The sequence below is a fragment of the Onychostoma macrolepis genome, chromosome 15 (genome assembly GCF_012432095.1).
Source record: "Onychostoma macrolepis isolate SWU-2019 chromosome 15, ASM1243209v1, whole genome shotgun sequence".
Taxonomy (NCBI): Eukaryota; Metazoa; Chordata; class Actinopteri; order Cypriniformes; family Cyprinidae; genus Onychostoma; species Onychostoma macrolepis.
This window is the reverse complement of record NC_081169.1, coordinates 26,881,071-27,025,249: the sequence shown is the minus strand read 5'-3', so window position 1 is coordinate 27,025,249 and position 144,179 is coordinate 26,881,071. Positions and strand designations below refer to the sequence as shown.

At 36.9% G+C, this 144,179-nt stretch overlaps 7 protein-coding genes and 2 pseudogenes across 14 annotated transcripts in view; 8 read left to right on the top strand and 1 right to left on the bottom strand.

Annotated features, from left to right (window-relative positions):
- Positions 1-10,600, top strand: part of LOC131520357 (tripartite motif-containing protein 16-like) — an 11,228-nt gene extending 628 nt beyond the window's left edge. For both annotated transcript variants that reach the window (XM_058744536.1, XM_058744537.1), the window contains exons 2-7: positions 196-811; positions 992-1,087; positions 1,454-1,687; positions 6,333-6,486; positions 6,570-6,629; positions 6,766-10,600. In XM_058744536.1, coding sequence (XP_058600519.1) covers positions 254-811; positions 992-1,087; positions 1,454-1,687; positions 6,333-6,486; positions 6,570-6,629; positions 6,766-7,355 — 1,692 coding nt within the window. In that variant the 5' untranslated portion in view covers positions 196-253 and the 3' untranslated portion in view covers positions 7,356-10,600. The remainder of the gene's footprint in view (positions 1-195; positions 812-991; positions 1,088-1,453; positions 1,688-6,332; positions 6,487-6,569; positions 6,630-6,765) is intronic.
- Positions 10,601-19,269: 8,669 nt separating this feature from the next.
- On the top strand, positions 19,270-30,932 carry LOC131554232 (E3 ubiquitin/ISG15 ligase TRIM25-like; annotated as a pseudogene).
- Positions 30,933-36,665: 5,733 nt separating this feature from the next.
- Positions 36,666-46,869, top strand: LOC131520359 (E3 ubiquitin/ISG15 ligase TRIM25-like). Its single transcript, XM_058744541.1, has 6 exons — positions 36,666-37,245; positions 37,331-37,426; positions 37,793-38,026; positions 38,142-38,295; positions 46,038-46,097; positions 46,217-46,869. The coding sequence occupies exons 1-6, from the start codon at positions 36,688-36,690 to the stop codon at positions 46,744-46,746; spliced, it is 1,632 nt and encodes a 543-aa protein (XP_058600524.1). The 5' UTR covers positions 36,666-36,687; the 3' UTR covers positions 46,747-46,869.
- Positions 46,870-48,703: 1,834 nt separating this feature from the next.
- Positions 48,704-52,119, top strand: LOC131554231 (stonustoxin subunit beta-like; annotated as a pseudogene).
- A 1,300-nt stretch (positions 52,120-53,419) lies between these two features.
- Positions 53,420-58,673, top strand: LOC131520358 (E3 ubiquitin/ISG15 ligase TRIM25-like). Of its 3 annotated transcripts, none has more exons than XM_058744539.1 (7): positions 53,420-53,509; positions 54,979-55,569; positions 55,761-55,856; positions 56,015-56,248; positions 56,399-56,552; positions 56,669-56,707; positions 56,923-58,673. In XM_058744539.1, the coding sequence occupies exons 2-7, from the start codon at positions 55,009-55,011 to the stop codon at positions 57,465-57,467; spliced, it is 1,629 nt and encodes a 542-aa protein (XP_058600522.1). In that variant the 5' UTR covers positions 53,420-53,509; positions 54,979-55,008; the 3' UTR covers positions 57,468-58,673. The 3 variants fall into 3 exon arrangements, with proteins under 3 accessions (XP_058600522.1, XP_058600521.1, XP_058600523.1); XM_058744538.1 differs by having other exon boundaries at positions 56,648-56,707; XM_058744540.1 differs by lacking the exon at positions 56,669-56,707.
- A 671-nt stretch (positions 58,674-59,344) lies between these two features.
- si:ch211-276c2.4 (zinc finger protein 501) lies at positions 59,345-62,818 on the top strand. Of its 3 annotated transcripts, none has more exons than XM_058744552.1 (3): positions 59,345-59,490; positions 60,022-60,209; positions 60,917-62,818. In XM_058744552.1, the coding sequence occupies exons 2-3, from the start codon at positions 60,116-60,118 to the stop codon at positions 61,945-61,947; spliced, it is 1,125 nt and encodes a 374-aa protein (XP_058600535.1). In that variant the 5' UTR covers positions 59,345-59,490; positions 60,022-60,115; the 3' UTR covers positions 61,948-62,818. The 3 variants fall into 3 exon arrangements, with proteins under 3 accessions (XP_058600535.1, XP_058600534.1, XP_058600536.1); XM_058744551.1 differs by lacking the exon at positions 59,345-59,490 and adding an exon at positions 59,515-59,811; XM_058744553.1 differs by lacking the exon at positions 59,345-59,490 and adding an exon at positions 59,567-59,640.
- A 723-nt stretch (positions 62,819-63,541) lies between these two features.
- Positions 63,542-73,816, top strand: spsb4b (splA/ryanodine receptor domain and SOCS box containing 4b). Of its 2 annotated transcripts, XM_058744559.1 has the most exons (5): positions 63,542-63,778; positions 68,295-68,363; positions 68,574-68,592; positions 70,781-71,636; positions 73,005-73,816. In XM_058744559.1, the coding sequence occupies exons 4-5, from the start codon at positions 70,919-70,921 to the stop codon at positions 73,130-73,132; spliced, it is 846 nt and encodes a 281-aa protein (XP_058600542.1). In that variant the 5' UTR covers positions 63,542-63,778; positions 68,295-68,363; positions 68,574-68,592; positions 70,781-70,918; the 3' UTR covers positions 73,133-73,816. The 2 variants fall into 2 exon arrangements, with proteins under 2 accessions (XP_058600542.1, XP_058600541.1); XM_058744558.1 differs by lacking the exon at positions 68,574-68,592.
- Positions 73,817-76,088: 2,272 nt separating this feature from the next.
- On the bottom strand, positions 76,089-132,567 carry clstn2b (calsyntenin 2b). Of its 2 annotated transcripts, XM_058744527.1 has the most exons (18): positions 132,521-132,567; positions 132,230-132,347; positions 124,278-124,400; positions 112,787-112,982; positions 107,481-107,689; positions 107,255-107,404; positions 101,316-101,501; positions 99,939-100,196; positions 98,456-98,577; positions 92,072-92,234; positions 89,153-89,319; positions 87,578-87,726; positions 83,282-83,484; positions 81,593-81,763; positions 81,370-81,512; positions 81,183-81,297; positions 79,771-79,952; positions 76,089-76,955 (listed from the first exon to the last, which is right to left on the bottom strand). In XM_058744527.1, the coding sequence occupies exons 2-18, from the start codon at positions 132,291-132,293 to the stop codon at positions 76,764-76,766; spliced, it is 2,793 nt and encodes a 930-aa protein (XP_058600510.1). In that variant the 5' UTR covers positions 132,294-132,347; positions 132,521-132,567; the 3' UTR covers positions 76,089-76,763. The 2 variants fall into 2 exon arrangements, with proteins under 2 accessions (XP_058600510.1, XP_058600509.1); XM_058744526.1 differs by lacking the exon at positions 132,521-132,567 and having other exon boundaries at positions 132,230-132,474.
- Positions 132,568-134,929: 2,362 nt separating this feature from the next.
- LOC131520351 (NACHT, LRR and PYD domains-containing protein 3-like) lies at positions 134,930-143,642 on the top strand. Its single transcript, XM_058744528.1, has 9 exons — positions 134,930-135,092; positions 135,243-135,332; positions 135,559-135,672; positions 135,785-135,898; positions 136,002-137,801; positions 138,149-138,322; positions 139,752-139,925; positions 140,445-140,623; positions 140,977-143,642. Coding segments are annotated over exons 1-9 (2,718 nt in total). The 5' UTR covers positions 134,930-135,021; the 3' UTR covers positions 140,979-143,642.
- The last annotated feature ends 537 nt before the right edge of the window (positions 143,643-144,179 follow it).

Genomic DNA, 144,179 nt, shown 5'->3' with positions numbered 1-144,179 from the left:
TATGGCTGGAATGTGAATAAATCAGACTGACACTAAATGTATTCAAATGAAATAAAACTATAAAGTAAATATGCAAAAGAGAATGTGTCTTTTTAGGTAGACTAGCCTACATATAGATTGTCCATCCATTTTCCTATTGATGTTTACTGGAATTCTGATAAAAGATGTTTGACAAATGTTTTCTTGGCAAAACAGCCCTTTTTACAGGATAGAGGCTGAGAATCTGTTCATCTTTGAGAAGACTGCAAAAGAAATGGCTGTATCTGCAGCGTGTCAGTATGAGGATCAGTTCATGTGTTCAGTCTGTTTGGATCGGCTGAAGGAGCCGGTGACGATTCCCTGTGGACACAGTTACTGTATGAGCTGTATTACTGACTGCTGGGAGCAGAAGGAGCAGGAGCCGCCGTACCACTGTCCCCAATGCAGAGAGAGCTTCAGTCACAGACCTCTACTGAAGAAGAACACTCTGATAGCTGAGATGATGGAGACGCTGCAGAAGACGTCTCTACAAACGGCTGCTGTGGAGTGTGATGTTTGCACTACAGAGAAGAACAGAGCTGTAAAGTCCTGTCTGCAGTGCTTGGCCTCCTTCTGTCAAACTCACCTGCAGCTTCACTATCAATCTCCTGCGTTTATGAAGCACAGACTAGTGGAAGCCTCCAGAAACATTCAGGAGAACATCTGCCTCAGTCATGGGAAACCTCTAGAGATTTACTGTCAGGATGATGGTCAATGCATTTGTTGCATGTGTACTGATAATCATAAAGGACACAGTGTGGTGTATGTGGATTCAGAATGGGCTAGTAAAAAGGTAATATCAACAATAAAAACATGCATAAAATATATTATAAAATATATTATTATTTATTATTATATTGCATAAGTTTCATTTCAACATGTTAGATCTCTTACCAGAGTCTATCAGACTGAAAAGGTTTTATGCCTATTTTTACATATTATTGTATTAATTTTTGCATGTTAACATCCTCAGGAAGAGATAAAGGAGATAAATGTGGTGTGTCAAAAGCTGATCCAGGAACGAGAGAGAGGTCAACGGCAAATCAGTGAAGCTGTGAAGCTTCTTAAAGTATGTTCCGTTAAGGGTATTTTAGTTTATTTAAAGATTAATGTTTATATGAAACACAAAAGTAGATATTTTACATTTAAGGAAGGCAGAGATTGACCAATAAATTTCAAGCAAAAAGTGCATTAAAATATTATGTATAAAGGTTGGCACACAATTCATGGTGGTTTTATTGACACTTTTTGGAGCTTGGCAGCCACTAGTTTACTGTCTACCTAAACTGCACTGAATAGAAGCAGCTTCATTTGACTGAGGTGACCATTTATAGGATTTACAAAACCAGAATTGCTCACATAAACTACATTATTTTGGATGTTGTGCTAAATTGAGTCATGACAATGCATGATCACAGTTTTCTGTCTCAAACAGAGTTCAGCACAAAAGGCCATGGAGAACATTGAGAAGGTCTTCACTGAGCTCATCTGCTCTCTGGAGAAGAAACGCTCTGAGATTAAAGAACAGATCAGAGCTCAGGAGAAGACTGAGATAGATCGAGCCGAGGAACTTTACAAACATCTGGATCAAGAGCTGACAGAACTCAGAAAAAGACAAACAGAGATTGAGACACTTCTGATTACTGATGATCAGATCCATTGTATGAAGGTAATACAGGTCCATTCATTACAATATACCACCATATTTATAAACTAACTCACTGTTTCACATTTTAAATGAGTTTCTTTTACAACCCCAAAGCAGAAAACATTGGGATGTTTTGTAAAATGCAGTAAAATCAAGAATCTGTGATTTGTTTATTCTGTTTTACTTTTATTAAGTTTCATAAAAGATGCTCAGAAAAGCGGGGATTAAAGTCCAAAACGTGACTTGAAATAACCTAACAAATCAATCAGGGCTATAGCGGTTTCATAAATAACAATTTAAGTTCACGCAATCTCACTAATTCGATCCAGGTTCAGTGAGTCAGGATAATTTGATGTGCACGCTTATTCTTAAACAGCCCTTAATGTTGATTAAATTGATCCCCCATGGCAAACAGCAAATATTTGTGCTGTTTAATGCATTTGAGACGTTGTGTTTTCCTCAGTGCATAACTGACATTTCACAGGTATATTTTTCACCTGTAAATGTTAGAAAGTCATGCAAATATATCCATTTTGCTGTTAGGAGTGGGTGAGTGAACGAGTGCTGATGCGCGCATGCACGCTACACAGACGGAGCAAAAAAAGAATAATAGCGCAATAATTCTGAATAAAATATGCATTCTGCTAAAATATTTGTTGTTGGACATTAAATGTGACATGTAGAATTTTAATCCTACATATAAGTGTATTTTTATGATAGCAGTAACTGTAAATCAAATGTAAGCTGGCTAATTGATAGCTCCCTCTGCAGAACTGTTCACTCGACATGGCGTCAGAAGCTGACGCTTTTGGGACTCCCTTCCTTCCTAAACCTATTGCACAACGCCAGTGAAGTTGCAACTCTCACTGGCCAATGCCAGCCAAGACGGCGATTAGGGGCGGGGCTGCTGCCGCCGCTATATAATATGCCGTCTTGGCAGCATAAGCTCAGAATCTTCCTTTTTCACGCATCCTACACAAGACAGCTGTGGAGAAGATGCAAGAAGACGGATTTCCCTCTCGGCATTCCAGCATGTCCAACGTTTGCATGCTGTGTTTGGGACCCATCAAGGCCCTGGACACCCACGAGTTCTGCATCCTGTGCCTGGGTCTCGCCAATGCGGAGGCAGCACTCACCGGGTTGGGCTGCCCGCACTGCAAGGAATTCTCAGTGCGGGTGCTTAGGGCCCAGAGGAACATTGCCCACGGTGATTTCCCTTGGCAACGTCCCACTACTGCCAGCGAGCAATCTCGACGAGGCGATGTCCTAACGGCGTCCGAGAGGTACTGGGCCCACACTCTGAAGTGGAGTGACACGGCTCATTCCAGGATGAGCTCGTCCGTATTCTCACCTGGGCCAAGCAACAAATGGGGAACAAGGCTTACGCCGCCTCGGGAGAAGCGATCTCGGCGCTTCACACAATGGCAGTGCCTCTTTGGAGACGCCATGGAGATGTCCGAGATGTTCTCACAAAGTCCCCTTGACGGTTACAGGCGACTACGAGAACGTTTTTGTTGTGAATGTTCAGAAAATAATAAAGTCTGTGACATCCTCACAAAAAGAGCTTTTTTCTCCTCCTCCAGCGATAGCGGCTGCACACACTCGGCGCTCGGCCGGGGTGCTGTTGATAGAGTTGGGCTCACAGCTCCCCCGTGTATCAGGCGATGCTTACTCCCCTGCGTTAACGAAATGTGTGGATCACATTTGGATGGATCTACCTTCCCCTCTGAGTGCGAGCGGAATACGTATCTTGAATTATCTGGATGGCTGGTATTGGCCCATTCGGAGGATGTGCTCAACAGCCACAAACGCACTCTGTTGCTTCACTTGGAGAGTTTAGGTCTCTGTGTGAACAAACAAAAGAGCATGTTACACCCCAGTCAGTCGATCAAGTATCTGGGGGTGCAGTTGGACTCGGTCTCGATGAGAGCGTGCCTGTACCAACGCGGCACCCAGCTGGGTCTGGTCACATAACGCGATTGCTTGGGCCTATTCTAGCCAGGGAATGGAATGTCCTATTGATGTCAGAGCCCATTCAACAAGGGTGGTTGCCTCCTCGTGGGCGTGGACTAAGGGCGTTTCTATCAAAGACATTTGTATGGCGGCTGGATGGTCTTCACACAATACCTTTGCCAGATTCTACAATTTGGACGTGTGGTCTTTAGCCTCTCAGGTCCTGTCGGTGAATACGGCCCATGGCCTCGCCTTCAACCGCTAGCTGCTTGACTGTGCTTGTGGTTTCGACTAGGTCGTATAGGTGGAATTCGGGGGCGGGGCTATCACTGTATCCAGACTGTGGTGCCCCCCTCAGTACCAGCAAGGCGAGCCCTGTGATATGCGGTACTATCGTGCCTGTACTGTCACACTGTGTTGCTGTACTGTGGCTGGCATACTGTTATTATTATTGTGCCCAGCGTCGCCATTCACATGCTGCGTTGTACTGTCATATTACATACTTGTGCATACATCTTGAGGTGACTGATGATGTCCTAGCCTTTCTTAGGGTGACGGCACAGCATCTCCTTTAACAAGAAGGCCTGCTAACGGACATGGATTCTGAGTGACCTGATTGGATCCTTAAGCGGGAATCTATGCCCCTAATCGCCATCTTGGCTGGCATTGGCCAGTGAGAGTTGCAACTTCACTGGCGTTGTGCAATAAGATTTCAGGTAGGTTTAGGAAGGAATGGAGTCCCAAAAGTTTCAGCTTCTGATGCCATGTCTCGTTCCCGTCTCTCAGGGAACCAAGGTTACGACAGTAACTGGAGACGTTTTCACATGACGTCACACCCTTATAGGAAAACCCACCTGGAGGGCAAAATGAAGCTTTGCTCCACTGACCACCAGTTATTTTTACGCAGATTGCATTTAGTATTAATGTAGTAAAACGCAGATATTAAAAGGTGAAATTCAGTAAACACCTTATTGATGATGTATGTTTTGTACAGGCAAGCAGATAAACCCAGAATATAAACACAATATGCAAAGTTTCACATGAAATGGTTTCCCATAGAAAACCATTATAAGGAAAACACTGAACCATTAAGCGGATTGTGTTCATATTCCTGCTTCATCTGCTTGCCTATGTAAACTAGGCATCATTAATATGGTGATTACTGAATTTGATCTATTAATAGGTTGAATAGGCCTCTTATCAGTTAAAATGTAGTCTGATTTCTATTATTTATTTTCATTTTTAATTCAGTGATTTTAACTTTTAATTTAGTGTTTTTAATGCTTCAATGCTTTAAAGAGCAATTTTAGATTGTAATGTTTTAATGTTCTACTAATATCCATAAAAGGTACAGCTGTCATAAAACTCCATAGAAAGGCTGCATGGATAGAAATTGATGATCAACTGAATGCGCAAATAGCAACTATGTTAAAATATTTTCATATATCTTTAAAAAAAAAAGGTCATTACATTTTGGGCACAATACATTAAATACAGTTGGTTGTAGCCTAAGGACTCACCTGCTCGGATTGAGTTGGGCAGGTCATTCCACCAGAAAGGAACATTTAATTTAAAAGTCTGTGAAAGTGATTTTGTGCCTCTTTGGGATGGCACAATAAAGCGACGTTCACTTGCAGAACGTAAGCGTCTAGACGGCACATAAGTCTGAAGTAATGAATTTAGGTAAAGGGGTGCAGAGCCAGTGGTGGTTTTGTAGACAAACATTAATGCCTTGAATTTTATGCGAGCAGCTATTGGTAGCCAGTACAAATTGATAAACAGAGGTGTGACGTGCATTCTTTTTGGCGCATTCTGGATTAATTGTAAAGGCTTGATAGAACTGGCTGGAAGACCTGCCAAGAGAGCACTGCAATAGTTCAGCCTGGACAGAAGAAGAGCTTCGGACCAGTGTTTCATTTTGTTCGGCTTTGGCCTCAGCCAAGAATTTTCATTTCGGTGCATCCCTAATGAAAATGTTTATTAATTCCACCCCTTTCAATCCGACTAAAATTTTAAAATGTTTGAGCATTTTTATTCTGATTGAGGTGTTTACATGGAGCATTTTCATTCTGATTGAACTTTCAAACTGGTTATAATCGGAATACAATGCTCCATGTAAACGGGGCTATTGACATGGTGGCATATATTGGGATTGTACAAAGACATATACTATCATCAGGATGATGTCTTTCATGGGATGTCCATGGTTATTAGATCAAGACAATGGTTCTCGTTATGCAGCGTGGTTTAGACAAGAGCTTTTTGTGCTTGACTGGCCTGCCTACAGTTCAGATCCGTCTCCTGCTGAAAATGTATGACACATCATGAAAAAGAGAATCAGACAACGATACCCACAGACTGCTGAGCAGCCGAAGTCTTGAATCACGCAAGACTGGGCAAAAATTTTGCTCCCAAACTAATAAACATTGTAATTAAAAGGAAAGTTGATGTCATACAGTGTTAAACATGCCTCTGTCCCAACTTTTTTGGAGTGTGTTGCAGCAATCAAAATCATAATACAAAGAATACAATTTTTTTTTTTTTGATTAGGGAAAACAATGAAAATCTTTTGTTTATAATAGAATTAACAGGTTGAAGAAAATGAACAAATCACAGATTCTTGATTTAATTGCATTATACAACACATCCCAACTTTTTCTGATTTGGGGCTGTACTGTACATAACAAGCAGTGCTGTATTTGTTTCCTTTCAGAGCTGTCAGTCTGTGTGTGTTTTACCGACATTTGAAGATGTTCCCAGCATCACTCAACACACTCATCTGTCTTTTAAAAACATTTCAATCTCAGCGTTCAGTGAGGTTCTGGAGGACGTCTGTCAACAGCAAACAGCCAGAATTTCTCGAGAAGGTCTGAATCTTTTAATAAGTTTTACTGTCAGGCATATTCTGTTGCAGTAAATTAACTGCACTTCTTTTGTGTTGTCTCTTCAGTGTCAAATGTCCATGTTGCAAAGCCTCCAGAACCAAAGACCCAAAATGATTTTTTGCAGCGTAAGTTTTACTTCATTTTCTTCAAGGCAGACACTCATTAATTGTTTAGTATCAGTGTATATGATCTGTTATAATGTGACCATTTTGGAACCACTATACTTTGTTCAATACTTGTTTTTTGTTCACTCTTCCTCAGATTTCTGCCAACTTAACTTGGATCCAAACACAGCACACAAAAATCTCAAACTATCAGAAAAGAACAGAAAAGCATATTCATATAAACTTCAGAAATATCCTGATCACCCAGAGCGATTCGATGACTTTCGTTACATCTTGTGTAAAGAGGGTTTGTACGGTTGCTGTTACTGGGAGGTTGAGTGCAGTGGGAATGAATGCGTTATAGCAGTTTGTTACAAAGGAATAAGTCGTAAAGGAAACAGTGATGACTGTAGACTGGGCTTCAACAAAAAATCATGGAGATTGTCCCGCTATCAGCAGAATTTCTGTTTCGTTCATGATAGTAAGCAAGCCTCAGTCCCTGCTGTCCCCTCCTCTAGAATAGGAGTGTATCTGGATCACAGAGCAGGAACTTTGTCATTCTACAGCATCTCTGACACAATGACTCTACTACACAGAGTCCAGACCACATTCACTGAACCCCTCTACCCTGCATTTGGGGTTGGACATGGTTCATTTATCAGGATAATAGAGCATGAGAAGTTCACATTGACCAGTAATAGACTGATCCAAAATATATGTGTAGGATATCAGAATGAATCAGGCTAATTTAAGATTCGATCAGAACATGGAAACATGAGGAGCCGAAATTCCACAGAGGCCCAAGGCAACAGGACGTCATAAATTAGATCCCTAGCGCCAGCCCGTCTGAAGAAAGCCTAACCAGCAAGCCTCTTTCACAAAACAGCTTGGAACATTAAGACAAAAGAATACTTATTAATAAGTCCAACCAGGAAGGAGATCATCAAATTTGGGGGCAAGTAATCAAGATTAATGGCCAAAGAGACACACCGCGTGACCGTCACATGTAAATCTGTGATAGAAATCACGAGCTACAGACTTTCTTGGGCGGGTCGCCCCACCCAAGACACAGACCAGACTGAAATTCCTTTGTTGCCTTATGTTCTACACAGGACTACACATATGCACCTAAAATCATCTTAAAAGGACTTATGAGCAGCTAATCATTTCTATGCATAACTCCATATCATGTATGTAACCCACACAATTGACTATCGTGTTATAATCACATATTGTGTATGTCTTTTTAATAACTATTGAATAGCTTAAGGATTCATATTCGTGTTTGGTATGTATGAGTTTGAAAAATCATGCTTTAAACGTTTCTTCCAATCAATTCTTTGTCAAATGTATCATAGTCTTGTTATAGAAATCATGTCCAAATTTATGTTCTACAAGAGGGTTCGGACCATGTGACTGACAAGATAACATGATTTATGGATTTATGGAAACAGTGATACAGTGGGGCAAAAAAGTATTTAGTCAGCCACCAATTGTGCAAGTTCTCCCACTTAAAAAGATGAGAGAGGCCTGTAATTTTCATCATAGGTATACCTCAACTATGAGAGACAAAATGAGAAAAAAAAATCCAGAAAATCACATTGTAGGATTTTTAAAGAATTAATTGGTAAATTCCTCGGTAAAATAAGTATTTGGTCACCTACAAACAAGCAAGATTTCTGGCTCTCACAGACCTGTAACTTCTTCTTTAAGAGGCTCCTCTGTCCTCCACTCGTTACCTGTATTAATGGCATCTGTTTGAACTTGTTATCAGTATAAAAGACACATGTCCACAACCTCAAATAGTCCAACTCCAAACTCCACCATGGCCAAGACCAAAGAGCTGTCAAAGGACACCAGAAACAAAATTGTAGACCTGCACCAGGCTGGGAAGACTGAATCTGCAATAGGTAAGCAGCTTGGTGTGAAGAAATCAACTGTGGGAGCAATTATTAGAAAATGGAAGACATACAAGACCACTGATAATCTCCCTCAATCTGGGGCTCCACGCAAGATCTCACCCCGTGGGGTCAAAATGATCACAAGAACTGTGAGCAAAAATCCCAGAACCACACGGGGGGACCTAGTGAATGACCTGCAGAGAGCTGGGACCAAAGTAACAAAGGCCTCAAATCCTGCAGTGCCAGACGTGTCCCCCTGCTTAAGCCAGTACATGTCCGGGCCCGTCTGAAGTTTGCTAGAGAGCATTTGGATGATCCAGAAGAGGATTGGGAGAATGTCATATGGTCAGATGAAACCAAAATAGAACTTTTTGGTAAAAACTCAACTTGTCGTGTTTGGAGGAGAAAGAATGCTGAGTTGCATCCAAAGAACACCATACCTACTGTGAAGCATGGGGGTGGAAACATCATGCTTTGGGGCTGTTTTTCTGAAAAGGGACCAGGACGACTGATCCGTGTAAACGAAAGAATGAGTGGGGCCATGTATCGTGAGATTTTGAGTGAAAACCTCCTTCCATCAGCAAGGGCATTGAAGATGAAACGTGGCTGGGTCTTTCAGCATGACAATGATCCCAAACACACCGCCCGAGCAACGAAGGAGTGGCTTCGTAAGAAGCATTTCAAGGTCCTGGAGTGGCCTAGCCAGTCTCCAGATCTCAACCCCATCGAAAATCTTTGGGGGGAGTTGAAAGTCCGTGTTGCCCAGCGACAGCCCCAAAACATTACTGCTCTAGAGGAGATCTGCATGGAGGAATGGGCCAAAATACCAGCAACAAGACTTACAGAAAACGTTTGACCTCTGTCATTGCCAACAAAGGGTATATAACAAAGTATTGAGATGAAATTTTGTTATTGACCAAATACTTATTTTCCACCATAATTTGGAAATAAATTCTTTAAAAATCCTACAATGTGATTTTCTGGATTTTTTTTTCTCATTTTGTCTCTCATAGTTGAGGTATACCTATGATGTAAATTACAGGCCTCTCTCATCTTTTTAAGTGGGAGAACTTGCACAATTGGTGGCTGACTAAATACTTTTTTGCCCCACTGTAACTGTAAACTTGGCTTGGACAAAATATCATGGAGATTGTATGCATGTAAAAAAAAAACAGGTCCGTATGCCTCCTGTCTCTAGAATAGGAGTGTATCTGGATCACAGAGCAGGAACTCTGTGCTTCTACAGGATTTCTGACACAATGACTCTACTACACAGAGTCCAGACCTCATTCACTGAACCACTCTACCCTGCATTTTTTGCTGTGTTGGGTTCATCTGTCAGGATCATAGAGCAGAGGGAGGTTAGAAAACACCAAATGTAAAAACAGAATTTATGACAAGTTATACCATAAATCATCTCAACACATTTATTGAATGGTTTTGCTCTCATTAATCTTGACTTGATCTGAAAATCAACATTGTATGATTTATTCCATCCCATCAGTTTTGAGGTTAAATTGTCTTCCATTATGATAATGACCTGTAGATTTATTTAATTTTGGATACTAAATTTTAACATGGGATTTGTAGTGGGAAGACAATGACAGAACTTTTTTTTTTTTTTTTTCTGGAAAGACGTTTCATCAGCTGAACAATTGGTATGTTTTAAGTCACTGTTTTAATTTCTGTCAAAAATGACATATTTTACCATGACATTCTTGACATTCAATGTTTAATGACATTCTTTGACGGACTGGGTGAAAGTTGCAAGCGATCTGTAAATCTATTAATTTGTATTTTTTTTACAGACGGGTAATATTCGTATGGAAGCCCCTTAAAATAAATAAATAAACAAATAAAAAGGTAATTTCTTTAATGCAATTACGAGTTGTAATTGCATTAAACAGATTGCTGTTCATAGACTTCAGTTCAGCATTCAACACTATCATCCCAAATCAGCTCATTCATAAATTGGCCCAGCTGGGGCTCAGCACGTCGCTGTGCAACTGGCTGTTGGACTTTCTGACCGGGAGACCTCAGGCAGTATGGGTCGGCAGTAACACATCCAGCACCATCACACTGAACACAGGGGCCCCCCCAAGGATGTGTGCTGAGCCCCCTCCTCTTCACTCTGCTGACCCACGACTGCACACCGTCGCACAACTCCAACCTCTTCATTAAGTTTGCGGATGACACGACTGTGGTGGGTCTCATTAGCAACAGAGATGAGACAGACTACAGGAGCGAGGTGAGCCGCCTGGCCGAGTGGTGCAGTGACAACAATCTCTCTCGGAATGTGGAGAAGACGAAGGAGATTGTTGTTGACTTCAGGAGAGTGCACTCTCTGCATGCTCCTCTGACCATCAATGGTGCGACCGTGGAGAGAGTGAGCAGCACCAAGTTCCTGGGTGTACATATCACAGAGGACCTCTCCTGGACCAACAACACTGCAGAACTGGCCAAGAAAGCACATCAGCGTCTCTATTTCCTCCGTAAACTCAGAAGAGCCAGAGCCCCGGCCCCCATCATGTGCACCTTCTACAGAGGCACCATCGAGAGCATCCTGACTAGCTGCATCACTGTGTGGTATGGCGCCTGCAACGCGTCCTGCAGCAAGTCCCTTCAACGGATAGTGAGAGCAACTGAGAAGATCGTTGGTGTCTCTCTCCCCTCCCTCCAGGACATCTACAGCACCCGTCTCACCCGCAAAGCTCTCTGCATTGCAGGTGATCCCACACACCCGACACACAACTTCTTCAGACTGTTACCATCAGGGAGGAGACTGCGGAGTCTCCAGGCCAGGACCAACAGACTGAAAGACAGCTTCATCCATCAGGCTGTCAGGAAGCTGAACTCCCTCCCGTCTTTGCCCCCCCTCCCCTCTCTTACCCCACGCACTACTGAACTCTGACACCCCCCCACCACCACCACCACCCACATACACACACACACACACACACACATACACACACTGTGATCAGCACCAGTCACTTTGTACAGCATTGGACTGACCTCATTCAACTACCTCTTCTGTCAGTCTGAATAAAAGAATGCTCTTCGTCACTTTAAAAAATAGTCTCAATAAGCTCTTTGCACTATACCATTTATAGTCTGCACTGTTTGTTTGTCTATCTCACTGGTTTGCACTCTATTTACCATGTGCCTTATGCCACTTTATCCATTTTATATTATTTTATTTTTATTTTTATTCTACATGTCCTTATTTGTATATTTGTAATAATTGCATTTTGTGTTTGTGTATGTGTATGTATATATATATATATATATATGTATATATATATGTGTATATGTATATATATATATATATATATGTGTGTATGTGTGTATATATATATATGTATATATATATATATATATATATATATATATATATATATATTTGATTTGTACTTATCTGTATTTATGCGTTCTACTGTTAGTACTTAGTGTTATCTGTATGCACCAGGGAGTAAGAGAGTAACGAAATTTCAGTTCTCTGTATGTATGTACGGTACATGTGGCAGAATTGACAATAAAACAGACTTTGACTTTGACTTTTTGAGTTTATATCTCGCAAATTCTTTGAATTTGTTGAGATAAGTGAATTGGTGGGTTTTTGTTAAATGTGAGCCAAAATCATCACAATTAAAAGAACCAAAGACTTAAACTACTTCAGTCTGTGTGCAGTGAATTGATTTAATACACGAGTTTCACAATTTGAGTGGAATTACTGAAATAAATGAACTTTTCCACGACATTCTAATTTATTGAGATGCACCTGCAATTTGATGTGAATCGAATAAGATGCCAATAAGATACATCATTGTGCTTAGTTGTTAGATGAGTGCATTCACACCAGGAGCAGGAGCAATGCGTGAGCGTCAAGCAGGAGCATCGCCAGAAAAGAAAATGAAGAATCAAAAATATTTATAAAGTCAGGACAATGTAGCTCTACGTATTCCGATCTGTCTGCTCACATTCAGTCTCTACATCAGTTGTTTCGTTAATGTTGAATCTTTTGACATGTAGTGTTTCGCGTCTATCTTATAGTGGGTGATTCCACAATCACTTGATTTCTATTTTTGCTCACAGCCTGGTGTGGTATTGGGTTGAATGAAGTGCATTTATTCATCTTTTCTTGTTGCACAAGCACTGTGTCACATACATTTACTTTTGAGTACTGTGCACTCCGACGCTTATCTGCATATCTCTTTGCTCTTGTTTTTTGTTCTGCACCCCTATCGCATATTTCTGATCTTTGCATGCAACTGCAAGTTTGGGCAACTTTCCTTGAGTCTTCCTATTAAAAAGCAGTTCAACTGGGCTTTTTCCTGTTGCTTCTATGCTTCTATGCAGTGACATATTTCCTCAGCTCTTTTTTCCAATTAAGTCCCTCTGCCTGTGCAATTTGGATTCTTTTCATTAACGACAAGTTTTGGCATTCCACCTCCCTGTTAGCCTGAGCCCATTTGGTAGTGGTTCTCAGATGTATATTGCCATTGCTCTCGCAGAACACACTGAACTGTTCAGATTTTCTGACCTACATGTGACAGGTTGGCCATGTCTACTAAATATAAACTCCAAGCTATCTATGATTTTGTCTGATGCTGTCGATGTCAGTATATCATATTCTTAGTAGCGACTATAATAATCTACCATAACAAGTATAGAATGACCAGTTGGGAGTGGGCCTAACAAGTCTATGGCCACGTCCTGCCAGGGTCCATCTTTAGGGTCTTAGTCTGGCCTGGCCTGGCCTGGACACCACCTGGCACCCATGACATGACTTGCTTTATTCATACCCAGCCACCACACTTTGGACCAGAGATGCTGTTCACAGATGCTAACTGCAAAAAATAATGCTTTCAATTCTGGGTCACTCTCAGAGGCTTCCTCTACCTCTCTAGTAGTCAGAACATTAGGCGTCACTCACTGCGATAAACCTGACATATTCCTCTGAATTGTGAACATGTCTCTCAGTTTTTGATGTTCCCCAAACTGTTGACTGATTGGACTGTCAGGTAGGTATACAATTCTGAAATTGTAGGGCTGTAATCGAAGGACCCATGGGCACAGGGTTCAGAGCAGGGACTGTATATGGCTTCTAGTGGTTTTGTGGTCAGTGACCAGCTCAAATTTTTGGCCACGAGTGACAGGGCCTCTTTTTCTGTCTGGGAATATCAGTGTTCAGTGTTCAGTCTCCTCTTGGATCTGAACTAAGACTGCGGGATGAATCTGCTGCTGTAACTTACCAAACCTAAGAAGCTTCTGACCTCTGATAACACCTTTGGCTTTCTCATCTCCCTTACAGCCCGCATCCTCTGTTCTGTCTGACCGATTCCTTTCTTAGACAAAAGAATTCCCATGAATGCTATGCTGCCTTCACGCGCTATTGTACTTGACTTCATCCTAAATAAAAAAAACAAACAGAAAAAAAACAAACCCTTTGTCTCTCTCTTTATCTATTTATTCCTTCCCTTTCTAGCTTGTACTTATTTGAACAATGCCCGAAACTTGGTATAACGAACACTTCCTGTGTCTGTTTGCCTCTTTAAGAAGAATCGCTTTATGTATCCCCAATTGCAAGTCGCTTTGGATAAAAGCGAGATCTCGGCAAAAAGTCCCACGATTTATTTCCAGAATATGATGCCTGGTGGGATACACCAAGCCTCGAATACCGCTCTGGAGTGTGGATTTAGTGTGCATTGCATTTAGTGGGCACTGCACTTTGCTGTTTTTAAGACCTGGGACAGTCTTGCGCACTTACTTCCTGTCGCACGCATGCACTCTCAAGTGGCCAAGACAGCAAGTGTGGGTATTTGGACAAGGCACATATGTCGTGTACTTCTCACTTCTTCACTGAAAATTCACACAGGTTTTTTTTTTTACATGTAACAGCGCCCTCTAACAACGGATACAACCACAGTAATCCTAAAAGCCAAAGTATACTTAGGTTTACAACCTTAGGTGAACAGTGCACGCAACGATATATGTATTTAATTATAAAACACTTTATAATCTATAATAACATTCATTAACAACGTATTTAATATTTTCTCTAAACTTTCTTGTATATTTAGACAAGCACCTGCAATTCTGGCCAAATTAAAGATACGTTGTGTGTGAATTTGCACATATTACGTTGCAAAAATGTTTGAAGTTAGTTTTTAATATTACATTCTTGAGGACTCTATGCTTAAATTTTTTTATTTTTTTTTTAAACCTTTGTAATGCCATTTTTCAGACTTTATTAAATGTATGTCATCTTTTGTGTCAAAAATTTTATATATATAAACTTTTATCAAAAAATTTTAACTACACAATAAATTCAATTAAAATAATAAGATATAACAATAACAATCAGGAAGAATACGTTTCCAGTCAAAAAATCAGCATCAACAATTCATCTTTGCATGGCACAGAGCAGCACAAATGTGGCATTAAAGAATATTTACAGAATTTAAGAAATTTTTGTCAAGACTCAGAGGTGGCATTAATGCATCTCATAATAACAATGTTATGAGATTAATGTTTTAAATATATAAATTTCAGTGAATTAAATGAATCAATTTATACTTTAAAAATGAAACGGAAACTGCCAGTAGGTGGCATCAAGTCACTGTCTTTGTCACTGAATCATTCATTCAATCGATTCGTTCAAACGGCTGATTCATTTAGTTAACGAAGCAAGTGACTCTCTTTATGAATGGGTCATTGAATCATTGACTCACTAGATTTGTTCAAAAGCAAAGATTCATTCATAAACGAAACAGCGTCAGCTGTGTCAAAGACTTGCGCAGAGGCTCAGCTGTGACTTTGTTTTTTAACTATATTTTTGTTGACGAAATAGAGAAAAATCTAGTGTTCCTAAAATGTAAGTCACTTAATATTAACTTTTGTATAAAATCAAAAATGTATGAACTGTTGTATATTTCACATTTGCAAACTCTCTACAATCATTAAAAAGCTGTTACCCTCCGTTCATCGCTATCTCACAAACTTCCATTTTAATGAATGAAGCTCTCTACACTGCACACTGAATATACCATTTACATCGTCTCTACACTTTGTTCGTTACAATGAATGACAACAACTGCAGTCTGCCTTCACGGTCTGTGCTGTGAGGAGCAGCACGCGCAGCGATAGAGGAGCATTTCTATTGGCTGCAGTCTGCAGGTATTAAATGGCAAAAGACTGCATTGTGCAGCGAACCATAAACACAGCGCTACGTTTATATGCAGAACTGGGATCGCTTTCGTCGTCTTTTGAATGAATAAAATGTAGAAATCACTTTAATTTTCAAATAAACCTAACCAGTTGGAAATGAAACGCTGTCCACCCTCGAAATTCAGTCCCCGTACTCCGTCCCCTGCAAACCCCATTTCCAGCCCTGGTCAGTATATGGATGCGTACGTTTATTTACGCTTTGATTTGAATGGAAACAGTGTATCCATGCCTTACTGATGACAGAGAATAGTACGCACTTTGCGTTCATCGGATGCTCTCCAAAATGGCGCTACGCTGACACAGAGAGAAAGAGAGGAGACGAATTGTTGAATAAATGTAGTTATTTTTATTTTCTTTGCGTACAAAAAGTATTCTCGTCGCTTCATAAAATTCAGATTGAACCACTGATGGCAGATGGACTATTTTTTTTTAATAGTTTTCTGTGCCTTGACAGTGTTATTTACTTGGCAGTCAATGGGACAGTCATCTCACAGAACACCTCCCGGTTTTCATCCAAAATATCTTAAATTGTGTTCCGAAGACGAACAAAGTTTTTACGGGTTTGGAACAACATGAGTGTAAGTGATTAATGACAAAATTTTCATTTTGGGGTGGAGTAACCCTTTAACCTCCACTCCAGTTGTTCCAGCCCCGCCCCTTTCTTTTTTTTCTTTTTCAGACACAGAGCACACACCCATTTTGTGTAGGCACTGAAAACCAGGAGGTATTTAAGGGAAATTATACTTATTTCCCCACTACACACTCAACCCAGAACCTTCAAGATAGATCAGTGTCGCTGTTCTTTGGGGCAAAGCTGTAAAGCAAATAATATTTGTGTGGTATTTCCATCAAAGCAGGTAAGGACTTAATGAGATCTTAAGATAATAGCTTTGTTGTTTTCTGCTTTTAAAAAGAACACATGCAATTATTCATTTGTGCTAATGTGTGTACAGAGATTTTGTACTCCTGTAACTAAAATTTTGTTTTGTACTTGCTAAACCATCATTTGATTTATAGATATATTTTTTCAAAAAACATAAGTATTGTTGAAATGGATACATTTTACTTGGTTACAAAGTATACTATAAAAACCATACTTTTTACTCTCTACAGTTTCATTTAAAGTACAAGCATGTTTCAGTGATGATCATGACTAAAATGACTATTCTGGACTAAATACGTTTTATTGACAGCATTTGTCTGCTATTAGCATAGAACAGAATTTATTTCCACAGTTTAAAAAAATGTGATTAAATAGGTTGTTACAATTATTCGTGGAAAATTTTCGCTCAAATAAATGTTTAGTTAAGTACCTGGACTTTGTAAAATCTTAATAGAGTGTCCACACTTTCACTTTCTCAATATTTACACTCCTGTTCACTGTGTATGGCCGCAATAGAAATAAATCAACCAAAATTGCTAAATTGAACTAAACTGAAAGTACAACTATATAGTAAATATGCAAAAGAGAACGTGTCTTTTTAGATATTTTTTTTAGGTGTCTTTTTGAGTGTTTACTATTGTCCTTTTACATTATTGACACTAGGGGTGTCCCCGACTAAGGATTTTCATAGTCGAATCGGAATGTTTGATTCTTGCCGATAGTCGAATCATATGTTTGGGGGCAGGTTCAAAATACATTACCAAGAGACAGTCATAAATACTGACGTTAACACACAGGGAAAATGTGTAACGGACGCCTCGCAGATACAAATGGGGTAAATAATGTTTTATGAACCCTATTCACAACATTTTTTACAATAGTGCTAATGTTCTGCATTTCTAGCTGAGTGAAGTTAGAATAAAGCATATGATAGCAGGTTTTTAATCAATGGGATTTAAACTCCTTTATCTCATATAGAATACGCTTCGTTATTTATAAAACATAACTTTAATATTACGACTTATAGGCTATCTGCACAACCCCCCCGAATGCATGAACGTGTCTGCGCGGCTCTGAATGAACTCCTTTTGTGGACGAGTTCTTCACGCAACAACGTGCAGAAACACTGTTACTAAACTTTAAAAATTCACACCGTTTTATTATAATAGTGTTCTCATTATAATGTTATGTTGGTTGGATTTATTCACGCACGTTAAAATATTTATTTAGAGCTTCTTTCTTTTCAGATTATTATTTACAGCTAATACTGTACATAATAGGCTAGTTTATATTAAAGGTGCCATATAATGCATTGATACAATATTTTAAATTGTTCTCTGATATCTACATAGAATGTATGTGGCTTAGGCAAGGGCAAAAATTCTCCAGAAATGGTTTTACATGTTCATTTACAACCCTAGGATTTGTCCCTAGAATGAAATGGTCTGTTATTACCTTATTTGGAAGGGTCATGAATAATAATGTTGAACTTTGCTCTGATTGGCTGTTTCACAGTGCAGCTAATTTCAGAATATTTCAATACTTTTCTATATGCAGGGCATTGAAACTGCTTTCCAATGCACAATCGCTTTTTAGTTTCACTTTCACTTTCGAGTTTTGCGATCACACGTACTCTGTTTATACTACAGAGCAGCAGTACTTACCACACATTTTACAAGATCAGATCTTGTCAGTGGTGCTCAGGATCTGTAAATAATTTGCCATCATCCTCAGGCATCTCTCCTTACTCTGTTTATGTGGTAAGTGAAATCTTATGTACTGTAATGTAACAGGCTACTGCTAGCAAGAAGCTAACCATGTCCCTTTAGTGGCTCGCGTTATTTTATTTAAACGCGTTATTTGCTTTCCGCGCCTTTCTGAATACAGACACCAACCCATCCCTGCACTTCACATCCCCTGCACAGCCTGGAACATAACATTCATTTCCATGATCTGCCATTTTCTCTGTTGTCCTCGCTTGTTTCTTCACAATACCTGCAGAACTTCTGATGATTCGGCTGGTGGCTGGCCTAGAACATGGGCGGGTATATGCAAATGTTGGGGTGTACATATTAGTGATCCCGACAGTAACGTCATAGTTAGTGTTATGTTCTGATTCGCCTATTTTTCAGTGGTCTTTTGCATTCACGAGATTTACATAAGAAGGAGGAAACAATGGTGTTTGAGGTTCACGGTATGTCATTTCCATTTACATAACTGTTATTATTCAACTATGCCAAAGTAAATACAGTTTTCCATTCTATGGCACCTTTAACTTATTTAGAGAAAACCGGTGGTTCTATGTGAAATCAGACATTTAGTCTGACATTAAATCGACTGTGAGATTGGGAGTCGAATCAGGCTCCTCCTATCGAAGCATTGAATCGTCAACTATTCGGGGCCACCCCTAATTGACACACTATTTCCCTATTTGATACTGTAAAGCTGCTTTGACACAATCTGTATTGTTAAAAGCGCTATATAAATAAAGGTGACTGACTGACTGGACAGGTAGACTACCTATAGATTGTCCATCCATTTTCCTATTGTAAAGTGAAATGCTGTAAGACATTTGACAAATAACATGTTTCTTTGGCTGGCAAAACAGCGAGGCTGAGAATCTGTTCATCTTTGAGAAGACTGCAAAGAAATGGCTAAATCTGCAGAGAGTCAGTATGAGGATCAGTTCATGTGTTCAGTCTGTTTGGATCGGCTGAAGGAGCCGGTGACGATTGCCTGTGGACACAGTTACTGTATGAGCTGTATTACTGACTGCTGGGAGCAGAAGGAGCAGGAGCCGCCGTACCACTGTCCCCAATGCAGAGAGAGCTTCAGTCACAGACCTCTACTGAAGAAGAACACTCTGATAGCTGAGATGATGGAGACGCTGCAGAAGACGTCTCTACAAACGGCTGCTGTGGAGTGTGATGTTTGCACTACAGAGAAGAACAGAGCTGTAAAGTCCTGTCTGCAGTGCTTGGCCTCCTTCTGTCAAACTCACCTGCAGCTTCACTATCAATCTCCTGCGTTTATGAAGCACAAACTAGTGGAAGCCTCCAGACACATTCAGGAGAACATCTGCCTCAATCATAAAAAACCTCTAGATATTTTTGTCAGGATGACAGTAAATACGTTTGTTACTTGTGTATGATTGACAGTCATAAAAACCACAGTGTGGTGTCTGTGGATTCAGAATGGACTAGTAAAAAGGTATATATTTATCTGTCTAAAAAATATACAAATATTGTAATATTGTAAGGAAAGGTGTTACGTCTATTGTTGCCTGTTTTTTCATTTTTTTTAATGTTAACATCCTCAGAAAGAGTTAAAGGAGATAACAGTGACATGTCAGAAGCTGATCGAGGAGAGAGAGAGGGTCAGAAAGATCTCAGTGAAGCTGTGAAGCTCCTTAAAGTACGTTTCTTTAAGTGTTCTTTTGGTTTCTTAAAAGGATAGTTCACCCAAAAATGAAAATTTGATGTTTATCTGCTTGCCCCCAGGGCATCCAAGATGTAGGTGACTTTGTTTCTTCAGTAGACCACAAACGAAGATGTTTAACTCAAACCGTTGCAGTCTGTCAGTCCTATAATGCCAGTCAATGGGCACAGAATCTTTGAGAGAAAAAAAAATATGCACAGACAAATCCAAATTAAACCCTGCGGCTCGTGACGATACATTGATGTCCTAAGACATGAAACGATCGGTTTGTGTGAGAAACTGAACAGCATTTATATCATTTTTACCTCTGATACAGGCAATGTCCAGCTGTCCTGAGCTCATCCACAACATCCGGCGCGTGACGCGTCAACGGCTCTGGAACATAGATATATATATACATAGATATATACGTAGATCCTTATGTATCGCAGCCCATAGAAACAGTCGCTAATGAGGCATCTATGTATATATATCTATGTGCCAGGGCGGATGTTGTGACAGTCGAACATCGAGGTTTATCAGAGGTAAAAAATTATATAGCCTAAATACTGTTCAGTTTCTCGCACAAACCGATCGTTTCGTGTCTTAGGACATCAATGTATCGTCACAAGCTGCAGGGTTTAATTTGGATTTTTCTTTTCTCTCAAAGATTGTGTGCCCATTGACTGGCATTATGTGACTGACAGACTACAATGGTTTGAGTTAAAAATCTTCGTTTGAGTTCTACTAAAGAAACAAAGTCACCTACATCTTGGATGCCCTGGGGGTAAGCAGATAAACATTACATTTTCATTTTTGGGTGAAAAATCCCTTTAAAGACTGAAGTTTATTCACACACATATTTTAAATTCAATAAAGGTAAATGGTAACCACCTGCTTTCAAAGTGCCTTTTTGGAGCTGGACATACATTAGTTTACTATTTGACTACACTGGAACCGAAACATCTTGCATTTTGACTGGGGATTTGAGGATTTATGAAAAAATGAATTTCAAATATAAATTGCATTATTTTGGCTGTTGTGCTAAATTGAGTCACAACAATGATCTGCATGATCACAGATTTCTGTCTCCAACAGAGTTCAGCACAAGAGGCCGTGGAGAACACTGAGAAGATCTTCGCTGAGCTCATCTGCTCTCTGGAGAAGAAACGCTCTGAGATTAAAGAACAGATCAGAGTTCAGGAGAAGACTGAGATAGATCGAGCAGAGAAACTTCACAGACATCTGGATCAAGAGCTGACTGAACTCAGAAGAAGACAAACAGAGATCGAGAAACTTCTGATTACTGATGATCAGATCCATTGTCTGAAGGTAATGATGCAGAAATGTTGAGAATCTATAAATGAAACACTTTAATCCTAATTTTATGGTTTGGAAAAGATCTTTTGTGCTTCACAAATTTAGTCTGCATTATTTATCTAATTTCAGAGCTGTCAGTCTGTGAGTGTTTTACCCACATTTGAAGACGTTCCCAGCTTCACTCAACACACTCATCTGTCTTTTAAAGACATTTCAATCTCAGCATTCAGAGAGGTTTTGGAGGACGTCTGTCAACAGCAAACAGCCAGAATATCTCGAGAAGGTCTCAATTTTTTAAAATCAGTATTCAAAATAAATGTTTGTAAAGTTGTGTTGCTTCATTTATAACATTTTTTATTTAATTTATAAATGAAGTATTTGATTATGTTTCTTACCTTGTCTTTAGTGTCCAATGTCCATGTTGCAGAGTCTCCAGAACCTAAAACTCCAAATGAGTTTTTGCAATGTAAGTTTTATGTCATATTTTTTCCTTTTTCCTCAAACAGTTACTGAATGAAAGCTAATGAAATCTGTTAACTATTTCTATTTCTATGTGTTAAGAATTATAAAATATAAGTATATATTTATTGTTATCATAATTATTATGTGAGATTTTGAGTAGAGGGGTGGCAGTACTTTGAATTTGAATATTTATTTGTCCCTCCATTTTCATCAGATTTGTGTGAACTTCAGCTGGATCCAAACACTGCACACAAACACATCAGCCTCTCAGAAGAGAACAGAAAAGCATCATATTCAAATGAAGTCCAGCAATATCCTGATCACCCAGAAAGATTTAATGGATATTGGAATATTCTGTGTAGAGAGGGTTTGTGTGGTCACTGTTACTGGGAGGTTGAGTGCAGTGGAAACAACTGGTCTGTGGCAGTTTCCAACAGAAAAAATTATGATTGCAGACTGGGGTTTAATAATAAGTCCTGGAGACTGACATGCTGTCAGCCAAATTTCTATTTCAGACATGATAAACAGCAAGTCCATATTCGTCATGTCCGCTCCTCTAGAATAGGAGTGTATCTGGATCACAGAGCAGGAACTCTGTCCTTCTACAGCGTCTCTGACACAATGACTCTACTACACAGAGCCCAGACCTCATTCACTGAACCCCTCTACCCTGCATTTGGGTTTGTGGAAGGTTCAACTGTCAGGATCATACAGCAAGATGTCCTAAACTGTTTAAAGATAAAAGTACTCAAAGCATTTATGGATGTCTACATCATGTCGCGATCCATAGGAGGAGGATGAATCAACTCCAGAGTAAGGTTAAAAGTAGCCTAATGTTAGTGTGACCTATTAACTACGTACTGCCGTCTTTTTAGGCAAGTACCAGATATGGGTAAAATATTTTTAATTTGTATTTAACCTGCTTATAATTAAAAAAAAAAACATTGTGTCGCTGACATACAGTGCCGTTGCACTACAGGCAACCCAAATTCAAATCCCGGCTCGAGCACCTTTCCTTTCAAAGAACATTTGCATTATCAAAGAACATCCTGACTTTAGTCTAGCCTGTGTTTAAGCACGCTTTAAAAAAAAAAACTCCTGTTCGAATCAGAGAACCTGTCTATACACTTTGATGAATGAATCACTTACTTACAACGTACATACATCTGCACTTTGTTGTCTATGATGAGAGAAATCGCTAGAGTGCAGAATTTAGTCAGCGAGCGCGCACACTGAATAAAACTCTGGTGTTTCAGCGATGACTCAGATGAACACTTCTGATTGGCCATTGCATTCATAATCTTACCAGAATCATGTGTGATTTTCTATTCGCAACAGCCGTAATGGATTTTGTTTAATTGTGCAGGGGCATTTTTTCCCAAGTCTGTTAATTTCTGACCCATGGCCAGGGGAAAGATAAGCCTTGCCCAGCCTGACACCCAGGGGCGCTGTGAGGGAGGGGGACGTTTAGGACGATTCCAAGGGCCCTGATGAGAGAGGGGGCCAGACGTAATCTAGGTTCGAAAACATTTTTTTATGCTGGTTGAAAGTCTCCTCACATGCTGATAGCAGTCACTAAGTTAATTGGTTTAAATTTCATGTTCAATTTCAATATCATCTGTGGAAGTCATAGGACCATAAACTATTCATCCATTCATCGTCCGAGGGCTATGATAGTCTGTCTTACTTGCCTGTTAATGTATGTATTTGCTTACCTTTGCATATTCCCTGTTCGCGCAGACATGATACGTTATCAGGGCGTTCCATTACGCTACTGCAGACCAAGCGAGAACGGAATGCGTTATTATTGTAATTATGTGCTTTGTACTGTAACTGTAATTTTTTTCATACTATGGAATTTCTTCATTCAAACGATTCAAAAACGTTTATTGTCATATGCACAGTGAGGAAAAGCAAGTTTCCCTGTACAATTAAATTCTTTCTTTGCAGTCCACACTGAATGCCAAGACAAGTGCAAATTATGTAAAAATAAAAACAGACATACACCTAAATAGAATAAGAATAAATAGAAAAATACACATAAATAAGAAAAGAAAACAGTAGTGCAGTAGTCTGTAACAATTGAGTGCAACTACATAATAACAATAGCAGCTTTAACATTAATAATGTGCAAATCAAGATGAAGATACTTGATATGAAATAGCAGCAGTAACATTAGCAATGTGCAAAATTTTAGCTGTAGCAGTTTAGTCCACATATTCTATGAGATATGTGAGACTAGTCTGTGTTCACTGGCTACCCGTTTAACAGTCTAATGGCTGAGGGAAGAAGGAGTTCCTTAATCTGAAGTCTACATTTCACACTCCTGTACCTCCGTCCTGAGGGTAGGAGTGTGAACAGTCCATGTTGTGGGTGGGTGGGGTCCTTAAGGATGGAGGCAGCTCTCCTGTGAACTCTGCGATGGTAAATGGTCTGCAGGGAGGGCAGTGGAGTCCTGATGATCTTCTCAGCAGTCTTCACCACTCTCTGCAGACGTTTGCGGTCCTCACTGTAATGCTGCCATACCACACGGTGATGCAGCTGGTCAGAACGCTCTCAACAACACAGCTGTAGAAGTTGCTGAGGATCTTAGGTGACATGCCAAACTTCCTCAGCCTCCTTAGGAAGTACAGCCGCTGTTGTGCTTTCTTAACCAGCTGGGTGGTGTTGAGTGTCCAGGTGAGGTCCTCGCTGATGTGGACCCCCAAGTATTTAAAGCTGCTCATCCTCTCCACTTCAAGATCTCGGATAAACAGTGGCTGGTGAGTTCTCCTCTCCTTCCTCATGTCCACTATCATCTCCTTTGTCTTGTCCGTGTTGAGGGCGAGGTTGTTGTCCTCACACCATGTCATAAGTCTGGCCACCTCCTTCCTGTAGGCTGCTTCATCTCCACCAGTGATCCGTCCTATCACTGCAGTGTCGTCAGCGAACTTCACAATGATGTTGTCCTTGTGGAAGGCGACGCAGTCATGTGTGAACAGTGTGTAGAGGATGGGACTGAGAACACACCCTGTGGGGTGCCAATGTTTGTTATGATGGTGTCTGAGGTCCTATTTCCAATCCTGACAGACTGCGGTCTACCAGTCAGGAAATCTAGGAGCCAGTCGCAGAGTGTGGGGTGTAGTCCAAGTGCAAGCAGTTTGTGGGTGAGTTTATGGGGGATGACCGTGTTGAAAGCAGAACTGTAGTCAATAAAGAGCATCCTGATGTAAGTGTCTTTATCTTCCAGGTGAGAGAGGGAAATATGGAGAGCAGCAGCAATGGCGTCTGAGGTGGACCTGTTGGTCCGGTATGCATACTGCAGGGGGTCCAAAGTGTCTGGCACGCTGCTCTGAATTTGGGCCAGCACCACTCTCTCAAAACACTTTACGATGATTGAAGTGAGTGCTACTGGCCTGTAGTCATTCAGACAGTTGAGGTTTTGAAGCAGGTTGGGACGGTGCTTTGACTGAGGGAGATGTTAAAGATGCACGTGAGTACGTCGACCAGCTCTGTAGCACAAGCTCTGAGGGCCCGCCCAGGTATGTTGTCTGGCCCTGCTGCCTTACGGGGGTTGATCTTCCTCAGTGCTTTGTGTACCACAGCTGATGAGACGGTAGGAGGGGGGAGGGGGGGTTGGGTGGTCTGAGTGTGTGTGTGCCTCCTCTCTGTGTTGACGTTGGAGGTCTCGAAGCGGGCATAGAATATGTTGAGGTCATCCGGCAGGCTGTCTGAGGGACTGATATTAGTGTTTGTGGTGGTCTTGTAGTCAGTAATGTGCTGCAGGCCTTGCCACATCCGTCCGGCGTCGGCAGTAGAGTAGAAACTGTCCAGCTTCTCTTTGTACTGCCTCTTAGCCACTGTAACGGCTCTTCTCAACCCATACTTTGCAGCTTTGTACTCAGTCTTGTTGCCTGATGTAAATGCAAGAGATCGAGCACGTAGCATGTGGCGTACCTGGGTGTTTATCCAGGGCTTCTGATTGGGGAACTTCTTGACTTGTATGGTAGGTATGATGTTATCAACACAAGTGCTAATGTACCCAGTCACATACTCAGCATAATCCTGTACGCTGACAGAAGAGTCCTCCAAAGTGGCTGCAGCTTTAAACACATCCCAGTCTGTCAGAGCAAAACAGTCCTGTAAGATGCCCTCAGTCTGAGGGGTCCAGAGTTTAACCTGTTTGGTGATGGGGTTTGTTTGTTTTAGTCTTTGTCTGTAGGCCGGGTACAAGAACAAAGAGATGTGGTCTGACTGTCCAAAGTGGGGGCGGGGTGCAGCCCTATACGCACCGCGTATGTTGCTGTAAACATTGTCCAATGTGTTGTTTTCGCGGGTGGGAATGTCCACATGTTGGTGATATTTGGGAAGTACAGCCCGTAAATTGCACTGATTAAAGTCGCCAGCGGCGATAAAAACAGCATCAGGGTGAGCCGTTTCTAGCGCGCTGAAAACGTTGTAGAGCTTGCCGAGCGCGGCTGTGGAGTTAGCTCGCGGAGGGATGTAAACAGCAGCTATAAACACAGCAGTGAATTCCCTCGGTAGATAATAGGGACGGCATTTCAGCAGTAAAAACTCCACATCTGGCGAGCAGTGCTTATAAACAGTCTGTATATCTCCACACCACGAGTTGTTGATAAACACACACACACCTCCCCCTTTAGCCTTACCGGAGGCTGTGGTCCGGTCTCCTCGATGTAATGAATGAGTCTGTAGTTGAACAGAGGATTCCGGGGCTTTCTCTGAGAGCCAGGTCTCGGTGAAAATCAGAGCGCAGCATTATTCATAATATCTTCCTTTGTTTTCGATAAATAGCGGAGTCATGCTGTGTGATTTTTGTTGTGTTGGGTTCATCTGTCAGGATCATAGAGCAGAGAGAAGTTAAAAAAGACCAATTATAAAACAGAATTTATACCATTACCTGAATTATATATATATATATATATATATATATAGAAAGAGAGAGAGAGTACAGGGTACATTTAATTTACATTTACATTTAGTCATTTAGTAGATGCTTTTATCCAAAGCTACTTACAAATGAGAAACCACTTTTCACTGAATCTCACCTCAACACATTTATTAAATCTAGTTTGAGTGACGAAAGGAGTTCAAGCATAGTTCTGGCAGACCACGGCATGCCTGCTGCATCAGCTGACTCTCAGCTGATAGTAACTTCTCCCACAACAATTAATAAGATATATAAGTTCATCCGTACTCACACTTGCCATAGTCTGTCGCACAGACATGCGCTTACCCTCCTCCATCCCCAACTCCTCCTTATGCAGATACATGATCACTTACCTGCTTGCCCAGAGAGATATATCATCTGTCCAGCTCATTGCTAAATTGTCCAAATTTATTCACAGTACTATATTACTCTACTTGGAATATACAACTGTTGCATGTAAAATATCTGGCAATTGCTTAGGCTTCAGGGGGGTTCAAACCTCAGCGAGGTATGCCTGTGGATAGCTCAGAACTGAACCCTTCAGAGTGAAGCCTGCTGCCAAATATAAAGTACAATATTCTGACTCGAACAGAGTGGTCCTGACTGAAGTAGTTATGCTCTCATTAATCTTGGTTTAATAATCTTATAACATTTCTGAGATTTATTCCAACAGGTTAAATTATCAATTTTTTTTTTTTGTCATAAGATAACAGTGATCTGTATATCAATTTTATATTTGATATTAAAGGTTTTTATGTATTTTTTTGAAGGAAATTTGTAGACAAAGCAATTCATTTAGATTTGAATGGTGGTTGGTTTTATTTTGAAGTGACATGTTATTGTGATACCTGCCCATCATTATTGGTGTAGAAGACCTACAGTGGCATGATGTTACTGGTGTTTTTATTATTTAATTTTAGAATGATTATAATTCGTGAAATCATTATTTAATTCTTTAAACTGGATGCACATTTTAAACATCTTTATTATTTATCATAACAAGCAGGACAATTAAGTTCAGTCATTTTAATCTCAATTCATAGTATTATGACATCTCTTCAGCTAAAAATACCGGCATATGTATATTTTAGATATAGGCTATAACTGTATAGTTTTATTCAGATGTGTTTCTTTCACTGGGATTTTGCCATTTAGTTTGTTATTATTCAGTGATTTAACTAAATTGTCAAAATACATAGATGTACATATAATATTTAATTTAGTATTCTACATTAAATAATCAAAAATGATATCGGATATTTTACATATTTAGCAAAAAAAATGTCAGCAGTGGGGTAAGATAAGCCCCTCTCATAATTTTCAATTTGTAGTACTGAAAAGTGTAATTGTGCAAGTTTTATATTAAATAATGTTCACTAGTCGATCATATGGGGAAAATAAACGTTTTATTTAATTCTCTTTCTGTCATTATTTCATTCTCTCTCTCTCCCTCTCCCTCTCATTCACATGCTTATTTTATTATTTACGTACTAACCAGGAAGTATTTGAAAACAAGAGAAACCGAACTTATTGCACAGTAGCCTACACGTGTGATTCAACGTCTGTTATAGATCCGCACCGCTGTTCTTTGGGGCAAAGCTGCAAAGCAGAAAATATTTGAGCTGTATTTCTGTTGAGGTAAGGGTCTTGATAAAATCCAAAGGTAACGGCTGTGTTATGTTGTCTGCTTTTAAAAACAAATGGCATACAATTATGTTTATTGACCCGTGAACATCACAAATGTCTAAACATTTCTGTATGTACATTTCACAACACATCAGCGTGTTGAAACTGTGTATGCATGTTCATGACCCTAAATGAGAAAAAGTCACAAAATTAAAAAAATAAAAATAAAAAAATCACATTTTTACCATCTGTGGCTGACAAAATATTTTTCTGTATTTAATTAAGTGTGGAAAAGCCTTTTTAGCTTCATAGGACAGTAAAAAAAAAAAAAAAAAAAAAAAAAGCAAAATATAACCAATAAATGTTATTATTTTGGTTGTTGCCTTAGGCTTAGAACATTACAATAGGCAGGTCAAATTGACCCAGGAACAGCACGAACATAACAAAAACTTTGTGTACATTTCAACACATCAGCGTGTTGAAACTTTGCATGCATGTTCATGACCCTAAATGAAAAAAAGTCACAAAACTTCAAGAAAAAAACAAAACAAAACATAAGTTAACTGATATTTCCGACAACTCAAAAATCAAATCGGGTCAAATTGAGATATATCGAGCAGAGAAACTTAACAAACAGCTGGATCAAGAGCTGACTGAACTCAGAAAAAGACAAACAGAGATTGAGAAACTTCTGATTACTGATGATCAGGTAAATTTTCTGAAGGTAATGATGTAATGTTAATAATCTATAAAATGAAATGCTTCTAAACTATTTGTCTCATTTCAGAGCTGTCAGTCTGTGTGTGTTTTACCCACATTTGAAGACGTTCCCAGCTTCACTCAACACACTCATCTGTCTTTTAAAGACATTTCAATATCAGAATTCAGAGAGGTTTTGGAGGACGTCTGTCAACAGCAAACAGCCAGAATATCTCGAGAAGGTCTGAATATTTTGATATATTTGTATTGTCAGTGATAACACTGCCCTGCATCATATTTTCTGAAATCCAATACTTCTTTTTCACTAATTTTGTGTTTTTCTTGAGCAGGTCACAGTTTCTCAAACAATATAATGCATTTCGTAGAATTTGTTTTCTTTCAACAACCATTTGTAAGGTGAAGAAGTCTAATCCCTTAATCACCAGAAGAAGAAAAACACCACAAAGACATGATTCCCGTCTTCCTCTGAGCAGTTTACAGCTATTAACTCAATTCTCAGCCCATATTCACATGTATAAATTATTCTGAAGACATTATTATTTATGCCTAATCCTGATCTTAAAGTTAGAACTATGGGCAGTGACAAAGGAAAATACAAAACGAGCCAGATGTTTCCTGTTACATCTACATCTGTGAGGATTTGGCTACATTCAAGCAGTGAAAATGACAGATTTAAAAAAAATCTTATTTATTTATAAACTTGTTTTCATGTAAAGTTCTTTGACGTTAAAACAGAGTATTTGAACATATTTTCCACTCCTTTGCAGATTGTAAGTTAAATTATACATTAAACTTTTGACTGCTTTTAAGTGCATTTACGGTCTTTCTTGTTTTGTGAAAAACTGGACATGATGGATAGTTTTTATTGATATTTCTTAACCCGGCATCATTAAATTAGGAAATAATTGGCCTTTTTTTTTTTTGCAAATCAACTGATTTTTTAAGATGCATGGCTGTGTAATGAGAGGATTAAACCAACAAGTTAATAATAGGTTTGTTTCTTGCTGTCTCTTTAGTGTCATATGTTGATGTTGCAAAGCCTCTGGAACCAAAGACTCCAGATGATTTTTGGCAGTGTAAGTAGAGCAAACTCTCATTCATTGATATCAGTAAATATCAGTGGATATGATCTATTACAATGTGACCATTTTGGAAACAATGTGTATTTTGTTCAATATTATTATTATTTTTTATTTTTTTTTGTCCATTCCTCCTCTGCAGATTTCTGTAAACTTCACCTGGACCTAAACACTGCACACAGAACCCTCAAACTGTCAGAAGACAACAGGAAAATATAATTTTCATTTAAAGTCCAGCAATATCCTGATCACCCAGAGCGATTTGATCAGTTTAATTACATCATGTGTAGAGAGGGTTTGTACGGCCGCTGTTACTGGGAGGTTGAGTGCAGTGGGGAAGACTGGGCTGTAGCAGTTTGTTACAAAAGAATTGATCGTAAAGGAGACGGTGATGAATGTAAACTTGGCTTGAACAGAATATCCTGGAGACTGAGCCGCTATCAGCATGCTAACTATTTCACTCATGACAACAAGCAAGCCTCAGTCCCTGCTGTCCCCTCCTCTAGAATAGGAGTGTATCTGGATCACAGAGCAGGAACTCTGTCCTTCTACAGCGTCTCTGACACAATGACTCTACTACACAGAGTCCAGACCACATTCACTGAACCCCTCTACCCTGCATTTGTTGTTGGAAATGCTTCTTCATCAGTCAGGATCATAGAACAGAACAGAGGAGAGCTAAGACCGTTGATTAAGATCTAGACCCAGTTTCTGAATTCTTAAAGTTTTTATGTAAATAATGCATTTAAATCAAAATGTAGTTTGTAGTTTGACTGAACAAAGGGCATGAAAGTTCTTATTAAACAATGAAGAGGCTTAAACAACACTCACTTCAAACTCTTAAATTAGACAGTTAAAAAAAAAGCTTACTAAATTTTCTGAAATCAGATGTTACTGTGTGTGTGTGTGTGTGTGTGTGTGTTTGTTATTTTGGCATCTGAAAGTGGTCTTCTTCAGCAAGGTTGTTATTTACAGCTCATAATAATCCACGTCTGAATCCACGATGCAGTTTATTATCAGCTGCAGAACCTGGTCAACTATGCCTGCGTCCCAATGTGCATACTATCCATCCTAATCCACGTGATATTAGTAATTTTCAATACTTTTTAGGGCAGATAGGGTGGATATGTGCACATTGGGACGCAGGGTATGTTAGTAGACAACAGGAAAATTGCTGTCAGAAGACAGGAAAATATCATTTTCATTTAAAGTCCAGCGATATTCTGATCACCCAGAGCGATTTGATCAGTTTCATTACATCATGTATAGAGATGGTTTGTGCGGTCGCTGTTACTGGGAGGTTGAGTACAGTGGGGAAGACTGGGCTGTAGCAGTTTGTTACAAAAGTAGCAAATATATCAAATACGCCCAGTGGGAATTGTTTTTTGTTTTTGTTTTTTTTTAATATAGAAAAGTTAAAAATAAGGGAGAAATACGAGAAAATATTTAAACGGGATGATAGCGGATAGAATTGTAAAATACGGGAGAATCAAGGGGAAAAACCGAAGACAGGTCTGTTATTAGACGCATTATTCAAATGTTGAAAAATATAGTATGTGTCACGAATCTGGTCTGTACTTCCATTCACTCACCACCAGAGGTCACTCACTCACCATCATCCGTCACACAGATCACACAGCTGTCACATATTACAATTGCACTGATTGCACACACAGCTCTCACTAATCACACACTCTATTTCTACCCTGGACTTTCCTTCCGTCACTGCCGAGTATTGTATGCATTATCGCTGCCCTACAGAGCCCCGTTAGTTTTCCTAGTCTTTCCTAGTTTTCCAAGCCTAGCCTTGCCTTTGTCGGATTGTGTTTTCCCCTGCCTGGACTATCGCTGACATTTTGGATTACCTCTCCTGTCTCGCCCCTTTGGATACTGTTCGCCGATCGTCGACCCACGCTTGTCTCTGTTTACTCTTTGTCTCGCCCATGTTATACCTGTTTGCCACTGTTTGACCCTGCCTGTTATGACCACGTCTCTGCTTAATAAAAGTCTGCAGATGGATCCGCACGTCTCATGTCTCATCAGCTCCGTAACAGAATACTCGGCCGCACAAGGATCCAGCGGCTTTTCATGCGGATATTGGCCAGGTATGGACACTGCGAGACTTTTATTAACCCTCGAGCAGGGCTTGCGATCGCTGGAGGATTATATACAGGAGTACTTAGAGCTCGCATATTTTTCTGATCTGCCGGACTGTGTGCTCATTGATTTCTTTTGTGAGGGCATTAACCAGCCGCTCAAATCAGTATTAACCCTTGAAGGTCCCCGTTCATCTCTAGTGGATTTTATGGATTATGCTCTATTGACTGTGGGTTCATCGTTCACTGTGGGTGTCGCAGAGGAACGCAACACCGCACTCAATTGTGTGATCGCAACCGCGCAGGACAGCGGAGCCCGTTCACAAAATGGCGGCCATAACAACACCCCGTCATGTTCTCGCTGATCTTCAGGAGTCAAGCCAAGTCACAGCTGATCTTCATGAGCCAAGTCAAGTCACAGTTAATGTCAAAGAGCCAAGTCAAGTCACAGCTTCTCTTCGTGAGTCAAGCCAAGTCACCATTGATCGCCACGTCAAAGCTGATCTTCACAAGCTAAGTCAAGTCACCATTGATCGTCACAAATCAAGCCAAGTCAAAGCTGATCTTCACGAGTCAAGACCAGTCAAAGCTGATCTTCACAAGCTAAGTCAAGTCACCGTTGATATTCACAAATCAAGCCAAGTCAAAGCTGATCTTCACGAGTCAAGACAAGTCAAAGCTGATCTTCACAAGCTAAGTCAAGTCACCGTTGATCGTCACGAATCAAGCCAAGACACAGCTGATCTTCATGAGCTAAGTCAAGTCACCGTTGATCGTCACGAATCAAGCCAAGACACAGCTGATCTTCACAAGCTAAGTCAAGTCACTGTTGATGGTCACAAATCAAGCCAAGTCAAAGCTGATCTTCACGAGTCAAGACAAGTCAAAGCTGATCTTCACAAGCTAAGTCAAGTCACCGTTGATCGTCACGAATCAAGTCAAGTCAAAACTGATTTTCATGAGCTAAGTCAGTGGTTCCCAAACTTTTTCCTGCCGGGCCCCCCTTTTGCAGAATAAAAAAAATGAAGGCCCCCCCACCCCCACACATACACATAAACACACCTCCAGGAGGATTTGTTTGAAACCTTGTAATTCATTAATGGTAATTAACACACATTCAGTGTGTGACAACTTACTGAAAAAAAAAATTAATAAAAAAATAAATAAGGAACTAGTCACTTTTAGAGTAGAAGCATTACAAGTAAAGCATGCATCTTCAACATGTATTTATAATTATTATTATTTTTAACTATGTAACAGTATTCATTGTTTTCAACAGATTTTCTCAAACTGCAGTTCAAAAATGAACATTTTTGAACTGCAGGATTTAGACTTATTCTTACTAGTCCCACAGTCTTTTCAGTGACTGGGGTGGGCTTGCTTTGTGCTGCAGATCCTCTCAAATCGGGGATGCAGCTGTGAGACTGCCACTCTTAGCTCATTTTCAATGTCCAGCTTTGATCTGTATTTTGTCTTGATTGAGGCAACCGCAGAAAACCCTATCTCACATAAGTAGGATGTGGCAAAAGGAAGGAGTATTGCCAGGGCTCTCCTGCCCAGCAATGGGTAGTCCTTTTCCACTCCAATCCAAAATGCAGCCAAAGCCTTGGACTTAAACTGAAGCCTCGTTGTTGAATCAGAGGTGACATCAATGGCCAAAACCAAAACTGCTTTGTAATAATTATTTATTATTTTATTAAATAATATTAAGTCATTTTTGTAAGACTTTTTAATTTAACTCAATTTTAATGATACTGAATTTAAAAATCACAAGCCAATAAAATAACCATGTTTATTGAAAGTAACACAATACAATTGGACAGAAAATATAGCCTATTAATATTAAATATCAATCAATATATTATTTTTATTCAGTTCTATGAAACAGAATCGGATATAACTTTTTTTATAGTCCTACAAAGCTATTATTATCAGAGCATGTGAGCAGAGCATAGCATCACGAGAGGGTGGCGTTATTTTCCACCGTTGTACAGTACAGCTGTACTACAGCATGCTATCACAATAGCGCTATTGCAAAAAGGAACAAGTATACATAGAAATTTTCTGTCGGCGCGTTATTTGAGCGGTCTTTGCTTTGCGCACATTAATAGAGCGGAATATTCAGCGGAGTGTCACGACGGCAGTGATTAGAGAGAGAGAGAGAGAGAGAGAGTGCGCGCTGAATACTGCCGGGCGGCGCGGCAGATATTTTCGGCTCATTGGACCGTTTTTCTCTTTACGGTGCGTCCCTATAAATATCGTCTGACTGTATGTACACTAGCCATGCCGCGCCCCCCTTATCATAACTCCGCGCCCCCCCCTAGGGGTCGCGCCCCCCAATAGGTCGTCATCAACCGAGTCACGTCTCAACTGATCTCCCAGAATCTTGCCCCGTCTCAGCTGATCATCCAGAGTCACTTCACGTCTACGCTGACCTCCCAGAGTCACTTCACGTCTAAGCTGTCCGTCCAGAGTCACGTCACGTCTCCGCTGACCGTCCAGAGTCATGTCACGTCTGGGCTGACACACCCAGATCATCAAGGTCAGTCTTCCACTATCCCAGTTTGATGTCTAGTTTGAGGGATGTACCGCTGGTGTCTGCACGCACGACTGGTATCCCCAAACCAACTCACTCTAACCCTCCTGTTCTTATGCATATTCCCCTGTCTGAGGCACTTCCCCGGATGGGAATCGCTTTGTGTTGCGTTTGGGCTGCGTACACCACCGCAGAACTGCCCGAGGTGGTGGCACCCGCTGTAGCTTCTCCAGAGGTGGCAGTCCACGCTGCAGAACCTCAAGAAGCGGCGGGGCTCGCGTCGGCCCCTTGTATGGTGGTAGCGCCCAGTAATGTACTCTCAACCTGTTGTGTTGCGGTCGAAGAGACCGTTACTAAACTCTCCCTGTGTCCTGAGGTTACTGCTGTAGAACCTCCAGAGGTGGCGGCAGCTGCTGCAGAACCTCCAGAGGTGTCAGCGGTAGCCGTCAATGAACTCTCATTCTGTCCTGTCACGGCTATGGAGGCCGCCAATGAACTCTCGTTCTGTCCTGTCACGGGTATGGAGGCCGTCAATGAATTTTCTGTGTTCCCTGCCTCGTTCCTTGGGTCCGTGCATGTTCTCTCTCCTTGTTATGTCTCCGTTCTCCCTAGGTCCCAGGCTCTGCTGTGGGTTCCTGATCCGTCGTGGTGGGCTCCTGCTCTATCTGCTCCACCGTGGTGGTCTGCGGGTCTGTCTGCTCCGCTCTGGTGGTCTTCTGCTCCACCTGTTCCGTCTGCTCCGCTGTGGTGGTCCACTATCTGGCTCTGGTGGTCTTCTGCTCCACCCTGGTGGGCTCCGGCTCTAGCTGCGCCGCCGTGGTGGTCTGCTGTCTGGCCCTGGTGGGCTCCAGTCCCGTCTGCTCCGCCCTGGTGGGCTCCAGTCCCGTCTGCTCCGCACTGGTGGGCTTCAGTCCCGTCTGCTTCGCCCTGGTGGGCTCCAGTCCGTCCACTCTGCCCTGGCTTCCTGCTCTGCCGGCTCTGCCTTGGTCCCCGGTCACTCCGCTTCCACAGGGACCTGGCCCTCCATCCCTCCCCCTGTTCCTCCTCCGCTCCACCTCCCTCCTGGATTATAGACTGTGTGGAGCGTCTGGAAGCCGCTCTTTGGGGGGCTCTGTCACGAATCTGGTCTGTACTTCCATTCACTCACCACCAGAGGTCACTCACTCACCATCATCCATCACACAGATCACACAGCTGTCACATATTACAGTTGCACTGATTGCACACACAGCTCTCACTAATCACACACTCTATTTCTACCCTGGACTTTCCTTCCGTCACTGCCGAGTATTGTATGCATTATCGCTGCCCTACAGAGCCCTGTTAGTTTTCCTAGTCTTGTCTTGCCTCGCCTCGCCTGTAATAGTATGATTCTGAGCAAAGTACAGAGGGAAGAGCAACAAAACTGCAAAGTCACGGCCTCACAAACAATATGTTTATAATCTCCTTCACACACTTTATCTTTACTTTTGTGAAATGCACCGAAAACCAGGAAGTGTGTGGATTCAAGAGAAACGAAACCTATTTCCCTGCTACACAAGCCTCTGCTTAAGGATCCACGCAGATCTAGTTTGACTAAAGCTGTAGAGGAGCAAATATTTGAATTACCCTTCTGTCAAAACAGGTAAAAACATCATAGAAGCATAAATAATAGTTTTATATGTCCTTTTGCTTGCACAGAAAAAAGAACACAGTTGTATGTGTTTAATAATTCTATGTTGCTATCTTGATGTCATGTTTATTGGTTACGGTGGAGTATTTAGCACTCTTTATAATAATGTACAAAACTGTGTTTTGTAGATTTGTAGACGTGCTCTTTCTTTAATGATTTACTTCTGGCAGAGCCGTTTCTATTAGAGGTATATAAACTGTCTGCAAAGAAATGTCTGTATCTGCAGCGAGTCAGTATGAGGATCAGTTCATGTGTTCAGTCTGTTTGGATCGGCTGAAGGAGCCGGTGACGATTGCCTGTGGACACAGTTACTGTATGAGCTGTATTACTGACTGCTGGGAGCAGAAGGAGCAGGAGCCACCGTACCACTGTCCCCAATGCAGAGAGAGCTTCAGTGACAGACCTCTACTGAAGAAGAACACTCTGATAGCTGAGATGATGGAGACGCTGCAGAAGACGTCTCTACAAACGGCTGCTGTGGAGTGTGATGTTTGCACTACAGAGAAGAACAGAGCTGTAAAGTCCTGTCTGCAGTGCTTGGCCTCCTTCTGTCAAACTCACCTGCAGCTTCACTATCAATCTCCTGCGTTTATGAAGCACAAACTAGTCGAAGCCTCCAGAAACATTCAGGAGAACATCTGCCTCAGTCATGGGAAACCTCTAGATATTTACTGTCAGGATGATGATCAATGCATTTGTTGCATGTGTACTGATAATCATAAAAGACACAATGTTGTGTCTGTGGATTCAGAATGCACTAGTAAAAAGGTAGGCCTATATATTTATCTTCCAGTGATAAATAAATATCGTAATAATAATAATAACAATAACATTTTGATGTTAACATTCTCAGAAAGAATTAAAAGAAATAAGCATGACGTGTCAAAAGCTGATTCAGGAGCATGAGAAAGGTCAGCAAGATCTCAGTGAAGCTGTGAATCTCCTGAAAGTATGTGTATTTAAGCATTATTTAGTTTTATTGAAGACTAAATTTAGTTTGAAACACAGATTGTCAAATTCAGTAAATGTAGATGGTGAACAGTGGCTTTCAAGCATAAATTATTTAAAGAGTGCTATAAAAGTAGTGACTTACAGTCATGGTGTCCTTTTTGCTGTTTATCTCTTTTTGGAGCTGGACAGCCACTAGTTTATTGTGTCATTGTTTGGAACAGATGCAGTTTAATTTTACTTGGATTTGTGGATTTGGGAAAAAAAGAATTGCTCACAAAATTTTTTGGCATTTGGTATTTTGGCAGTTGTACCAAACTGAGTCACGACAATGATCTGCATGATCACAGTTTTGTGTCTCCAACAGAGTTCAGCACAAGAGGCCGTGGAGAACACTGAGAAGGTATTCACTGAGCTCATCTGCTCTCTGGAGAAGAAATGCTCTGAGATTAAAGAACAGATCAGAGCTCAGGAGAAGACTGAGATAGCTCGAGCTGAGAAACTTCACAAACGTCTGGATCAAGAGCTGACAGAACTCAGAAAAAGACTAACAGAGATTGAGACACTTCTGATTACTGATGATCAGGTCAATTTTCTGAAGGTAATGACGCAGAAATGTTGAGAATCTAAAAATGAAGCACTAATGCTTGTTTTTTGTTTTGGAAAAGATTTGTTGTCCTTCACAAATTAAGTCTGAATTATTTGTCTCATTTCAGAGCTGTCAGTCTGTGTGTGTTTTACCGACATTTGAAGACATTCCCAGCTTCACTCAACACACTCATCTGTCTTTTAAAGACATTTCAATCTCAGCATTCAGAGAGGTTTTGGAGGACGTCTGTCAACAGCAAGCAGTCAGAATATCTCAAGAAGGTTTGAATTTTTTAATATTGTCAGTCATAACACTACCCTGCATCATTTGTTTCTGAATGAAATCCAGAAGTTTCTTACTGATTTTGGGGTGCTGATTCCAAGAATTGTGGATGTTTTTCTTGAGCAAGTCACAGTTTCTCAAAAAAATATGATGTATTTCGTAGAATTTGTTTTCTTTTAACAACCATTTGTAAGGTGAAGAAGTCTAATTACGTAAGCCCAGTGATCTGGGCCCGCCTGGGGCACGTTCCTGGGTGAGGCGTGCTGTCTGGTTGACCGAATCCAACTCCATGCCGAGAAAAGAGATCCTCTGCGTTGGCACGAGTTTGCTCTTTTCCCAGTTGACCCGAAGACCCAACTGGCTGAGGTGCCTGAGCACCAGGTCCCTGTGTGCGCACAACTGCTCTCGAGACTGTACAAGTATGAGCCAGTCGTCGAGGTAGTTGAGGATGCGCACACCCCGTTCTCTCAGGGGAACAAGGGCTGCCTCTGTGACTTTGGGGAAGACGCGAGGCGAAAGGGACAGCCCGAAGGGCAGGACCTTATACTGGTATGCCCGACCCTCGAACGCGAATCGCAGGAATGGCCTGTGTCGCGGGAGAATCGAGACATGAAAGTACGCGTCCTTCAGGTCGATTGCTGCGAACCAATCTAGGGGATGGACGCACCCAAAAATGCGTTTCTGCGTCAACATCTTGAACGGCATCTTGTGAAGTGCATGGTTCAAAACTCGCAGATCCAAGATCGGTCGTAACCCACCGCTTTTCTTGGGCACAATGAAGTAAGGGCTGTAAAAACCCGACCTCATATCGGCTGGAGGGACCAGCTCTATCGCGTCCTTCGCCAGCAGGACTGCAATTTCCGCACGCAAGACAGGGGCATCGACGGCCTTGACTGAAGTGAACCGGATGCCCCCGAACTTGGGGGGACGCCGGGCGAACTGAATCACGTAGCCGAGTCTGATGGTCCGCAGGAGCCACCAAGACGGACTGGGGAGCACTAGCCAGGCTCCGAGAGACCGTACCAGCGGGACCAACTGGGCCACCGACATACCCACGGTGGGGCAGCGAGGTGGGACACAGGGACCCGGTCCGGAGCCTGTGACGGCCTGTGACGGCTTGGCCTGTGATAGCGGGGGGCGGGGTCTGGGTGTGCAGTGTAACACTCACCTGATTCCTCCTCGTGAGGGAGGAAACACAGGAACCCGGCTTGAGGCTTGTGACAGCCTGGCGTGTGACGACTTGAAGCGGGGACTCGAGTGCTACCGCCCTTACCTGGTTCCACGAATGGGCAGGAGGGGTGCTCTTGGGCAACCCACTGCTGCCTGTTGGCGAGAGAGGAGAAGGGAAGTGATCCTGTGATGCATTGTTCACCACTCTCCTCCTCTTGAGACCCAGAGATTGAGGAAACCACTCTTTTATTGATGTTTTGGGATGTTTTGGCGGAACAAAAACAAAGCGAAACAAAAGATTCTCCACCCGGCCCTCCTCCGGGGGAGGGAGTGGTGCGGTCACCATCTCCCGACAAGCAGTCTCCACCATCTCTGGGTCGCCCGTCTCAGGGCCTCTTGCACTTGCGCTTGCCGCAAGGTTTGGCGGGGGCCTGGACGGGCTGGGCGTCCTGCCTGCGACCGGCTCCACGACGCTGCCTGGTGGAAGGCTGCTGCGGCTGCGCGGGAGCGGGGGCAGCCGAAGGGGGGTGCCCACGGCGACGAGCAGGCTGAGGGGCTGCAGCCGGAGTGGAAGCAGCAAGTTTCCTCCGGCGCATGATGTGTTTGATCGCTTCAGTCTGCTTCTAGGCTGCCGAGAACTGCTGGGCAAAGCTCTCGACAGAGTCGCCGAAAAGGCTGGTCTGCGACACGGGAGCATTCAGGAACTGTACCTTCTCCTGCTCCTTCATGTCAGCAAAACACAGCCAGAGATGGCGCTCCTGGACCACTAACGTGGACATCACATGACCCAGAGACTGTGCGGTCACCTTCGTCACTCGAAGCGCAAGGTCCGTCGCAGCACGCAGCTCATGTAGAACCGCCAGGTCATGACCACCCTCGTGCAGGTCTTTCAGGGCTTTCGCCTGGTGGACCTGCAGTAACGCCATGGCGTGAAGGGCAGAAGCCGCCTCCCCACAGGCTCTATAAGCACTGCCAGTTAGACCTGACGAATACTTACAGGCCCGAGAGACACGGGTCACCCGCAGAGTGGTAGCGGCTGTTGGACATAGTTGCATGGCCACAGACCGCTCCACAGAGGGGATGCCCGCGTACCCCAAAGCGGCTCCACCATCGAGGGTGGTGAGGGGGGAGGAGCCACAGGATTTGTTTCGGGCAGTGAAAGGTGCCTTCCACGATCTTCTGAGCTCCTCATGCACTTCCGAGAAACCACTCGTCCAGCCTCGAAGGATCGGGACGCGGTGGAGGATTCCACACGAGCCCGACATTCTCGGCGGCCCGGGAAAGCATAGCTGTCATCTCTGGGTCTGGCTCGGACAACGCTACCACACCCGAAGAGGGCAACGCAGCCGGGTCGTCATCCCCGGAGAGAGAGGACTCGCCCTCTGATGCAGAGATCGACATCTGGTCGTCAGAGGGGGCACCGAAGGAAACGCGTGGTGCACTCTGTCCAGCAGAGGGCCCAGCGCACTCCTTCGGCAGCTCCACCGGCTGCGGAGTGCTTGAGGGGTGAGTAACTCCTCTTGGGGAAGCCCTCACTGTCACCCTCAGATCACCTCTGACTCCACCGGATACAGCGCCGCCCCGGGAACGAACGCTGGATCGCGGCAGAGGCAGAGGGACTCCGCCATGTTTGACATAGCGGAGTCTATTATGCAACTCCAAGATGGTCATGTCCCCACAAGAAGAACATGAACCATCCACGAAAGCTTCCTCAGCGTGCTGAATTCCCAGACACGTGAGGCAGCGATCGTGACCGTCCTGAGGCGCCAGGAAACGACCACACCCAGAAACGCACGGGTGATAAGAAATCTTCAAAAAGACGCGATCACCCGTGTTGCTCTTTTAGAGAAATTTGCTCTTAATTAAGTGCTGAAGCACCCAGGGGAGCTGGCCACCACACACTCCTAGTGTGACTGTCTTCACGGGAATTGACCTCTTCTCCCGTGAGACCGCGACCACTGCTGCTGCGCTGTAATGCCCGCACTCGCTCTCTCTTCTCACTCGCAGGATAGGAGAGCAGCAGTGATTCACCGCCGCTCGGCTCCGAAGCGAAAGGATGAATTAATGCGGTGTACCCCCTGCCTCTTATACTCACGCTGTGATCAGCGGCAGCTGGATGCAATGATCGCATGCCAATGTCCATTGGCTCGTTTAGTTACACTCGAAGTGGATTGGTCTCTCTGGCGAGATCCCAATTCGTCGGTCATCCGACGTGACTCGGAGTGACCGACTGAAAGGGAACTACTGTTGCCATGGACACGTTATTTGTTAATGCAGATAGCTGTGTAAGTTTTCATAGAAACATAACATTTTCAGGGACTAATGTGAATAAATCTATATTTAAATGCAAAGGGACAAGATAGTCATTTTATTCGTATCTAAAATGAGGTGATGTGAACATTATGAAGCGCTAAACACTCCTATGCAGTGTATGTTTCATTCATACTCGAAGCCGGAGGGCGCTGTCGAGCTGAAAGTCCAATCCGCCACATAGAAGTATCTTATGATGGAATACAGCAGCGATTGCTGCAGCTAATGCCGAGTTCACACTGCACGATTTTAGCCCGATTTTTCACTCGCCGACAGGTTTTGATAAATCGCCGACAAATGCCCGACATCGGAGGCAAATCGGAGCTCGTTCACGCGAGTGACAATCGCGCAGTGTGAATTACCAAAGACACGATCTGAGAGAATCGCCGACACCTCGCCGACGCCCGTGAGATATTTGGCATGCTAAATATCTGGAGCTGTCGGCGATTCACAATCACGCTGTGTGCAATGATTTCTGACTGAAAACTACATCACGATGGCCTTCAGCCAATGAGAGACAAAGATACAGGGCAGAGGGAAGTTCAGTGAGGAGTTATAGACCATATCAGTATTTTAATGTACAATTATATCATACAGAAACAAGCACAAACGCTTGACCAGCCGCAACATCAGCATAACAGTTACTGCAAAATTATTATTTACCACTCTTTGCAGAACACAATCCCTGTTCCCTGCATCTCCCTCCTGCATAATCTGTTTTTGTTTTTGTAGCTGGAAATCAGCGCACAGACAATTTGCAGGCTATATTTTTTTAATACTTCCAGTCTCGCTCGAGAACAACGGGCTGACGCACGCAGGTTCTCGCGTTATTTCCTTATCACTTCTCGCGTGTGTTTTGTTGTGAAATGTAGTTTGCGGATCAGACAGAGTTGTTGGCGATTCTTCCTATTGTGAAATCATGCAATGTGAAACCCCTGTCGCCGATCCATCGTGCAATGTGAACACAGCAGCGACTGAATGCTTCCCCAGATAGTCACGCAGTGTGAAAACAACAGCGATCCGACGAGTTTGAAAATCGTGCAGTGTGAACTCGGCATTAGCTAAAAGCAGAAATGTAAACACAATAAACACACGATTGCGAAAATATATTTTGTATTTGTGTTTTTCCAAGTCATCTCCCAGGTAATATGTAGGAAAATACAGGAATAAAATATTATAGAATATGTTCTCGCATGACGCACTCACTTTTGAGCTATTAGTTGTATGTAATTTGATTAATGTGAATAAATGCCTAAATCTGTTATAAAGCGGCCGATTGTGTCTTGTAGAACTTTAGGATTGAATCTGTTCGCTGTGTAACACTTAAGGTGACATTTTCCATACCTTACGTTATACTTAGAAAAATGACAGTTAAGGGGCTTTATGCAACACTTAATGGGCTTTAAGGGACACTTAAGAGAAATTCTAAGGGTTTATGATGTTTCACCTAAAGAAACCCTTAAGTGTCATTTAAGGTATATTTTATGCAACGCCCTTAATTGTAAGGGAAACTTAAGGGCGATCTTAAGGGAAAATTACACTTAAGGTGCTTAATGCAACCGGGCCCTGCCACTTAACATCATATTGAGCAAAACCCAACACATAGGTAGGTCTACAATATTAGCCTAATATCAGTTCACACACAGGCTTATCGCTGTGTTAGTTGTAGTGGGTGACAAGCTACGGCATTAAGCTTGTTAGCCTTATAATCGCTCATAGAAAAAACATGGGATATCATAATTTTTTTGTCATGACTAATTTATTAATGATTCAGCATCATCTGTATTAAAGAGAAAGAATCTTTTCACCCGATGTTTAAAGAGAATAAAATAGCCTTGACAACCTAAGTTACTTAAACATAACTAACTGTTACTGAGGTACTTGCTCTCTCCCACCGGACTCGAGTGTGTGTATCGGTAAAAGTGGAAAGCAGGCAGTGGACCAAACCACTGTGAGGCAAGGGAGGGGGGAATCAAAACATTTCTGAACTTAAAACGTTTTTTTTTTTGCGTTTATTTTGTTTCACTACTCACACAATTATTTTGAGTATATGTCCATTATATTATTTTTAATACACCGAGTCGCTTGTAATGATTTTTAGGGGGGACAACCCTCAGATGTGAAGTGAGTTCTTTGAAGGGTGTAGGGCATTACTGTCTCATATAAGCGTTTGGAACTCCCTTGGCGAAGGGAATGAATGTCCAGATGTTACCTTGACAACGCTGCGCGTGCGTGCAGCATTCAGCACTCCAACAGCTGTTGCAAATAAATATTTCTTCTCATTATTATTATTTTATTTAAATATTGTCTCACTGTGTCTTTTTTACTATTAAACTTTTTCAAACTAAACGTGCTTAAACTTGCTTACCGTCTTATATTTCTATCACTGACAAAAAAATATCTTGTATCACGACTAAAGACTAATTTAATCAGCCTTACGTTTGTATGTGAAGTCGAAATTAACCCCAACTTTGCTTTAAAATGCATCGGAAGAGCTCCTAACTGAAGACACATGATCACAAACGGAAATCACTTCTGTGAAGTGACCATGCCATGTTCCCTTCACTAACGGACTTCTGGAAGGGCCCTTCGTGAAGGGATTAGTTTGGAACGTCCCTACAAATGGCGTCCCCTTCCCGAAGTGCCCTTCAAGGGCGCAAAATAGCCGTTTGGAATTCGCCCTATGATTTGGGACATACTAATTCTATTTTCAAATACTATTTAAGACGGATAGTATGTGAATTGGGACAGCAAATGTTTATATTCAGCATATGGTGCTGCTGACACAGAACAGCATGCGTTGTTTACGTGATACTCTCTAAAATGGCGTTTGATGCGGAGGAGACGAATTGTTGAATAAAGTCTTTTTTTTTTTCTTTGCACACAAAAAGTATTCTCATAGCTTCATAAAATTATAATAAAAGGTTGAACATTTTCACATGATTTATTTTAACAATCTCCTTGCTACTTTTCTGAGCCTTGATCGTGTAAGGATCCTTGCTGTCTATAGGAGGGTCAGAGAGCACTCGGATTTCTTAAAAAATATCTTAATTTGTGTCCAAAGTTGAACGAAGGTCTTACAGGTTTGGAACGACATGAGGGTGAGTAATTAATTACAGGATTTTAATTTTTGATTGATTGAACTATCCCTTTAGCTCATTGGTCTCAAACTCGATTCTTGGTGGGCCACAGCTCTGCAGAGTTTAGCTCCAACCCCAATCAAACACACCTGATCCAGCTAATCAAGGTCTTCAGGATCACTAGAAACTTCCAAGCAGGTGTGATTTGGAGCTGGTTGGAGCTAAACTGTGCAGAGCTGTGGCCCTCCAGGAATTGAGTTTGAGACCACTGCTTTAGCTCAGTTCTCAGCCCATCTTCACATATTATTCTGAGTACATTATTTTATGCCTAATACTGATTTTAAAGTTAGAACTATGGGAAGTGACAAAAGAAAATGCAAAATGGGCCAGATGTTTTCTGTTACACATCTATGAGGATTTTGCTACATTCAAACAGTGAAAATGACAGATTTTGAAAAACCTTATTTATTTATAAGCTTGTTTTCATGTAAAGTTCTTTGATATTAAATGAAGTATTTGAACATATTTTCCACTCCTTTGCATATTGTAAGTTAAATTATACATGGAACTTTTGACTGCTTTTGTTAAGTGCATTTTAAGAATCTTTTTTCTTGTTTTGCGAAAAAATTGGACATGATGGATTTATTTAGCCTATATATTTTATATAGGCCTATTTATATATTATTAATATTTTGGAACTCCGCATCATTAAATTAGGTATTAATGGGCCTTTTTTGCAAATCAGCTGATTTTTATTTTTTTTTAAAGATGCATAGCTCTGTAATGAGAGTAGAGGTCTTCGCGGTTATATTTTTTTTAGTCCCGCTCCCGTGAGGTTATATCCCACCCACCCACTCCTGCTATATATTCACTCTAGAATACATTTCTTCCCGACCCGACCGTTCCCACTAAATTTAGATTCCGTTTGCATAATCTCACATTTAAATTTCTGCCACTGAAAGAAAGAGAGATAGGCTAAAAAATAAAAGTGTAGTCTGCACAAAATTGTATTTGTTATTTTGTTCGTCTTGTCAAGAGTCTTGAATTTATTAACAGCAAAATGTTAAACGAACTTAGTGTCTTAAGACACAATTTGTTTAACATTTTGCTGCCAACACAGTAGGTAAAAAAGTGTCACAGAAAGAAGTTAATCATAAGTTTGTTTCTTCTTGTCTCTTTAGTGTCATGTGTTCATGTTGTAAAGCCTCTAGAGCCAAAGACTCCAGATGATTTTTTGCAGTGTAAGTAGAGCAAACACTAATCAATTGATATCAGTGGAAATGATCTGTTACAATGTGACCATTTTGGAAACAAAGTGAATTTTGTTCGATATTTGTTTTTGTCCATTCATCCTCCTCAGATTTCTGTCAACTTCAGCTGGATCCAAACACTGCACACAAAAAGCTCAAACTGTCAGAAGATAACAGGAAAATATCATGTTCAAATGTAGTCCAGCAATATCCTGATCACCCAGAGCGATTTGATAAGTTTGCCTACATCATGTGTAGAGAGGGTTTGTGCGGTTGCTGTTACTGGGAGGTTGAGTGCAGAGGGAAAGAATGGGCTGTAGCAGTTTGTTACAAAGGATTTGGTCGTAAAGAAAACAGTGGTGCCTGTAATCTTGGTTTCAACAAAATATCCTGGAAATTGTCCTGCAACAGTTTCACTCATGACAAGAAACAAGTCTCAATCTCTGCTTTCCCCTCCTCTAGAATAGGTGTGTATCTGGATCACAGAGCAGGAACTCTGTCCTTCTACAGCGTCTCTGACACAATGACTCTACTACACAGAGTCCAGACCACATTCACTGAACCCCTCTACCCTACATTTTATACTTATATAAATTCATCTGTCAGGATCATAGAGCAGAGCAGAGGAGAGCTTAGATAGACTGTTGATTACGATTTAGATTTTGAATTCTTAAAATAAGTATGTAAAAATAATGTATTTAATCAAAATGTAGTTTGTAGTTTGGCTGAACAAAGGGCATGACATTTTTTTATTAAGCATAAACAATTAAGAGGCCTAAAGAACACATTTAAAACACTTAAACTAGACATAAGGAAAAATGCACAGTTTATCATTAAATTTTCTGAAATCAGATGTTACAGTGGTGTGTGTGTACCTGTTTTTCTATTCAGGTGGGGACTTAAACCTGAATACACACAGACTCATGTCACGGTGGGGACCTAAATTGAGGTCCCCACGGGTAAACAAGCTAATAAATCACACAGAATGTTAGTTTTTTGAAAATCTAAAAATGCAGAAAGTCTCCTGTAAAGGGTAGGTTTAGGTGTAGGGTTGGTGTAGGACGATAGAATATACGGTCTGTACAGTAGAAAAACCATTACGCCTATGGAGAGTCCCCACAAGGATAGCAAACCAGACGTGTGTGTGTTTGTGTGTGTGTGTATGTTATCTTGGCATCTGAAAGTTCTCTTCAGCAAGGTTAGTTACTGCATCTCATAATAATCCATGTCTGAATCCACTATGCAGTTTATTATCAAAATGGCCAGCTGCAGAATTTCGCATTGTTGAGAAAATAATCATATTTTGCACATCACACATGTATTAAATGCAGTAGCTATTTAGTTTTTCTATTGCTATAACTACTGAAAGGATCTTCTTATGAATTCAAAACCTAAATTCCAAAGCCAAATTCTAAACCTAACAAGTTTTTAAAGTGTTTAATAACTACATTTTCTGATGGTGTTGACAAACAGTTGGCACTGTGAAACTTTATAGAAGCCTTTTTTAAAAAACAAACTTCATCCTGTTAGTATGTACTGTAGTAGGTTTGTTTCTTTAATTGAAACATGTTTATATGTTGTATTTCAAATAAAACCAAATGAAATATTGCATTTGTGTTAAAAAAACATTCATTTGATTTCAAAGTTGAAATATGGCTGTGGGAATCCTCAAGAATCCTTGATCTACATGAGATTGTCTGTGATTGTTGCTTTTCTCCACAGCAGCTGAATGAATATCTGCTTTAATCAGAATCGAGACGCATTGCTTTTTAAATAAGAAATTATTCCTGGTAGGTTTGATGCCTGTGTCATTGTCCAGCCAACATGAAATTATAATTGATTAAATCATTTTACACACAGATGGTTGGAAGTGTGTTAAAGGAGTTAATTAATCTGTTATTAGACACATTATTCAAGTAGTCTGATTATTAGTGTCAAAATATACAGTATGATTTTGAGCAAAGTACAGAGCAACAAAACTGCAAAGTCACGGCCTCACAAACAATATGTTTATAATCTCCTTGACACTCTTTATCTTTACTTTCTCTCTCGCAACATGCACACATCTTGACACTGAAAACTAGGAGGTGTGTGGATTCAAGAGAAACGAAACCTATTTCCCTGCTACACGAGCCTCTGCTTAAGGATCCACATTTTTCTAGTTTGGCTAAAGCTGTAGAGGAGCAAATATTTTACTTCTGTTTTCTGTCAAAGCAGGTAAGAACTTAATAGAATCCTTAAATAATGGTTTTACCCATGTCTTTTTGCTTGTGGTAAAAAAAGAGCATTCAATTATTTTATGCTTGATAATTATACGTTAGTCTGGATGGTGTACGTTTATTCTTTTGGTTACAAGTGACGCATTTCGTATTATTGTTTAATACACAAAACGGTAAGCACATTGTAGATTTGTAAACGTGCTCTTTCATTAATGGTTTACATGTGGATTGGCAGAGCAGTTTCTATTAAAGGTATAAACTATCTGCATAGAAATGACCCAACAATAATAAAAAACATGAAATATGTAATAACAACCATTCTTATTATTATTATTAATAATAATAATACTTATTTGTATTATATTACATATATTTACAATGCATCTGAAAGGTATTCACAGCACTTCACTTTTTCCACATTTTGTTATGTTAGCCTTATTGCAAAATGGGTTAAATTCATTATTTTCCTCAAAAATCTACAAACAGTGCCCCATAATGAAAACATGGAAGAAGTTTGTTCGAAATCTTTGCAAATAAAAAAAATTAAAAATCACATGTAAATAAGTATTCACAGCCTTTGCTCAATACTTTGTTGAATCACCTTTGGCACCAATTACAGTCTCAAATTTTGGGGATTTGATGCAACAATCTTTGCTCATCACCATTTGGCAATTATCTGCCATTCTTCTCCTCATGTCTTCACCTCAAAAGCTCTGTCAGGTTGGATGGAGGCAGATGCACATTTTCAGGTTTCTCCAGAAATATTTGATTGGGTTCAAGCCAAGGCTGTTGCTGGGCCACTCAAGGACATTCACAGAGTTGTCTATAACTCTTGCTGTGTGCTTAGGGTCATTGTCCTGTTGGAAGTAGAACCTTCTGCCAAGTCTGAGTTTCTGAATGCTCTGAACTAGGTTTTCATTAAGCCGATCTCTATATTTTTGTGCATTGAGCTCTTCTTCTACTCTGATGAGTTCCTCAGTCCCTGCCGCTGAAAAACAGCCCCACAGCATGAGGCTGATTCCAGCACACATTACTTTTGGGATGGTACTCTGCAGGTGATGAGCAGAGCTGCTTTCCTTCAAACATGATGCTTAGAATTGAGGTTCATCAGACCAGAGAATCTTGTTTCTCAGAGTCTGAGAGTTCTTTAGGTGCTTTGTTGCAAATTCCAAGTGTTTTCATGTGTCTTCACTGAGGAGAGGATTGAGTTTGGCCACACCGCCATAAAGCCCAGATCGGTGGAGTGTTGCAGTGATGTTTTTCCTTCTGTAGGTTTCTCCCATCTGCATATATGATCATGGAGCTCAACTAGAGTGACCATCAGGTTCTTGGTCACTCTAGACAAGGCCCTTCTCAGTGGATGATCAGTGGAAACAGGATGCACCTGAGCTCAATTTTGAGTGTCTTGGCAAAGGCTATGAACACATATGTACATGTGATTTAATTCGTTTTTTATTTTTAATAAATTTGCAAAGATTTAAAAAAAACTCTTTCATGTTGTCATTATGGGGTATTGTTTGTAGAATTTTGAGGAAAATAATGAATTTCATCCATTTTGGGATAAGGCTTTAACATAACAAAATGTGGAAAAAGTGAAGCACTGTGAATACTTTCCAGATGCACTGTACTACTACTATTATTTAAACTACTATTTTAGATTCACCCTTTATGAGACTGAAAAGATGTTGTGTCTATTTTTAACTACTCTTTGTTTATTTGTTTTATTCAAACATCATCAGAAAGAGTTAGAGGAGATAAAGGTGGCGTGTCAAAAATTGATTGAGGAGCGAGAGAGAAGTCAGCAGGAACTCAGTAAAGCTGCAAAGCTTCTAAAAGTATGTTTCTTTGCGTTTTCTTTATGTTTTACGTTTTTAAGTTCTTTTGTTTATTTTTTTTTTCATTCAATATATATACAGTAAATGGTGACCAGTGGGTTTTAAGCTCCAAATAATGATTTAAAAAGTGCAATAAAATGAGTGACTTACAATTCATGGTGTTTTGGAACTTGAGAGCTACTAGTTTAGTGTCTGTCCACATTATTTGGACCACAAGCAGTTTTTTTTAGAATTATTTTGGCTATTGTGCCAAACTGAGCTACATCAACAATGATCTGCATGATTACAGTTTTGTGTCTTGTGTAAGTTGAATTTCGGTTTCTTCAAGGCAAACACTCATTAATTGCTAAATAAATATCAGTGTATATGATCAGTGTAACCATTTTGGAACCCAAGCGAATTGTTTTTTTGTCCATTTTTCCTCTTTAGATTTCTGCCACCTTCACCTGGATCCAAACACTGCACACAACAAAATCATCCTGTCAGAAGGCTACAGGAAAATAATGTTCAAATGTAGTCCAGCAATATCCTGATCACCCAGAGCGATTTGACATCTTTGAATATGTTCTGTGTAGAGAGGGTTTGTGTGGTCGCTGTTACTGGGAGGTTGAGTGCAGTGGGGACGACTGGGCTGCAGCAGTTTGTTACAAAGGAATTGGACGTAAAGGAAGGAGTGATGACTGTAAATTTGGGTTCAACAAAATATTCTGGAGATTGGGCTATTTCATGAGAAATTTCCATTTTATACATGAAAAAGCACATGTCCGTATCCCTCCTTCTCCTAGAATAGGAGTGTATCTGGATCACAGAGCAGGAACTCTGTGCTTCTACAGGATCTCTGACACAATGACTCTACTACACAGAGTCCAGACCTCATTCACTGAACCCCTCTACCCTGCATTTATAACTGGAATGGGTTCATCTGTTAGGATCATAGAGCAGAAGAAAGTTCAGACAGACCAGAAGTGGAAATGTAATGGATTGAGTTTCAGATTCAAATTGTGTTATTGTTTTAGTGTAACCTGACACCTTATTTTTAAGTATTCTCAGGTTAGGTTTGCTTCTAAATTATAAGCACTTTTAAAAATACTTACAGACTAAGACTCCTCCGTGGTCTGTTCTCGCAATCAGAAATCAATACTCCAGGAGTCAAAAAATAAAAGTCAATTTATTGGTTAACATTCTAGCACTCTAAATAATTAATGAATACAAAACAAAAGTCAAAGTAGCAAGTCAAAAATCTTGTCATTTAAAGGCAATAGGAACAAGGTTTCTGGCGTCGGAAACACTGGAGAGATCAGCATCTGATGTAACTATTGTAGTTCCAGGTATTTAAAGTTAATTTATCAATCTCCTCCATTGAGGTCATCTTTCCATTCCTGAGTGAGCTCCTCTCCTCTTGTTACTTTCTTGCAGCTCGTAACAGCAGATGCAGTTCATCATCAAGTCACAAGGTGTCGGAATTGGGAAAATAATTGGCCGCAGAACTAGGCAAAGATCACTTCTCATAGAATATTTATCGTGTCTCGCATGTATTATCAGCTTTTTTGTTTTCGTGTGTTGCTACCTTAGGACCTTCTTACAATGATTACAATGATCTAAATGTCCTAAACAATTTCTTTATAACTTGGAGGACTGGGTTGAAGAATGAGGCATGATTACTATTTCATAAATAGCTACAGTAAATGACTGAACCTTTGAAAAGACGCACATTCAAAAGCATATCCTTCTGATAGCAATGTTTCTTTAAAATTAAATATATTTCTGTTTTTCTTTACTTTAAAAAGATATTAATGATGCAACTGTGTAAATATGACCAAATACAGGGAAAACCAAATAAAAATGTGCATTTGTGTTAATAACGTTCTAGTGGTCATCTGATTTAGAAGTGGAAATGTGTTTGTTTCTTGAAATAATTGGTCTCAAGAATCCTTGGTTATGTGAGATTGTCTGTTATTGTTTTTCTCCACAGCAGCTTGTTATCAAGACGCATCTGTTTTTAACAGGTAATTATTTTTGAGAGGTTTGATGCCAATTGCATTGTCTGATTAATGGTGTTGAAAGATAGCCTACAGCATGAAGTACAGAGGGGAAAACAAAAATAATAAAAATAACAATAATAATCTTTCACATTGTTATCCTTTAATTTTTAATATTTGGCATGTTTGTGTGCTGTTGCTAGTCCCTGTGTGTGTAATAAGCAGAGTGTACGCTCGTTGTGGACCCGCCTATAGGCGCATAGCCATTACTAACGCGCTCTTTAAAGGTTTAGTTAGTTCACCCAAAAATTTTGTCATTAATTACTCACCCTCATGTCGTTTCAAACTCTTAAGACCTTCGTTCGTCTTCGAAGCACAAATTTAGATATTTTTGATGGAATCTGAGAGCTGTCTGACCCTCCATAGACAGCAATAGTCAAGAAAGGTAGAAAGGAGATCGGTAAAATAATCCATGTGACATCAGGGGTTCAACTGTAATTTTACGAGGCTACGAGAATACTTTTCAACCTGATCTCACAGAATTCCGTGTAATGTTCACGGACTTAATTAACCCCGAATCTGTGGTGGCATCACGGAATCGCCGACAATTCCGTGATGGGCTAAATTGTCTTGTGTAGCTTGAAGCTAATTGTAATTTCTCCGTTACCCATATACGATTATATTTAATTATGTATTTTATCAAATCACATAAGTTTTTAAGAAACTCTTTAATTTTCCAAAAATATTTTTTTTAATTAGGCTATAGTAATATAATGTACCACATGTTGATCAGAGGAATGTAGGTGGGATGTAATGCAGTTTAGTTGTGGTCTAAAGCCACAACTTACACAACAGTGTTCAGATCATCTTTTTTCCTGACAAAATCAATATAATGCAATATTATTACTGAAATCTTATTAATAATTAGTTACACTACTAGTTACTGCAAAAGATAATATTATTACAGTAACTAAGGTACTAGTAAGTAGTTACTGCCCGAGACTGGTCCCTGGTCAGTGGCATTGTCTATTTCAGTTACCTCAAAATAGCAACGCGCCAACAATGCGCCTGAACCCCTGAACACACCTCAGCTCAGACCAGCACGCCCATGAGCGCACAAATGGGCGTAGGGGTGAAACTAGCAAAACACTTGTGTGGCGCGTGGCCCCGCGTTGCACCAGGTGTATGATAGGGCCCTTGGTCTTTATCCTTCGCAACATGCACACATCTGCACACTGAAAACCAGGAAGTGTGTGGATTCAAGCGAAACGAAACCTATTTCACTGCTACCCGAGCCTGGATCCACGCAGATCTAGTTTGGCTAAAGCTGTAAAGCAGAAAATATTTAGCCTACTTTTCTGTCAAAACAGGTAAAAACATCATAGAAATGTAATCAATAGTTTTACTTATATCTTTTTGCTTGTATGCAGTTATTATTGTATGCATTTAATAATTCTATGTTGCTATGCTATCTTGATGTCATATGTTTATTGGCAGGTTGGGGAGTAAAGGAATAGCCTATGTAACGTAAACAGGATACAAAAATCTAGTTACATCAGTTACATCAAAAAACAAAGTATTCAGATTAGTTACATTTTGTAAAAAGTGGGAATACTATCAGGATTACAGCTGTTTCATTTAAAATTAAATAAATTAGTATTTTGACATAATAACGCTATATTTCGCGATGCTTCATCAGTTCCTGGTTCTGTTGACACTCATGTTGACTCACGCAAATAACACCCGTCTACAATTATTCTCCTCAAACGCGGAATGAGACGCTGCTACAGTTAATTAATTACGATGCTTTCTGCTGAGAAAAATGTTTTCATGTCTGGAAATTTCATAGTTATTTTGTTTTCAAAGAGGATAAAATAAATAACATAGTTGTACAGCGATGCATGAAGACTCTGCTTAAACAAAGTAGGCTACTCAACCAACTTGAACATTTGCTGGTAGCTATGACCAGATCATGTTAGCTAAAATTTAGAAATTTAAAATTCCATGGTGTGCATAAGTGCAGTTGTGTGTAAAATGTATAAATTAACACGTCCACACATCCCGGATCAGTCAATGAAATAAGAAATATCACAACATTTCACATACATTTCAACACGTAGGCTTATTTTAAAATAGACTAATATGTATATGGTGTAATTTTTTTGTGTGTAAACTATATTTTTTCCTTGTTCATGTTAAATAAATAAAAAATAATAATAATAAAAATAAAACTGTAGGCTAAAACTAAACTGTATAGCCACATAGCCTTTTATATAAATATATATACGGGCTGTAATATCTAGATGGTGAAACAAGACATGATTTGTAACAGTTTTAAATAGTTTTTACTATAGTTTTTATTTGTTTTAATTGTAAAATCTCAATTAAATAAAAGTACTTTAATACGTTGATATTGCTTTTTTGACTTTATTTGCATATATATGTGACTTGAAGTAATCCAAAAGTAATCAGACTACATTACTTTTATATTGTAGTACTTGGATTACGTTACTGAATACTTTATGGGTGAAGCGTTAAGGACTATTATAATAATAATACACAACACTGTAAGTACACTCTCAGAAATAAAGGTACAAAAGCTGTCACTGGGGCGGTACCTTTTCAAAAGGTACATGTTTGTACCTAAAGGGTCCATTTTGGTACCTTAAAGGTATATATTTGAACCTAATAGGTACAAAAGTGTACCTTTTGAAAAGGTACCGCCCCAGTGACAGCTTTTGTACCTTTATTTCTGAGAGTGTAGTTAGGCCTTGTAGACAAACTCTTTCATTAATGATTTACATTCTCTTTCTTTAATGATTTACTTCTGGCGGAGCAGTTTCTATTAGATAGACTTATCTGCATAGAAATGGCTGAATCTGCAGCGAGTCAGTATGAGGATCAGTTCATGTGTTCAGTCTGTTTGGATCGGCTGAAGGAGCCGGTGACGATTCCCTGTGGACACAGTTACTGTATGAGCTGTATTACTGACTGCTGGGAGCAGAAGGAGCAGGAGCCGCCGTACCACTGTCCCCAATGCAGAGAGAGCTTCAGTCACAGACCTCTACTGAAGAAGAACACTCTGATAGCTGAGATGATGGAGACGCTGCAGAAGACGTCTCTACAAACGGCTGCTGTGGAGTGTGATGTTTGCACTACAGAGAAGAACAGAGCTGTAAAGTCCTGTCTGCAGTGCTTGGCCTCCTTCTGTCAAACTCACCTGCAGCTTCACTATCAATCTCCTGCGTTTATGAAGCACAAACTAGTGGAAGCCTCCAGAAACATTCAGGAGAACATCTGCCTCAGTCATGGGAAACCTCTAGATATTTACTGTCAGGATGATGATCAATGCATTTGTTGTTTGTGTGTGACTGACAATCACAAAAGCCACAATGTGGTATCTATGGATTCAGAATGGACTAGTAAAAAGGTAATGAATGAATCTGTTATGTTTTTAATTGCTGGCTTTAATTATTGATATGGGCTACCTATTGTACTTCTTCCTTATATGAGGATTATGATGTATATTTTATTTGATATTTAACGATCACAAAATGATATTGGCAAGGTGTACCTATATTTCTACCTTTTAACATTGATTTTGTACATTAACATCCTCAGGAACAGTTAAAAGAGATAAAGGTGATGTGTCAAAAGCTGATTGAGGAACGAGAAAGAGGTCAGCTGGACATCAGTAAAGCTGTGAAATCTTTTAAAGTGAGTGTCACAAGATGCAAAAAAAAATATTTTGCTATTTTATTTGACTGATAGTATGCATGTTTTGATTTGGACACGATTTATGATAATGGAGTAATAAAATTAACTGAAATAGGTTACATTAATACAGTATTTAGGCTGTTGTTCCTGTCCAACAGAGTTCAGCACAAGAGGCCGTGGAGAACACTGAGAAGGTCTTCACTGAGCTCATCTGCTCTCTGGAGAAGAAACGCTCTGAGATTAAAGAACAGATCAGAGCTCAGGAGAAGACTGAGATAGATCGAGCAGAGAAACTTCACAAACATCTGGATCAAGAGCTGACTGAACTCAGAAGAAGACAAACAGAGATTGAGAAACTTCTGATTACTGATGATCAGGTCAATTTTCTGAAGGTAATGAAAGTTATTTTTATGATCATATGTGTGTGAGAACCTTCCATATGACAACATGTCATCATAGATAGATTCTTGTTCTCTTTCATCGAATGGAAAAGGTGTCTCATGTTTCACAAATTATGTGATGAATTATTTGTCTCATTTCAGAGCTGTCAGTCTGTGTGTGTTTTACCGACATTTGAAGACATTCCCAGCATCACTCAACACACTCATCTGTCTTTTAAAGACATTTCAATCTCAGCATTCAGAGAGGTTTTGGAGGACGTCTGTCAACAGCAAACAGCCAGAATATCTCAAGAAGGTATTAAAAAAAAAAAAAATCAAAAACCTTTTTAATTAAATAGGTCATTCATAATATTTTAGATTTCATTTATGAATTTCTTACCTTATCTTTAGTGTCAAATATCCTTATTGTAGAGCCTCCAAAACCTGAAACCCCAAATCAGTTTTTGCAATGTAAGTTGAGTTTTATTTTATACATTGTTTCCTCACATAATTGCTAAATGATAGTTAATAATATGTATTAACTATTTCTATTTTCTGTTGAAAAATATAATGAGTCAGTTTATTGCTGTTGTTAACTATTAGAATATGACATTTTGAGCAGAAGGCTGGGGTGGGAGGTGCAAGTACTTCATTTGAATATTTATTTGTCCCTTCATCTTTATCAGATTTCTGTCAGCTTCACCTGGATCCAAACACTGTGCACATAAAACTCAAACTGTCTGAAGGGAACCGAAAAGCATCACATTCAAATGAAGTCCAGCAATATCCTGATCACCCAGAACGATTTGATGTGTATTGCAATGTCCTGTGTAGAGAGGGTTTGTGCAGTCGCTGTTACTGGGAGGTTGAGTGCAGTGGGAACAACTGGTCTGTAGCAGTTTCCTACAGAGGAATTAGTCGTAAAGGACAAAGTAATGACTGCAGACTTGGGTTTAATAACAAGTCCTGGAGACTGACCCACTGTGATCAGGATTTTTATGTCAGACATGATGATAAAAGAGTCAATATTTCCCCTTTCCGTTCCTCTAGAATAGGAGTGTATCTGGATCACAGAGCAGGAACTCTGTCTTTCTATAGCGTTTCTGACACAATGACTCTTCTTTACACGTTCCAGACCACATTCACTGAACCCCTCTACCCTGCATTTGGGGTTGGAGAAGGTTCTGTCAGGATCATAGAGCGGAAGAGAATTCTCAAATCCCACAAATAAAAGATGAGCAAAATTTCCTAAACTCGCTCTGTGTTCTTGCAGTTCATCATTAAAGGGTTATTCCACCCCAAAAATTAAAATTGTCACTTTTTTTTTTTTTTGTTTGTTTTCTTTGCGAACAAAAAGTATTCTCGTAGCTTCGTAAAATTACGGTTGAACCCCTGATGTCACATGGATTATTTTACCAATCTCCTTGCTATGTTTCTGGATGTTGATCGTGTCATTTCCATTGTTGTCTATGGGAGGGTCTGAGAGCTCTCAGAATGCATCAAAACTATCTTAATTGGTCACACTTTATATTAGGTGGCCTTAACTTCTATGTACTTGCATCAAAAAATAAGTGCAATGTACTTATTGTGATCATATTGTATTGCAAAACACTTTTACTGCTATTGAGGAGGGATACGGGTAAGGTTAGGGACAGGTTTAAGCATGGGTAGGTTTAAGGTGGGTTAAGGTGTAAGGGATGGGTCAACAGTGTAATTATAAATGTGATTACAGAAATTAATTACAACTACATATAGGTATCGTTAAAAATATAAGTACAATGTAAAAACATGTATGTACACAATAAGTGCATTGTACCAAATGATTAATTTAAATGTAAGTACACAGTAGTTAAGGCCAACTAATATAAAGTGGGACTGTGTTCTGAAGATGAACGGAGCTCTTACGGGTTTGGAACAGCATGAGGATGAGTAATTAATGACAGCATTTTCATTTTGGGGTGAACTAACCCTTTAAGACAAAAGGTGTCAACTTTAGCTTGTCAATTCACAGAACAGTTTTAATTTTTGTTTGAACTGAGCCAACTGCTGTGACTTTGCTATTTTATTTCTGAATTAAACATGATTTTCAGTTTTTTTTTTTTTTTTTTTGGTGAGGGTTCATATTTGTCTTTATGTGTTTGTATTATAACCTGCACGAACACATTATTAGGACATGTAAAATGCATACTTCACAGAGTTATTGGAAGCAATTGATGTTATGGCATATACAGTAGAATGAATATGGTATGTTATTTTACAGTGTTTTCACTGTATTCTTGAATTAGGCACAAATATGGTGCTTACCTGGATGTCATTTTGTGGCAATTTTCTTTTCCCTATGTATTACTTTATATGTAGTAAATGTGCATTAATGGACATGCAAATGTGAATTTTCTGTTTACAATGTAATGCATTGTTTTAAAAATAAAAGTACTGTATCCACATAATTGTGCATTTTAGAATAGAATATAATATACTTTATTGTCCCATTTCTGGGAAATTCATCTTGGACAACCATGACAGTACATAACATTAAACTCACATATCACATTACAACACACAATAAATTACACATACCAAATATCTTAAAAAGCTACAATATGCCAAACAATATTAATTTTCTGTGTACTAATGACTATGTGTATTGACTTGTCTCAGTAATCTTTTACCTGCTGTTGATATCTGTATCTAAGTGATTAACAACAGCATTCAACTAGACAAAACTGACATTCTTGTATAGTAGTAAGCAGGTGTGTCAACAAAAAAGTAGAACAATAATTCAATTTGTACATAGCTAACATTTCCAAGGTTTTCTAAAATGTCCATGATGAAAAACATTGAATTCTTTTGGCCAGTAGCCTACATCTCATACAACACACACACACACACACACACACATTGGGTTTCCATGTTTTATGGGGACCCTGCATAGGCGTAATGGTTTTTATACTGAACAAACTGTATTTTCTATTGCCCTACACCTAAACCTACCCCTTACAGGAAACATTCTGCATATACAGCATGTGTGTAACCAGAAATGTCCCATAGGTGGCAGTAATGCACTGAAGCGTTTTTAAGTTTGCCACACAAATACAAAAGAACAAAAAGAGGATGAGCCGAAGAGAATGCAAAGTGTTGCCAAGTCCGCGGTTTTTCAGGAATACGTTTAAATTGTTCCGCTGAATTAAACCGTTTTTTTTTAAGTCCACGGGTTAAAGCGATCTCCCTGGAAGACTATTTCGACTGAAACCGCGGTAAACAAAAACAAAACGAAACCACTATAGGCTAGTGTTGATTAGCACTTGGTCTGTTTTTGTTTCGCACGCCTGGCAACCCACCAGCTGAAGCTAAAAGCGATGTTTTTAACCTTCGTGAAAGAAGCGCTGATGTGGAATATTTCAGAGGTTTCAGACATTATAACCAGCTCGAGAGTTAAATCCGAATGTAATGAAACGGAGTAACGTTATGTGACCCGGTTTATTAGTAATTATAGTGTAATAGTAATATGTTTTTCACATGCTCTTAGTAAGCGTGCACTTCTGTGTCATCGCGAAGATTTCATTTAAAGGCTTAATGTTAGTAGAAATATCGTATCTTTAAAAATATATGAATTGATGTTTGTGTTGCATAAATGTACATTGTCCGTACTGTAAACTACTAAAGCATTGCATAATCATTCATTGTGATCAACCTCTATTCAGTCGTATTGAGTAACGTTATAAGTGAATCTCTAAAATTAAAGTAATTCAGTATAATTTTTTTTTTTACATTTTTTAATTTGGTAGATCTGGTGCCCATCCCACAACAGTCCACAAGTGAAGGTTAGCAGTATCCCCATCATCCGATAAGAAGAGAAACTCTAGCTCTGTAACATGTACCATGGTAAAGACTGAGTTTATTAAAGAGGAGATTGATGACATGAGTGATCCAGAAACATCTAGAATGAATCATGAAGATACTGAGGAACACACAGGTTGGTGTCGGTTCTTGATTCTGTGTTATTGACAGCTGAGAAACATTCAGGAAACATTCATGTGTCAGTGAAATAATAAGCAACATATGTGACCCTGGACCACAAAACCAGTCTTAAGAGTCAATTTTTAGAAATTGAGATTTATACATCATCTGAAAGCTGAATAAATAAGCTTTCCATTGATGTATGGTTTGTTAGGATCGGACAATATTTGGCCGAGATACAACTATTTGAATATCTGGAATCTGAGGGTGCAAAAAAATCTAAATATTGAGAAAATAGCTTTTAAAGTTGCCCAAATGAAGTTCTTAGCAATGCATATTACTAATCAAAAATGAAGTTTTGATATATTTACGGTAAGAAATTTACAAAATATCTTCATGGAACATGATCTTTACTTAATATCCTAATGATTTTTGGCATAAAATAAAAATGGATAATTTTGACCCATACAATGTATTTTTGGCTATTGCTACAAATATACCCCAGCGACTTAAGACTGGTTTTGTGGTCCAGGGTCACATATCAATGATAAATGATACAGAAAATGCATCATAGCTATAGCAGTTGTCATCAACATTTTGATTGTATTATCAAGGAAATGACAGAACTACCCTTTGGCACTACAAAAATCTGATACTGTTACTTTCTGCTCTTAAATCAGGTTCACTTGAACTGATTTTAACTATTTAATATGTTTACTTTAGATCGGATGGAGGTGAAAGAGCAAAGACAAGAACTAAATGAAGAAAACGAGCGTCGTAACTTTAAAACTCAAAGAAGGAAAAAGCGGCACACCTGCTCACAGTGCGGGAAGAGTTTCAGACTTAAATCAGGTCTCAGTAATCATCTCTGGCAACACTCTGGAGAAAAGCAATTTAACTGTGATCAGTGTGGGAAAAAATACAGCTCGTTAGCAAATCTAAAAGTTCACCAAAAAATTCATTCAGATGAGAAGCCTTACGTGTGCTCGGTCTGTGGAAAGAGTTTCTCACGGCTGGACTGTTGTAAACAGCATCAGAAAATACACGATGAAGTGAGAGATCACGTGTGTTGTGAGTGTGGGAAGAGCTTTACTACAGTTGGACAGCTGAAACAGCATCAGAGGATTCACACTGGAGAAAGACCTTACAAGTGCTCTTACTGTGACAAGAGCTTCTCTCAGCCTGGAAACCTGAAATCACACGAGCGAGTTCATACTGGAGAGAAGCCGTACCGGTGTACTCAGTGTGGAAAGAGTTTCAAACATTCAACTATTCTCAATTATCACATGCGTGTTCACTCTGGAGAAAAGCCATTTAACTGTGATCAGTGTGGTAAAGAGTTTAATTCATCCTCAAATCTGAAAAAGCACCTGAGAATCCATACAAACGAAAGGCCTTATGTGTGTTCTTATTGTGGGAAGAGTTTTCCACTGTTGGTCAGTTGTAATCGGCATCAGAAAATACACACCGGTGAGAAAGATCACGTGTGTAGTGAGTGTGGAAAGAGCTTTACTACATCTGGCCAACTGAAATACCACCAAAGAATTCACACTGGAGAAAAACCTTACAAGTGCTCTTACTGTGACAGGAGGTTCCCTCAGTTTTCACAACAGAAATCACATGAACGAATTCATACCGGAGAGAAGCCGTACAGCTGTACTCAGTGTGGAGAGAGATTTAGACATTCAAACTCTTTAGTCAATCATATGAAAAAGCATTTTGCATCAAGTCCATCTATTCCTCCAGATAGTTAGTTTTCAGGTGCTTTAAAGGCATGACAAATATTCATACATTTAGATCGGCAAAGCAATTGCAGTATTTCTGCATAAGATTAAAACTGAGAATGGTGCAAAACAACATACAGAAAAACAAACACTGTAATTAACAAAGAAGTAGGTGGCACTGAAGAATAAAAATGTGTAAGTAAAAGTCAATAAAATTGCTTCGGCAACATGCACTCTCAGAAATAAAGGTACAAAAGCTGTCACTGGGGCGGTACCTTTTCGAAAGGTGCATGTGGCAAGGGTCCATTTTGGTACCTTAAAGGTACATATTAGTACTTAAAGTGTACATATTTGAACCTAATAGGTACAAAAGTGTACCTTTTGAAAAGGTACCGCCACAGTGACAGCTTTTGTACCTTTATTTCTGAGAGTGCATGAGGCTTTTACATAAGCATTATTCTGTGGCACTGTGAGCAAATGTTTTCTTCAGATCCTGCGTTTTAATTAAACAATGTGAGATTTAGATGAAGTAAATGTGTTAGTTACAATAAACTTGAGTTGTTTAAAATCCGAACAGCTGAAACTGTATTACGAGCACTTGCTGTGTTCCTGTGAATCGCTTGTGTTCCTCAATTTTAAGTCGCTTTGGATAAAAGCATCTGCTAAATGAATAAATGTAAATGTAAAATACCACAAGAGTTGTGGAGGGTTTTTTTTTCTGTTATGGGGGGACAGCAAATGCTTTGATTCACTTGAATCTTGATTCACTGAATCTTTGAATCTCTGAATCTTTTGACTTTTGAGTTATTCTTTGACTGAAAGCCCCCTCATTAAGGCATGGACAAGAAAAAACAACAACAACAACAAAAAACCCCACAAATTAAAAGAAACTGGACACTAATATAATAAAAAAACAACTATCAGTCATTTGTCAGTATGACAGGTTTCTCCAATTTGAGTTTTTTAACTTTAATTCTTAGTTGTTTTTTTTTTACTTTGTTTGGGCAGTTCTATAAATCTACAGATTTCTGTGCAACAGAAACTGTCTATAGGCTCTGTATAACGACAAAATATAATTATTGCACTGACAACATCTCTGATTATGTGTGATATTAAGTAATGCAATATAGGCTAAAAGTAATATTGTAGCGATATTATGTTAAATGTTTGTGAATCACGTGACTATACTAAAAAAAAACCGTCAACATTTCGGTTCAGTTTTCTCATGTAGGTTAGTTTTTAATCATGTTAATGAATTTTAATACTTTGTGTACAAAAAGGAGACGATTTATTTGCTTCTAATTGAGTTTGCCGATCCATGCCTAATAACACAAAACAAGCGTTAGATATTAATAAAAGCACACGTTTTACATAACCTTCACATTTAATGGTATTTATTTATAGATTACATGTAATAAATTAGAGCTGATGGTTTTTGTTGCATTTACACCGCTTTGACCAGCAGGTGCCGCCAGTCTGTGGTGTTTCGATGGCTTTGAATCATTTTGCGTGTGAATGAATCATTTGATTCAAATGATTCAGAGTTTCGAAAAGCTTCGCTAGCGGACCGTTCATACTCTCGTCACCGCCCTCGCGTCAGCGTGGCCAATCAGCGCGCACTGGCCTTGCGTGACGTCACGCTCCAGCTAGCTCGCGGAACAAAAGCCGTCCGCGCGCCCCGCTCCTCCCCGCCGGATGCGACCGAGAAAACGCACACCCGTTCATTTTTAGCGTTAAAGTTTGTTTTATAGGAATTCCCCGTGTTGTACACACACGTATACAGTGTAAAAGTACAAATCTCGACACTCGCGGCGAGTGTTTTTTTTGTCTGCGCCTGAAGCTCCGTGGGATTCTCGCGAGAGTAAGTAGAGCAGCGCGTGGCTGGTTTGTTTGTGTTTGTGCTTTACATTGTTTCAAAGCAGCTGAAACCGCAAGACAGTATTGGGATTGTGCATTCTGCTTCTGGACCATGTTATACGTGATTTTATGATGAAAATATTCATGCATTTTAATTCCGTCACATGCCAGTAACATATTTGGCCTTATGTACCTTTAAAAGTCATTGTTTCGCTTGCACAGACATGTTTATGCGCAGTTTAACGGTTATTCTGGAGGAAAGAAAATGAACAAAACTTGTCTGTCATGCAATGTACATGAAATAGTGTGTTTTTAAAATAGGTTTGTGTGTCATCTTCAGTGTTTACGTGCAAAGGTCACAGTGGAAAGAGGTTCAGAGATAATCTAATCACGCTTTTTCCCTCCCGTAAGTTACCCTTTATCTGCCTCAGAGTCTGAATATTGTGAAATGTATGAACAAATCAGAGGTGAACAGTGAGGGGGAGACTGTATTAAAAGCTTTTCATTTCACCTTTTATGTATGTCAGCAGTGATTCAGACACTGAATGATGTTGTTTCCTAGTTTGGGGCCTTTGTCACTTCTGCAAAGTTCTCTCCATTCCCTTTGTCTCAACTGTTTTTGTCTTTAAAATCGTGTCCACTTCCTATTACCTATGGAATTTGCATATGTTCGTTATTTATTATGGATGCCTTGCTCAACCCTTATGCAAACAAGCTCTGAGACGTGTGTGTGTGTGTGTGTGTGTGTGTGTGTGTGTGTGTGTGTATGTGTTTGTTTGAGTTTAAACAAAGGGTACGAGCTGTGTGTCCTTTAATGATCAAAAGGTAAGTTTATCAAATAGAGACTTGGCATATGTCAATCAAAAGTAGCGTCACACTTTTAAAGCAATAATGAAATGTATATTCTGTAATCTTAGACTCATCCTCATGTCGCTATAAACCTGTATGCCTTTCTCTCTTCTATGCAACACAAGAAGTTTTGAAAGCTTTCACCCAGTGTTTTCATACTGACCACTTGATCTGACTTTGAATTTAGTCTGTTTGATGGTGTTTTGTTCTTTGGTTGTTACGGTTGTATAAACTTTAGAAAGAGTCATTAGTTTTCTGCATTGTGACGTTTGCACATTTCATGACTAGCACATTCAATTATTGATGTTATATTTATTTAATTTTATTTAAACACATTACTTTTATTATTTATAATAGTAAAATAATATTTTCAGGAACCCAGATTAATAGTAATAATATTTTATTATTTATACTTTTTTTTTTTATTATTATTATTGTTATAAATTTATTTTAAAAAAGGGTGAAGGTACGCACATCCGAGAATGTCTTAACCAGGTGCAAGATCAAAAAATATCGTCAAAAAAGTGGAAAAAATATCTGCACACTGTTATTCCCTTTATTTAATAAAAAAAAAACAACGTTTTGGTCCAAAGACCTTCGTCAGGCAAACACGAAGGTCTTTAAAAAAAAAATCTAAATAATTAAAAAAAAAAAAAAAATCTAAATAATAATAGGCTTTATTTTTATTATGAAAAATACAGTTAATATTTTGGGGTTGAAATATGATCCAGAAAGTTTTTTTTTTTTTGACATTGTGAAATCCATGCACTAGTAATTCAAGTGTTTTGTCACCTGGGCTTGTGTTAATGATAATGAAAACGGTTAATGTGTAAACACTGATCTTTTACTGTTTTCAGATGCAATAATGCGTGTGTTCAAATACAGCAACTTTCACTCTTAATGGTGAAAAATCAGTAGACACCTGCTGCTGTTAAAGTTTTGACCATCCACTCAACCGGATCGCCTCATGAAGAGACCACTTTTCATTTTCTTGGCTTCATTCTAGTGCTGGGCGGTATACCGGTTCATACCGAATACCGGTGTTTATTTTTCTTATATGAATTTTTAAAATACCGCAATACCGGTGTTATTTAAATAACGTTCGGAACGCAACACACTGTTTGAGAGGGGTCTCTTTTCACTATTGCTTTGTGGCAAGAACAGCTGTATGTGTTACTAAGCGTGTTCTGAAGCTGTAGAAGGTGATGACACCGAAGAACTCATCCACAATATCCACCGCACGCCGCCACCAGCTCCCGCGTCTCACACTCACGAGCGAGACTTTAGCACTATATTTAGCAACTTTCAGACCCTTTTAGCGGCTTTTTTTCCATAGAATATACAAACTGACAAACCTAGCGAATGTTTTGGATAAACCCCGCGTGCTGCCCCGCGAGCGTGAGATCTGACTCCCAGTGCAGCGTCGCGTCTCTCTGCGTCTGTTCTGTGCAGCGAGCGGCAGAGAAGCACCGCATTCATTTGGCCGTATCGCGACTGTTTGGAATTATAAATATGAGCATAGTTCGTCTGTTAATATTATGCACTTTTTTGTTTTTGTTTACTCAGACAAAAAAGTAATATAGCCAAAACCACCGCATAGCCGCTCTTTAGTGTAACGTTAGATGCATGTTGATTTTAAATGAGAATGACTCCTGGTTAACATGTATTAATGGGTCGTGTTTAGTCACTATTTAGTGTGGAATTTTTCTACAATATTCGCTCATCATGACAGTAAAATAGGGCATTCTAAGTCAATCTACTGCAGTTTTTCCTCTCTCAATCAGTAGAAAATGTGGTTAACACCCGATCATGCATGAAAAAAATAAATGCCGTCATATACCGTGAAACCGGTATAATTTTGAAAAATACCGTGATATACATTTTTGGTCATACCGCCCAGCACTACTTCATTCCTCTGCGCTGTTGATTTCTCCTTCCAGCTGAGGTCAAGCTCAAACACTTTTCTTGAGCATGCTCAGAACGAGAGAGGGAAGCAGGAAGTCTCAGTAGCTACTGTTTCCTCTTCCTCTTTCTTTCATCTCATTCTATTTTCAACTTTTTTTATGGGTCATGCAAAGAGGTGTTCTCTGCACTGGGGTCAAACGGAGGACGAGGTCGTCACGGAAACACGCACACAAAAAAACATCTGGCTTAATGCTTTAGGGGTCTTCCCTGACCTGATGTTGGACTCTGTCTGACCTTTGAACTTTATTGTGACTGGCTGTGAAAGTCACACTGGAGTCACTGACCAAATGTGGTGCTCTTGTACATGAAGTTTTAACATCTAAAGAAGTTATTAGTACTGACAATTTTGCTAAATCAGTGCTATACAGAAAAGGCAGCACAATTTGGGGTAAAATGCACTTGTGAAGTTTGTTTGTTTGTTTGTTTCTTTATTGAGTGATAGTTTGATTTAAAAAATTGCAATTGCAGATTTAAAGTGCAATTGTAAAACAAATTCTAGGTTTTCTGCGCAATCTGGTCAAAGTTTTGTGATCATATCAATGGCTAATAATAATAATAGTGTTAATATTATTAAATATTAGTATTGTTGCTGTGAAGTATTCTAATAATTATTAGTATTAAATAAAACAAAAATAAATATTATTATTGTAATGTTGCGGTCAAATAAAAAAACAAGTATTTAAGAAAAAAATGCTTACAATGTTTTTTTTTTTTTTTGTATTACAGCTTTACAGCATTTACAATATAATGTATGGATGTCTTAATTTCCTCTTATTCAAATGTTAAACCATAAGTTTTTTTTAATGCACTTCATTTTGAAAGATGCAGCTCATTTATTTAATTAAACACAAAGCCATATTATGATTTCGGTTTTATTTTCGTTCATTGTGCACCTCCAAGGCACAGTATAATACAACTTTTTTTCACTAATATAACATTTTTATTGTGTTTATGACTCACAAAGACTTTTTATTGCATATGACTGCTTTTAAGCGCAAACAGAGTTTATTATATTTCATTGCATTTTAAGCTTTCTTGTTTTTGGAACTGACATAAATTAGAGAGAAATTTATTATTACTATTTATGGAATAAATAAGAACTCATGCATTTGTCTAATTTATTTATTTAATTTAGTTGGGATGGGATCTGTCATGACCAAGGCTGTACTCAAATCTGGGTCAGTGATCTATAAACTCTTTTGTGTCACAGATGCATCCCATCAGTGTAGATCTGACTGTTTTTGATATACGTTTTTAATGGGACACTACAACCATGAATAATGCAGGTGTGACAGATGGAGGGTGTCCTGTAGTCAGGCTTGACCAGCTGCTGGAGTGGCCACTAAGATGTGCACGACTGCTCACTCTTACTAGCTGACTAGCCAGTGTGTCAATGTTTGCCTGATGAAAGTGACTCACAAACGCTGCAGTTGGGGGGATGTTGGGTACACGGCTTGCTCGGGACACATTTTGCTAACACATTATAATATAACAAACATTGTTTGTTCACAAAAAAGGAAAATAAATAATCAGGTAATTTTTCAACTCCAAGATTACATAAAAATGGAAAAGGATAACCTTATTTTTCTGCGTGAGACGAAAGTTTGTGTGTGTGTCTGTGCTGACCGATGAAATTCTCACTTCCTGGTTCTGGCTGGGCACAGGTAGCGTTTCTCGTAACAGAACTCTTCTTTGTCTCTGTGCAGGAGTTTGAGGCCTAATAAAAGTCGTCCGGCTGACGTGGATCCTCCTTCAGTCCTGCAGTGATCCGGAAGGTGAGTGTTTACTCAGTTATTCTCACTTACACCACAGTTTATTCCAGTGAATCACCATCGTCATGAGGGAGTAGAGAGAGAGCGAGCAGCGGAAAGTCAGGCATGTGTTTGGTGCTCGTGGAGGGAGGAGAGCTTCTTTGGAATCGCTCCACTGTGAACTGCTTTACCCCTTTCATTTTCTCTCTCTTCTCCTGCTCTATGCTGACACAGAGGCAGCAATGCATGGAGGGTAAGCTCAGACTTTGTTCTTGTGTGTGTGTGTTGTCTTCTGTTAATTGTGTGGAGGTGTAAAATCTCTTATTCTTCATATCTCTCATTATTATGCTCATAGTTAGTGATCTGAACACACCTCTAGAACTTAGTATTGAGCTTTAGTAACTCATGCTGCACTGTTTGTGCTCCAGACATGAATGATTCCTCTAGTAATGTGTCTTGAGGAGAGGTGTGCTGTTACTTTTGTAAGCAGTTGGATTTGTTTGTTTATTTATGTATGTATTGTATTTGTTTATTTACTGTGCTAGTTTGTAGGGCTGACCAAACATTTTGTAACTTATATATCTATATTATAATAACAATAATATAGTTGTTGTTGTTGATATTTATTAAATTATTAAAATGATTTATATATCAATATCTCAACCACAATAATAATCATTTTAATATTAATTGCAATTATTATAATTAAAATAAAAACAGTAATTAGTAGAAGTAGTAGTAACAAATACATTTTTTAATATAGTAAAAAGTAAGAAAGAAAAGAAAATTGATTAAAATAATAAAAATAATTTTTGCAATGCAAATGTAAAGTTGCAATACAGATATTTATGGCTGTCCTAATTTCTTAATATTTAAATGTTAAAGTCACCATATCAAAATGGACAATTCTTCTTTTTTTTTTTTTTTTTTTTTTTAATTATGAATGATTTTGTTTCTTCATAATCTTTAATTAAAAACTAACCCCTTGCAACCCCTTGCTTTATCCCCTTGCAATGATATCTCATCTTTTCTCTTTACTAGCACTCCTTATATAAATCTTTATATATCTTGCTCTCTTAGTTTATTAAGATGTGAGTGTTTGTTTGGTTTAGAGCAGTCCAGCTCATTTCCTGAGAAGGGTTTGGCTCCTGGGATCTCTGTTCAGTAGCTGGAATAAGTCTCATTTGTAAAGGATGCAACAAATGTTAGAAAATAAGTTATTGGACTAGGTTTTGGACAGTGCAAGTCAAATTGCTTTTTGGCCCTGACTGCACGTTAGTGTGGTGTTGTTTCTTCCTTTGGAGCTCTGGAGGAAATATTCACTTCCCATCCACACGCTCTTTTGAAACCGCAGTCTTCTCAGGTTCAGAATGAATTCTGTCAGTCTCCCGGTAGAGTGTGAGCACAAGCGGCTCCTTCAGATGGTGTGAAAACTAATCTTAGTTTAGAGAAGTGTCTCTTCAGTGAAGTGCCCACTGCTTTTCTTGACATTTTCTATACTTTGACTTTTTCTGTTTTAAGCCTGTAGCCATACTTACTGGGTAGAACTAAGTTTTGAGCTAAATAATTTGATTAAATGTTGTATTGCGTTACGTTTTCAAATCTGTTACACTGTATAAATGATTCATATTAATATAAATGTACAAAATAGTTATTTATGTTTATCTGAGATGATGCTTTCACCCTTACGGAGTTGTTTCAGTAAGCCCCGTGTTTTTTTTGTTTTTTTTTTAAGAAAGTGGAAAATATGGCTAAACTACATTTGAAAATATTGGGGCTCGTAAGATTTTGAGTTGATGATATTTGACAGTAAAGACTTTTATAAGGTTAAAAAAGGTTTCTAGTTCAAATAAATGCTGAATAAACTTTCCATTCATCAAAGAATCCTGAAAAAAAAAAAAAGTTTAATGATTTCCCCAAAAATATTAAGCAACGCTATTTTCAACATTGATAATAAGAAACTGAGCAGCAAATCATTATATTAGAATTCAGCATTGATCAAAGGAATAAATTACATTTTAAAATATATTACAATAGAAAACAGCTATTTTAAATTGTAATATTTCATAATATTACCATTTTTACTGTGTTTTCATTCAAATAAATGTAGCCTTGGTGAGCAGAAGAAACTTCTCAAACATGAAAACACTTTTGTTTGAAAATACTGTATTCAAAAGAATTTTGAAATTGCTTTCAATATTAAGTAGCTTATACTAATTTTGTGCCTGTTCTGTGCAAAGCAGCAAAAATAAGCCCTTCCTCGCTGTTGTTTATTGACATGTCAGGAATCATGACGTTATTGTGCGTGAGAGTCCAAGTGTACTCAAAATTGACACACCTAGTCTGCGATTTGTTTGATTAAAGTGCAGCAATACCAAACAACACACCGTGTGTTTAAAAATCCACAACAGGCTTTCTTACTCTTTATTTTTACTCAACAGTGCTGCCCACTCCGCTCTGGACAACGACTTCTCGCGCATGGGACTGTGTCGTCTCTTCTGATTGGCTGCCGCTCTCCGGTCCGTCCCGCTCATGAGGTAACCCCGGCTGTGGTTGTTGATGCCCGTGGCTGGGCCGTGATGGGGCAGAGGGTGTCGGGTGTGGTGAAATCCGCGGATGAGCCGGAGACGAGCGAGCTGGCGTATCCGCCGGTGTGCGCGTCGCTCCGTAGCCGTGGCATCCCGTTACCCGCCCGTCTGGAGCTGCTGTTGGACATGCCGCCGGCGGGACCGGAAATCCAGCTTCAGCACGCCTGGAACCCAGACGACCGCTCGCTCAACCTCTTCATCAAAGATGACGACCGGCTCACGTTCCATCGCCACCCGGTGGCCCAAAGCACGGACTGCGTGCGGGGAAAAGTCGGATTTACCCGTGGTTTGCACGCCTGGACTTTGCGCTGGCCTGTACGGCAGCGCGGCACGCATGCCATAGTCGGGGTCGCGACTTCTTTAGCACCTTTGCGAGCTGTCGGATATTCCGCGCTAGTCGGTAGCGATGCCGAATCCTGGGGTTGGGACTTGGGACGAGGCCGACTTTACTACGACAGGAAGAGCCGGACCGGCCCGGCACCGCCGTACCCGGAGTTTATCGAGGATGAGGAGGATGAAGGGACGTTCTCGGTGCCTGAAGAGATTCTGGTGGTTCTGGACATGGACGAGGGAACGCTGGGATTCTGCGCCGATGGGAACTACCTGGGCGTAGCGTTTCGCGGGCTGAAAGGAAAGAGGCTGTACCCGGTCGTCAGCGCCGTGTGGGGTCACTGCGAGGTCACCATGACATACGTCAATGGATTAGACCGTACGTATCATTTTCAGATTTTGCTGCTTTTGTTTTTCCTCCTTGTTTCATATTTTCCATAATCGCCATCCATGGGCAGTGTATGTTGACTTCAATCCAGCTCTTTAGAGATGCTCGTCATAGCTTTGCTGTTGCTTCATGATGAGAGTAATTGCGCAACCACTCGTAGTAACTGGGAACAACATGTTTACATGCATCAAATCTAGTGCTTTTCTGTAATAGCAGTTTTTAGAAATGATGCACCTATGAAACTATTCAAATATTGTTGGCACGATGCACACAAGCATATTTCCAGACTTCAGTGTAATGGGGGTTTTGCACGGTTGCAACACGGACCGTGAATTTACAGAAATGATAAGTAGCATTTTATTCATCTTTTTTTCTCTTCTCCAAAAGCCAACTTACAGTTGATCTAAATATAATTGGATATGCAAGTCACACCTAATTTATAAAATTCACTTCCTGTGCCACAGGATCTTTTCACTAACAGCACTTTTCTTTTTTCCCCCCTAAGCCAGTAAACACTACTGTTAAAATGTCTGGGGTTGGTATGATTTTTTTTTTTTTTTGTACATTTTTTTTAAAATGTTTTTGAAATAAGTCTGTCATGCTCACCAAGGCTGCATTTATTTGATAGAAAATACAATAAAAACAGTAGTATTATGAAATATCATTACAATTTAAAGAACCATTTTATGTTTAAATATATTTTAAAATGTAATTTATTTTTGTCATGCAAAGATGAATTTTCAGCATTACTCCAATCTTCCGTCACGATTCTTCAGAATTCATTCTAATATGCTGATTTTTTTTATTATTATCATATAATATTATAATATTAATTATTATTATGTTACCACAAAACAGTTTTTGCTGCTTTTTGTGGAAACAGATTATTTATTTATTTATTTTTTTTCAGTTTTAAAGAACCGCATTTATGTGAAACAGAAATCTTTTGTAACATTATGAATGTTTTTTTTACTGCCACTTTTGAATAATTTAATGCATCCTTCCTGAATAAAAGTATTATTTTCTTTAAAAAAAATCATACTGACCCCAAACTTTCAACAGGTAGTGTTCACAGTCAGTTCTCAAGTTCCACTAATGCCTCACAATGCTTTGTCACTGTTTTCAACGCTATATTTAAAAAGTAAATTATAGTTCAAACTGATTTCCCCCCTTTTTAAATTCCTTCTATATATAACTTGCCTCTCTTGTGATTGGCTCTTATTATTTTGCAACATCACGACTGAATCGTTCAGCTTATCTAGGATCAGTGCTGGTCTTTGAAGTCCTAACGAGTGTTTTCACATGATCGCTTGAGGTCTTTGACCCTCGAACCTAACTGACCTCTGCTCTGTCCCGCAGCTGAACCTCTGCCGCTGATGGAGCTGTGCAGGAGGGCGGCACGACAGGCTCTGGGACGCCACCGAATCCATCACATCCAGTCTCTGCCACTGCCACAGACGCTGAAGAACTACCTGCAGTACCAATGAGAGACACAAACACACACACAGCCAAAAAATCACCTGCGTTCACTGAAAACGCACTCAGAAATGATCTGCAGGGCTGTAGTAGCTTTGTGCTGTGCACAGACTTTAAGTGTCGAAGGGATGGACAGATTTGACCAGCCGGACAACAAGTATCTGGTTTTATACATGATTGTGAGGTGACTAATGAGAAGGTGTTTGCATTTGTGTGAGAGAATGACTCATGTCTTCCATGGAAATAATTTTCTTAAGAGCTTATGATTTTGCTTTTTCCTTCACTTTTATCTAAACACTAAGGACCTAGTTTTCTGGACATAAATCCAACATAATTATATTAGACTAATGCTTTTCATTCCAGAAAAACAGGTCCTTATTCTTTCACCAGTCTTAACTAATACACATCCTCAGTGCCTGAGATCTTTTAAAATCTTTTTCCGTTCGTGTTTATTATGAGTTTATTATTTAGTTTGTGATCATGACGAAGCTCGGTTTTCAGGTGTTTTTAGCTTATAAACGCGACTTTGAAATGTGCCGCGGTGTCCGTGAAGCAGATTTTTACACATCTGATTTTTATATGAAATGGATGCTTGTCTTTTTCAAGGATCAAACGGCAACCTGCAAGACAGCAGACACGACTTTATTCTTTTGTGACCTTTGAAATGTGAATAAAAATAAAACTCCAAAGCCAAACCTTGCCTGCTCCTCTTTTTACTTCTGTAGTCTCACTTGCTTTTAAAAATCAAATGTGGCGACTTGTTTGTAAGTGTTTTCAGATTAATTTTGATTTAGGTTTTATGTACAAATCTCTACCTAATCAGGTTTCAATTTTATATTATTTTGTTTACGCATCAGTGGCGCGTCTTGTGGTTTTTGAAGAACAGTGTTCAAAAGCAGCAACTTTCAACAGGAAATAGCGAATTATAAATTCTATATATCAATAGATGTTTATATGATTAGTAAAATATTAATTTCATATTTTCAAATAACGTTTTCATTGTTAACTTTTATCTTTGTTTTCACACAATGGGATAATTTGTCAAATCTGGAGTGGTTTTAATGTATTAGATATTAATATTATTATTATCATCATCATCATTATTACTACATACTCCTGTTATGGAACCTGAGTGCACTCACAATGCTTTGTCACTGTTTTCAACGCTATATTTAAAAAGTAAATTATAGTTCAAACTGATTTCCCCTTTTAAATTCCTTCTATATATAACTTGCCTCTCTTGTGATTGGCTCTTATTATTTTGCAACATCACGACTGAATCGTTCAGCTTATCTAGGATCAGTGCTGGTCTTTGAAGTCCTAACGAGTGTTTTCACATGATCGCTTGAGGTCTTTGACCCTCGAACCTAACTGACCTCTGCTCTGTCCCGCAGCTGAACCTCTGCCGCTGATGGAGCTGTGCAGGAGGGCGGCACGACAGGCTCTGGGACGCCACCGAATCCATCACATCCAGTCTCTGCCACTGCCACAGACGCTGAAGAACTACCTGCAGTACCAATGAGAGACACAAACACACACACAGCCAAAAAATCACCTGCGTTCACTGAAAACGCACTCAGAAATGATCTGCAGGGCTGTAGTAGCTTTGTGCTGTGCACAGACTTTAAGTGTCGAAGGGATGGACAGATTTGACCAGCCGGACAACAAGTATCTGGTTTTATACATGATTGTGAGGTGACTAATGAGAAGGTGTTTGCATTTGTGTGAGAGAATGACTCATGTCTTCCATGGAAATAATTTTCTTAAGAGCTTATGATTTTGCTTTTTCCTTCACTTTTATCTAAACACTAAGGACCTAGTTTTCTGGACATAAATCCAACATAATTATATTAGACTAATGCTTTTCATTCCAGAAAAACAGGTCCTTATTCTTTCACCAGTCTTAACTAATACACATCCTCAGTGCCTGAGATCTTTTAAAATCTTTTTCCGTCGTGTTTATTATGAGTTTATTATTTAGTTTGTGATCATGACGAAGCTCGGTTTTCAGGTGTTTTTAGCTTATAAACGCGACTTTGAAATGTGCCGCGGTGTCCGTGAAGCAGATTTTTACACATCTGATTTTTATATGAAATGGATGCTTGTCTTTTTCAAGGATCAAACGGCAACCTGCAAGACAGCAGACACGACTTTATTCTTTTGTGACCTTTGAAATGTGAATAAAAATAAAACTCCAAAGCCAAACCTTGCCTGCTCCTCTTTTTACTTCTGTAGTCTCACTTGCTTTTAAAAATCAAATGTGGCGACTTGTTTGTAAGTGTTTTCAGATTAATTTTGATTTAGGTTTTATGTACAAATCTCTACCTAATCAGGTTTCAATTTTATATTATTTTGTTTACGCATCAGTGGCGCCGTCTTGTGGTTTTTTTGAAGAACAGTGTTCAAAAGCAGCAACTTTCAACAGGAAATAGCGAATTATAAATTCTATATATCAATAGATGTTTATATGATTAGTAAAATATTAATTTCATATTTTCAAATAACGTTTTCATTGTTAACTTTTATCTTTGTTTTCACACAATGGGATAATTTGTCAAATCTGGAGTGGTTTTAATGTATTAGATTGATATTAATATTATTATTTATCATCATCATCATTATTACTACATACTCCTGTTATGGAACCTGAGTGCACTAACAATATATTTAGCCTACTGTAAACCTAAAATGATCTAAAGTAAAACAAAGATGTCTTTAAAAACGTATTATATGTATAAAGTGTGTTGTTCATTTTAATTTTTCAGAATATTTTCTTATACAAATATGTGACAACTTGCCTCATCTGACATATATATGAATTTTGACAACACAGTAATCTGTTGAACGTGCTACATATGACTCGCCACTAGATGTCGCTGTTGTTTAACGCATATACTTGTGCTCGTTCAGCGCGACTTTAATATATTTTATTGTGGTTAAATTCCAGCAGAGATTTGCCAGCTATGTTAATGAGTAAAAATGAGGCAACCAATTACTTAAAACATTTATTTTTTTATTTTTTTATTGACCCATGTAAAGAAAGTGCAGCAGCGACCACAAAAAGGAGCAAACTCTGTTTAGTCGGAAAGATGTACAACATACAACCCATTCATTTGTACTTTATAATGAAAGAACAGTCATTTACAAAACCACTCGCACACAAACGCTGCCATGTTACACAGAACAGAGACCGACAGAGAAAGACTACATTAAAAAGGTGCACGCACGGATTTATAAAAAATGTACTCAAGGACGCCAGTTATTAGAGATGAATTTCAGGGTCATTATGAAAGGACGATTATTTCACATCAAAAGGGTCTGAGAGAAAACGAGATGCACTGTAGAGGCCTCAAAAAAGAAACTCACTTTAATCAAAAAATGCTGCTCGAGTTTCTTCTGCGACTTCACCGTCTCGTATTGTGTTATTGTCCTCCAGCAGTAGAGACAGAGAGTGTAAAGGGATCAGACGGGATGCAGGACTTTTATTAGTTTGTCACCTCACACCAAAAACAGTATCACAAAAGATCAGAGCTGTTTCGAAGTCTTTCGAAGCGTGTTTGCGCGCCAGCTCGCTTGTATTGCAGGTCTCTATATAATGCTACAGGTAGAGTGTTGTGTTGTGAACGTGTGAATGTGTTTTCATCAGTGTAATGTTGATCCCCATTGCATCCTGGTTTGATGGTGCATGAAAGACGTGCTAGTTTCCTCTTCATCGCTGTCTGAGTCGGTACTAGAGATATCGCAGTCCTCGTCCTCTTCCTCCTCGTCCTCTTCCTCCTCGTCTTCTTCCTCCTCCTCAGTTACTTCTTCTGCTGACTGAAGCTCCTGAAAGCTCTAGAATCAATCAAATTAATCTGCTGTGATAAATTATTCCAATTCTTTCCATTTATCTGGTTACTCTCGTTCAGATTCATTTAAATTAATTACTGTATTGAAAAATGAGACAAGAATGAAGAATCTTAAAGCAAATGTAGTTTTTGTGTATTTTTGCGACTACAGTCAAGCAGGTGAAATTCATAAATTCGTAAATATATTACTGTCGTAATTACAGTGGATAGCTATGGAAGCCCGTTTCCGCCACTGGGGGGAAAAAAGTTTAGTTTTATTTAAAGTTTGACATGACAGGATATTGCAGCACAAAACCCTGAAATGTGTCAAACATACACATACTCCAAGACAATCATTACTTAGTATAAAACAATAAAAAATTGCTGATATACAAGCATAATAAAAAAAAAAAAAATCTATTACATACATATACATACATACATATATATATATATATATATATATATGTGTGTGTGTGTGTGTGTGTGTGTGTATATATATATATGTGTGTGTGTGTGTGTGTATGTGTGTATATATATATATATATATATGTGTGTGTGTGTGTATGTGTGTATATATATATATGTGTGTATGTGTGTATATATATATGTATATACATACACATATACACAAACGAATAACACAGATTCACAGAAAAGGCATCCTAATCAAGGACCCGTGAGTTATCTATACAACTATTTTAGAGCACGGGGAATAAAGGAGAGTTAAAAAAAAAAGGTAATTGCGAATTTTTATCTCACAATTCTGACTTTTTTTCTCGCAGTTTCGAGGTTACATCTCACAATTTTGACTTTTTTCTCGCAATTGCGAGTTTATATCTAACAATTCTGACTTAATAACTCGCAATTGTCTTATAAGGTCGGAACTGTGAGATAAACTCGCAATTGTGAGAAAAAAAACTCATCTCACAATTCTGAAATTCTGACTTTATAACTCGCAATTGCGAGTTTATCTCAGAATTCTAAGAAAAAAAGTCAGAATAGTTAGAATTTAAAGTTTAGTTTAGTTTAGTTCCTTTTTTCATTTTTTTTATTCAGTGGCGGAAACGGGCTTCCATAGATAGATGTGGTTAATAAACACAAGCCATTTGCCTTATTACAAATTTGTGTACCATCAGAATGATTTTGAAAATGATATTTTAAGGTAAAAAACAAACAAAACCCTTACATACAGTTGCTTTAAACAGGTAGTACATCCAAAATGTAGTTTATGTCTAAATGTACTCTACTTTCTTCCAGGGACACAAAAGAGGACATTTATAGCTGAATGTCTAAGCTGTTCGTTTTCCTTTAGAAAATTACAGATTAATATCAGTCTTTTCTACACATATATCTGTCATACAACTTAAGTGAATATAGTGAATGGACTTTTGAGCTTGAAAGCCCCAGTCTCCATCTACTTTCATTGTAAGGAAAAGAGGAATGTGAACATGCTTCAAATTTGGCTATTGAACACATCTTGCTTGGCTGTAATAATCAATATTAAGACTCATAATTTATAGTTATTTACAAGGAAATTCACAACAATTGTGAACATTCAGGAAGAAAGTAAGTCATACAGGTTTTTGAAGTGACATGAATGTGAAAATTAACACAAATGAATTACATCTCATTCCTTCTTTTCTTTAAAAAGCACAAATCAAGGCTATACAGTGAGGCACTTAGTGGGGATTTAAAGGCAGAGATGTGAAGCTTTTCATTTTAGACATATGCAATATTTGAGATGTAAAGCTGTTTAAATCATAATTTCTCAAGTTATTTTAGGGTTTACGGAGTTCTGTTGTCACAACAATGTTGACAATTGGATATAGCATTACACACTTTAAAAAAAATAATTATATAGTTCACCCTAAAATGAAAATTGTCGTCATTTACTCAACCTAATTTTATTTCATGGTTGACTTTCGCCCTTCAAAACATCATCTTTTGTGTTCCAGAGAAAGATGGCATAAAGGTTTGAAATGATATGAGGGTGAGTAAATGATGACAGAATTTAAATTTTTGGGTGGACTATCCCTTTAACACAAATTGTTTAAGTTTTGTGGCCATATTATTGAATCTGTGTGTATTTTAACATTTACGGATTGGCACTAATCACTTCCAACGTAAATGCCTCACTGTAACCCAGATTTGTGTGTGTGTGTGTATATATATATATATATATATATATTTTTTTTTTTTTTTTAAGTGGAAATGATTTTTTGCCACAAATGCTGTCAATTGAGCTTAACTTGAACGACACCCAGAACATTTCTTTAACAACCACAACAGCTCCAAAAGAACAAATCTCCTCAATAGGGAGTCAAACCCTGGTCTTTTGCATGATAGTCTGTGAAAGTGACCATTGTGATTAAAATTTTTTTTTTTTTTTTAACTAGATAAATAATGCCTCCAAACAATAACAGTCCTGGTTCTAAACCCAATTCTAAACCATATAACTAGCTAGAAAAACCAGGGAGGGAAGGGATAGGCTGGTTAGAATGTTATTGATGCTCTAATCTTCAGATCTAATTCAAATCTCAAGGATCAACAGAGATATTGCTTGAGGAACATACTAAAGGCAAAATACTAGGCCAATGATCTCTCATATAATTTTGGTGCTTTCATTTCTTCTAACCGTTTAAGTCAGTTGTTCAGCTCTAGCTGATTGTGTAACTGCTGTACTGTCAGCTATAAGGAAAAGTTTTCGTTTTCACAGAGACTCGTGCATGCTGTGACAGTTTGACAGACGTCAACATTCTGGCAGCTTCTTTACATTATGGTGTCTTGTGTTGCTTGAGCATGTAGACGGTTTGTCGTACCTCCAGAGGGTTGACAGTGATGGAGAGAGAGGATCCGTCGCAGTCTGCTTGTTTCTCTGGCAGCGTGTGCGTGTGAATGTGCTCTTGGTTTTGTGGTTGGTTGAGGCGGTAAACACTCAGAAGCACCACCAGCAGGGCGGCGATACACAGCACAATGACTGCAGTAGCAGCGGCAGGTATAACTAGAGAAAAACAATAAATGCACTTAAATCTCACACCCCGTAGACTTTAAAATAGATGTGATAATTGGACAAGAATCTGTGAGGATGACAGTCCCATCTGTTTAGTATGCTCTAAATAATTGCCATATTTTGTATAGTTTTTTTGTCAGTTGATTCCTTAATGATTGCATGCATGATTCTTTTGGTACTTTTAAGGAAGCCTCAGTGAATCGAACTGTATTGGATGTGAATCTTTAAGAACATACAGTAGTTACAGTTCTTGGTTTATTTGAGTTTAATAACTAGTGGTTAACACTTCATTTCAGCTGATTCAGTAAGTGATTCATAACCTGATTTAAGTCTATTTTTTTAAATACTTTTTTTCAGGATTCAGACTACACTGGCAATAGTTTTTAAACTGGAACCAGTTATTTTTGTTTCCCAACCTTAAATGGAATGATATATTGAAAATATTGTCTGAATGGCATTCAGTTAACGTTAACTTTAGTTAATGCATTAAGTATCATGAACTAATAATAAACAGAACACTTTTTATTGACAGCATTTAATTTATATATTTATTATTGTTCATTGTTAATTCTTCTTCCTTTATAAAATGGGGTTAGTATGATTGATTTTTGAAAGAAATTAATCGATTTATTCTGCAATGATGCATTATATTGATTGAAAATGACAGTAAACCATTTAGAATGTTACAAAAGATTTAAATTTCAAATAAATGCGGTTACTTTTGAACTTTCTGTTCGTCAAAGAATCCTAAAAAATGTATCAGTTTCCACAAACATATAAAGCAGCATGACTTTCCAACACTGATAATAATCAGAAATATACATGAGCATCAAATCAGCATATTAGAATGATTTTTGAAGGATCATGTGACACTGAAAACTGCAGTAATGATTCAGCTTTGATCACAGGAATAAATTACATCTTACATATATATTCAAATAGAAAACAGTTATTTTAAATTGTAATAATATTCCACAATATTATTGTTTTTACTGTATTTTTAATCAAATAAATGGAGCCTTGGTTAGCAGAAGAGACTTCTTCCAAAAACCTTGCCAACCTCAATCTTTTGAGTGGTAGTGTATGACTTAATTATAACTGAGATGAATATATCTATAAAGTATTTCATATTTGGTATCACCTCAGCTAATGTTTACATAATTAACATAATCACAGACACACTTAATTCAGTCTGACACAATCATCATGATTTTCACTCACCTATGCTGTAGTTGTTTGATTCTATGACTGTAGGGTGAATAATTTGCATGTATTTGGGCGGAGCCATCGCATGATTGACATGTTCAATGGCTTCCTCACTGTGAAGGATGTTGACCTAGGAGAAAGAGTGATAGAGCATCTTTAGGACATAGATCAGAGCCGTGGCATTTCTTTGTTTGGTTCTCACCTGTAATGTATACTGATCGCTGGTGTAACGTCCGTTGAGCTCAGAACAGGTGAGTCTGAAGGTGCGGACGGAGTCGACAGCCTGACGGCTCTGATAACGCACCTGTCTGATCACCTCTGTGTAATGAGAGATGGAGTCCACACCTAAAACAGATGTAGAAGATGAAAGAAGTGAGGAAATTGTGTTGGGAAACACAAAAGTAAGTTGCAGAGTTTGTTTTTACCATATATGGACATGCCAGTGCTGGAGTTGGCATATTCCAGGTGTTTGCCCAATAAGGCGCTGTGGTGCAGTTCCAAACTCTCTAGCCCCGCCCTTAACTCCTCCCCCAACACAATGATGTCACAGTAGTCCAGATTATGTGTGATTTCCTTAAATGCACCTGACCAGTGATCTGCACACATACAAAGATGAAACAAATTTTAATGAATAATAATAATAATAAAAAAGAAATCTTTCTTTCTCTGCCATAATTCCCACAGTTTTCAGAATTATAATAGCCATGTAGTATATGCAATATAATGGTCATATAATTTTGGTCCAGTTTTTTTTTTTTTTTTTTTTTTTGATCAATTTAAAGTACGCATATTAAACACTTATATAATATTTAATATATCAAGTAGGTTTCTATATGCAAATGACCTCTATTCTGATGATGTACCAGAGTAGTTCATATACTAGTCATATACTACTGTTCAAAGGTTTGGGGTTGGTAAGATTTTTTTAATTAATAAATTTTTATTGAAAGAACACATAAAAAATTAAGTAAAAACAGTAATAAATGTTATTAATTATAAAATATTATTACAATTTAAAATAACCCTAAACATATTTTGAAGTGTAATTTATTCCTGTGATGCAAAGCTGAATTTTCAGCATCATTACTCCAGTCTTCAGCGTCACATGATCCTTCAGAAATCATTCTAATATGCTGATTTGCTGCTCAACAAACATTTCTGATTATTAGCAATGTTGAAAACAGATGTGCTTCTTCACATTTTTGTGGAAACTTTTTTTTTTTTTTCAGGATACTTTGATGAACAGAAAGTTTATAAGAAATTTATAAGAAATATTCATATTTTGTTTTACATGGTTTACATGTCTTTACTTTCACTTTTGATCAATTTATTGCATCTGTGCTGAATTTAGGGTATTAATTTCTTTAAAAAAGATCGAATTCACCCCAATGTTTTTGAATGCTAATGAATATCTACATAGTGACTGAAACTTTAATTGGAAAGAGCAAGAAAAGTGTAGTTTTCTTGGATTTGTCTCATTTAAAGTAAACAAATTAGCCCTCAGAATAATGGAAGGAGAGGCGTTTCAGATTCAGAAAAGCATCCTCATGAAAGACTCGTGTGTTGTGTGTTGTGTTGTGTTGTGAGGGTGGAGGGTGCAGTGAGCATCTGTCTTTTATGATTTATTAACATGTTTTTTTGCATTTACTGTTGTTTTCCACCAAAACAGCATGACACCTGCGGTCTGTCAGTGAATAATGCGCTCTGCGCTGCGTTTGGGGACTTTCTTTGTGGGTTGTTTTCATTAGTAGTGTTTTTGTTGCAGAAATAGTTCACCCAAAAAGGAAAAATCTGTCATCGTTTACTCAACTTCATGTCTCTGACTTTTCTTTTGTTCAACACACAAGGTAAAGTTGAGCAGGATGCTTTGGCATAGAATGGATCCTGTCAAGCTCCAAAAATGATGATTTACTGAAAATTTGCTGAGAATGTTCCCTCTTAGATCTCATTCCTGTATATTCAATATGGTGGGTCAAAACAGGTTTGAATAAGCATTACAATATATCACTTAAATTTTAAGTTTAGAACGATACGAAGGTGAGTAAATAATCATTTTGAACAATGATTGAACCCATTAAGAGAAGAAAGGTGATTCTAGAAATGGTTCTCTGTACCTGTGTTTGTCTGTCCGTCGCTTTTTGTTACTGTGCTAATAATATGCAAATCTCTGAACAGGGATAGGCCGAGGGCAAGGTCGGAGGCGGGGACGGTCAGGTGCTCCGCCCCAGTGATTGTGATGCGTGGTTCACTAGGCTGCATTACCATGACGACTGCCTCAATATCAGGCACAGAAATACACACATCCTCTCCGAAACACCTGCAGAGATCACAAACACAACAACACATTCTTTTACTTTTGTGTGTTATTTTAGATACAGACACACACAAACACACACATACAGGGTCCAAAAGTAAGCAACAAATGCAGCTGCCATATTGCCAGTGGCTTTATTAGGAACTTTTATTTCTAAAAGATCCTTTTTTTCAGATTTACGTTTATGAATAAATAAGCTTTCCATTGATGTATGGTTTGTTAGGATAAGACAATATTTGGCTGAGATGCAACTATTTGAAAATCTGGAATCTGAGGGTGCAAACATTTTGAGAAAATCACCTTTAAAGTTGTCCAAATGAAGTTCTTAGCAATGCATATTACTAATCAAAAATTAATTTTTGATATTTTTACAGTAGAACATTTACAAAATATCTTAATGGAACATGATCTTTACTTAATATCCTAATGATTTTTGGCATAAAAGAAAAATTGATCATTTTGACCCATACAATGTATTGTTGGCTATTGCTACAAAAATATACCTGTGCTACTTATGACTGGTTTTGTGCTCCAGGGTCACATATAAAGTTGATCAACTTGATCAATTCAGTTGAAATTGGCAAAAGTTATTTTTGGACATAATTATATAATGCAAAATAATTTCCCATCACCTACAGTATAATTAATATTTAGCAGGGTTATTTTAGTCTCACTGTGATACTATTATAATTTTTATTGATATTTTGAATATTAATATTTTTATTCTATTTTTGTTCTTCTATTTTCTGTTTTTATTTTAGTCCTGAAGTTTTTTTGTTGTGTTTATGTCATTTCTATTTATTTATTTATTTTAAAATATATAGTTTTCATTAATTTCTTTAAGGTTTAGTTATTTTAGTACATCAAGATAAACTAAATGAAAACGAATTTGACTGGCAACATGCATAACATTTATTTTATATTTGATTTGATTTAATTTAAGTTAAAGTTTATTTTATTTTTAACAAATTGTTCTATGGTTTTTGCCTTTGTTTTTTGTTAACTATCATAAACCTGATATTTAGAGCTGGTAAATTGTTTCAGTTCACTTGTCATTGGCAGGTTGGGCATGAAGTTCATTTTGAGTCCTGCAAACACTCCCTCAGAGGTGAAGGCATCTTCTATTGGATATAAATAATAAGAAGCATTCGACAGTGATGTGTAGAGTGTAAACAAATGACTTGGAGCTGTTCCCAACTCATTACGGAGACTGCAGCGCTGATAACTTCACACAAAGAGAAAAACTACGCCTGCAGTGAATTAATAACACTTCGGCTTTCTTGAATCTCACAGTAATTGGACTTAATAAGCTTAAAAGCAAAACACAAACGGTGTTTACTAGAATTAATTTACAACTCTAGTGATTTCACCACCGTGAAGCAGCTCTGAACGACAGGAAGTAGGAAGTCCATTATCCACAAATGAACACAGATCCGCCTTCTCTAATTAAAGATGTTGTTCTTAATCCTGATGCAAACAAAAACTCACATTCATCAACAGACAGGAAATGAATGGAGGAAACCATCTGTGACTGAAGGTTTAGATACGCTGAGGCTTGAAGAGATTAATTCATGTTTCGTTGCGAAAACAGCTGTTTGCTACAAGATACACTTGGTTTAAACTAAAATATGATTTAACTTATTCTTTTACAATCTGTGGCGATTGACTGATGACCAAACGATGCATGCTGTTTGACATCTTTAGCCCTATGTTTGGATGTCAATTGTTTCTCAGGGTGACGTGTGTCGAACATATGCTTGGATTTTCCATGATGAAATTTATGCATTCGAATGGCAGTGGATAATGAAGGATGAGGCATTCTGCCATTCACTAAACCTGGATGTTTGCTTCACATCTGTTTAAACACATCAACATATTCCAGCACTGAAGGAGCCAAGTGTAAACTTTACTGTTCAGTATTGAATATTTAATTTTGCATGATGATTTTCTTCTAGTTTTACATTTATATGGCTTTTTTTGCTATTATTTATTGTTCACCTAAAATTAAACTTTCACAACAATATTAATTTAATTAAATGTAATCTTTAGCAATTCTCAAAATAAATCCTTTTTTATTTAAATATTGGAATATATTGTATTGCATTGCAATAATATTTTAAAAATGTATTTATTTATTTTAAAGGAAATCCCCTATTGAAAAACATTTAATAAGTTCAATAAATGAGTGATATTAGTAGATCTCAATATTGGCCAAAATACTGGTAATTATGATTTTTGTTGCATCATAAATTCACTTGTAGCATTTAAAACATTTTTAAAACAAATATTTTCTATTTCTTTAAACAGTATAGCATTTTATCTGTTCATAACACACATATAATTATCAGCTTATTGTTACTAGCAGAATTATTAGAAACAGAATTATAAAGATAATTATATAATAATTGCAGTGCATCCCTGATGATTTGACCTCACATTTTATTTTGGCTGGTGGGAGAAAAACACAGATTTTTCTGGTATTTTTTAATCACTGTCTAGCTCCTGTAAATGTTGAAATGACTTCAGGTCTCCATGCAAAACAAGTTCTGTCCCCATAGGTCGCTTTTCCATGTTTACATCATTACTTTTTACGCCAAGGTGATATTGTGTTTCCTTTAATTCTGAGTTTTTGCACAGTGTTTGTCTCCTTGACAAGCAATCTGTTACTTCGCAAAAGTGTACATGAATTGTGTAAATTACTTTTAGAAAAAAGTTACTAATTATGCAAAACACAACACGTTTGTGTCAATATAAGTCTGTTATCAGCAAGTTTTAAGAATGAGAGAAGCTAGATTTCAATTAAATGTCTTACAGTAATATAATACTTAATTGCTCTATTATGTGTGTTTTAGTGTTGTGTGTGTGTATGTGTGTGTTTTCATGCTAATTCCCTGTTGCCCTTGCTGAAGGAACTCCGCCCACTAGCTGTGCTGAAGCCTCCGAGGGGCGGGTCATAATCCTCTAGGGGCTTATGCATATTCATGATCTGCTTTGAATAATCATGGGGCGCCAGTGGGTGCATTTCTGTTCCAAAAAAATTCAAATCTCTCTGTTATTCTCTTTCCATTTCCCCATCTGTACATAAAAAATTAAACCTCCCTAAGCTTGGAATATGAATTAGATAAAAACAGAATAAGAGTAAAGGTTACAAGAAGGGTTAGAATTGCTTATAGTATGATTAGGGATTTGAAATAGCCAGCAGCTAGCTAGCAGAAAATGTACAAATCTAGTTACAAATAACACTCAATAAAGGTTCTTGTTGGCATATGGTTCCATGAAGAACTTTTAACATCAATGGAACCTTTCCAATGTTCTAAATAGTGGAAAAAGGTTGCCAGATTGAGGACACTGGAAGGCGACGAGCTTCTCACTGTAAGTTGATGAGTCGATTTTATCTATGTTTTAATATTCCTCTGGTCATAGAGTTCTTTACGTGGATGCTGAGGCTTTTTAGGTCAGGTAGAATCGGCGATATCTGATCCATTTCATTTGCTGGCTTCCATGGCTGCAATACGCTGTGTTTTCCACCAACTGGCAACCCGGGGTGTCAAAATACTATTGGGTAAATTGGCAGTGGGTGGAATCACACAGACCAAAACAAAAACAGACATTCCGACACGAAACACATATTTCAAAGTAGAATAAATTCAGTATTGTTTTTCAGAGAACAAGTATGTAAACTTACATGTTTCCTAAACCAACTACAAACTTACTGTGGTATTTTGTGCTTTGGTACAGTCAAAGAATTACATATAGCACCTTTAAATGTAAGAAATGCCAAGTAACACATTGAATTAAATGTCAATTTTAAACTAGAAAGACTAAAATAGTATTTTCTTGTAAAACATTCTTCAATATATATATATATATATATATATATATATATATATATATATATTTTTTTTTTACATGCAGTAGGATATAGTTTTAATAACTTTTCCAGCCAGAGTCGAAGCACAGTTAAAAATTCTGGGATGCTTATCAGAACTTTGCAACCAGATATAAATGGTTTGATTATTCATATTGCCATATTCCAGAGCTAAAACTCTAGTACTGTAGTTCAGAAATGGGATCTCATGAATATTTATAATCTTACTGCACTGCCGTCGAGATCCGGAGGTGACGCGATCCCTTGGTGGGAAACTGCCGAGAGTTGATGTAAGAAACTTTTCTCAGTGCGCCGTTCATCTGCTCCAGATCCTCTCCCTCCATCACCACCAGAGACTGAGCGGGATTCAGATGGAACTGAGAGAAGACAGAGACAGAAAAATGTGGGATATTATACTATCAAAGTGTCTATGAGAGTGAGCATTTGAGGCAGAGATGTGCAAAACTCAGAAATGAAGAAATGTCTAAGAATCTGAATTGAAATTTGAATTTGAATGACAGGAAGAGGAAATTCAACCCAGGAATTGTAACAATTGCATAAAAATAAGGTTAATAATGCATATTTTTTCAATTTTGAATATTATTTCTACACTGAAAAATATCGGTGTAGAAACAATTTTCACCTAGAAATTGATAGAAAATTTCAGAATGACAAAAATGTGCAAGTAATTAAATGAAAATTTTAAGCAGAAAGACTGAAATATTTGTTGTAATCTTTGTTATATTTGCAACTTTGAAAAAATTATTTTTATTTGCTATATTCTGTAAAAAAAAATATTGTAATTTTAACTGTAAATGACTGAAACCATTTATTATTTTGTATCATTTATTAAATGTATATAACTTATTATTTATCAATGTCAATTATTATTAAATGTATTGAATTTAAATAAGGTTGTTTTGTAAATATGTATACATTTTTACTGTTTTTTTGGGGGGTTTTTTTTGTAAAACTACAAGATTTGTTTTTTAAAGCGTAATTTTGCTCTAAAATATTTCAGTGATTATTTTTGTGTAGTGTAAATAGGCTATTAAACTAGTCAGTTCTTGTCAATGAATTGGTCAAATGAATGAGTAAATTGGTGTTTTTGAATTATTTGATCAACACCCAAGTCTGGATCAGAATCCTGTGGCATTTCAGAAATGAATTATTAATGTAATCTACTGTTTTGTGTATGTTAACAGGTGTAATTTATGGTAATTTATGCAGATAATTTTATGATCAACTACACTTACAGCAGCTATATGAATTAAATTACTAATCTAAATTCAAATTCTGCATGTTCTGGTTCATGGTTCTGAATGAAGCACAATCCTGCTTCGAGCTTATGAGCGATCAGACCACCTGAGTGAAGGAACACCTGTCTTCTGTCTCTCACTAACACTCTGACTCTCTGTCTGTAAAACCTGCTTTCATTTGATCCTCAAATCTTCCCTAGAGCTTCTCAAATACAATAGAACAGAACAGAGGAAAGCAAAGCAGAAAATGGAAAATGTGCGTACAGAAATATCTCTCCTCAAGTCTCATCTCCTGGCTTTTCGTCACTTTTTCCTCATTCGTTTTCAACAAAATAGTGAGTTTCATCTCTTTTCTTTGGTTTTATTTAGGGCAAACTCCTTTTCAGAACTAATGCAATGTGACTTACAGTATAAAATTCACCAGAATGTGCAATCAAATCTGTGTCCTTGAAGTAGTTGAGCTATAGTTGAGCATTGCACATTGGCTTCAAGCACAGCTCATTCATTCAGATTTGTAATTTGAATTTGTGTGAATGTGTGTAACCTTTATCCTCTGTCCAAGGCTCTCCAGTGAGGTGATGTCCAGTCCTTCTTTGCAGGCCTGTAGGCAGGAGATGATTTTCTGGCTTTCAATCTTTCCTGGTCGTATCGTCAGTCCAGACAAACTGCCTCTGAAATACTGCGTAAACTTTGCTTTAGAGACCTCACCACCTGCACACAAACACACGTGACATGTGATATGATTCTGTAGCATTTTAATATTCCATTTATAATGTTTCTTGCACCAAATCCAGTCACAATTTAGTTTTTCTTGACCTTGCATTGACTGGCTAATAGAATTAAATAGGCTCTTTTGGGTCAGATTTTATTTTAAAGAAATAAATACTTTTATTAAGCAAATATGCATTATAGTAAAAATGTATAATGTTACAAAATATTTCTATTTCAAATAAATGCTGTTCTTTTGAATTTTCTATTCATCAAAGAATCCTGAAAAAAATATGGCAGTTTCCACAAAAATATTGATAATAATACATGTTTCTTAAGCAGCAAATCAGCATATCAGAATGATTTCTGAAGGATCATGTGACACTGAAAACTGGAGTAATGATGCTGTAATTTCAGCTTTGATCACAGCAATAAGTTACATTTTAACATGTATTCAAATAGAAAACAGTTATTTTAAATTGTAAGCATATTTCACAAAATTTCTGTTTTAATGTATTTTTGATCAACTAAATGCAGCCTAAGTGATCAGATGAGACCTTCAAAAACATTAAAAGTCTAAAAAACGTTCCCAACCACTTTTGTATGTAAATAAGCTTATGGTTGTGATGTCAATAGTGTGATGGTTTCTGATTGGCCCATTTTTGCTGTCTAGTTTCCATAAATGGTCATGGTAGACTGGGGAGGGAGTTTTTGAATGTTTAAGTAGACATATATTACAACTGTTTAATTCTAATGGTGCAATCATTTTTTGTAAAATTATTTTCTCAAGGCATTTCGGAATTAAATATTTGGTTGTTTTAAAGAATCCGATAAAGTGATCACAAATAGTAATTCATAAAGGTCTATATTTGAATTAAAAAAAATATATATATATATACATTTGTAGCATGTAATAAATGTTGTAATCACCACAGTTACTGACTGATTGGGCCACAGTTACACATCACACGTTATTCATCATATACACGCATATTAAATTTCAGTTGAGCTAGAGGTAGAAGCTGCACTGAAACGAACCGATAACATGATTTAACTTAATGGTGACCCAAGTCAGCGATAATGAGCAATTACCTGATGCATCTATCTGCTCTGTATGAGACACGTCTGTGTGTAATGAAGCGTCTCTGAGTGTGTTTATGATCGGGTATCTGTGAGCCTCGGGCGATGGCATACTGATGTGTATCAGGCTGCTGTGTGTGTGTGTGTGTGTGTGTGTGTGTGTATGTGGGGAGGGTACAAGGCTATAGTTTGGGGTACTCAAATCTCTTTTAATGCAAAAGTGTGATAAAAGCACTGCTATTTTTGTATTATTCATACATTATTATAGTATTTATTGATAATATTTGATTATTAAATGTATTAAAATGTATTTATTAATACTACTATATTTTTAATTTTTAAAAAAGTATTTCTACAGCTTTAATTTATTTTTAATTGTATTTAACAATTGTATTGTTTTAGTAATTTTAGTACTTAGACTTCAACATATTTTATTTCAGTTTGTTGCCAAGGCAACATTTCTAGTTAGTTTGTTTCTATTTTATTATTTCTTGTTTATCTTTTGGCTAATATTTTTACTTGATTTTATTTAACGAAAAAGATTATTGAGTTAACAATACACTGGTGAAAAGGCTTATTATAGTTCAATAAAACAGAAACTAAAACCATTAAATTTCGTTATTTGAAATAAAACAAACTTTAACCGAAATACAATAAGATATATAAAATATATAAAATATATGATTTACTTTATTAACTTAATGTACTAAAATACCTGAACATAAAAGTTAAATAAAATTAATAAAAACTATAAAGACAAAAAAAAAACCCACTATAAATGACAAAAACACAACATAAAAAATAATATGTTGTATATTTTTATTTTATAAAAATAAAAACTCATTCAAAATATAAATAATAGTATCTCAATGATATTAATATAGCACTGGCTCTTTGAAGAAAAATATTTATATTGATTACAATGTTAAAAAATATTGTTCTATCTTCTATAATCAGTGCATACGAAGTGGTGTAAACTGAACTGAATCATGAGAAATGATTAAACTGGCTCCACAAATCTTAAAAAGAGCAACTGTCCAGTCAGCGCTCATTATATTTTTTCCCACACAAAATGATCTTTTTATTATCCATCTCACTCTTGTATTGCATTCATTACGAAACACAGAAGCTCAGAGACACAAAGAGAGAGCACGGGCAGGAGTGTGTTTCCCAAAAGCTTCGTTAGTGGCAAGTCCCATTTAACTCTATCGGTAACGATGGAACTTGCGACCACTGCGAACGTTGCTTTTGGGAAACACACGGCAGGTCAAGAGGTCAACTCATTTGTTTTCCGGAGCTGCGCTTGAGGAAAAGGAAAAGAAGTGAAACGGGGATTGCAAAAGAAAGAGATATCATCCCCTTGGAATTATAAGGTTCTATCTGCATTCCGAGTAGTTTTAAGCTTAAAAGTTTTTGCATTCCATTCGACTGTGTAGATAGATTTTTAAATAAAAAGTCCCAAAATGTTCACAACATTGAAAAATCTATCACATAATGTAAATAATTTGTCACAGAATAAGAACAGGTGAATAACTCAATTTTGACAACAATGTCAGATAGAACCTTATAATTCCAAGGGGATGATATTTGCTCATGCTGTGAGATTTTCAAGTCACGTGCACACTGACCACACCCACAACACACGCTAGCCACGCCCACATGCCATTCCTCTCACCTTGCCAGCAGGCTCCTACAGTGAGCTGCACGTCGATCTGAGAGGAGTGGATGGGCCAGTCATCTGTCACCAGGTACGGGTCATAGGTCACGCCGTCCACATACAGCGTCACCACTGGGAAATCAACGCTGATGACGTAATAATGCCACTCCTTATCACAGATCTGAGAGAAAGAGAGAAAGTTCACAATATTTCTGCTTTCTCTATATCTGCTGTTTTCATTTTTGCTTCAATGCGTTATTTTAGTATCATTTATATACTTTTTTGCTTTAGTTTTTTAAATTACTATTATTTAAGGTTTTATTTTTATAATTTTCATTTTAATTTTAGTTTGTGGTTTTGTCATTTTTATTAGATTTTGTTCTTTTTAAACATATTTAGGTTTCAATTTATGGTCAAAATATTTCAAATTTGTTTTGCCAGGTGTTTCATTTTCAAATAATTTACTCATTTTTAATTTTTATGATTGAATTAATTAAATTAGATTAATTATTAAATACATTACCTAAAATAAGTATTACATGTCATCATGTAATTTGTAATCAGTAACAGATTACAATTTGTAATTAAATAAATATATACAAATTATTTTAGATTTTTATTTTTAAGTTTTAGTAATTTTATGTGCTTTTGTCAGTTTTTAAAATTTCTATGTGGTTTTAATTAGTTTATTTATGTAGTTTTAGTACTTCACCTTAAACTTACAGTCTTGTTTCAGTTAATTTTCATTTAAGTTGTTTAAGTTTTTAATCTAATATTTATATTTCATTTCAGCGTTACTTCAATTAAAGAAAATGACTTTTAATAGTTTTAGTTAACAACAACAGCCTTGTTGAAATCACTAACCCTAACTATGATCGGTAGTATAGTTATAGAGATGCTTGTCTTCTTGGAAAACAAATAGACAGACAGGATTAAATGTAAAGTTGCGTGAGTGTGTGTTTGTTAATGATGGAAAGCTCTGTCTGTGTTTGGCCCGTCTGGACCGCTGCCAGTCAAAAGCACACGGCAGCAGACGGTTTCTGCTCGCTCTGTCACACACAGTGTGTGTTTGTGTGTCTGGCAGGCGGTCAGGGTCGTAGAGTCTAGTGGAACTGATTGTTACACCCTCAGACGAAACCATCAGACATTTCTCATCTTCACTACATCTTTCCTCCTGCACCTGAAATCTCACCATCAGTCTCACTTCTTCTCACTGTCACACCCTCTCCTTCCAAATTGAAGCCCCCCGCTCCATGTCCTCCTTTTTTTAATACATGTTGTTGTATATATATGTTCCGTTTATGTTTCTTATTAATTTTACACACAATATTTTGCCTGATGAATGATAAAATGGATGAAACAATCCAAACACTGTAGCAACCATATCAACCTACCTATTATATATATATATATATATATAATTAATTATGACAATACTGACAATATATGTGCAATATACAGTATATGCTATTGAAATATATAATAATAAATCATTCATATTGGCTGTAATAATGAATGAATTAAAAATATGTAAAATGTACAAAATAACATTACAGTAATGAGAATTATGAAATATGAAAATATGTTCTTGACAGGCACTGAGAGATTTAGCCAGAGCGCGTGTTATTTTTCCCGAATCGATTCCTTCTCTCTCCGTTCTTATTATGAATAAATTGATTTCTTTTTCTTTAAATTTCACTTTTATACTCTATTGGTATTCGTCTCGTATTCCATTCAGTTTTTCAGCCTCTCTTTTCTGTCTCTTTCTCTTTGTCTCTGGGCAGGCATTGATTTTCTGCAGATGTGTGTGTGTGTGTGTGTGTGTGAATGCGAGAATGGCTGGGGATAGCAGTTGTGGTTCATGCAATCTTGTGGATCCAGATTTAGTAATTTAATGACTGTTATTTTACATCTAGCACACATTACTGTGGTTTTCAGTTTTATAAGCATGCAGAAAACAGGTACGTTCGAGAATTCGTCCATGTTTGGATGCGCTCACGCTTTCCCTGGAGAGTAGAGCGCCTTACTGTGATGTTTTCTCTGTGTGTGTTCAGTAAACGCACAGTGCTGAATCGATAGAGTTGGTAAAAGACTTATAGCCGCACTAAGCCAAAGTCCACTTGATGGCAAGGCAATTTATCAAAGACAAACTGAGCGACAGAGGTAGAGAGAAACCTTTGTTTCAATTGCTCAGATGCTGCAAGTACACCGGGGACTTTAACACTTACTGCTGTGCTATTGTGTCTCTCACATCTGTGTGAATCGCCTGTTTGTCTTTTTCTATCCATTTTGCACCTATTTCAGCAACTGTTCATTACCTGTTTTCCGGCCTTTGACAAGGTACAGTTTCTCTCAAATTCGAGTCTTCAGACAATACAAAGTGTGTCTCTGAACACTTAAGAGACACATGCTGTCTTCTAACTGGTGTCAAAGAATGAGTGCCATATCAAGAAAATCAACCAACATTAACAAATACAAAACAAACAAACAAAATACATTTTAAATAAATTTAAATAAATTTGTCTTAAACCTTTGGTAGAATTTTTTTTTTTCTAGTTTAATGCTTAAACTTACTTAATTAATCTAATTAACTTACTAATTAAATGAAATTCTCAGATTCTTAAAAAAAAGTTTTTTTTTTTTCTACACTCTTAAAAATAAAGGTGCTTCACGATGCCATAAAACAACCTTTTAGTCTAAATGGTTCCATAAAAAACCTTTAACATCTGAAGAACTTTTCTGTTCCACAAAAGGTTCTTCGTGGCGTTAGAAGGTTCTTCAGATTCTAAAAAGGTAAGAAAGAGATGGTTCTTTAAAGAACCTTTGACTGAATGGTTCTTCTATGGCATCGCTGTGAAGAACCTTTTAAGCACCTTTATCTTTAAGAGTGTAGTTTAATGCTTAAACTTACTTAATTTTGAAACAGTTTCCACAAGAATTTAAGTTTTTTTAACCCATTGGCAGTTTTTTTTTTCTTGTTTTAAGCACAAACTCGCTTAATTTAGATATGTGATAATAAACGTATTAATTATTTCTGACTAACAATAAATAAAACAGAAATTACTTAAAAATGCAGCCTGTAAATAAGTTTCGAGACTGAGTGGGAGGATAAATTTATGTGCATATGATCCTGTTGTGAATCCGGTGGAATTTTTTCTGCATGCATAAATATACTAAATGTAAGGTTTATTTTATTTTATTTTATTTTATGTTGCAACAAATGCGTAAAGCAAACGGAGGAAAAATTATGTTTGTGAAGTGCAGTGAAACACTGGAATTGGCATTTATGTTATTGAGCCAACACTCAGCACTCGTCCAACGAAACTTCACATTTGCATTAATATTCATCTTTTAATATCCATTTTCATAATGGAAACACAACACCATCCACTTACTAATTAAATTAAACTCAGATTCTTAAAAAAAAAGCTAATTTAATTAGATCTCTTTCCTCTGCGGGTAGAGGAAAGAAAAAGCCTTTAGGAAAGATATAAAAAAGATCGCTCATGTTCTTTGAAGTGTCTGAGACGTGCAAAAACCAAAATGTTTCTCCCTCAGGCCAGTGGACCCTCAACCCCATATATTTTATGTAACACATTTATGTATTCGTGAAACTACATTATGAAATTCATTTTAAGGTGGGGTGAAGTTCTTCAAGATCTCGTTCTCCACTGGGGAAAAAGGCTCTTTGATGCTTAAAATCTCTGTAGAATCTTTAAACTATCTTTGCATCTTCTAATGCTGAGCATGTAGCACATGTACAGTTATGGTAATGAAGATTTCAAAGGAACAGACTCAAATGAAAAATGAATGCAACTGCACTGCTTCAGATCCATGTTATCTATCTAGCTGGTGCTAAATTGGCTTTGTGGTTTGATGCTCTGATGTTTAAGTTGATCTTTCGTCAGTTTGTTTGTTTTGGACAGCAGGACTTTGCTCGTCCTCTGTGCCCAATCCTGTTGGTGGAGTTTGTGTTTTAAAGCCTCCCTGCCATTTTTTCTGATGGGTTTTTAAGTGGTCTTTGGCAGGGACGTTCATGCAGCACACTGCTAGTTTTGTGTTGCGCTGTGTTTGTGTGTTTGTTCTCTCAGATAATTAAGTCTTCCCGTAGCTCTGTTCTGTGGCACAAACACTCTCTTAATGACTGCACTGTTTTCTCTCTCTTTCTTTATTCTAAAGCTTTATCTTCACCCTAAAAAGTGGATATTTGCATAATTATATGCTTAATGATGGACTAACTCAAGTGTTGTTGCATGTACGAGATGAAGGATTCAATTAACCTGCAGCAGACCTGTGAATCTAAACACAACACGCACAACGCATTAAGAGGAAATTAATCACTAATATTTGTTAGACGGTGGCTGTTTTTGTGCTTAAAGTAAAGAAAGTTCTGTGAAGAAGTTTCTACTGTCTTTAAAATGAGGCGAGAGCAAGAACGAGGGAGTAAAAACAAGGACTTAATAACACTTTTGTCATTTACTGTCTGGTTAATCTACAGTATCTATCTAGCTATCTACACTCTCAGAAACAAACTTACAAAAGCTGTCACTGGGGTGGTACCTTTTCAAAAGGTACATGTTTGTACCTAAAGGGTCCATTTTGGTACCTTAAAGGTACATATTAGTACTTAAAGTGTACATATTTGAACCTAAATGGTACAAAAGTGTACCTTTTGAAAAGGTACCGCCCCAGTGACAGCTTTTGTACCTTTATTTCTGAGAGTCTATCTATCTATCTATCTATCTATCTATCTATCTATCTATCTATCTATCTATCTATCTATCTATCTATCTATCTATCTATCTATCTATCTATCTATCTATCTATCTATCTATCTATCTATCTATCATCTATCTATCTATCTATCTAGTCTCGATCTGAATCAAATGATTCACGATCCATGCTCTGAATTTCCGATCTGACTCAAAAGATTCCCAAACCCGCTCCAAAGTTCCTATTTAAATCAAATGATTCACAAACCATCATTTCAGATTGGGACTTCGGAGTGCGTAATTAACGCAAATCATTTGATTCAGATCGGGACTCGAAAATCATTCAAATAATCCGCTGTGAACTTCCGATCTGAATCAAAAGATTCCCAATCCCGCTCTGAAGTTCCAATCTAAAAAATGAGTCGTGATAAGCTCCCAGAAGTCCCTATCTGAATCAAATTATTAGCGATCCACTTTCCGAATTTCTGGTCTGAATCAAAAGATTGGCGAACTCACTCCGAAGTTCTGATCTGAATCATATGATTTGTAAACCCGCTCCTAAGTCTTATCCTAAAGCTAATCTGGAGCATTTCGAAACCACTGAATCATTTTGCAACACAATACTTTAACTGGTTCGGAGTTTGGAAAAGCTTTGTTTCACCCATCACTATACGTGCTTTTTAAAATAATTACAAGCGATGTCGAAATTTTAAAATAAATTGCTCTTTTGGTTGGTTGCTAGTGAATAGCTTAAAATGAATGGTCGAAGTCACGAGTTTGAATCAATCGGAGCGATTCCAGTGTAAATGACTCACTAGATTGAATCTATTTGTCTTTTGTTCCTCCGTTTTTCATGTCTTCAGCTATGTTTACGCGACACTGTCAGTACTACTACTGGCTTAGCTCGCTAGTTTTATGACATTAAAATAAGCCAAAAAAGTATGATGTTTACAAATAAAATTACCATATTTCTATTCCAAAGACAACATCCAACGCAAATCTACAAACATATTCAGGTGAGGTAACCGGTTTACCACTAACTAGTTAAAAACCTCATTAATATGATGAGCTGTGCCACAAAATACATGGAAACATTGTGCATTATGATCGAGACTATAACTATATTTGAAATAGATTGACCACTGTGTTCAATAGGAAATCAGTTGAAAGCATCCAGTCATCTCATACCAATGAAGTGAATGTTGAATTTAAGAAATTATTGTTGTATCTGATTGTATTAGTCTATATAGAGTGATAGTCAATGTAAAAACTGTAACCGGGAGAAGCAGATGAACACAAAACAGCATAACAACAGAAAGTTAAAGAGGGCAAACTTGAACGTTTAAACACTTCGGCTACATTGTTATGTTTTTACTCCACACATGTATTAAATGTGCGTCCTTGAAACTTGCAGTTTTCTAGTGTATTTACTTTAAATTCTCAGCTAATATCAATGGTATGAACTATTTTTGATGCACCCGAAGTTACAACAACAATGGTTACATACACATATATTTCATTTTTTATCAAAATTATAGCTTGGGACAATTTAGTAGTCGCTGGATATGTACCTAGTGTACCCTTGCATCCATCTATCTGTCTGTCAAATTTATATTATCTAAACATGCACACATGATAATGTTTTGTATTCTTCTGAAATGAGATTCCTGGTGTGAAACGTCTCTCATACCTGCTCTAATTTCCAGTGGAATTCAGCCGGTCTGAAGGAGTCTGTCTGTGTGTAGTCCGTCCTCAGCAGGAAAACCAGCCTGCAGTTATGCACATACAGAGAGTAATGGTGTCGGTTCATCTCTGAGAGAGACAGAGAGACAAAGAGAGTACGGAGAGGTCAAGAGACAGACAGAGAATACAATTACCTCTTGACATACAAGATAATATCGCTGAATTGAACCGGAGAGAAAAGAAACGGCACCATTTGATGTGTGTTTATCTATATAGAGATCCTGACAGGAGAGGATAGTCAACCTAACAGGGCTGGAAGTAAAGCTCCAATCGTCCAGTACAAATCAAATTCTGATCTTAACTGTTTCCTCTTCAATCCTGCTGAAAACAGCAGTGTGAACCTCCATGTCCTGGCTGGTTTTTGCTGTTAGTTCTGGTTTGGTGCTAGTATAGCTAGCAGACCTGCAAGGTTTTTCTGATAAAGTCTTATCATGGACTTCTTGGTGACTAAGCTATACTCTTAAAACTTCCTGTGTGAAATACAAAACTTTACTTAAAGCCTTTATGTATAATGCATTATAAAGGTATTCATAATGTGCGTTGTAATGCATTATATTGGTTCATAAATAACTGTAACCAAAGTTGAAGTGCTTTATAATATTTGAAGGCTTGTTTGTCATGGGTTTTAATGTACTTTCTAAAGGCATGAAGTATTCTAATGTATTATAACTGTGGTTACAATTATTCATAAGATCATACAATGGTGAATTACAAGGAATAATTAATGCATTAAAACTACTTTCACAATGCATTATATATAAAGGCTTTAAGTAAAGTGTTACCAAGTTTCTAGCAAGCCGTGCTATTATGGAAGTTATGGATTTGTTTTAGCATTATTATGGGGTATTTAAATAATTCTGTCTCAGATATTTCTCCTCAAATTCCCTATTAAAATTTTAAATAGACACAAATGAGTCAATAGTTGGAAAAAGTAAATAGTTAAATTTATGTGAATAGCAGCTTAAATAATTTGGTCTTAAAAGAATTTGACAAGAAATGAGTTATGAAAATATGAGTTATGAATTATGAAAATAAATAATATATTCTTATTTGATTTGAACAATTATACTTAAATTATATATAAAATTTAAAACAATTACAATAATTATATTGCATATATTGCATTTAATTTTTTTAAAAATTTATTAATTTAATTTTTATGTAATAATTAATTTAATTTGAATTTTGTTATATTTTATTATTTCATTTTTTATAATTATTTTGTTATATATTATATAATTAATATTGAGATTTCCAGAGTTTATTGGATCTTATTCCTTAGGAGAAATCAGGGAGGTATGAAAGACTACATATGCTGTATAGGAGAAACAACAGAGCTCTCATTTTTAATGGGTGGATCCATAAGCTGGTCTTTAAGCAGGTTTCTCCTCCATCTCCCCTCTTCTCATTCAGTTCTCTCTCTGTCTCACCTGTCTTGTCAGAGTTGCAGAGCAGCGTTTCTTTCTCGGCTCTCTGTCCTGGACTCGGCCCGTGCTTCATCCATGTGGTTATGGTGAACTGATGGGTTAGATTCTGCGGGACGACCCAGCATGGGATCTTGGCAGCTTGACGACCATCAAAGCGGTATGTGAGGTCACTGTCCCGGCCGCCATCCGTCACAAGAGTCGCCGTCCAATTAAAAACACCGCTGGGAGCCGGCAGAAGATCTGTGCTGCCTGATGAAGCTCCTGGTATGTTGCCGTCATGACCAGCGAGTTTAGAGATAAAATAATCATTTGAAACACAGATCACAGTTGAGGAAGTTTAAATGGACTTTGAAGTCCAAATGAAAAGCCATACAGATTTTGATATTTATTAATTTGTACAGAATTAAATAGGGTTATTAAAATGTTTAATATAAACACTGCACGTAATGATGCATTGATGCGTCATACTAATTTTATGTAATATATACTTTGTATGTACTAAAATAATTAATTTATTAGTATTTATGTATAAATACTAATAAATGTATATGTATAAATATATGTATAAATATTTTTAAATATTTATTGAATTTAATGTTTTATGGTATAAATATATATACATATGTTTTTAAAATGTTTTTATGTTTTATACATCTTTTTAAAATCATTTATAATTTTTTATATTTTGTTTTAAATATATAAAAATTAATAATGAACTTCACCTTAAATTATACTTTAAATTATATATATATATATATATATATATATATATATATATATATATATATATATATATGTGTGTGTGTGTGTGTGTGTGTGTGTGTGTGTGTGTGTGTGTTACTATTAAAAATAATTTATTTTCATTTAAAAAAAAAAAATTATATATATATATATATATATATATATATATATACTGTATATAATTTAACAAAAATATTATATAACATACATTTTATAAATTTCCACTGCCTGTCATCTTAAAAAATAAATCTTACTATGACTTCAGGTCAGCTTTTGCTTTGTGTGGGATTTCATTACCATATCAATCATTATCACACCATTAATATGACTCTTCACCCCATAGAGTCCAATGCATTAGGATATGCTGACACATGTCATATAAAAGGACCGCTAGTCTCCTTGAAGATCTGTGATGAGCTGCGTATTTGTATTTTATAGCTTCATTTGTAGTTTCTCAAGACAATCCCTATTATATGGATGAATTGCACTGCTAATGATTCTGCACTGAGACACATACCTATTCTAGGACAAGGGTGGAGGTTTTGTCTGACTAGTTTAGCCCTCAGGCACATTTGGTAATTAAACCGACCCGAGAGAAATGAGGAAGCGTGCAATGGAATAAATAGCTGTTAATCATACCGCAGAGCTTCTGTAAGGATCGTTCAGAGTAAGACTGTCTGTCACAGCCTCTCCCAGCAGCGCTCGTCTCCAGCTCCACTGTGGTCCTGATCCACGACACCGATCCCGCACACATCTCCAGGTGCATCTTGGGAAATAACAGCTTACTGCCCGTTCCTGGTTCATAGTCAACGAGCTTGCTCCAGCCTGGGAAGAAAGAAAGTTAGATACTGTTTTGATAAGTAGCTTAAATATTAGAAAGAGCAATAATGTCCCTGAGCCGGAAAATGAAGATATTGAGGTCACAGTGTTTTCCAGACTTCCACACAATTAACAAGTCAGTTTTCCCCAACATGACGTGCATTTTAAATACACCTAGATGAAAATGCAACCTTCGTTTTGCATGAGCCAAAACATTCACAAAAGAACTTAAAACTTAGTGATTGCTATTTACAAAGTACTGTGGCGGGACTGTGATATATAGTGATGATATCAAATGGAAATATCATGGTACACCATTAAATATTTCCAAAGTGGGATACTATATAGTGTCCAAAAACCTGCAGTCTCAAATAATTTAGGGGTACAACAGCTTAACATGGGCTCAAACGGTCACCTTTGTATCTTCTTTAGCCCTTAATGGTGCATAAGTAACTTAGAGTAGTAATATGTACTCTTACGGTACTATTATTAACCCTTTAGGGATAAAGAAGGTAGGTGTCCCTTTGAGCCCCTGTGATAAGCTGTTTTACCCCAAAAGGTACAATTTTTGCACATTGCATTTCTAACAGTGTATAAGCATGCTGCCTTTTTGTAATTTTTGCATTATTGGCTGTAGATAAATCATTATAGACAGCTGTATTAGAGTCAACATGAAGTGCAGTTCATAACCAATTTTACTTCCATAATCTGATTTACTTTAGAGTGACACGGGATATTCAACAAGAAGAATGTCACTATTTAACACTGAAACAACTGCACACAGGTCAGGGTTCAAACATATTGAAGAGATTGCATTTCCACCCTTGACAGCTTTGTTTTGGTAAATATTTCAGCATTGCGTTGTCATATTTGCTGAAATCTAGACATTATTCTCAACAACTAGACTTCTGGATAAAATGTGAGTGATGTTTGCATGTGCAAAACTCTCAGTCATGATACAAGGCTGCTGTTAACAGGTAAAAAACAAGAAGTTCTGTAAAATAAAATAAAATAAACAAACCCTCCCTCAAGTCTCTAGACATCAATATTCTGGTCTTTAGAAATTGATGCTCCTTCATTTAAACTAAATTGAGCTTAATCAACACAACTGCTGAACTTTTGTATCATAATTGTGTTTAGTTTGCTTAAATATGTAAAATTACGGTTTACTTAATTTGTGTTGGGACTACATGAATAGTTGTTTGATGCATGAGCTGAAATTGCAAGCTGGATTATTAGTTTCTAGCATGCTTTGTCTAGGACTGAATTGGTAATGTTGTAAATGTTGGAATTTAGAGTTATTTTATGAATTTATGAGTACAGGGAAATCCCTGTTTAAAAGGCCAGGAGGGACTAGAGTTTTTGTTGTTGAAATATTTATGGTTGCAATTAGTTGGGTTAGGTTGAAGGATGGTTATAAAATGATTTTGGTGTTTGTTACGTCATTTAATCAACATAGTTGTGCTGATATCAGTGCAGTGACAAACTAAAAATCTATGTCTGGAATAAAAAAATAATAATAATAATTTATAAACACTTGCCTTATAATTGACTAAAACAAAAAGTATGTACTTATTTACTTCAATTTTATTTAGTTAAACTGGGTTTATGTAATTCCATGTCTGATGTTTACTTAAATTTTTGATTAAAAATATACTTGCTATATAGTAGGTTCACCCTAAGTGTATATTAAATATAATAATGTATATTCAGCACAGTAAGTCTGTGGTATTTTTTGGAGTACAAATATGACAAGTAGTGAAAAATTGTTTATTTAACTAACTGAATAAGCCCATTTGCTTGTTTATAATGAAAAAGAATCATTTATTTTTTTGTTTTATTCAGTTATAATTTACAATATATTTGAGGTTTGTTACCCAGACCTCTTAGTGCGTCTGGTGAGATATTACATTTTTCAGGCTACATTGTGGCTGTAATGAATTCTACAGCCAGTGGTTATTTAACATGAATTTATGGGTGAAACATTTAAACGGTGGACAGTATTAAATGGATTGTGTAAACATGCATTCACACACAGACCACACATATTATCTCACACACAAACACACATTGAGCTGCCTGGTTTGGGAATTTGGAGCTGAAAATGATTATTTTATGCATGGAGGGAGCCTAAAGGTAACAACAAAATGTGTGTGTGTGTGTATGGACGGTGCATGTCCACCCTTGCTGAATTATTCACCCTTGCTTATGAGACACAACGGGGAGCTGTTTACTTTTCTCTCTCCTTCATGCTTTTTTGTCAGATGTGAAAAAATGGCCTTTACTCAAGTTGTCATCATCCAGTGGGCTGGAAAAAAATTGGCCTGAAGCTTCGACCAAATGCGTGTGTGTGTGTGTGTGTGTGTGTGTGTGTGTGTGTGAGAGAGAGAGAGAGAGAGAGAGTAAAGAGGAACATGTTTTGAGTCTCCAAACTCACCTGAGGGACAATCACATCAGAAACACATCAAAGTGCATTCTGGGAGACACAAACTACTCTAGACCAAAAGTTTACTTGATTCTATCCATTGTGAGTTGACTGGATGGTGAAAAGGCAGTTGAAGGGGAGGAAAAAATTGAGTTTGATGACGTTAGCAGATAAGGAAAGTTTGAGGGCGATTTTAATTAAAAATATAAACTTTTTTGCTTTTGGAATAACATGCACAACTGATTTGTGCACAATAAGACCAGAAACATATTAAAAGGACAGTTAATGCAAAAATGACAGTTTTTTCACCATTTAAAGCAGTATTTTAAATAATATATACAGTATATATTTTTTAAAATTTTGACAGCAGAAAGAAAGTCATACAGGTTTGGTCTGGAACGATATGAGAGTGAATAAATGATGACAAAATTTAAATTTTTGTGTGCACTATCACTTTAAGAATATAAATAGGTTTGATTGATAAGTTTGATTGAACATTGACTTGTAAAAGCTTCTATTTTACGATTCATATTCACAGTTTTGATCAAATTTAAGGTTGTTTTTACACTTCAGTTGTTTGATGTGAACTAGAAATTAATTCTGCTTAAACTTGGGTTACAACTGAGAACTAGCAACGCCTGTTCACCACAGTAGCTAGGAAACAACTCATGAGGAGATGTTAAAAATGGAAAGCGCTTTTTAACATAACTTTATGCTTTTGTTGCTTTTTACTTCTCAACATGCACAGAATGAAATGTGCCTGTCTGCTCTCATATCAGTGGAGAGACTGCAAGAGATGGAAGCCGCTTCTCAAAGGCAACTTCTGCAGAGACAAGCAGCAATGAGAAATGCATTATACTGTATTAGGCAAATGATATGATATTGATAGAAGCAGACTTCTGCAAACTAGGCACTTTTATACCAAAGCTTATTGGAGTTTGCATGAAGACTGAATGTATCTAAATGAATCAAATGCTAAAATCAAACTGAGTTTCTGGCATCTAAAATTTTAAAATGCAAACACACCCAGTTTTGCATGAATAATTACAGCTGTGGTCAATAAAAAATGTCCTCAAAGATCTGTTTTTAAGGAAATGCACTTGAAATTAAACAAAAGTTCATTGCAAACAGTGCAATATTAACTGCACCAGCAAGATTTTCTGAAATGAGGTTAATAAAGAGTGATTTTTGTATGATTTTTTTGTATAAATGAATGTATTTAGGCTGATTCGGTGATGCTAAATAATATATATATATATATATATATATATATATATATATATATATATATATATATTAATAAAACCAGTTATTTAGATGTTACCTTTTTTCAGCATAATTCTCCTAAAAAGTAAAAAGAATATAATTACTTAATTCAAATGCAGTTCACGAAGATGAGGACATTTGTGCTAAAAGTTTGATTGGATTCATAGTCTTCAACAGCAACAAAATAATAAATGGGGAAGAATTTTCTTATTCCATTTACATGTTGCATGTTATTTTATTTAGTTTTTCCTTGCTGTCGGCAATCATAACAGACCTTTTTTTTTGCAACCAGTTGAGCAACTCTGCTTTACATGTGTCACGTCTTTAGCTTGTAAAACTGATACCAGGAGCCTTCAAAGAACCGCATAATGCATCATGCTGGCTATCATATGAAAGTGTGTGTATTAATTCTGATGCAAGCCTCCTGCGGCAATCAAAAGCAAGAAAAAAGCACAAACCTACAGGAAAAAAAAACAAAAAACAGATGCAGTCAGACTGGAGGGGGTCAATACTATATTGAGTTTAAAAGCAAACAAAAATAGCTTCAAGGGAAAAGAAAGAGATGGACAGAGAGTGACAGGAAATTCAAAGCACAGAACCGGCCCGTGTGTGTGTGTGTGTGTGTGTGTAACTCACTCAGCTGAATCTGGTTTTAGACAGAGAAGCCGTCATGCACAGATCATAGGAAATGTCTGGAATTCCAGAAATGTATTTTGATTCTTTACTCCTTTTTGTGCATTTTAGTATTGAACATGCATCTAATTCCCACACTGACCTAGGTTTTATTATATTGATTCATTATATCAATGAAACAAGTGAACACGCGCACTAGTGTTGGGGAGTAACTACATAAAAGTCATAGTTTTTATGTTGCGTTGTATTGGAGCAAAAAGTCTTACAAGCTGAGGTGCTTTCTTAAACTCTCCTCATTTTAGTAATCCAGTAATGCTTGGAAGTCTGATTCATTTCAGAGAATCTGTTTATTCAGATGATTCATTTCAGTGAACCAGTTCAATTCAATGATTCACAGATTTGAATCTGAATGGTCTGTCAGATTCAAACTGAACTTCACCAACTTCAGTTTAAGTTTATTATTAAACAAGCAAATTTAAGAGCAGATTTATATGGAAGAGTTTAAATGATAATAGAATGAATAGAGTGTTGGTGTTGTTAATTAAAGGAAAACTGTTAAAAATTGCATTTATATTTCTACATTTAAGCAGACACTTTTATCAAAAGTACATTTTTGACACTTTTATGTCAAAGAGCAAACAATATTCATACTATACTATGCCAGGCCAGATTTAATCAAAGATGAAATCAAATAAAATAGAATTATTATATGGAAATTTAAACACAAATGAAAATGACAAATGTTACCTTGGTAACTAACTGAAATAAGTTTAAGCTGAAATACTAAATTACTGAAAATAAAACTTAAATATAAATTAAAGCGGAAAACAATTTAAAATAACAAAAGCTAAATTACTAAACAAAATTACTAAAACTAAAATTAAAATGAAAACTGAAAACATAAAAATAAAAACTATAATTAATAATTTGTTAATAAAATCAGTAAATAATACGATAATAAATAAAAACAAAAGAAACAATTACTCAAAAATTAACTAATAAATATATTAATAAATATTATAACAGTATATAAATAACTCTGACAATTATTTAAAACTTATATTCTAAAAACTTTACCACAGTCCAGCAGTACAGTCTCATAAAAATGGTACAAAACTGTTATCGTTGCAGTACACTTTCAAAAGGTACAACAGTTTTTTTAAAGTACTAATATGTACCTTTAAAGTACTAAAATGTTACATTTAGGAGTAAATAATGCACCTTTTAGCTTTTGTACCTTAGGGTGCTGTCCCACTGACAGCTTTTTTTCATGAGAGTGCACAGAAAACACTGCAGAATTTTGTGCATTAGCTTCCTCGAAAGTGCACAAATTGGTAACTTGTAAATATGGCTTTGCTCCCTGGTGGACCACTCTGAAGCCTGACCATTTTCATGTGCAAAATGTGTCCGAGACTAAAACATTTCCAGATCTCACCCTGCCATCCAGGCTTGCAGATGGGTTTGACGTGGATGTGTACGACAGCGTCCTGCGCCGCTCTCTTCTGACCACAGTCGAATGCCGTCACATGGATTTTATAATGTGACTTCTTATCAAAGCTCAGACTCTCTGTGTTCCTGATGTTACCTGCACACAACCACACACATGTAAATACAGACAGAAATGCTGTTTGCATGTGTTTCTTGTACGTTTGTGCGCTAACCGTTGCGGTCTATAGCGAAGGCTGTGTCCTGAGAGGTGATCTGGTAGTTGCAGATCTGGCTGTATTGTGGAGAGCAGTCCTGGTCTGACGCCTGCACCTGCAGAATACTGTCATACACTTTGCCCTCCGTCACCGAGCCGTGATACTCCAACTGACCGAACACGGGAGAAAACTCGTTCACATCTCCCACCTGCACATGCACCGCAGCCCTGAGAATGAGAGAGAGGTTTTTATTGCTTTTTCATTGTCCAGGAGACTTCATGGAGAAAATTAACTCACCCTCAGGTCATCTAAGATGAAGATGTGTTTGTGTTTTCATTGGATCAGATTTGGAGAAATTCAGCATTACGTAATTTCGAGGGGTGAGAACCAGAAGGGTTCATAAGTGACATTTTTGGTGAAATGGAAATGAAAGCTCTTAATGAGCTCTTTCTACTGGCAAAAGTACTGTCATCCATGAGTGTGCAAATTTTTATTATAAACAATTGAAATCAGTACACAAAGTCAGATCAAACTATGGTAAAATTAAAGTTGGTGAAATGTCACTTTTGCCCTTCTGGTTCTCACCCCTCGATTTGCAGAGCAATGCAGTGAATGGGTGCCGTCAGAATGAGAGTCCAAACAGCTGATAAAAACATCACAATAATCCACAAGTAATACACACCACTCTAGTCCATCAATAACCATTTTACGAAGAGAGAAACTGCATGTTTGTAAGAATCAAAACCATCATTAACAGGTTTTTAGCGTGAAATCATTGCTTCATGCTAAAATGTGAGTCATATGCATAATATTGCTTCTTATCTATAAAAGTAATCTTATCTGAACCAGGGAAGAAATATGCACAGGTCAAACACTGTTTAAAAGTGAAAATGGTCCAAAATAGGTCTAAACAAATATGTGGGTGGATTTTAATCTGAGAGGGCAACAGTGGATGGACATTATTATGGATTATAGTCTCATATTTTGGTTTCACTTTATTTTGATGGTCCCTTTAACACATTCTGTTGACTGTAAGTAACATTGCACCTACATTTCTACTAACTCTCATTAGAGTGTTAGTAGTGTATTAGTTGACTGGTAGGGATAGGGTTAGATTAAGTTGACACATTCTTGCAAAGTTACTTACAGTCAGTAGAATATCTGTTGGGAGACCATCACAATAAAGAGTTAGCATATATGAAGCAGACAGTCTACTAATACTCTAATGAGAGTTTGTTGACATATAGTTGCTTGCAACATTACTTAATGTCAAAAGAATGTTCAAAAGGGACCATCAAAATAAAGTGTTTCCCATATTTTAGCTAGAAGCGGCACTTTAAAGTTAAAGCATCTTAATGATGGATTTGTTTCTTACAAACATGCAGCTTTTTGCTTCTCAAGATGTTAACTGATGGACTGGAGTGGTGTGGATTACTGTGATGTTTTTATCAGCTGTTTGGACTCTCATTCTGACGGCACCCATTCACTGCAGAGGATCCGTTGGTGAGCAAGAGATGTAATGCTACATTTCTCCAAATCTGTTCCCATGAAGAAACAAACTCATCTACATCTTGGATGGCCGTAGAGCGAGCAAATTTTCAGCAAATTTTCATTTTTTTTGGTGAAATATTAAATGTTTCTCTCAAATGCTGCTGATTGCAGAATTTAATACTTTTAGCAAATCGTTTGAGTGAGTTTGAGACATTGTATTAAATTTCAAACTTGATAAAAGTCCCAAATGAGATCATATTAATTTCATTTTTATTTTAGCATTATTTATATACCATTATACTATTCATTAATTTTTATTTTTATACTTTCAGCTTTAATTTTCACTTCAGTTTGAGTCTGTATGTGCGATCAATGGGGAGACATTTTAAATCTGGTTCATGCCTCTTCCATATGTGCCAGACATGGCCTATTGCAGTGTAAAGTGCTCTACAGAGCTCATTTAACAAATGCCAAACTAGCAGAAAAATGTCCGGATTGGAGTGATGCTTGTCATCGCTGCAAGCAATCTCCTGCCAACCATCTTCATATGTTCTGGAATTACCCTTGGCTGACAGACATTTGGTCCAATGTATTTGATACACTTAATAATGCTCTTGACATAGACTTAGACCCTAACCCCTTGACAGTTCTTTTTGGCATTTCCTCGAGACCTGATTTGACAGTCTCATGCTGCCAGGTCATCGCCTTTACTACTGTTTTAGACGAGCTATTCTCCTCAAATGGAAACATGTCATCCCCCCATCGCATGATATGTGGATCCGAGAAATCTTTTGCTGTATAAAACTTGAGAAGTTAGGATTCTCGCTTTCAGGATCTCTCAAATCTTTTCATAAGACCTGGAAACCTTTTTTAGATCACATCAAAGACTTACTCTGTTCTCCTGATACCAGCGCTAATACACATTAATTAACTTCTATTGGAAAGAGGGAAGATTGATTCGAGAGAGAAATGTTCATTTATTTTTATGTATCTGTTTATAATATTTGTTTATTTAATATATGGTTTAGTTCCTTTTTTATTTTATTTATTTATTTTCTTTTTTTCTTTTGGCTTTATATTCAAATGTCTTTTGGGTGGGTTTATATTGAGATGATCTGTAATTTCTTATTTTTCACTGCATACATTATGTATGGTCTTGTTAAAATGCCAAAAAAAAAAAAAAAGAAAAAGAAAGAAAACTGTCATTTTATTAGTTTTTTTATTTATTTTATTTTTTAACATTTATCTTTAATTTATTTCCATGTTAGTTTTAGTTTCAAACATTTTAGTGCTTCAGCTTATTTTATTTCAGTTTTTCAAGTTTAAGTATTTCATCTAATATTTATATTTTATTTCAGATTTATTTTAATTAATTCATTTCTAATTTTCTAATACTTCAGGACATGTGTCTCCTCTCTAAATTCCTTCCACTTTCCTTCTCTACATATTTTTATAAACCTATTAAAATAGCGACTATATGTCAGGTTGCGTTTATCAGGAGAGGAGCATGGTTGGCTGCATTTTATTTAGTGATTTTATGGAAACTAATAATAGCGCACCACAGATTTCACTGCTGAGTTAAATGCGTGTTTTTAGGGGGCCTGCCAGCAACTAAAGACCATATGAATTGCATCTAGAATGAAAATTTTCAGGTCAACGGTCAAAAACTAATAAAAGTAAGAAGTAATAAATGTAAATAATCAAAATAGCCTGCTGCTTTAGAAATAACACTAAACTAACTTTAAAAAGAACTGACAAGAAGAGATGATTTTTATTCGTGTCATTTTGACTAAATCAGATTTTAAATTTTGCATTTGCCAATACAGTCACCTGTGCTGCAGGTCTTCCAGTGATTTTTGCGTCTATAATTATATTAATCTATGAGAAGTTATTTGTGGTCCAGATCTAAACTAATTAGTGTTCTCTGATTTAGGAGACTTATTCCCAAGATAAAACGCTTCAAAAGTTTCTACTCATTCTCCATCACTGTCCAGGAGAAGCAGCGAACATACTAAAGAGATCTCGTTTGTGATTTCCCTCTCCTGCAGGTCATTATAAAGTCTTAGAAAAATCTTCAGGGAGAGAAATATATTTAAAAAAGAAAGAAAAAAAAAAAAAAAGGGCCTCCAGGTATCCTCACGGCCAGTCTTGACACACTTTTGCGAGCTGAAAATACCAAAATAACAAGCTTGCATCATTCATGTCAAAGACAGCATAAAAAATGAGTAATACTTTGCAAAGGGCAACAGCTCGTCTGACAAATGACAGGATTATAAACACCCCTGCTAATCTGTGTTATAATGTTAAAAACCAGAACATACCCAAACACATTTATATATGCATTAGGCATGAAATCTCTAGTAAAGCAGTGTGATTTTGAAGCTTTACTGCCCTTTAGAGTCTAATATCTCACTTTAATCCTTTATCCGTGTGTGTGTGTGTGTGTGTGTGTGTGTAGTATCATAGATCCGAGCTGTCAAAGCCAGATACAGTAATCCTGTGTGGATTAAAGAGATACAGAGTAATGAGGAAGGTCCCTCTTTCTCTTTTTTTTTTTATTTTCCACGGTTTCATCACTAACCTAATTTCTATCTCACTCATTCACAAATGTCTTTATGTCATTTTGTTTCAAAGGACTTCAGTCAGCTCACTGCATTCACTCTGTTAAAGCATCTTTATGTGGATATCTACAGGGAAAGAGAAGTGTCTTTGGCTCGGTGAGTGTTTGCAGCTTTCAGTCTGAAGGTAAACAGGTGCAGTGTTCATTAGCAAGAGCTCTTAAAAGCTTTTAATGCCTGAAGGTCAGACATCTGCTTTTCATAGTCAGTACTGAGATAAAAAAAAAAACACAAAAAAAAACTATTCTTGAAATACTGTATAGACACTAATGTAAGAAGAAGTTTCTTATTCTAAACATACAGGAAAATTATGAAATATTTTTAAAATTTAAAATAACTGTTTTCTATTTGAATATATTTTAAAATGTAATTTATCCCTGTGATACAAAGCTGAATTTCCAGCATCATTACTCCACTCTTCGGTTATTATTAGTTATTATCGGTACTCATTTATTAATAAGGGTTGCCTTTACTATCAATTTTGAAATCAGTTTTTACTTAATATTTTCAAACAACAACATTTATTTGAAAATGAATTTTTGGAATATTATAAATGCCTACTGTCACTTTTAATCAATTTAATGCATCCTTGCTAATTAAAACTGTTTATTTTATTTTTTTTAATTATACTTATCCTACATTTTGTAATAGTATTGTATCATGGTTTCCATGAAAATATTGAGCAGCACAACTATTTTCAACATTGATAATAATCGGAAATATTTCTTAAATCAGCATATTAGAATGATTTCTGAAGGATCATGTGACACTGAAGACTGGAGAAATGATGCTGAAAATTCAGCTTTGCATCACAGAAATAAATTACATTTTAAAATATATTCAAATAGCATTAAACATTATTATGAATTTATAATAAAGTTTCACAATATTACTATTTTTACTGTATTTTTTAGTCAAATAAATGCAGCCATGTTGAGAGACTTACTCAAAAGACATAAATTACAGACGCCAAACTTTTTTATTTAAAAAGTTTCAACTAGCAGATGCGTGACTTAAAGGACACAAAAACAGGGAAGTTCTAAAAGTAGGAAAACAAAAATCTTCAAAGAAGAAACTGTGAATAACAGAGAGAGGTGAGTCGAGCACGGATGAATCATTTTAAAAATAGTTCACCGTGTTCCTTCCAGTTGAAAACATCACAAACATGAATCAGACTGAGGTGGAGAACATGCATTTATTCAAACACACACTGACTTGTGTGATCTCTTCTGTGCATGTCCCTCCAGTCCTGTGCCACAGTCGTGAGCTTGAATGATGAAGGTGAACTCTCTCTGTCGCTCGCAGTCGATCGGTCCACGCGCTCGCAGACGGCCCTCTCCTGACGTGCGGTTCAGAACCACAGCCTCGAACGGAGCGCTGAGACCCTGCACGTGAAAGCCACAGATTTCACCTAGAGAGAGAGAGAGAGAGAGAGAGAGAGAGCAGACGACAGATTAAGACTTTTCTCTTTGTAACCTCAGGGTTATTGCTCATTTTAATCCCACAAAAGCTTCTCAGTGAGAAGTTCTAAAGATGGACAAACTGTTCACTTTTTTACTTTTTACTGTTTTTTATTCTCCATTTAAATGCCAATATAAATGGACATACACTGTTGGCCAAAAGTTTGTTATAATATGTTTTTGAACAAAGTCTCTTTTGCTCACCAATGCTGCATTTATTTGATTACAAATACAGCAAAAACAGTCATATTGTGAAACATTATTACAATTTAAAGTAACTGTTTTTTTTTTACTGTAATATATTTAAAGTGTAATTTATTCCTGTGATGCAAAGCTGAATTTTCAGCATCGTTACTCCAGTCTTCAGTGTCACATGATCCTTCAGAACCAGCACATTCTAATGTGCTGATTTACTGCTCAAAGAAACATATATTATTATCAATTTTGAAAAGAGTTTTTGCTACCTAATATTTTTTGTGGAAACGGCAACACATACTAAAATATATACTTTTATTCAGCAAGGATGCATTTCATTTATAATATCACAAGACATTTTATAATATTACAAAAATTTCTGTTTTAAATAAATGTTGTTCTTTTTACCTTTTAACAAAGAATCCTGAAAAAAAATGCATAATGGTTTCTACAAAATTCTTAAACAGCAAAAACCGTTTTCAACATTGATAATAATAAGAACCATTCGTAATAATTGAGACCTAATAATAATTAAGCAGCAAATCAGAATATTAGAATGATTTCTGAAGGATCATGTGACACTGAAGACTGGAATAATGATGCTGCTGAAAATTCATCTTTGACTCACAGGAATAAATTACATTTACAGTATATTACAAAACAGTTATTTTAAATTGTAATAATATTTCACAATGGTGCTGTTTTATCACATTTTTGATCAAACAAATGCAGCCTTGGTAGCATACAAGACTTTTAATTATTCCAGGCTTTTGGCCTGCGGTTTAACATTTGACCCTCTAACTCTATAGTATCAGGCGTGTTGTGTTTTGTCTTGTGTTTCCCTGTGTATCCCTGTGTAAGAAGATTAAAGTCTGTTTATCACAATTCTCCTGCATGCGCCACGTTCCTTGCTCCTTGCTCCAGCACAGTAGCATAACCGCGACATAGCACTCTCTATTTTAATTCTATTTTATCTATTTGTTTTCTTTTTTTCTTTAGAAAAAAAAACACTTGACCCTAACACTTGCACTCTTTATTCAATTTCTATTCTAACTACTTGTTTTCATAAAAAGAAAAAAAGAGCTTCTAACACTAGCATTTTCTATTCTATCTACTTGTTTTCTTTGTATTTATTATAAAAAAATTACCCTCTAACACTAGCATTCTCTGTTATTTTTCTATTCTATCTAATTGTTCTCTTTTTATTTATTATAAAAAAAAACCTTGCAACGTGTACAGCGTTAGGCTAACCGAGGCTTGTCACAGCACTTACATATTATTTCTCTCTTGTTGGATTTGATTGCTTCTATTGTCCTCATTTGTAAGTCGATCTGGATAAAAGCGTCTGTTAAATGACTAAATGTAATGTAAAATATCTATTTGACGTCCACTTATAATGTTAGTCAAGCTGACATTACCTCATATGGAGGTCATCTTGGCTAGTAAGAAACCACCTAGCAACCACCTACAACAGCGTAGCAACCATGTAACACCACAATAAATGAGCAGCATGATCCTAACAGCCGCCCACAATGCAGATGAGTTTTGCATGAGTTGAACATCCTCACTTTTGGTGAAATCTAGTTATTAAAATGAGTGTGTGTGTGTGTGTTGTGTAAAACAGTGCTGCTGTCCGGCACAGATAAGAGTATTCTCCATCTCTCCTCTCTTTGATCTTCAGAATAAACCCACATATACAAAACAACAGAGAGAGAAAGAGCCAGAGAGATGGAGCAAAAAGCAGCAATCCCTTTGTTGAATAATATTTCACAATCTTTCATTGGCTATCTCTGTGCATGCGTGGATGCATAAGACTAAAACAGAATAATAGTGCATTCATGCATTAAAAAAAGAAAGCATTCAGAAGTATGTGTGGGTTTTTTCAGCTTTGCTTTTATCAAATTCACTGACACTGGTAGCAAGGGGGCCTTCACACAGCATGTGTTCTTGCATTTATTTTGCGCTATTTTTTATTTGTTGGTTTACTTTTTTTTTTTTTATAAATGGCAATTTTGTTTTAATTCTCTTGTTTTTTAATACATCCTGTGCATCAGGAATAAATTGATTCCTCTATTGAAAGTCACTTTGGATAAAAGCGTCTAAATGCATGAATCTAAATGTAAGTGATGGACGTTTTTATCGCAAGCTTTATCATCCTGAGGGGGTATATTTTGCAATACTGATGGAAAAATCCACATTATCTTAGAAATAAATTAGTAAATGGACATGAAATATTAATTTAAGTTGAATTATTTTTTTTATTATGAGAGACAAAAGAGACTGTGGAGTGATATGAGGGATATGAATGATGTTTTCCTGAGAGCTGTGCAGTAACACACAATAGTATAGAGGATGTGTAGTTTGGACATAAACAGACCCGTGATGCTCAGTATCTGTGATATGTACAGTATATATATATATATATATTCATGCTATGCTCTATAGTCATAAATATGGCTGTAGAGATGAACGTGACAGCGTTCGTTATGAAGGTATGAAAAATCAGTATGGAGTGCATGAATTGAAGGCTGGATCACTAAAAGGATTCACACACACACACACTGTATGTCTGTGATTGACATGCTCTCCAGTATTTCCAATAAGCTGTCAGCTGAACACAAAGCTCAGAGAGAGAGAGAGAAACCCCTTGAACAATAGAATTCCAGCCTATATCGTCTCCTCCAGTCTTCCTCAGACAATCTGTTTCTACTCTCACTTCTTCTCCCAATGCATTACCATCAGGATATTCTTTAAACCAGTGTCTCTCAACCATTTTCACTTCAGAAAAGACTGTTTTCATACAATACCGATTTAATGTAATATATAAGTATTAATATCTAATTTTAAAGTTTTATGATCTTTAATATGTTGTATTTATATACCTTTTTATTGGTGTTGGTTTATATATATGGTGACTGAACCCAACACCAAATAACGGGGTTATTATTAATTAAATATACAGTTAAATTAGATATAGATGTATATTTAGCTGCATATACTGTAATAATATGCATAATGATTCATGTAAAAATGCTGAAAAGGAAACTTGGAAAATTGTCAGTTTTGGTTTCTAAACATCCTCACGCTTCTTTCTGCAGTCAATAATTTACAACACAATGCAATTAATGTATTTTTTGCATCTAATGCAACTAATTTGTTTTTTTTTTTGTTTTTTTACCTTTTGATGTCTTCTTCATTTTTTATTGAGGTTAAGGGCATTTCATTTTATATGTTGCCATCTGTCTAATTTAACTTGCTTCTAATTTAACTTGAGTTTGATGGGACATGCAACCTTAGACATCAACAACAAACTACTTAGCAATGCATGATTATTAGCTTTAGTTGCTTCTTATTACTTGCATTTATCTTTTTTTAATCAATACTGACCTGTAACCCATTTACATTTGGAGCTTTGTTTAGTTTTCAAGGCATAATTTTGGTGCATAGGCCTTTAAAACAATCAAAAACAGTTTAAATAATCTCCAAAGCTGTGTCTGAAACTACATGCTTTGCTTCTCAGTTAGGCGATGCTTTTGTATGGTTGAAAAGAGTCTGTTAAAAAGAAAATGCTATTAGCAGACTAGATGATTTTTTTTGTATCTATTTGTTGTTTTTATGTTAGGTATATTTTTAAATGTCATGTACCTTGTTGTGTGAACCTTATCAAAGATAATAAAGCTTTATTGAATTTAAAACCACCTATAATGAGTTTTCAGATATGGACCATACTATCACATCTAATGATGTAGTTCAAATGAGCTTTTGAAATAGCCAAACAAACATGAAAGGACTACAGTCTGTATTTTTTCATGGAAATATATATATATATATATATATATATAAAATTTATTAAACCTTCCTTTGACACTATTATTCTTTCTGAATTGCATGCAAAAGATTGTAGAATTGCATTATTAGCAGAGGACATGTCTATGTCTACAAAAACTGACTAAATGAATGTATGAGGTTACGCAGACATTGCACACTGACACTGAAACCTCTGTATGTTATTTGGACACAGCCATACTATAGTGTGTCTCATTTACAGCCATGTGTTTGATCAGTGTTTACAGGCCGCCGTAGGCAGCTGTGATTTACTGTCCATCTTAGAAACGGAGTGTCTTATAGACCTTCAGGGAGTCGTATACGTCTGCACTCACAGTGACCCCTCACCACACACACATTACCGAATGCTGTCTTTTATCATTCAAGTGCCTAGTAGTGAGCGTTGACATGCTTTCTCTCCTTCCCTCTGTCACTCCCGCTTTCTTTCAATTCAATCACTCATTCCCCTTCAGTCTCTTGTCTCTTTTGATTTGAAACAAAACAACGTGAGGTTTCCTCCATTTCTAGTTCTTCATCTGACAGACAAAACAACTGTCACAAAAGTATATATATATATATATATATATATATATATATATATATATATATATATATATATATATATATATATACACACACACACACACTTGTACTTATATATTAATTTGTTATATAAAAATAATGTTATATAAACATAATACAATTATTATAATAAAATATTATTATATTTTGTATATAAATATATTATAATATATAATTTTGTAATATTTTTAATTAAATCAACCTATGACAATGTTTTTTTAATCATAAAAACATAAAGTCTCCTTTGTGCCCACCTAGTAGCAAATGGTTTATTTTAATTTTAAATAATATATTAATATATTATGTTAGATATATCAAAATACCATAATGTAAATTATAATAAAATATAATTTTTATATTATTTTATTTCATATATGAATATATTATAATATATAATTTTACAATATTTAAAAATAAAATATATCTATTTTTCACAACAGTGGATTTTCTTATCAATTTTTTATTGCATATTGCACCTATCACAAAACATAATTTTCCTTTGTGCCCACCAACTGGCAAATGGTCAACTTTATATTTTAAAATAATATATATACTGTATATATTAATATATTTTATAAAAAATGTATAATATAAAAATAATATTATTTTATTTCATATATAATTTTATAATATTTTAAAATAAAAAAATACATATTTTTTTCAACCAATGACAATGACAATTTTTAGCCATTTTCCTTGCATATTGCACCTTTCACAAAAACATTGTCCCCATTGTGGGCACCCACTGGCAAATAGTCTATTTTTCATCTGTAACAGCATTTTTGCTCTCATTTGGCACTTAATAAATGTTATTTCCAGATCCTGGTGTCTTAAAGTGGTTAAGACACATTTCAGAAGGACTACATAACTTCCATCTATGTATTCCTTCTGAAACTTCAGAATAGCTGGATTTATCCTCTTTTATAACCATAACTGTACCTTTGGTTTATACTGTCTACACTGTTATTTATTTTAAGGTAAAGTTCTTTAAAGCATTTATGACTAAAACCTATCAAAGCATTGCTTTGCAACTACATGATGAACCTTGCATTTGATTTTGCGTTCACAGCAACCTTTGACTTTAAGAACCTCTGGCTATTTTCATCCACTCAACTCTCTATAAACCGTTGCTCCGTTACAGCGTTCTGCTCAAATCACTGGAGCATTACACCCATCAATTATTCAACATGTTGTTTTGTAACCTGCCAGCAATTACCCTCTTAACAAACTCAATTTCGCTTCAACATAAATTACGCCCTCTTAATTAATTACACTTCATCGGTGGTTGCTGGAGAACCATTAATCACACTTTATATTTAATTACATTTTATAGGTACATTACCTGTAACACACATTGAAGACAGTTTGAGTGTCAAACAAAACCTATTTCAATCAAACACGTGTTTCTGCATGCATGGAGAATATTTTCTTGGTTTGGTTTGGTTTGAAGCAGTGAAGTTGAAGTGCTATAAACTTAACAGCGTTAAACTTCTATAGTTCATATATATATATATATATATATATATATATATATATATATATATATATATACACACACACACACACTTGTACTTATATATTAATTTGTTATATAAAAATAATGTTATATAAACATAATACAATTATTATAATAAAATATTATTATATTTTGTATATAAATATATTATAATATATAATTTTGTAATATTTTTAATTAAATCAACCTATGACAATGTTTTTTTAATCATAAAAACATAAAGTCTCCTTTGTGCCCACCTAGTAGCAAATGGTTTATTTTAATTTTAAATAATATATTAATATATTATGTTAGATATATCAAAATACCATAATGTAAATTATAATAAAATATAATTTTTATATTATTTTATTTCATATATGAATATATTATAATATATAATTTTACAATATTTAAAAATAAAATATATCTATTTTTCACAACAGTGGGATTTTCTTATCAATTTTTTATTGCATATTGCACCTATCACAAAACATAATTTTCCCTTTGTGCCCACCAACTGGCAAATGGTCAACTTTATATTTTAAAATAATATATATACTGTATATATTAATATATTTTATAAAAAATGTATAATATAAAAATAATATTATTTTATTTCATATATAATTTTATAATATTTTAAAATAAAAATACATATTTTTTCAACCAATGACAATGACAATTTTTAGCCATTTTCCTTGCATATTGCACCTTTCACAAAAACATTGTCCCCATTGTGGGCACCCACTGGCAAATAGTCTATTTTTCATCTGTAACAGCATTTTTGCTCTCATTTGGCACTTAATAAATGTTATTTCCAGATCCTGGTGTCTTAAAGTGGTTAAGACACATTTCAGAAGGACTACATAACTTCCATCTATGTATTCCTTCTGAAACTTCAGAATAGCTGGATTTATCCTCTTTTATAACCATAACTGTACCTTTGGTTTATACTGTCTACACTGTTATTTATTTTAAGGTAAAGTTCTTTAAAGCATTTATGACTAAAACCTATCAAAGCATTGCTTTGCAACTACATGATGAACCTTGCATTTGATTTTGCGTTCACAGCAACCTTTGACTTTAAGAACCTCTGGCTATTTTCATCCACTCAACTCTCTATAAACCGTTGCTCCGTTACAGCGTTCTGCTCAAATCACTGGAGCATTACACCCATCAATTATTCAACATGTTGTTTTGTAACCTGCCAGCAATTACCCTCTTAACAAACTCAATTTCGCTTCAACATAAATTACGCCCTCTTAATTAATTACACTTCATCGGTGGTTGCTGGAGAACCATTAATCACACTTTATATTTAATTACATTTTATAGGTACATTACCTGTAACACACATTGAAGACAGTTTGAGTGTCAAACAAAAACCTATTTCAATCAAACACGTGTTTCTGCATGCATGGAGAATATTTTCTTGGTTTGGTTTGGTTTGAAGCAGTGAAGTTGAAGTGCTATAAACTTAACAGCGTTAAACTTCTATAGTTCACATCTATCTATCTATCTATCTATCTATCTATCTATCTGTTTTAATTAACATTAACATCTAACATTAATTATAAATTAATATTAAATTATAATATTTTTAAATATATAATATTAAGTATGATTTCTTTATCAATATTATAAATATATATGCATAATAAGTTACCCTGTATTAATGTACTTTCAGTGATGGGTGAATTAAAAAACAATGTAATTTATTTTAAATTATTTATAAATACATTATTTATAAATAAGTAATTATTAATTAATTATACACAATAATAAAATTTACCAAATATTATACAATTATTTGTAAATAATTACAAATATTAAATTGTAATACTTCTAAATATTACAAAATAGTATTTGTTTTAAAATATTACAAGTATGAAGAGTATGAATGTATTTTTTTCCACAGATGCCAATGATGGGTGATTTCAGAAAATGTCATTTCTTTTACTTAAATTTTTATTTTAATTAAAAAAAATAAAAAATGAAATATGTAACATAAATATATTAATATATATTTTTGTCCCTGTAACAACATAATTATTTAGCTTGTTTTTGGTGGTTTAATATGAAGAATAATACACTCTTGCTCTGTATATTTTTTTTATCAGACTATAACCTAGAACCCCTTTATCCTTTCTTTCTTTCTTTCCGTTCCTCTCAAGGGAATATATTATGTACACTAGTTAATTAATTTTCTTGTCAGAATACAGTCAGGGATGTTTGTGTAAAGGTCACATGTGCCAATAAATCACATGAAAGTATATGTTGGGGAAGATGTGAACAGATGGCATTTTTAAAACAACATAAGCAAACATCTAAGCTTCAGTATCAGTTCTGCTGTGGTGATATTGGTGCTTCCGAACAGTGGAGATGCACAGATGTCACTGTGTGTGTGTGTGTTTCTTATTGATATCATTTTGGTGTCTAGCAATGTTCTGAAAACTCAATGCAAGGTAATTTTCCCATGCAAAAAGCACTCGATTCTTTCACAGAGTCACAGTGAAACAGCTTCATTTGGGCTCTGTATGTCTGCAGAAACTTATATGCAAATTAATGTAGATCAAAGGGGAAGTTAATTGAAGGAGCAGTGCAATAGTGTTGGGTGATATTTTGTACTATTATTTTCTGTAATACTGAAGTACACCAAGAGTGGTATGTAAAGTATATAGATTATTCATAGATACATGTCATGGCTTCATTTTGATTCAATTTTAGGGTGTGTGTGTGTGTGTGTGTGTGTGTGTGTGTTAGATATCAGGGATCTCATTGTCTTTCTGAAGGGTTTGGTTGTCTTTCAGCAGCAGCTGTCTGACTAGAATTCTGCCAGTATAAACTCCACTAACACTCCCTAAAGAACTCATTTATTTAGGAGGAATAAGAAAGAGAAGAGATTGTTAAATCTGATAGTATTTTATGGAGAGAAAACAAAAACCGCCAGTGGCACTAAATCATCAGAGATGGAAAATGAAAGAATAGAGTAAAAAGAGGGAGGGAGGGTAAAAAGAAAGACTTCCTTTTTGAACTACAGTTACGGAAAGTATTCAGACCGCTTAAATTTTTCACTCTTTGTTATATTGCAGCCATTTGCTAAAATCATTTAAGTTCATTTTTTCCTCATTAATGTACACACAGCACCCCATATTGACAGAAAAACACAGAATTGTTGACATTTTGCAGATTTATTAAAAAGAAAAACTGAAATATCACATGGTCCTAAGTATTCAGACCCTTTGCTCAGTATTTAGTAGAAGCACCCTTTTGATCTAATACAGCCATGAGTCTTTTGGGAAAGATGCAACAAGTTTTTCACACCTGGATTTGGGGATCCTCTGCCATTCCTCCTTGCAGATCCTCTCCAGTTCTGTCAGGTTGGATGGTAAACGTTGGTGGACAGCCATTTTAGGTCTCTCCAGAGATGCTCAATTGGGTTTAAGTCAGGGCTCTGGCTGGGCCATTCAAGAACAGTCACGGAGTTGTTGTGAAGCCACTCCTTCGTTATTTTAGCTGTGTGCTTAGGGTCATTGTCTTGTTGGAAGGTAAACCTTGGCCCAGTCTGAGGTCCTGAGCACTCTGGAGAAGGTTTTCGTCCAGGATATCCCTGTACTTGGCCGCATTCATCTTTCCCTCGATTGCAACCAGTCGTCCTGTCCCTGCAGCTGAAAAACCCCCACAGCATGATGCTGCCACCACCATGCTTCACTGTTGGGACTGTATTGGACAGGTGATGAGCAGTGCCTGGTTTTCTCCACACATACCGCTTAGAATTAAGGCCAAAAGTTCTATCTTGGTCTCATCAGACCAGAGAATCTTATTTCTCACCATCTTGGAGTCCTTCAGGTGTTTTTAGCAAACTCCATGCAGGCTTTCATGTGTCTTGCACTGAGGAGAGGCTTCCATTGGACCACTCTGCATAAAGCCCCGACTGGTGGAGGCTGCAGTGATGGTTGACTTTCTACAACTTTCTCCCATCTCCCGACTGGAGCTCAGCCACAGTGATCTTTGGGTTCTTCTTTACCTCTCTCACCAAGGCTCTTCTCCCCGATAGCTCAGTTTGGCGGACGGCCAGCTCTAGGAAGGGTTCTGGTCGTCCCAAACGTCTTCCATTTAAGGATTATGGAGGCCACTGTGCTCTTAGGAACCTTAAGTGCAGCAGAAATTTTTTGCAACCTTGGCCAGATCTGTGTTTTGCCACAATTCTGTCTCTGAGCTCTTCAGGCAGTTCCTTTGACCTCATGATTCTCATTTGCTCTGACATGCACTGTGAGCTGTAAGGTCTTATATAGACAGGTGTGTGGCTTTCCTAATCAAGTCCAATCAGTATAATCAAACACAGCTGGACTCAAATGAAGGTGTAGAACCATCTCAAGGATGATCAGAAGAAATGGACAGCACCTGAGTTAAATATATGAGTGTCACAGCAAAGGGTCTGAATACTTAGGACCATGTGATATTTCAGTTTTCTTTTTAATAAATCTGCAAAAATGTCAACAATTCTGTGTTTTCTGTCAATATGGGGTGCTGTGTGTACATTAATGAGGAAAAAAATGAACTTAAATGATTTTAGCAAATGGCTGCAATATAACAAAGAGTGAAAAATTTAAGGGGGTCTGAATACTTTCCGTACCCACTGTATGCTAATTGTTATTTTAAAATGAATTCCACCAGTATCTTGTTAAATTGCTTTGAGACGCTTTATAATTCCAAGTTGATACTGATTCCAGTCTGAAACTGCAGGGTTGTGCGCCTTTCAGAACTGAACTGAGGTACATTTTCAACTGAAGTGAGGCAGAAAACAGGATGCAGATTTGACATTCAAATTTACATCTAATAAATTGCATGAAAATTCAAATAAAGTCATACAGTATATATGACTGTATTTTTAACTTTGAAGGAAAGTTTATCAAGACAAACTGAATGATAGTTTCACAATGGATGGACGATGGACGGGTGGATGGATAGAACAACATGTGATGGATGAATGAATGGATAGAACAATAGGTGATAGATGGATAGATAGATAGATAGATAGATAGATAGATAGATAGATAGATAGATAGATAGATAGATAGATAGATAGATAGATAGATAGATAGATAGATAGATAGATAGATAGATCTTTTTCTTGCTTTCTTACCAGCATACGGAACTGGAGCGTCTTTGTCCAGAGCCACTAAAGGAGGATCCAGCAGAACCGCATCTGTGTTTTCTGTGATGACGCCGTGGTATGAGCTCTCAATCCACGGCTTGTGCTTATTCACTAATAGAAAGAGAGAGAGAGATGATCTTCGATTTACTTCAAAAGCAAACCATTTTAAATCTGTTTTGAAATTCTTCTGCATTTCTAAACACAAGATTGCAACCTCTGTGATGTTCACAATGGCATGATTCTCAGAATACTGCCAATCAATTCACACTGCAATGAATGTCACCCTTTGAGCCGTGCTTGATCAGGCTGACTGAACTTTTCTTTCCATATCAAAAATGAAAGAAGGAAAGAATGCAAGCCAAATTTTCTTCAGTGTTTATTTAAGGAGACCGGTTGTTGTAAACATCACACAACAATGTTAGGACAGCGACCAGCAACTTTCTGGATTGTTCTTTAGTCGATCTGTCTTTAAATGCAGCAGTTTTTAAAATCCTCAAGACTCTGTAGGCACTTGTGGAGAAAATTCATGTTCAAAATCAAATTACATGCATGTGCGATAAAGAAAGACTATAATTGAGGCAGATACACATTGCCGAGCCCATATTGCAGTCTGAAGTTGAATCATAAATCAGTGCGTTTTATAACCAACCGTTTAAAAATGAGCTGGCAGCTTATAGCAGCCAATCATTTTTTACATTGTACATTGAATTATGTTTTTTAATCAAAAAAAGACTGTATATGAGACGTTAAAGACATTTTTTGATCTTTAAGACCTTGTACAATCAGTATTGTTAGATTTCTAACCAGACACTGAATAGAAGAATAGAGAGAGAATAGAGACAGAAAATGAAAATATGTAATCATTTGTAATTCATTTATGGTCTCTTGTGAATTACACCTCGGAAAGGTCAACCCACATGTGCACCTGATCATCCACAATTTTTCTTCTTATAAGAAATAAAGCATGCCCTCTAAAGGTCAAGGCCATATCATTTACTTGTTTTATGTCCCAGAGAGACCAACTAAAGCCACTCAAAGCTGAGAGAAGCACAGGAGAGAGAGGTAAAGAATGGAGGACAGAAAGAAAGATGAGGGAAATGGGGAATGTAAGATTGAATGGGGGCCAAATCACTAAAAATTGACTTCCTTTTGAAAGACATGTAAAACAAGGACTTTGATTGACTGATAAACACAGCAGTCCACTTTATACCCTGCAGAGTGGAAAACATATTTATTAAAACTATTACAGATGCACTAAATCAACACAGTAATAGATTCTCATTCTGGGTCAATCGAAAAGCTCACAGAACCAACCGAAAGAGTCTCTTTCTCTCTTTTTCTCACATACACAACAGAGGAAATAAAGTGTTAATCTGTCTTAAAGCCATTTTAATCCGCTGGCAGCTGTTATGGGTTTTCCTACATCCTGAGCGTCCAATCTCCCACCCAAATGCATGCTCTCTCTTTCGCTCTCCTTTCTCTTCTTACCAATGCCTTCGTGTTTTGTAAAATGGGTATTTCTAGCAAGAATTTAGTTTTAATGTAGCTAAAAATATATGAATAATAATTGTAAATGTATTCTTTCCCCAATTAATCACAGTGTTTATTTCAATCAGCTTGATATTGATTTCCCACACGGCTTTTTATCAGCTGATGAATCTGCTGCCGAGTCTACAACCCCATGGCAAAACAAGTCATATTTTATACAGAGTATGTAATCAGGATTGACTGTAATCATTTTAAAAAACAGCGTGTACAACAAAATAATGACAAGAAAACAAGTATAGTTGTTCTCGCACGCTACACGCCAAAACATAAAGTGCATAAAGTATGATGTGACCGCAATATGAACTGGTTCTTTTTGTGAATCAAAATTGCACTTCGCAACCACTGCTGTCCTGTTCATGACAAATGACTATTTGAGACTATTTCAATTAATCATATATATATATATACATATATAGTTTTAATATAGCATACATTTAATATATAGTTGTAATATATCAAAGTTTTATAAAATAAGTTTACTTCAGTTGGTTCACCTGGTATTGTGTTGATTATATGATTATATGAACTGCATATTTTGGGCCTTGTTGTTAACTTTCGAAAGTAATATCTTTATTTGTTGAGATCAATGTGTTTTAAATGTTTTATATTTCTTTCTTTCTTTTTTTATTATAAGTATTATTTACCAAGTTAGCATTGAGAAAGAATTTAAATGAAAGGAAAATAATAAACATTGCTACATTTTAAAATATTAAAATATATCAAAATCAGTGACCTAAAAGTGATTTTCTGATAGAAAGTTGAAAATCTGCTTCAGTGTCTTTTATTTCTACAACATAATGGTCTGCTTTATGAGATATGGCATTAACAGCATATTTCTGGGAGAAGGGTTTCCTCAGCATGAATCCAGTTAGTGGTAGTACTAATAAACAAGGCTCGTGGCTTCACTCCCAACCACAGCGCTCATGATGATCAGCATTTTCCACAGCAGCAGGGCAGTGGGCATTAAGGGAGTGCGACTGTGCCCCTGCTGCTTCATTGTACCTGTGATACAGAGGCTCTGTGGGAGCGCAGAGCCAGAATGGCTCCTTTATAGGCTTGTGCATTTAGAGCCAAAATGGTTCCTTTCATTTCATCGTTTATGGAAGGAAATGAGCCCAGAGCACAGAGAGAATGACAGAACTAGGTTACAGGAAATTAATAAATAAATAAAATATATTCATTTTAGTGAGGTATGAAAATGATTGTTGTTTTCATTCAGCATATAAATAGTTTTTGTGTTATATAAGGGAAGGAATAAGGATGTAGGTAGTATGTACTTTGCTAGATGCTGTCAGCTATAACAGGGTTTCTGCAGGTTTTATGAAGGTAATTTTAAGACTTGTTAAACAACTTTTTAAGACAAAGTAAATTAATAAATTGAAGGGAACAAAACTCATTCATGTTGTAAAAATGTAAAAGTATAGGGAGCACACAAAAAGTTGTATTAGCAACACTTCAATGTTTAAAAATACAACTTGCAAAAAATACAATTTCCATTACTTTTAATTCATTTTACAAAATAATAGCTTAAGCCTTGAATAGCTACTTATTCATAACCACTAGACTATGGAAATATTTAAAGTTATGTTTTCTTTAGTATTTTTGTCTTTTTTACAGTAAAAAATGTCTAAAGATTCTGAAATCAAGATACATTTACTTGCAAAAGAAGTATAGAAATTGATCAGAAAACAAAATGAAGTGAATATGTGATTAAAGCAAGAACACATCAGACTAAACAAAACAAATAATAAAACAGATTCAGAAAAATCTACTTAGTTTGAAGTGATAGTTTTTTCATACCCCACTGGCAGATATTCGTGCATGCTTTAAGCATAAACTCTCTTAATTTTGTTCAGTGTTGCAGAAAACAAGACTTTATATCTTCATTTTGCATCTCACGTAAATGAATCTTATTGTAGGGATGTTTAGTATATATTTGTATTGGAAAACAATGCATGAAACATTCAATGCCATGACCCACAGAAACCCTGAATAAGACAGAGTACAAAAGTTGTGAGATTTCCAGATCCATTCCAAAGCCATTTCCCCCTCATTTGTCTTGTTTTTCCAGGATCATGCTCTCTTCTTTAAGATTGTAGGGTCAGTAACGCCCAAAATCACTTCTCTCTTACCACATAATGTGAAGATGCCTGATTAAGTCACTCTAAACTCTCAGATGCTTCCATTAGGCTGCACTAATGGACTGAGCTGAACTTAATTCTGCAAAGATTACTGGAGATGAGACACGGCAGAGTTCAGCAGACTCTCCGGACACACTCACACACACACACACACACACACACACACACACACACATGTTTGTTTTAGTGGTTTACAGGGACTCTCCATAGGCGTAATGGTTTTTATACTGTACAAACTGTATGTGCTATTGCTAACCCTACACCAACCCTACACCTAAACCTACCCCTTACAGGAGACTGTCTGCATTTTTAGATTAAAAAAAAACAAAAAACATTTAGTATGTTTTTTAAGCCTTTTGTTTTACGGGGACATAGGCAGTGTCCTCATAAACCACCTTCAAATTGTAATACCTCTCTCATACCCATGTCATTATACAAATTTTGTCCCCGTAAACCACAAAAACCAGTACACACACACACTCACACACACACACTCATGCCATGCTGCCCGTGGCTCAGGCAACTGTGGGATTGAGTGACTTAATCTAATGGAGAATTTACAATAATAAGAGTATGCTGTTTTGTAACCACCATAAAATAAGGGGGCATGTCCCCCTCAATAATCAGATTTGGTCGAATTATCCACCTCAGTATTTGATATTCTTGATGCTGCTCTGATGCACTTCATCAACTAAATTAGATTATTCACCTTAAATCACACTATTTTTTCCCAATATGTAATAACTTTTGATGTATTGATTATGTTATTATTTATTGTTATTTATTATTTATTTTATTTATTATTGTTATTAATGCTAACTAGAATTACAACTTAAATTGAAACTAAAATTAAAGCCATTAAAAATATTTTCAAACTAAAAAAAAAAAAAAAACTTTTATTTCATTTTATTTGCAAAGGTAACATTTCTCATGTTCATTTTTTTATGTAGTTTAACACGGAACTGAAATAAAAATTATCAAAACTATATATTTATATTAATAAAAAATGCAAAGATAACACTATAAAAGAACACTGACTGAAACATATTTAGACTTATATGCAATTTTAAGACTTGCAACCTTTTGTTTTGACTTTATTTTGGGGGTTCAATCTAATCTAATCTAATCTAAGCTAATATAATATAATATAATATAATATAATATAATATAATATAATATAATATAATATAATATAATATAATATAATATAATATAATTTACCCCATGACCCTATAGAGGACAAGCAGTTCGGAGAATGAATGGGTGGATAATATAATTTACTGTTGCCATAATATTATTTGAAATAAATAATATTTTATTTAATATTTCTTTCTTCTTTTCCTCTATCTTGTCCAGTCTTAGAATCCCAGCAGCCCATGGATAGAGGAACATGATGATCTCTCTGCAATATTGCTGTAATACTTACATAGTCCTGATGTAAGAGCTCCTAAACTCTAAAACACACACTGCACCTCCTACATGAGGGGTGTGTGGAGAGGTGTGCATGCATGAACACAGAGTTAAAGGAGAAATGAGTGATGAACATATGGTGTGGGCCTCCCATGAGCAGCCAAACACACACACACACACACACACACACGAGAGAGGAGGAACATGTAGCTTCTTTTGTGTGATGATGATGATGATGATAATGACACACTCATTCCACTAATGAATATATATGATACACTGTTAACAATCAATCAGAGGGCTGTCAGAACCCACACAGGTTCAGACGCTCGGCACATTAATCAAATGTATGTAGAATGCTGCCTCAGCGAAACCAAACCCAAGAGTCGACAACCCAAGAGCCTAGCGAGGTCTGTTCAACCATCCTGATTCTAGTTCAAGCACTGCTATTGCCCAAAGAACCAGTAGTGTAAAGGTGATGTGAGGCATTTTTTTCTGTAAAAAATACCTTCTAAAATATAGGGGTTCAAGTGTGACACTCTGAAACCCTATTGTAAATGTAAGGATTTTAGTATTATTATATATCTACCGTTTAGACTAAACCATAAGGCCTAGAGACTTGAAACTTGGTGAAATCGTAGTGTTCAGTTTGGGTACACAATAGTATTGACTCGTTCCGGTCAGCCCAAGAGGAGCACTCCAGTGCAAAAAACAAGAAATGTTGACATTTTTGACCATAAGTCCTGAACCGTTTGTTATAGACTTAAAACAAATAGTTAAACTGTTGATTTATCCTCGCAATAGCACATTACAACGTTCAGGCATAGGTCACTTTTATGGTTATAAGGAATGACATATTTTCATCAAACTGGACACCTTTATGTATTGGGTTCAATTTGAGAACTGCTGAAAAAAAAAGAAAAGAAAATCTGAAAATAGTCACTTGCCTCTTTGATTTAAGTGGCTTTGTAAATAATGCATAATGTATCTTTATGCACACAATTAAATATCTTACAGCATCTAAACCCTGATAATTGCTCTTTGCAGCTATATTTTTGTCATTATTTTTGCAATTCCATTCAGTTTCATTCACATTTCACCTTTTAATATCCATATGTGTCAAGGTTACCCATCAACAAATATTACAATAAAAAATGTGACCCTGGACCACAAAACCAGACTTAAGTGTCATTTTTTAAATTGAGATTTCTACATCATCTGAAAACTGAATAAATAAGCTTTCCATTGATGTGGTTTGTTAGGATAGGACAACATTTGGAGATACTACTATTTGTGAAATCTGGAATCTGAGGGTACAAAAAAATCTAAATACTGAGAAAATCGCCTTTAAAGTTGTCTAAATTAAGATACATTAACAAACGTATCAGCCTACATGATTGTGCATCCCAGTTTCTGCCAGTAAAAGCATATAAAAACATTGTGCAAAAGAAAGATATTTGTAGGATATACTGTGTTTGTATTGCATCAGACCTGAACCCTTGAATTTACAAGAAATATATTTTATTTGCTATATAAACAAAGTCCATAATATCATTGATTTGAAAACCCAAGGTCTGCATAGGTTCCTTTCTCTTCTTAATAATGCATTGCCCTTTGTTGCTTGGAAACGTAACGCAATAGACTGACCTGAGAATTCAGCAGCTGCTCATTGTGATGTGGGCCTGTGTGTGTCACACAGACTGCAAACACATAGTAGGTGTCTAACTACTATACCAATCTATCCAGCATCTGCTGACACTGATTCGATACATTCATAACAGCTGGACACATTTGGTTGTGGTTTATTTTGTGATTTCCAGATGTTTCATATCATTCCAGAATGAAATAACCTCTTTGTGCAAAATACATTTTGACATAACCTACTATCTTATGTGTCTGAAGAGGAGAGGGAAGGAGATTGGTTTATTCCTGTGACAAGGACAAACAGCCTGAGGAGTCTGCAGCTAGTGAAGTGAATCATGAAATACACAAACAAGCAAAGTTGAAACACAGGATGGATAAACACTGAAAATGGAAAGAGAAAGACAGGAACATGCATCACCGGACAGGGCAGGACAATAAGACAAGAAAAAGATGAGAACAGGAGAGAGAAAAGCTGAGCACTGATAAATTATTGTAAGCTCAATATCTTCAGTCAGTTTCGTGAGCCGACACACTACCAAACTATTATATTTTATGAGAAGGCTTTGAAACAAAGGCAATCATGATGTCTCAAATTAAACCCTTTTAAAGCCTGATTTGCTGTATTATTGTAATAAACTACAGCAGGATTGCAGCTGCAGAGTATTGAATTTACTAAAACTAATCTAACTCGCTACCAAAACAAATCTTTATCATTATTCTGCACAATGAAAACATGTTTTTATAGATAAAAACACTTACACCCATAAGACAGATGAAAACTCTCAAACTTTGATAATGGCATCATATAAAAATAAATAACTATTGCGCCCCAAAAACACACATACAGCATCATATGTAGGCTACATTTTGTTCCAGCACATGATCGGTACGTTATAGTGTTTCATAACAAAGACCGTCTACAAATCTGACATTCAGCCTTCAATCTAAAGACAGCAATCAAAACTCCTCATTTAAATTCAAAGAGGATAAAATTTTGATCTGCGACTTTTCAAAACTCTGATCACTATCTGGAAACCAAAGGATGAAATTCAGAAGAAGCGCACGTGGAATGAACGCTCTCGGGGACTACAAATTCATTTCTACCCACTACTTTGTTACGTTTAAACCGTTAAAGTGTCTCATAAATGCATATCTTGTGTTAATGTGAAGATATGTTGATGTAGGATGTTGGCTTACCTCTGTGCGCGCGCACGCAGGACAGCCCGAGCGCGAGCAGCATCAGGATCAATATTCGTTTCATTGTTGTAAAACTCCTCCGGTCTTTCTGTTCTTTCTGATCTCTCTCACACTAACACTATAAGAACATTCAGTGAGATGTTTAAAAATGCATCTAAATTAAACAGCAGGAGTCAGGACCAATAAGAGTCGCTGAAAGATTTCAGGTAAGGTACGATGCTCAGTTGCGTGAAAGAGCTTGATACTCTGAGTCGACAGAGAGAGAGAGAGAGAGAGAGAGAGAGAGCATACCCTTTATGTGTCTGTCTTTATGTGGCAAATGAAGGGTTAACACCCAATATCCATCCATCAGTTTTCCAAAACGATTCTCTGTAGGGTCGCGGGCACCCAATAAACTGCTAAATATAAAAATATTTTAACTTAACCCCGCAAAAAATAAATAAATAAATAGTGAAATCACTTTTACGTTGTGATGGAACTTAAAAAGTAGGATTTTGGCTCCATCTGGTGGCTTTTTCATGATCTACAGCCTGGTATATTACAGCCGTTATCGCGTTTTGATATTCGGACCTATCTACCGTTCTACCGTTGCTTTCCCCAATGCATAACTTATATTTTACTCTATATTCTGTAAATATTATACATTTAAAGTAATGCGTTTATCATAAGTATAAGCAAACTTCAAATAAGCGCGCGCGCATGCGTGTCAAAATGACTGAGCGCGATAGGCTATTTAAAAATATGTATTTTAATAAAACATTGGTTGTTGAACATGTACCCAATATTTTTTATAAGTACAGGTTTTAAAGAGTCTCTTTCATTTACTGGAAAAATAAATGTCAGTAACGTGATCAAAAGAGTGAAATGTGTCCCTGCAGAACATTATTCTGACTTGTTTATATAGGCTAGTCAACTTTTGAAGTGGATCAAAAAAGTTAATCAAAGTTTTGATCCACTTCAAATGTTGACTACAGTAGGCCTACACTTAGATTGTAATTTTGTTTTTTTATGATCTATAATTATTTATTATCTAATGATTTTAAACTGTGAATTAATTATATGCAGTTTCTATTGTAACATTTATATATTAAAACTTTAGGTGCTTTTCACCTCTTTGCCACACAGCATTTCACACATGCAGTGAAGCCACAGATTTCAACAACATCAGTTCACCATTAAATGCTGGCAATATTAAGTTAAGTTGTGATGTATTGTCAAGTATGGTGACCCATACTCGAAATGGTGCTCTGCATTTAACCTTGAGTAGTGAACAAGTGCACACACACCCGGAGCAGTGGGTAGCCTTGCTCCAGCACCCAGGGAGCAATTAGGAGTTCAGTGCCTTGCTCAAGGGCACCTTAGTCATGGTATCAAAGGTGGAGAGAGTGCTGTTCATTCACAATTCCCACCTTCAATTCCCACCACATTTCTGCAGGTGCGAGAATCGAACCAGCAACCTTCAGGTTACAAGCCCGACTCCTTAACCATTAGGCCACAACTACCCCTGTAATATATTGGTCAAACTCCATGTGTGACATCTGAAATTGTGTGAAATACTATGAAAACCATTTGAAGAGGACAGCGAGGATATGAATTATCCAAATCCATGCAGCTAGGTAAATGAAAACACTGAGGTTACTGCAAAAACATCAGAAAACTCACACTACAGAAAGGCCATTTACATGCTCTCAGTGTGGACTGAGTTTCAAAGCATTTCAAAACATTTAAGTGTGATCGGCAAATCTAAAAAAAAAACACCTGACACTTCATATGAATGAGAGTCCCCATAAATGCTCTCTGTGTTGAAAGTTTTCCACGGCTGGACTCTTCGAAACAGCACCAAAAAAAATCCACAATGCTGTGCGGGATCACATGTGTTTTGAGTGTGGGAAGAGCTTTACTGCAGCTAGCCATTTGAAGCAGCACCACAGGATTCATAAGGATGAAAAACCATTCAGCTGTCTGCAGTGTGGAAGGAGTTTCACACAAAAAGGCCACTTAAACAAACACATACAAACACATGACGGAGAGGAACCTTATCATCTCTCAATCATCTGCGCAGTCATTCAAATAAATGAAATTGTTAATGCAAATGTTATGTGTTCAAATAGAGTTGTTTTCAATTTTTTCAAATAAAGTTGCTTTGAAACAAGATTTGTAGAAATGTTCTTTTATTTTTGAGACTATGGCTAAAGTATATTACTCTGTGCATTTTATTATTGCATTTTTTGAAGAGCATGCTTTCACTGAAAAACTTTCAGTCATCTTTCAATCATCTAAACTAAAGCATTTATTCTAATTAGTCTGGGTTAAATCAACCCATTATGCTGGGTTAAATAAACAACCCAATTTGCTGGGTAAAATTAACCCAACATGGGTTCTGGGTTAACTGGGTTATGTTATGCAGTCAGGGAAGATGTTATGAAGTCACGTTTATCGCTCGCGTTATTAATAGAGAGTGAAAGTAAATATTCAGGTGTTTCGCCATGTATGAATGGATTATTTACAATAGCCTACGGTCTCGTGAGGCTTTTTCCAGGTGACACTCGCATTCGTATTTTCCCTGGGGGAAGGTAATTTGGGACGTGTTTCGGGTTGGTTTATTTTACATGACTTGGATTTGAGCGAACGGAACGCGCGTCTCGTGATCCTGTTTCTCTTTCAGCATCGGCTTGGCGTCATCGTCGCCCGCATCTCTAATAAAAAGTGAAAGTAGCCTAAATGGTGATGTTTCGCCATTTAAACAATTATAATAGTTTCTTTACAATACGTATTAGCAAAGTATAGGAACCATGAATTTACCTGCTACTTATAGAAATGGCGAGGCGGAGCATGCTGTCGATATAATTAAAAATCAATCGAGGTGAGTACGCAGGACTCGAGACACTTCACATGTGACTTCTGTAAACGAGAAAAACAGGATCTCAGGAACAATGAGACGTACGTTTCTGTTTCTCCGACTGTCAGGATCAGTTCAGCTGAATTATTGTGTTTGTTTGTCATTTCCATCCAGACTCAGTGGTGGAGATCAGATTCAGCTGTTCAGCTCCATCATGGACAACACACAAACATCCAGAGATGAGGATTATTCTCCAGAATGCAGGTACTTTGATTAAACACATATTTAATCGCCTCTAAATGATTGTAGATGGCAAGAAGATGTTTGATGATAAAGGCTTTTAGGGCCTTACAATAAAATTTTTGTCATAAAGCACTTTTTTGTTATAATATAGTGTAAATAACCATAAATTGCTCTTTAAAGTGTTTTATAAATGTAATTTGTTTAATGCATCATTCAAAGGATTTACTTTAATTTCTTTCTGTTATAGTTTAGTTCATCAGAAGAGATCAGAATCAGAGCCCAGCTGTGTGTCTATGAGAAGTGATGTGTCTATGAATCCTCCACTACATTTTAAGAGTGCAGATACACAGACTAATCTCAGGTATAATATTTATATAAAAAATATGAAACAAGTATGCCATTTGTATTATCAGAATAGTATTCTAACAATGACTAATTCATTGTATATTGTATATTGTTTATAATTGCTATAGTTTAGTCCATCAGAAGAGAGCAGAACCAGAGCCCAGCTGCGTGTCTATCAGCAGTAATGAGTCTATAAATCCTCCACTACATTTTAAGTTTGAAGATACACAGACAGAAGTCAGGTATAACATTTCTGTAAAACATATGATTTCATGATGATACAGAATACAAAAAATACATTTTGCTTAGTAACTTATGTAATAATGTGTTATTTAAATTTTATAGCCATGAAGTCCTCAACATGTTTAAATCAAATCTGATGAAGAAGTTTGAGTGTCTGTATGAGGGAACAGCAAAGCAGGGAAACCCAACCCTCCTGAATGAGATCTACACAGAGCTCTACATCACAGAGAGTGAGAGTGGAGAGATCAGTAATGAACATGAGGTGAGACAGATTGAGATACAATCCAGGAGAGCAGCAACAGAGGACACACCGATCAAATGCAGTGACATCTTTAGACCTTTACCTGGACAAGACAAACCCATCAGAACTGTGCTGATAAAGGGAGTCGCTGGCATTGGAAAAACAGTCTCTGTGCAGAAGTTCATCCTGGACTGGGCTGAAGGGAAACAGAATCAGGACGTCCAGCTCATATTTCCACTTCCTTTCAGAGAACTCAATCTGATGAAGGACAAAACACTCAGTCTTTCAGATCTTCTTCATGTCTTTTTCCCTGAAACCAAAGAAATGGAAATATCCAGTGACAAATATAAAGTGTTGTTCATCTTTGATGGTCTGGACGAGTGTCGTCTTCCCTTACAGTTTAAAACTAATGATACTCTACGGGATGCAAACAAAAAGAAATCAGTGGACGTGCTGCTGACGAACCTCATTGCGGGGAATCTGCTTCCCTCTGCTCTCATCTGGATCACCTCCAGACCAGCAGCAGCTGATCTCGTCCCCTCTGAGTGTGTCCATCGAGTGACAGAGGTACGAGGCTTCAATGATCCACAGAAGGAGGAATACTTCAGGAAGAGAATCAGTGATCAGAGTCTGGCCGATAGGATCATCTCACACCTGAAGTCATCAAGGAGCCTCTTCATCATGTGCCACATCCCAGTGTTCTGCTGGATCTCAGCCGCTGTTCTGGAGAAGATGTTGAGTCGAGCAGAGAGTGGAGAGATTCCCAAGACTCTCACTCAAATGTACACACACTTCCTGATCCTTCAGACCAACATCAAACATGAGAAAGACTTTGAGAAGAACGTGACAGACGAAGACATCATCTTTAAACTGGGGAAACTGGCTTTTCAGCAGCTTGTGAAAGGCAACCTGATCTTCTATGAGGAAGACCTGAGAGAGTGTGGCATTGATGTGACAGAAGCATCGGTTTACTCAGGATTGTGCACTCAGATCTTCAGAGAGGAGTTTGGCTTGTATCAGGGGAAAGTCTTCTGCTTTGTTCATCTGAGTGTTCAGGAACATCTAGCAGCTCTATATGTGCACCTCTCCTATACCAACAACAACGTAAATGTGTTTGATCAAATCAACAAACAGAGTTTGATGTCTAAAGTTCGACAAAAGTCATTAGATGCTTCATTATCTGCTCTACATCAGAGTGCAGTGAACGAGGCTCTACAAAGTAAAAATGGACATCTGAATCTTGTCCTGCGGTTTCTTCTGGGTCTGTCAGTGGAGTCTCATCAGATTCTCCTACAAGGACTAATGAAACAAAATGAAACAAAAAGCAGCTCTGACAGCAGTAAGGAAACAGTTAAGTACATCAAGATGAAGATCAGGACCATTGACTCTCCAAAAAAGTCCATCAATCTGTTCCACTGTCTGAATGAACTGGGTGATCATTCACTAGTGGAGGAAATACAACAGTATCTGAGATCTGGAACAATAAATAAAGCTAAACTCTCTTCATCTCAGTGGTCAGCTGTAGTTTTTGTGTTGTTGACATCAGAGAAGAAGCTGGATGAGTTTGATATTAATAAATTTGTTGAAGGAAACAATGAAACCAAAAAACTAGAAGTATTTAAGAAGCTGCTGCCTGTGATAAAAGAATCCAGCTCAATTCGGTAAGTATCACTGAGAACAATCACTTCACTGTTAAAACATTAATAAAATCAAAGTTAAAAGCTCATAAATCTTCAGTGCTGCAGATGTTGTTCAGAATTTAGTGGTCAGCATTTACACATTTTCTACACTGGTTTATCAGTTATTACAATTTTTATGTAAAATAATTGAATTTAAATAATGGTAATTTTTAAACCACTGACTTTTTATCTTTCTATGTGTTGTGATCTGTGACATTTTAGACATCAGTCCAGTGGTTCATCGAACATGTTTTGCTTAGTAATGGATTCACTGCTAACTCATCTGAACTGATCTGAGAAAGTGAAGAGTATGTTATTGATCTCTACAGGTTGTATAATTGTGGAATCACAGATAGAGGTTGTACTGCTCTGGCTTCAGCTCTGAGATCAAACCCCTCACACCTGAGACAACTGGATCTGTCTTGGAATAAACTAGGAAATTCAGGAATCACACTGATGTCTACTGTTCTCAAGGATTCTCACTGTAAACTTGAGAAACTAGAGTAAGATCATATGTGAATCTCACAATTGAAATACATTGTAAAGTATATTTGAAGTGTTCAGCTTCTTTCTGCTGCTGTGAGTTCAGCTGATGGAGCTGTAAATGATTGACTCTTTTAAAATGTTGTGTTGATTGAACACACACACACACACACACACACACTTATTTACTTGTTACAGGGCCTAAAATTAACAGTATTATTCCCCTTTTTTTCTATTATCAATTCTAACAATGCCTGAGACCACAATATGGATACATTTGTAATGAGAAGGAGTAAGGTTTATAAATCTGTTGTCAACAAAAGAGAAGCATTTCAAAAGAGAATCTTCCCCGCAGCTTTCTGTAAAATTAAAAGCAAAGAAAAACAACAATAATAATATTAAGAATAAGTTATTATAAAAATTAAACAAATAAAGAAATATCAACATAATTCTATTGAACTGAAATGTTTCACATTTATTATTATTATTATTATTATTTTTTTTTTTTATTATTATTATGTCAACAAAAAGAGAAACCACCTAATTTCACCTAATATTATTAAATGCAATTATAATAATTAAACAGATAATTCAATTGTATTAGTATTAGTATCAGTAAAATGTATTAGTATATAGTATTATTAGTATGTAAGAGTAAAATGACTTCAGGAGTAAAGAAAAATAACAAGCAAAATTACCTCTTAACTACTAAAGGGGTCACTCTAAATTTAACTCAATAAAATAAAACAAAATCGGCAACAAAGATAGTGCCCTGACTTCCTCAACAAGTGAAAACAACTAAATCTACAGAAAATGGCACCCACTCCCTACAACTTCCAAATACACTATAAAAATATTTACAAGAAAGATAAATATCAGCCTTGACAACAACTCAGATTTGACACAAATTCAAAAACACAAATTAAAAAACAGTACATCCAATTCCCCCACCCTTAAATTACAAACCAGAAACCAACATTTTAGCCAGTCGTAAGAGTGTTTTTAGCAGATCAATAAGCATTTTCCAGGTTGTGATTCAGAAATACAGGTCTTAATGATATATTATTGTTTCTAATGGGTAAACACAACTCATCACAACATCAATGCTGTTGTTGTGGAGTGATGGAAACAGATTAATGCATTATTATGCACTGCATTCAAATCCTTTGAAAGAGAAGGAATGATAAATGTTAATGCATCTTAAAATGATGAGTTTCTGGTAATAGAGTTGAATATGCAGCAGCACAGACCTCTCATGCAGGGATTTTTTGGTGGTGAATTTTGCAAGACATTTTGCAGTCAATGCTTTCAATTTAAATCACTTCAGTACAAGACAGGTGTTTTGTTTTTTTAATCTGAAACATATCCTTCAAGCTTATACTTTCTCTTTAATAACAGATTCACTTATAATCTGTTCTGAGAAAGTGAAGAGTGTGTCGTTGTTTGCAGGTTGAGGAATTGTGGTGTCACAGATGAAGGTTGTGCTGCTCTGGCTGCATTTCTGAAATCAAACCCTGAACACCTGAAAGAACTGGATCTGTCTTGGAATAAAATAGGAGATTTGGGTGTGAAGCTTCTCTCTGCTGGACTTGAAGATCCTCACTGTAAACTGGAGAAACTGGAGTAAGTTAATCACTTATAGTCACACATGTAAGGCATGTACTTTAGTGTATATTTTAGGATGAAATTAATTTCATTCATCACATCACATGATCTGCTGTTCCCGTTTTTGACCCACTAACCATTTAGTGGAGCTTCAGTTGCTTCTGTAATTTGATTAATACTGAACTTTCAGATAAACATGAATGTGTTTGTTAATGACATTAATTAATTAATTAATGAGTGAATGAAGGTTATAATCACTTTAGCTTTTATCAGTGATAAAAGGAAAGAGCCTCAAAACCTCTGAAACTAGAAAGTTGTTTATTAAGTGACTCTTAAATATAGTAGAATGAAGAAAAATACGGTATAGAAATACAAATCTGTAAGAATCAACACACTGGTTTTCAGGAGCGACAGAGTTTCAGCCTTTCTCCTCCGTCAGCAGTTTCCTTTTCCTCTTATATGTGGCAGTGCTTGTCATTATATCTCAAACTACAGACACTTGAACTACAGTTCACATTGTGTCATTGTTCTCTACAGGTTGAGGTGTTGTGGCGTCACAGTTGAAGGTTGTGCTGCTCTGGTTTCAGCTCTGATATCAAACCCCTCACACCTGAGATATCTGAATCTGTCTGGGAATAATCTTCAAAAATCAGAAGTGAAGTTTCTCTCTGTTCTGAAGGATAATCCACATTATAAACTAGAGAAACTATACTTTTGTGAGTACATTTTTATTTAAAACATTTAAAGTTTAGTAACAGGTCTTATATGTTTGTAATTGGAGAATATAAGATGATAAGTCAGCTCCACTGCAGTCTCTGTACTTTATTCTGTGTTTAATGAGAGTTTAATTCTGTCATATGACTTATCTATGCATATGTGAATATTTTAATCTCTTACAGTGTCTCTGTGTGTTAGTGATAGAGTTGTTGATCATTTACTGTTATTAATCTATTAGCAGTTTTCATTCAAATATTTGGCTGTAATATGAATATTCTAATACTAATATTTACTAATATGAATATGCTAATGTCTCATACTCAGATGTGACTGTCTGTGTGTTTTATTGTAGGACTCTCAGTACTTAGTCCAGTTACCTCAGGATCCCCAATATTATCTGTCTGCAATACCGGAGGCCACACTTTCAGGACCGCAGTTGTAGGACCGCACTTCTAGGACCCTAGTTTTTTGTGACAGCGCCACCTACCGAGCCGGAGAACCGCAGTCCCAGGAACTCATTTCCAGGACCCTAGTTTTGGAGCACTGAAAAAAGTGCCACTAAGGCAGTATTTCCACCCAGTTTTAACTACATTAGAATTTTAGAGTTTTTTAAAAGTTTTATTACACCCAAATACTACTTTCTTTATTGCAATTAAACCTGGTTCCTAGGAATGTTGAGTAATTATTGGGTCTAAGTAACATAATATAATAACTCAAATAAAATAAACAAGGATGACTCTGGGGGTAGATTTAAGATTGTGTATATTTTATAAAATAATATATTACAACAGTTGAACTTCAACACACACAAAAACAAATTTGTTCATGACGTGAACCACACAGAAAGAACTTCATGGACGACGTCTTCACTGACTCCTAAGAGAGAGAAAGAGAGAGAAGTGAATGAAATAAGGAACATTTAGTTGAACATGTTCTACTCTCTAATTTTAAATTTCATATTTAAAAGATCTTAGTTACCACAGAGCGCACACACATATACGATCCAAAAAGGATTATATCAATCTTCATACCAATTAATGTTCATAATACTATTATTGCATACTGTTTAAAGATTTGGAAAAATTTTATTTTTATGTTGTGGGAACAAAGGTTCTTGAAACATTCATGTCAATAAAGCCCATCTGAACTAAGAAAAAACAAATAGAGAGAGATGCAAGAAATCTTAATGGAAATAACATATTATTGACACGACTTTAAATATTTAAAGCACACGTTGTGATGTACGCAGCAGCACTACCTACCACCTGGATGCTCTCCCCTCTTTTCTCAGTTGTTTCTCTATCACCCTGTTCAATTCTTCCACTTCACTGAAATAGTAAATGGAGAACATAATCACTGCTAGGTTAACAGAAATACTGTTAATGCTTAAAATAAGGATACATTGGACATCGTGTAGAAACAATTCCAATACTTGACCAATTTATTTATTTATCTTTTGTCATACTATTACCTGCCCTGAGCTGAGTCCTTGAAAGCACTTCATATAGAGTACAGTACACAGTAAATGACACAATCTAACTTGTGGTATTTTAACAGTCAATTATTATGATGGCCTCTCTGTTATGTCTGACTATTAAAATGTCATATGTCTCAACCAACATTATAAAACCATGTCAAAATGAAGAGACGTACTCATAACATGTATTGTGGGGTAACGTTAAACAGTTAAAACATTAAGATTATTTTTAACTTAATTAAAATGGAAAAACAATGAGTAATTAACAAGCTTTCACAACGAACATGCTGCAGTTTATTGTGCTGTCAGTAATTCAACACAGGCTTATCATGCTAACAATTCATTTTACAGCATTAGAGGCTAATATATGATGGCTATGCATTCAAGACTATTTAGCAAATCACGATCACTTCGGCTATGTTGACTTTCCAATTAAATGCATCACATTGTTTTTAATGTTAAACAAATAAAAATGTATTCACATTTGATACTCACACTCTGACTGTCATCCATCTTCGCTGGTCCTCTAATTCGCTAGGTGGCGCTGTCACTAAAAACCTAGGGTCCTAGAAATGCGGTCCTAGGACTGCGTTCCTGAAAATGCAGCCTCCGGTTTTGCAGGCAGATGCTCTCAGGATCAGCTGATGGTGAATAAGGAGCCGCTACAGAGACACACAGTCACACAATCAACACAGACTCAAGACACCGAGACACACAGCGATCACACTGTCGTGTGTGTGACTTCACATCAGTTTTGTTGTTTTTTACATTTTATGGACCTGTTTTTTTTAATTACAGATGTCATCAGATGTCACTATCTGCTATATATACGTGATGGTCAGTGAATAAGTGTTGAAAAGCCTCATCTGCAATTTGTGTAGATGCTGTAACATGCAATATACACTACAAGTAACAAATTAAAAAAACAAATAAACATTTAAATCAACAAGTCTTATTGTTTAAATAAGAGATTTACAGTGGAATTTCTCTTATACAGTTAAATTATCTGGGCTCTATCAAGTTATTGTATACTGGAAGTTACTGTATAAATAAATTCACTCAATATATTTGGACTAACCACTTATTCAGAATTTTTACATGTTTTGTCTACCCATATGGAGAGTTTTACAAAATGTATAGCTTGCGGTATCTTTATAGATGTATTCAAAAGTCTGTTCTTGTAATGATCAGAAATTCAATGTATCATATGACTATTATTCTTATGTACTTTCCACCATTAACAACAAATGGGTGTGATTCTGCTGCTGATAGCCTAAATTTAAATGAAGTTTACTGACAAATTATTGTGATACTTGTCAAAATGTTCATTTTCAAGATAATGGAAGATATTTTTATTTCAGGAAAAGTTTACATTTTATAAATGCATTATAAATGTTAACCACTGTTGTCTGTTTCATTTAATAGAAGACCCTCCAATTACCAGAACTAACCTTTGGCTCCTGACTAAAGTTTACTTTCACTTTCATTTTGTATTTACATCAATTTTTGAAACAAACCATTCCAGCGGTGTTCAGTTTCTGAAAAGTGGTTTGTATGAGAGTAGAACAGAATGAAAGCATGCAATAAATAAACTAAAGATAAAGAAAGCCTGTTTTTTTTGTTGTTTTTTTTTACACATATTACATATTTTACATCCATATTATGTAATAACCATTATGTGTGCAGGCTATATGGCAGTACTATATACTGTATATATATATATCCCAATGAGATGGGCTCCTCCTAGATACCAGACTAGACAAGAAATGTGTTTAACTGAACTGTTGTCATGTTTTCACATGAAACTGACATATGTTGGAGTTTATTTGTATTTTCAATTAATTAAACATTCAATAATTAATTCATTGTACATTCAATGAATTAACCACCTCCTCTCGGGTCTGGCCTTGACATGGCGAGGGGGCTTGCGTGTTCCAGCGACCCTGGAGAGCGATACCATCGGGAGCTCGCTCCTGGTAGGGTCACCCTAGGCGGGCCGGTCTCCAGGGTAGGTTCCAGACAAACAAAGACCCCAGCACGTCGGTATGCTGTGAGGTGGCAGCCCCACCAACCGACTA

Excerpts from the sequence above, each read along its gene's own strand:
- LOC131520359 (XM_058744541.1), top strand. The coding sequence starts at position 36,688 with ATGTCTGTATCTGCAGCGAGTCAGTATGAGGATCAGTTCATGTGTTCA. Across the intron at positions 37,427-37,792 it reads AAGCTGTGAATCTCCTGAAA|AGTTCAGCACAAGAGGCCGT; the intron begins GTATGTGTATTT and ends TGTCTCCAACAG. Across the intron at positions 38,027-38,141 it reads ATCAGGTCAATTTTCTGAAG|AGCTGTCAGTCTGTGTGTGT; the intron begins GTAATGACGCAG and ends GTCTCATTTCAG.
- LOC131520351 (XM_058744528.1), top strand. The coding sequence starts at position 135,022 with ATGAATTTACCTGCTACTTATAGAAATGGCGAGGCGGAGCATGCTGTC. Across the intron at positions 135,673-135,784 it reads GATACACAGACTAATCTCAG|TTTAGTCCATCAGAAGAGAG; the intron begins GTATAATATTTA and ends TAATTGCTATAG. Across the intron at positions 137,802-138,148 it reads AAAGAATCCAGCTCAATTCG|GTTGTATAATTGTGGAATCA; the intron begins GTAAGTATCACT and ends TGATCTCTACAG.
- si:ch211-276c2.4 (XM_058744552.1), top strand. The coding sequence starts at position 60,116 with ATGGTAAAGACTGAGTTTATTAAAGAGGAGATTGATGACATGAGTGAT. Across the intron at positions 60,210-60,916 it reads AGATACTGAGGAACACACAG|ATCGGATGGAGGTGAAAGAG; the intron begins GTTGGTGTCGGT and ends TGTTTACTTTAG.
- spsb4b (XM_058744558.1), top strand. The coding sequence starts at position 70,919 with ATGGGGCAGAGGGTGTCGGGTGTGGTGAAATCCGCGGATGAGCCGGAG. Across the intron at positions 71,637-73,004 it reads ATACGTCAATGGATTAGACC|CTGAACCTCTGCCGCTGATG; the intron begins GTACGTATCATT and ends TCTGTCCCGCAG.
- clstn2b (XM_058744527.1), bottom strand. The coding sequence starts at position 132,293 with ATGAAACGAATATTGATCCTGATGCTGCTCGCGCTCGGGCTGTCCTGC. Across the intron at positions 100,197-101,315 it reads ATCCTTACAGAAGCTCTGCG|GAGCTTCATCAGGCAGCACA; the intron begins GTATGATTAACA and ends GCAACATACCAG. Across the intron at positions 83,485-87,577 it reads CGGATCTCGACGGCAGTGCA|GTGTTTCGGAGAGGATGTGT; the intron begins GTAAGATTATAA and ends TGATCTCTGCAG.
- LOC131520358 (XM_058744538.1), top strand. The coding sequence starts at position 55,009 with ATGGCTGAATCTGCAGCGAGTCAGTATGAGGATCAGTTCATGTGTTCA. Across the intron at positions 55,570-55,760 it reads CAGAATGGACTAGTAAAAAG|GAACAGTTAAAAGAGATAAA; the intron begins GTAATGAATGAA and ends TAACATCCTCAG. Across the intron at positions 56,708-56,922 it reads CCCAAATCAGTTTTTGCAAT|ATTTCTGTCAGCTTCACCTG; the intron begins GTAAGTTGAGTT and ends CATCTTTATCAG.